Source organism: Dreissena polymorpha, chromosome 9, assembly GCF_020536995.1.
Source record: "Dreissena polymorpha isolate Duluth1 chromosome 9, UMN_Dpol_1.0, whole genome shotgun sequence".
Classification (NCBI taxonomy): domain Eukaryota; kingdom Metazoa; phylum Mollusca; class Bivalvia; order Myida; family Dreissenidae; genus Dreissena; species Dreissena polymorpha.
In genome coordinates, this window is record NC_068363.1 from 98,867,922 (window position 1) to 98,989,817 (window position 121,896).

General features: G+C 36.8%; 2 protein-coding genes across 3 annotated transcripts; one reads left to right on the forward strand and one right to left on the reverse strand.

Moving 5' to 3' along the window:
* Positions 1-17,801: 17,801 nt before the first annotated feature.
* LOC127846305 (tigger transposable element-derived protein 4-like) lies at positions 17,802-18,857 on the forward strand. Its single transcript, XM_052377471.1, has one exon. The coding sequence runs from the start codon at positions 17,802-17,804 to the stop codon at positions 18,855-18,857; it is 1,056 nt and encodes a 351-aa protein (XP_052233431.1).
* Positions 18,858-25,971: 7,114 nt separating this feature from the next.
* LOC127846355 (ATP-dependent DNA helicase Q4-like) lies at positions 25,972-121,674 on the reverse strand. Of its 2 annotated transcripts, none has more exons than XM_052377538.1 (16): positions 121,383-121,539; positions 107,256-107,360; positions 104,604-104,637; positions 103,850-104,295; positions 102,212-102,359; positions 99,047-99,993; positions 98,555-98,619; positions 92,392-92,597; positions 87,329-87,448; positions 81,888-82,079; positions 78,310-78,402; positions 51,091-51,227; positions 46,439-46,702; positions 45,560-45,742; positions 27,749-28,174; positions 25,972-26,068 (listed from the first exon to the last, which is right to left on the reverse strand). In XM_052377538.1, exons 2-16 carry the CDS (start codon positions 107,337-107,339, stop codon positions 26,057-26,059), a joined length of 3,357 nt encoding a protein of 1,118 aa, XP_052233498.1. In that variant the 5' UTR covers positions 107,340-107,360; positions 121,383-121,539; the 3' UTR covers positions 25,972-26,056. The 2 variants fall into 2 exon arrangements, with proteins under 2 accessions (XP_052233498.1, XP_052233497.1); XM_052377537.1 differs by lacking the exon at positions 121,383-121,539 and adding an exon at positions 121,560-121,674 and having other exon boundaries at positions 25,973-26,068.
* Between the last annotated feature and the right edge of the window lie 222 nt (positions 121,675-121,896).

The window sequence follows — 121,896 nt, forward strand, 5'->3', positions numbered from 1 at the left end:
ATGAAATTTGGTCAGAAGATTGGTCTCAATGATATCTTGGATGAGTTTGAAAATAATTATGTCTGCTTGAAAAAATGGCTTCCAAGGGGCGGGGCATTTTTCCTTATATGGCTATTGTAAAATCTTGTTAACACTCTAGAGTCCACATTTACTGTCCGATCTTCATGAAACTTGGTCAGAAGATTCATCCCGATAATATCTTGGACGAGTTCAAAAATGATGGCGGTTGGTTGAAAAACATGGCTGCCAGGGGGCGGGGCATTTTTCCTTATATGGCTATAGTAAAACCTTGTTAACACTCTTGAGTCCACATTTATTTTCCAATCTTCTTGAAACTTGGTCAAAAGATTTGTCCCAATAATATCTTGTTATCTCAGGTGAGCGACTTTGGGCCTTTCAGGCCCTCTTGTTGTTAAATAAATCAAAGCGGCGCAGTGGGGGGCATTGTGTTTCTGACAAAAACACATTGTGGTAAAAGGTCAACGTCAAGGTCATCCTTCAAGGTCTACGGTAAAAAATACACATTAAAGGGAAGTAATAAGCTTTATAGGGAGATAATTATTCAATTGAACATAGCCACTTTATATATTTGACATGCATGTGTATCTCATGGAGCTGCACATTTTGAGTGGTGAATCTACAGTCACGGTAGTGGCTTTTAATTATTTGCTACTAAAAATAAAGATTTGTTAGAGACAATTATTTTCAAGGGAAGCAATTTATATAATTATAAATCTCATAATTTGAATTACTTTGGAGGCAAGAGACTGTTAAGTTGCAGTGTCCTAACTGAATCGTAGACTGTTACGAGTCTTCTGGATTCAATAAATGTAATAAATCGTAGCGAATCGTGAGCTTGTTGTTTAAGTGGAATAGGGCCATATCAAGGATTTTAAACTTTATGCATTATACATCTAATATTAATCATATAAGCAACAAATCGTGCTAAAATTTAGATCAAAACTACAAAGTGTATCTCTTAAGTATCTCTCAAATAGAATTTCTATGGCTCACCAAGATAGTGTGACATTTACTAGATCATCCTCATATAACAGATTTCCTATATAAGTTTATTAAATAACTAGAGCCAGACAACATTTTAAAATTTGAAAACATTTCACTTTTCTTGATTGCCATACACAAAATTATGTTCCTACCTTCCTGATTTGTTTCAGAAACCTTAAATTATATCAGAAAAAACACGATTTTCCCTGAAACTGAAACTTCAAGCTGTGTGCACAGCAACACTGTTTTACATTTGTGTAAAGTTTCATTTTTTTTTAATAAAATAATTACACAGTGATACCATTAGGTCTACAGTTGTCGCATATCAACTAACTTGTCTCTGTATTTACTAGTATGATGGGAAATCTTGAGAATTGTCTTTATTTTGCACCAACATGTGATTCAGACCTTTAACCTGAACATCTCCAAAATTCCCAATACAGCATATTGGTTGGATGTAACTATGTTCACGCAAACATTTTGTGTTTAAATTAAATACATTTTATTAAGTAGAATGTATTAACTTCGGTTCATCTTGATTAAGCAGTCATCTGCAAAAAGGACTGCACAGGCTAATCTGGGACAATACTTTACGCACATGCATTAAACCCCCTTTTCACAGAACGCGGCTCATATGGGATAATCAGCAAACTACGTAAGTAGCTCACAATAGCAGAACAAGTTAAGTGTGTCAAACCTTTTGAGTCTGGAAAAAAGTACATGTGTGATTACATAATTATGGGATATGTGATGGCGGTTTGCAAGCGCAGAATGTGATCAAACATAAGCTTGCAAATAGGGAGGATCAAGTCCAAGTCCAAATGTGAGGTTGAAGTGTCAGAAACGTGACACATAACCCTTTACCACTTAGATATGTGTTTTAAAGCATTTGTAGTCCCTTATAAAGTTAACTTAAATTTAAGACCTTTTTTTACTAAATTCAAGTTCTAACGGCTCTATTTCCAACCCTAACATACTAATGAGCAGCAAACAGCATAAAACCTGAACAGACTGCAAGTTACTCGCAGGCTGTTTTGGTTTTATGCTGTTTGCACATAGACATTTTCTTCTCAGTGGGAAAGGGCTGATACAGTGGATGAAATAATATTGTTTACCAGTTGTTCAGGATGGGCAATAATGTCTGAACCAATGATTCATGAAAATTTAGCAAAGGAGTTTGCCAGTTAGATAGGACTAACTGATTTTAACTGCAGCAATGGTTGAATCCTTCCTATAATGCAGAAACATTGTGTTTAACCCATTTATGCCTAGTGGATTCTCCCATCCTTCTAAATTGGATCAATTTATTTCCAAAATAAGGGATGTCTAGTATATTTATTTCTTTATTAAGAATATTTCTTACAGAAATTCCTTTAAGCAAACAGCGCAGACCCTGATGAGACGCCGCAGCATCTGGGTCATCTTGGTCTACGCTGTTTGCAATAAGGCCTTTTTTCTAGACACTAGGCATAAATGGGTTAAGATACAGAGTGGAGAACGCTGCAAGGTGAAACTGTAGAGAAGAGGAAGACTGCCAAGAAGCTAGGATTAAATATGCTGACATTTAATTGAGAATGAGCATATGTGGTTTCAAACATCTATGTTGGGAAAACATTACAAAGATAAGTTGTGCTAAGCCTGTGGTTGTTTAAATGAAAATGATTTATGGTGGGATGTTTGTGTATATAGGTTTTTTGAGCTTTTGGTGTTTCTTTGAATAAGAATAATACTATCAGCTGACCAAACATCTAGAAGTAGTTACCTGCCTACAGCGGCCACCTGCCTACAGCGGCCACCTGTCTACACTGGCCACCTGCCTACAATGACCACCTGCCTACAGCGGCCACCTAGCTGCCTACCAGCAGCCACCTGTCTACATCGGCCCCCATACCACAGCGGCCACTTGACTGGTTGCTGAGAACTGGTTGAACCACAGGCACTCGGCATTAGCTACTACCCCCCATTACCAAAAAAGTTTGTCAAACAAATTTTTTTTTTACTTATATTTATAACAAGGTATGTGACTTTGACTCTTGAATTGCTGATTTCGGCATACCAGCCAATTTCCGAAGCTCACTTCATCAATTTTCAACCGATTTGCACAATTCTGGTATCAAACAACGCAAAAGACTTCATACTAAATGAATAAATCGATGCATGTTCGCATAAGTCTACCGTAAAACGGTAATCAAAAAATAAAATTGCAACAACATTTCCTAGAATCGATCTGATTACCACGAAAATACATTACAAACGTGCACACTTAGGTTGGACAGTCATAGAATAAAATGCAGTGATACGTACAGCTATGGTTTGCTTTGTATTATTCAACACACAAAAATACACATATTGTTTACCGGTTCACTTCAGTGCAAAATTTGATTTACACCCAAACATTTTCTAAAATCGGAATCTACCACCTAACCCAAGCAATATTCCATGACACTTGAAATATTTTAACATATTTTTTAAAGCTACAACAATACCAGATGTAACTAATGACAAGAGGGCCATGGGCCCTAATGCGCTCACCTGAGACCCAAAGGAACTAAACTATTCTGGGAAGGTGGAGTTCAAAATAACAAGGGCTGTTTGTAAAACATGCATGCCCCCCTATATGGGCTATAAGTTGTAGTAGCAGCCATTGTGTAAATACGTTTTTTGTCACTGTGAATGGTGGTGGTGGTGGTGGTGGTGGTGGTGGTGGTGGTGGTGGTGGCAGAAGAAATAGTAGTAGTAGTAGTAGTAGTAGTAGTAGTAGTAGTAGTAGTAGTAGTAGTAGTAGTAGTAGTAATAGAGTAGTAGTAGTAGTAGGTGGTGGTGGTGGTAGCAGAAGAAATAGTAGTAGTAGTAGTAGTAGTAGTAGTAGTAGTAGTAGTAGTAGTAGTAGTAGTAGTAGTAGTAGTAGAAGTAGTAGTAGTAGTAGTAGTAGTAGTAGTAGTAGTAGTAGTAGAAGTAGTAGTGGTAGTAGTAGTAGAGCAGTAGTAGAAGTAGTAGTAGTAGTAGTAGTAGTAGTAGTAGTAGTAGTAGTAGTAGTAGTAGAGCAGTTGTAGTAGTAGTAGTAGTAGTAGTAGTAGTAGTAGTAGTAGTAGTAGTAGTAGTAGCAGTAGAAGTAGTAGTAGTAGTAGTAGTAGTAGAAGTAGTAGTAGTAGTAGTAGCAGCAGCAGCAGCAGCAGCAGCAGTAGTAGCAGTAGTAGTAGTAGTAGTAGTAGTAGTAGTAGTAGTAGTAGTAGTAGTATGCATTACAAAAATGCAGTTAGCCTTACATTTGGTAAAATTTAAATATATTACAAGGGAGGCAAATCTGTAACAATAAATTTAAACTTATTGCATTTGTTTCCCCTGTAGTGTATTACCTCCCCTGTCCTGCTTATATTTATATAAATTAACAAAATTAAACATTAACACAATATTTAACATACAAAATATACAAAAAATCTCATATTCTGATAATATTTTTACTGATTCACTGTATTTTACTAAAATAATGATGTTTCATTGGACTGATAATTATAGATTTAGGATAACAGACCAGTTGCTTCAGTAATATTGTTCAGAGTGTGCCCTGTTGGCCGTGTATGCATTCTTAAATTATCATTCAAATGAAAGTTTTCACAAAATAGGCAAAAACGAATAAACATGCAAAGTTCAACGAGCTCCTGCAGCCATGTTTTTTTACGAATCAAATTTCTTTGAACAACTTTTTCAGGGGAGCCTTCAAAGGTCATCCCTGTGAAATTTTTTGAAAATCTGATGAGCGGTTTCTGACAAGAAGATTTTTTAAGGTTTTTACCATATATGGTCATGGCGGCCATCTTGGTCATGTGATCAAATTTTTTTAACAATTCATGCTCCACATGAAATTAAGTTGAAATTGGCTCAATGGTTTAGTAGAAGAAGATGTTTACAAATTGTTTACGGACGGACGGACGACGGACGCTGAGTGATCACAATAGCTCACCCCGAGCTATTGCTCAGGTGAGCTAAAAATGTCTACCAAAATGAACCAGGACTTAAAAGCTACAACAATACCAGATGTAACTAATGGAAATGTCTACCAAAATGAACCAGGACAAGTTTCACAAAATCAAATTCAAGTACACTGGTGTCAAGAGTTAAATCAATTTCTTCATATCTTTTAGTAGACAATTATACAGCTCAGCTAAGTGATGTGTCTGTGCAAGAGAAAACAAGTCATTTGCATACATGCCAGAAATTTTCAGGTTCAAATCCGGACATTCCATTAGAAATGTCGGGACATTTGACCAAAAAGCAGGACACCTAAAACGATCAGTAATGCCACCTTTCAGTATATTACTTACAAAACCTCATTATTTCTGGCAAATATTGACCATAGATGTGTTCAAGAATTTCATGAACACAGATGTTCTCCATTTCTGGAAGTAAACACATACATGTGCACTATGCAGATGAATCCATAACATGAAATCTGGGACCTCTATTTGAGTTCAATTTGGGACAGAGGCATGCGTAATTTTTCAACGCAATGTGCGCACATGGAGCACTGTTTAATATTCAACCAATCATCAATTAACTCTAAATTTAGATTGATGCAATATTTACAAATTATTTTCTAAAAATCAGTCAAAAACGAAAGTAAATTTATGTGAAGCATAAATGTGTATCACTATGCGCTCAATTTGTTTGGTATACAAAACTGGTGTTTTGACAGGTTTATAAGCATCATGTGGTATAAAACACAATACCGTGTAATAGTATCTTTGGCCTTAATTTTGGCCATGAATTATAAAAGCAGTCTGCTTTTAATTCACTACGATGCATCTCTCCCTAGAAATTAGCGACTCCTATCCTAAAAACACCATGGTGTGAATACCCAATAAAAGCAATAATTTGCCGATTATAAATATAGAGATCGCTGAAAAGGTGTAAAAAACAACACTGGGTCACTCAACTAGAAGATGTGGTTTGCTAATAGGGGGCGATAAAGGGATTAGCGATGGTAATTTAAGTCAGACAGAGCTTGAAAAGCAAATTTTATTGTGACCTTATAGAAGCTATGTCGTTTTTTATAAATGTCGGGACATATTGTGTCACATCAGGGCACCGGGACAAATCTCCCAAAAGCAGGACTGTCCCACCAAGATCAGAACATCTGGCATGTATGGTCATTTGGTCTTGACAAAATGTATTATTCCGGCAGAAAAATTGCAATTTTCACTTAACCCTACATCGAGGTGTAAAGTAAATATTAAAGTGTTTTTTGTTAGGGGACATGTTACTGATGAAGAATACAAATGATGCCGGGCTGATATCTTTGGGGATTAGAGAAATTCAAGATGGCGTCCAAGATGACGGCCATGTTTTCTCTTATTTGTTAAAACATATAGATATGCATTATTTGATGTATTTTAATGTCATTTTGATATTGTTATGTGTTTAATATGAATAAAAAAGTGCAAACGTGTGTAATATAAAAAACAGCATGAATGTGGTGTCCAAAATGGCTGCCAGAATCAAGATAGCTGCTAGAAAAATAACTCATAAATCAAGATCATATCCAAATTTTCTCATAAGAGTAATGAACAGAAAAAAATAATACAATTTAGTCACAATTTTGAATGTTATAGAAGTGTTCAATAATTGAATTTCAATAATACACATGTCATTAAGCACATTATATATTGATTAAAACACCATTCTACATATAATTTAACCTCTGGGAACCAAGACTAGGTCACATTTTTCAAACATCATCGTATAAAGTAGTATCTATAATAGTTAAGCTCACGTTGTGAGTTGTCATCTAGCGTAGATGTTCCAATCTAAATATTAGTTCAGTCCCCATGTTTGCCTTTCAAACCAGCAGTTACATAAAGCAATACACTATTATTCTCCATCGTTCCTTTCTCATCGACAAAGTTAGTTATCTAACAGGCATGTTTTGTCTGCTCCTAATGTTACATTTTATTTTGTCAACCTGAACCTTCTGAAAGCGCGAAAGATGGTACATGGTAGTCGCCCTTGATTACTTGAGCACCGAAGTGTTGAACAAGGGCTATCATCTATACACCCACGTGTTATCATTTTAGGCACATGGGATGGAGCTAAAGCAACATTTGATGAGCAGGCACACTACTGTCATGGGTAAACAGTGTTTGACGCCTCTTCCTTTCGCCAACCATAATCACATGGGCTCAGATCTGGGGGATCTGCATATAATGCGTTTTTCTATATACACGCCTGAATATGAGCACGTTTCACATTTTCATATAATGCTTCCGTGGTTGGCGGCAAGCCAATGCTAGGATTGCATAGCCTTACTTGACTTTCCTACCCTAGCTATATACCTGAATAGACATGTCCTCTGTATCAGGTTTTCCATATCAAGTGAGACAAATCTGGTTGCTTCCTTCACAGCTTCTTTTATACAAGCTGTTTTATCATCTAACAATCTGATGAAGTTGCCCTCGTTCAGCATCTCAATAACTGTACCCTTACCGATACTACACTGTTCAGCCACAACTGCTTTATGGGCAGATTTGCGAATGTCTATAATTGCTCTTAATCTCTCACTGCTGATTCAATGATGACCAAAGATGAAAGTTTCAGAAAAACATAGTAATATAACGACACAACAAACATGTTTATAATCACCAGCTACCACAGAAATGCCAGTGTGTTCTGCTTCTACAGCATTAACCATTTGCCTCATCATAATAGCATAAGCTTCTTCGAGTGTTGTTTTTAAATAAGCCTGATTAATTATATAATGACACCTTTATACATTGCAGTGGATGTATCATGACTGCCTGTAATTACCAACTTGTGTATTTGAGTGCACAATATGTAAAATTCTTTATCCGTGCATAACGCTTTACAAATCGGAGAGACCCGCTGTAGTTTGTTCTCGTGACATCGAGTATAACATTCTTTAGTGGTAATGACATGTCAACCGTTTGTACACAATTGAGACATTCGATTGTCTACCTGACCTAGCCACACTCTTGGTGCTGAACACCATTTACCGGTCAAACACTTAGTAAACATCACATTTAATCAGATTGGGTTTTATTTACGACTTAAAGTTGTAAATATAGGCATTATTTTTCCGTCTAAGAGCAAGTGAATGACATATTCGGCATCAGATCTGATTTTTACTGAGCATGTGATCTGGCTTTTTAAGTGCCGATCAGACACTACTGCTTTTAATTGATTCTTAAGCACCGATTTTTTTTTTAATTTGAGTTCTCCTTTTACAGTAAACAGATCAGTATGTATATATACCATAGCCAAGTCATGGTTTAGTATATGGTAAATGTCAGTTTCCCTAGAATTAGCTTGTAAGCCAATCAGTCTTGAATAAATCAGATGTCACACACTAATGTGCTTTCTAGACACGGGACGCATAAGTATATATCAAATGTTTGCGTCCCCTGCAATTTCTATGCGTCCAGAACGCAGGACGCAGACCTAAAATTATCCCTGCAGTACATTTGTATGTAAATTATGGTTTTGTAGTTTTCTTGTCTGTAATCTCTTCATGTCAGCGATTTTTTTCCTTCTTTATAAAGTGCCGGTAAACGGCACTTTCCCAATTACGAAAATACTACAAATTTCCCCATTGCTGGCCAAAAAATTCCAATTTAAGGTAAAAAAAAAATTTTTTTTTTTTTTTTGGAAAATGCAAAATTTTGTTAGTTTCCCTGTGCAGCTCTATGGTTTTAACCTAGGTAAACATAATATTGACAGCTTGAAAACACTTAGTTATCAATTTTAAAGTCATGGGTCAAACAGAATTCTCAAACCTAAATTCAAGCACTTTTCAAGGACTTTTCAAGGCCAAATTTTCATTTTCAAGGCCGAGAACCGTACGTTAGTTTCCTTAAAAAAGCGCATTTTCAAGCAAGTAAATATCATTTATTTGCTCAAACAAATTAAACTTATTCCACAATAACTCATACATGTTATTTCTAGTTATTACATACCGGTTATCCATCCTTAACTCAATGAGTCTCACATACAGTTTGTCAACCAGTTCCGGATATTCAGCAGTTCCGATTAATTTGTATTTAATTTTCCATAATGCCCCAATAAAAACAAAATGATAAGTGTCTAAGGTATACATTAGGTAAAGGAATAAATTAACAAAGTTTTAGCAAGAAATCTTTTGTAAATAGCTTACAGGGTGGAAAAATGCAGCAAAAAGTTAACCGGAACTGATTGAATGAGTTATGTTTTGAAATGTGCATATGGATATAGAAGGCTTTACTATTTTCAAATAAACTTTTTGCTGATTGAAAACAAATGCTATGACAATGTTTTGAAATACTAATTCTGTAAGCTGAATGATTTTTAATAATTTTCCTAAGGTTGAACTTTAATTGGCTATTTATGACAAAAAACTGCATATGCCGTCTGACCTAAGCTGTTATCATACAAAATAGATTATTACCCTTTATTTTTACATCTTCTCACATTGACACTAAATCCCGATAAAATTATTGTGGTAAAAAGAATAAATGTTTTTGCCGGGCGATTCTAAACTGGTGTACTGACTGTATGTATTTACTTTTTAAAGTTATTACAAACAAACACATTGCTTCTCAATTTCATGTTTTCTTTGTGGGTTTCCCCTTTCTCATGGCTTTTCAAAGCGCTTTACACCATCCCCCGACATCAACGGTCCTCATACAGACAGCCGAAAATGTGCTTTTTGAATGTCATTTGTTTTCTGTACCCAGGAATATTCAGTTAACCACCCTGGTTTGAAATGACACTTTCCCATCGCTGCGTTTTCACTCGCGAAAATTGATCACAATGGAGAATCTCTGATGTAGTACACATAATCTGTGACGAGTACACATAACGTTTCGTACTCAATAGTGTACGAACTTATATTTCGTACTCAACTTTTTGCGCGAAGGAATTTATGATAAATTTTCGTAATATTTCCCTTAAGAACGATTTAAGTTTATAATTAAAGCGATGATACATGTAATTTTGAGCGGAAATAAACATGTTCAAGGCTTTTTTACATGAAATAAGCACTTTTCAAGCACTTTTTCAAGGCCAACCTTTATTCAAGGGCTTTTCAAGCCTAGGACTCGTTTTCAAGCACTTTTCAAGCCCTGTGCGAACCCTGAAAGTATTTGGGAGCATAAAATCAAATACACCAATTTCCCAATTTGAGGGTTTCACGACTCGATTTTTCCCAATTTGAGGGTTTTCACGACTCAATTTTTCCCAATTGGACCGGCACGGGTACTTTTCCCAATTGGACAAAAAAAATCGCTGCATGCATATGTAAAATAATACATTTATGAGATTATAGTAGAAAATATTGAATGGTCTTTACAAAATTCCATTCAGAAATACAATTAGTTCAGTTTTATAGCATGAAAGTCCGAATCAAAGTAGTGGAATGACATTTTAACTGCAGTTATTTGCATAAGCAATCATAGTGGCAGCCATCTTGCGTATAATCTGGAATTTGATTTCGATTAATTCACTTCCAAATTATTAACCATCATAATACCATTCTAATTTAGGCTGCACAGATCCAAAATAAAAGATAACAAAATATCACCACCCACTTTAAAATGCTGAAAACGAAAATGCTGAAAACGGTGGCCATTTTGGACGTCGTCTTGGATTTCTCAAAACCCCCAAATATACCAGCCCTTCATCATTTGGATTCTTCATCAGTAACATGTCCCCTAACACAAAACACTTTTTTTTATACACCTCAATTTCGTATATATGTCAATTTTCTGCTGGACTATATACTCTCTGGGCATAAAAAAATAAGTCCATACACTTTTGAGAAGAATAATTCAAACTGCAAAAATATGAAGTTTGAACAGGTATGCCTGCCAGAAGCAATGTTTTAGTCAAGAAATGTGGTGATTGATCAGTAACTGCTAAAATGGAAAACTGCAGATTAATCAAAGCCTTTTACTTTACAGTTCAATTGATGATTTGGTTGATAAATGTACATGGCATAGGTATAACTATGCATGACCTAAAAATCTTTCGTAAATTTTGGTGAAGGTAACAAAAACAGTAATGAAAGCTGACATGAAAGTTGTCTTCCAATCCCATAAAAGACCATTTGACATACGAGATTGTGCTTTATTGAGATTGTGAAAAAAAAGGGGTTTCATGCATGCGCGTAAAGTGTCATCCCAGATTAGCCTGTGCAGTCAGCACAGGCTAATCAGGGACAACTCTTTCTGCTATTTTATATTTTATGTTTAAAAAAAGTCTCTTCTTAGCTAAAATCCAATTTAGGCAGAAAGTGTCCCTGATTAGCACAGAAAAATCTGGGATGACACTTAAAGCACATGCATTTAACCCCCTTTTCACAGAGCACGGCTCATATATACAAGAGCACCGCATAACGGGTGCCACGCTTGGCTGCGGGTGCAGTTTTTAATAAATGATTTTTTTTATTTTTTTTTAGAGGTCACAGTGACCTTGACCTTTGACCTAGTGACCCAAAAATGGCTGTGGCATGTAGAACTCATCAAGGTGCAGCTACATGTGAAGTTTCAAAGTTGTAGGTTGAAGCGGACGGCGGAAGATGAGCTGGCTATGACAATACCTCGGGTTTTCTCCGAAAACAGCCCAGCTAATTATGAGATTTTCGTCAAGTGCTGATACATCTGTGAGCATCCCACATGATTAACAAATTGAAACTGAAAGCATCCCTTAACCCTTTGCATGCTGGGAAATTTGTCGTCTGCTAAAATGTTGTCTGCTGAATTTCTAAAATTAGCATCTTCTTCTATTTTTTTCAAAGAATACTATCAGAAAAGCAAACAGTTTGGATCCTGACAGAACGTGGCGTCTCATCTGGATCCAAACTGTTTGCAAAGGCCTTCAAAATTCGGTTCCAGCACTGAAAGAGTTAATCTATCAAATGCACTTAGGTGAAATACTTATACATTTTAAAGCAGCCCATGTGATTAACAATCATTCAAACCTGAAAACCATTGATTCTATTAACAGCTGAGTGCGAGTACATGGATCCCTTGCAACAGCTTTTTGTTCACTAACAATTACAGCTATGTAATTTACACATCACAGTAATTATGAAATTTCAACATTTTCAAGACACTACAACATCGTCGGCTGAAGACTTTTGTGATACACATGTTATAATTCATTTTAGCTCAAATGGCCTACTGTAAGTCAATGTACTGAACCCTTTTAATATATTACGGAATCCCGCAAAGGCATAGAGCAGAATAAACGTTTTTTTCACAAGCTAAATGAGTGGATAGCACAGGCTGGTCTGAAGCTATGCTGGCTGCATTTGGCATAAGACCCATTTTTGCATGATGTTAGTCAAATGTTTATGATTCTCAACACTGCAGAGCATGTTTTGCTCTAAGTAGCCGAGAACAAGATTCAAACTAATCCTGCTTCATTTCTATTGATCCTGCTTTAGCAATTAAGGCCAGCAGACGTCATATGATGCTTAGAGTACTTTAACTGCTCATTCCACGCATCCACTGTGATCAATTTTAATTTAAGCATCACAAGACAAAATCTCCAAACAAATGTTTGGTTCTCAAAAGGATAGCTAACAAGAAATGATTACATTGGGGGGGGGGGGTGAAATAATTATGTACAAAACCGAAAATGAAGGTTAGTAAGTGACTAATACTTCACTTATGAACAAGAGGGCCAAGATGGCCCTAGTCTAGTTAGCTCACCTGAGAGGAGTCGGTTCATTCAATTTTTACCAAACGTCAAACTTGACCTAGATATTGTCCAGACAAACATCCTGGTAAGTTTCATCGTTATTAAACCAAAACTCTGGAGTATCGAGTGTTTTTGTTTTTGTAAGATTTGACCTGGTGACCTATATTTTGAGTTGACCCCCCTTACCAAACATCAAACTTTGCTTACAAAAATAAATATTATGACCAAGATTCATAAAATCTGAACCAAATACCTCACAAAATTGTGACCTCTAGAGTGTTTACAAGGATTTTGTATAATATAATGAAAATTTGGACAATCTAAGGGCAATAATTATGGCATTAATTATGTGATTTTGCTCATTATAAACTTGACTGAGATCTTTCAGCAATTTTGATAAAGAATGCTTGAGAAATGTGAATGCTAGAGTGTTTAGAAACCAAATGTGGAGGGGCGGACGGCGGACAAAGACCAGTCCTAAAACCTCATCTGAGCAATCAGGTGAGCTAAAAAGTGTGTTTCACCCATCTGAGCCATTTTCCAACTTGTCCAAGAAATCAATAAAACCAATGTATTGACTAAGTTTCACAATGATTAGGCAAAAAATGTGACTTCTATAGTGTTCGATCACAAGGTTTCTCTCTAGTCACATAAGGAAAACTGCCCCACCCCCCTGGCAGCCATGTTTCTTGACCGATCGAGACTATTTGCAAACTCATCTGAGATACATATAAAATTAATCTTTTCACCAAGTTTCATTATGATTGGGCAAAAAATGTGACTTCTAGAGTGTTCACAAGCTTTTTTTACTATATAAATATAAGAAAACTGCCCCCCCCCCCCCCCCCCCCCCCCTCCCCCGGCAGCCATGTTATTAAACTGACCGGAACCATTTTCCAACTCAACTCTCATATCAAGGAAACAAATGTTCTGACCAAAGTTCATGAAAATTGGGCCAAAAATGTGACTTCTCGAGTGTTCACATGTTTTCACTATATACATTTAGAGAAAAATGCCCAGCCCACTGGCGGCCATGTTTTTTCACCGATCTGGACCATTTTCGAACTCGTCCGAGATGTCAAAAAAAAAACAATGTGTTTACCAACTTTCATGATGATTGGGCAAAAATTGTGACATCTAGAGTGTTTACAAGGTTTCTCTATAGCCAAATAAGGAAAACTGCCCCGCCCCCTGGCGGCCATGTTTTTCAACAGACCGGAACGACTTTTGAACTCAACCAACATATCATTAAGACAAACATTTTGACAGTTACATGAAGATTAGGCATGAAATGTGATTTCTACAGTGTTTACAAGTTTTTTCTTTTTTTTTGACCTAGTGACCTAGTTTTTGACCCGGCACGACCAAGTGTCTAACTTGACCGAGATTTTATTGGGACAAAGCTTCTGACCAAGTTTCATGAAGATCGGACAATAAATGTGGCCTCTAGAGTGCTTACAAACAAATGTGAACAGACGGACGGACGGACAGACGACGGACAAAACCGGTCATAAAAGCTCACCTGAGCAATCAGGTGAGCTAAAAATCAGAGTTTCAATTAACATCCAAATTATGGTCTTCAATATCAAGGACAGTTTCTAAACTGTCTTAAAAATCTAGCAATTTTTTTTTGGTCTCATAAGATGACAGTGTTTCTCCTGACCAGACTAGAAGGACTCTGGGGATCATCAAATAAGGTTTAAACAGAACCAAAATTTAATGACAAAATCTTTTAATAATGACTGAATCTCTAAACAAACATTCTTGCAGTAGTGCTACCAAAGACACAAACTCAATGATATTTCAGTAAGCCTCTTGACACTCAGCAAATAAGACAGACACAATATTCCGACTTTACAGCTGGGCAACAAGTAGTGTACTTATTCTTATCTTAATGGTAAACCCTTTACCCCTGAGATACATATTTTGACGCATTTCACTTAGAAAGTTAAATTTAATTAAAACTTTTATTACTATATTCAAGTTTTAGACGTTTCAACCCTTAGATACTGATGAGCAGCAAACAGCATAAAATCTGAACAGACTGCATGTTACTCCCAGGCTGTTATGGTTTTATGCTGGTTGCATAAACGCACCTGTACTTTAGTACTGTGATGTAGTTCCTTGGAGAAGGCAATAAAATAAACGTAGACAAAGTCCATTTCAGATTTCTTTACGTTCTATTTCTGCATAAATTATTAACACAACACACTGTTTTAAAATGTTTGTAAGATAAACGCAAAGACCTGCAACAGGCCCCGCCCGCGACAGCAAGAAATTATGACCTCTTCTATCCGGCTGTGGTCGGCAGACTAATTTTGTATTTAATAAGAACAAAATACATATATCAAATGGTAACAATCTCATGGGTCATGTGCAAAGTCATGTGCAACGTAAATATTATGTATGCAACGGACACATAACAAATACAATTAATATTTTTTTATCCATTAATTAGCCAAAGAAAAGTACATTTTATTTTATGAGTTTAAAAGCATTGTCATAACTAATGATAAGTATATAAATCTCCACTTTCACCACCATTTCCTAAAGTTATGCAATACTCATTTGAGACACACATCTTAAGATAAAAAGTACAAATAATTTCAATTTTCTCTGTAAGCTCACCTAGCCTATGTGACACTTCCATGATTATTGCCATACATTTCTTGATTCTATTTACAAGTTCCAAGCTTGAATTAGACATACACATATAAACAAGAATGGGGTTTGTCTGATGGTTGACGGATATTACTGGTGTTATATGTATAATTGTAATTAAGGCACCAGTTATTCGGAGAGCCTTTCAGTTTAATGACCTATATCCCAAGTTTTATAGAAAAGCTAGTCCATCACAACTCCAGGATATCATCAAAAGATTTTTACAGGAAATGAAATCTACTATATCTGAATGGAAAAATATCTGCACAGTCTCAACAATTATGGGTTTCAAATAAAAAAGGTGGTTTACATTGCCTCTGGTGGTAATTTTTACCAGGCAATTTGATCTGGAGGACTATTAATTTAACTGATCTGGTACATATGTCAATCATTCCTAAGTGTATAATATATTTCATATCTAACTAGAAATGGCGCCGCATGTTTGACCCAAGGGGCACCCCAGGGTTGGTAAAGGGGTTATGCATAAATTGAGTTGAAATTGACCGTATTGTCATAAGAGATGTTCAGTATCAATAAGAAGTGAATCGGTGTAGAAATGAAGACGTTAATGTAAAATAACATAAAACAAGAGATGTGTTTGTCAGAAACACAATGCCCCTTCCTGCGCCGCTTTGATTTATTAAAAAAAAAAATTCATTTGGCAGGTTCATTACTTACCTCCCTTTAAGCTTATTTTTTCACTTGGATTTGGGTTTTTTTACCTTTGACCTTGAAGGATGACCTTGACCTTTCACCACTCAAAATGTGCAACTCCATGAGATACACATGCGTGCCAAATATCAAGTTGCTATCTTAACAAGATGCGTTTGTGAAACACAATGTCCCCCTATATGACGTTTGACCTTGAAGGATGACCTTGACCTTGACCCTTCACCACTCAAAATGTGCAGCTCCATGAGATACACATGCATTTCAAATATAAAATTGCTAGCTTCAATATTGCATAAGTGACATTACATGAGCAATTTTGACCCATATATTTGACCTTGAAGGATGACCTTGACCTTGACCTTTCACCACTCAAAATGTGCACTTCCATGAGATACACATACATGCCAAATATCAAGTTGCTATCTTCAATATTGCAAAAGTATTCATAAAATAAGCGATTTGGGCCACATATATTTGACCTCTGACCTTGAAGGATGACCTTGACATTGACCTTTCACCACTCAAATTGTGCAGCTCCATGAGATACACATGCATGCCAAATATTAAGTTGCTATCTTCAATATTTCAAAAGTATTTATAAAATAAGCGATTTGAGCCACATATATTTGACCTCTGACCTTGAAGGATGACCTTGACCTTGACCTTTCACCACTCAAAATGTGCAGCTCCATGAGATACACATGCATGCCAAATATCAAGTTGCTACAGTCTAACCTGCACATCCGACCACTTGCATTTAGCGACCCACCTCGCTAAACGACCGTTATTAATTCCTCCCAAGCTAAAATCAATTAAAAATGGCTTTACTAAACGACCACCTTAAATCCGCGACCAACGACCATTGTTTTTCTTACAAATTAAGACTCGTTACGACAGTAAGCGACCATTTTGCAGTCTCGCAGTGAAGTTGCTAAGCGATGGTGACACTCAACTAACAATGCAGGTGATAATCCGCTAATTGGCATCCACGCTTGCACGCTGTTATCGGGAGCAAACTGTGAAAACTCGGCTGACATTAATTATTTGTGTACTTAAAGTTTGCAAATAATTGTTTTAATTACAATGACTATATTTACTCAAAGGTAAGTTTGTAACGGACAGCAGTATAAAAAGGGAGGTAAATAATTTTTCAAGCACTTGCAAAAGTACACAAACAGCGCAACATGTCTTCTACTAAACGAAAGTGTCTTACATTGGAAGAGCGGATGAAAGCACTAAAAATGCTTGAATCCGGGAGGAGCTGTAGGGCTGTAGCGACCGAGATGGGTGTTGGTAAGACACAAATACAGTCGGTGATGAAAAGAAAACGAGAAATTATTGAAGAGTATGAAGGGACCACTCCTGAAAGAACGGGCGCTCAAGTTCGCAGCAGAATTGGGGTTAGCGTCGTTCAAGGCATCAAATGGGTGGCTCGACTCATTCCTAAGACGCCATAACATTGTATTCAAAACACGGACGGGTGAGAGAGCGGAGGTGGATCCAGTCGTAGTGGATGACTGGAAAAAGCGTCTACCAACAATCTGCGAAGGTTATCAACCGTGTGACATCTATAACATGGATGAAACAGGATTATTCTACAAACAAAGCACAAGGTAAGAAAAAAATTAAAACACCCTAATAATAAAACACATAAATAAATGAAAATATAAATAAATAAACAAATAAATTATAATTTTATATTTCAAAATAACTTTTTTAATATTTTCAGTGCGACGTTCTTCAAGAAAGGCGAGACATGTGCCGGCGGGAAGATGGCGAAGGAGCGCATCACTGTGGGTTTATGTGCCTCGGTAACGGGAGATAAGCTGCCCCCAATCATCATCGGGAAATCAAAAAAACCGAGATGTTTTGGGTCAGTTACTCCCGACAAATTGCCGATACGGTATTACAACAACAAAAAGGCGTGGATGACGACCGGGATAATGGAAGACTGGCTGAAGTGGTTTGATCGGCGGATGCGACATGCCAGAAGACACGTCATATTATTCATAGACAACGCACCATCACACCCTCGCATCACACTAACCAACATCAAGCTACAGTTCCTTCCTCCAAACACAACATCAGTGATACAACCCATGGACCAAGGGATCATACAGACAATGAAGCTAAAGTACAGAAAACGTCAACTACAACACGTGATGATGGAGCTGGAGAGATCGTCGGCGACCACCGGACCTCAAATTCTGAAAGAGGTTAACATCCTACAAGCTATCTACTGGGTCATAAGCGCATGGAAGGAGACAACGACGGAGACGATCGGCAAGTGTTTCGCAAAATGCGGATTCATGAGTGACAGTGAAAAAAGTGCTAGTGCTAGTGACAGTGAAAAATGTGCAGATGACCGTGAAAAAAGTGTTAGTGAAAACATTACAAGTGACAAAAGTGACAAAAGTGAATGTGATGATGTTGAGGACGACTTGCCTCTCATCATGCACAAATTAGCACATGATTTATTTGGGTGTGAAGTGAAGGACCTCATCAACATTGACAGGGACTTCACAACATGCGCAACGGACATGGACGAATGGAAGAAGTCAGCACCGGAAATTCTACAAGAAGATGGATGTGACGAGGAAGATGACACCAACCCAACAGAAGAGGAAGCGACGACATCAGAAACAACACTCTCCATGAGTGAGGTAGTGGAAATGAGCAGAAAACTGAAGGACTGGGCAGTGAAGAAAGGGCACCATGATCTACTAGCGACATTGATGGAAGCCAGCAACCAGATAGGGGATATAGCCATGAATGGAGAGAAGGTGAAACAGACTAAGATTGAGGATTTCTTTTTCAGGCCATCTTAATATTGTTGTAATGTGTAAATATGTGTATGCTGTTCCATGTAAATATAATGTTCATTGTTGCTATGCTTGATATGTATGCTTTTTATTTGATATGTATGTATTATTGCAATTTTAATTGTTTAATTATATGACTGTTACATATTGTATTTGTAGTGGTTTAATTTGTATTTATTTGTATGTAAAGTTTGATGTATTAGGTAAATATGTTTATGTATTTTTTTATTAAATAAATGTATATTAATATATTAAATACAATTAAACAACAAACAACTTTTTTTTCTGTATATATTTCTATAAAAACGAACACTCAACATATATTTGAATGTATAATGTACATACTAAAGCGAGATACACATGCATGTACTGACATATGCTAATGTGTTGCATTAACAACGACCAACTGGTCTGACAGGTCAAACTGTACTCAGAGACCACCTCAGTTAAGAGACCACTTCCTAGATTCACCTTGGGTGGTCTCTGAAGACAGGTTAGACTGTATATTCAAAATAGCAAAAGTTATTGCAAAATGTTAAAGTTGGCGCAAACCAACCAACCAAACAACAGACCAACCAACTGACAGGGCAAAAACAATATGTCCCCTACTACTATAGTGGGGGACATAAAAATTGCAAAAGTTACGTCCAATGCACCATACTGGGGGCATAAAAATGAGTGAAAATCTCTGACCCGGCCCAACCTCAACCCCCATAACTTTTGAACCAGGGATCAGATAAAAATTCCAAATAGTGCAGGGTCGTACATATGCTCATAGCTACCATGTGTGTAAGTTTCAAAGTTCTAGTGCTCATAGTGTAGGAGGAGATAGTGGCCGGGACAGACAGACGGATGGACAGACGGCTGAGATCACCACAATTTCCCCGTGCTTTTCAAAAAGCGTGGGGATAACAATTAAAATCCTTCATATTGAACTGCTAGTATTCCAAATAAGTAACAAGAGAGCCTAAAAGACCCAAAGTCGCTCACCTGAGATACCAAGGAACTGACCTGTTCTGTGCAGCCCAGGATATCATTAGAACATATGTTCTGACCAAGTTTCAGAAAGATTGAACTATAAATGTGACTTTTAAAGTGTTAACAAGGTTTTACTTTTTAGACAATAACACACTGCAGAGCTGGGCCGGATGTCTATAATCGTCCTGCTGCCTACATAACGGTCCGAGGGTCTCGGGCCCTACTCTATAGTGTTAACAATGTAAATGTTGACACCGCAGGACGCACAATGGACAAAAGGCAACCTCAAAAGCTCACCATGAGCACATTGTGCTCAAGTTAGCTAACAAAAGGCGATCACAAAAGCTCATCGTAAGCACATTGTGTTCAGGTTAGCTAACAAAAGGCGATAACAAAGGTTCACCATCAGCACACTGTTCTCAAGTAAGCTAAAAAAAAGGCGAACTCAAAAGCTCATCATAAGCACATTGTGCTCAGGTGAGCTAAAAACATATGCATCCTATACAAAGTATTAATATTTTGTGTTATATACAATAATATGTTCAATCATATTTTATGACATATGGAGACTATTCTGTGTAATTTTATGTCCTTACAATATTATTCTTTAATTAATGAGCACTTTAAAAAGATAAAAAGATAAGCCCCAAGATATTCCCAGTTGTTTCTCTTGTTGCATCTCAAACAACACTTTATTAGCAAAAAACATTTCATCATATGAAATCATGAGTGTTAAGTTAACTTTCCAGGAAGATGTGTTTGTCATGCCCTTGGGAAATTAAGAAGTTGTAAGAAAAGCAAAACAAAAGGAACAGATAAATGGGAAGATATAAATAGAGTACCGCAACAACAGGCATTTCAAAACAGTAATAATATGTTGTAATAAATATAACATTTTCTCTGAATCAAATATCAACCATTTTATTCTCTCTGTTGACTGGAAAAGTTTAACTACCATATTTGATTTTAATATTATATGTGAAAACTTATATGAGTGTAAATGTAATAATGTAACAACGAAATTATAATATATAGGCAATATTTCTCATTAAAAAAATATTTAAATGCATGTAAAAATACCAAAAATGTTAAATATGTATAACAGCATTGCAAAAGTTTACTCAGTCTGGAATTGCCTCAGTTCACTGTAGGATAAACCAAGAAGGCAAAATCACTTGATTTGAAAAATGCTTTTATTAAAAAACATACATACATAAATATGAAGAATAGGCATGCATTTGCCATAAAGCCTGGGTTTTAAAGCCCTACAAATAAATTTTCTTAATTTAATTCATAGCGCTATCCCAAGCAGGTCAGTATGTAAGCTACCTGCATAATCAATTACTGCAACATATCTTTGTACAAATCAACCAAAAGAGTAAAAACCTTTCATTTTGTACAATCACCTTGACCTTAATGACCCAAAAAGAAATCCAGGGCCCGTATTCACCAAACAGTTCTTAGATTTAAGTCTAAGAATAAAGAAAATTCTTTAAATTAAAATATTCAAGAATTTCTTTAATTTTGAGTCAAACTCTGCAGTAAACATCTCTATGTATATTATTTTTCATATAGAACATTTTGTTTATGACATAATCACTAATGGAGGCCTTTATATATTCAAACACTGAACACATTTTTCAAAGTCTATTCTTTATTCTTAAGTCTAAGAATCGGTTGGTGAATACGGGCCCAGAGCTAGGTCTGCATGCATTAAACATTAGATTTCAGCGCTGTATTTCCATTCAAACCCAAGCCCACCAAATTCAAGTAATTGGACATAAACTGTGAGTCTATTTCTAGTAACAGTGACCTTGACCTGACTGGTACCATATGCCAGGTGCAGAGTCTCCATAGATCTGACATTCACACAAGTTCAATTAAAACTAGACTTCACTATTGAAAAAGCCCTGGTTGACACCTCTTCCAACTGAAAACTGCCCTTACAAATATCTAATAATAAGGGTTTCCAACTTGATTAATGCATTAAATGAAGCAAAAATCTTAAGAAATCTTAAGAAATTAATTGTGCTAAAATCTGGGTCAACACTTCAAAGTGTATCTCAACTAGATTTGTTGTTGTTTTATAACTTTATCTTGTTGCAGACAACATTTTTATGTCTCCCACCACTATAGTGGTTGATACCACAGGGCAGTGCAAGGCCAAGATTGGAGAACGCAGTAAGGTGGAGCTTGATACTGCAGGGCAGTGCAAGGCCAAGATTGGAGAACGCAGTGAGGTGGAGCTTGATACGGCAGGGCAGTGCAAGGCCAAGATTGGAGAACGCAGTGAGGTGGAGCTTGATACTGCAGGGCGGTGCAAGGCCAAGATTGGAGAACGCAGTGAGGTGGAGCTTGATACCGCAGGGCAGCGCAAGGCCAAGATTGGAGAACACAGTGAGGTGAAGCCTGATACAACAGGGCAGCGCAAGGCCAAGATTGGAGAACACAGTGAGGTAAAGCTTGATACTGCAGGGCGGTGCAAGGCCAAGATTCGAGAACACAGTGAGGTGAAGCTTGATACTGCAGGGCAGTGCAAGGCCAAGGTTGGAGAACACAGTGAGGTGAAGCTTGATACTGCAGGGCGGTGCAAGGCCAAGATTGGAGAACGCAGTGAGGTGAAGCTTGATACTGCAGGGCAGTGCAAGGCCAAGATTGGAGAACACAGTGAGGTGAAGCTTGATACTGCAGGGCGGTGCAAGGCCAAGATTGGAGTTTTTTACCTTTCACCTTGAAGGATGACCTTGACCTTTCACAACTCAAAATGTGCAGCTCCATGAGATACACATGCATGCCAAATATCAAGTTGCTATCATCAATATAGCAAAAGTTAAGAGCAAGGTTAAAGTTTTGTGACACATACAATGACAGACAGACAGACAGGCGACGATCAATATACCCCTGATCATTGGATCCGGGGGCATAAAAAAAAATATCTTGTTTATCAATTCAGTTTAGTACCAAATCTTACTTTAACCTATAAATTTTCTAAAAGCTACCAGAATCTACCACATAACCCAAGCAAATACTCTGTGTCATTTGAGGAAGATCTATTGTTTGCATGTCACGAGTCAATTAATTATGATGTTTAACAATGAGCTTGTTTTACTGTGAAATGCTGAGAAAAAGGTCAAAACTAATAAGTTAAGATCTGTCACAGAAACCACTTTGCCTTCTTTGAAACAATAAGCTATGAAAGAAGTTTACAGCAAGCAGTAAAACTGTAAAGTGGCAAGGCCATCTTCTTAAACAAATCTCAAACAAAATAAATTCCTTTTCTATTTATCTTGCTCCTTTTCTGTTAATCCTGCTCAAGCAATTTACGCCTTCAAAAGTCAAGTGATGCTGAGAGTACTTCAGATTGTAAATCATTCTCTTGGCCCGAACCGGTCTATTTTTATCAACTGCATCACAAGACAAAACTAGAAATGATTATATGTCAGGAGGAAATAATTATGAACAAGACAGAAAACGAAGGTTAGTAGGTGATTGTGCAACATTTATCAAGAAAAAATAATCGTTTTGTTTAACGCCTAAATTATGGCTTTCAATATCAAGGATGGTTTCTAAACTGTCTTAAATTTCAGTGCTTCCTTTTAGTTCAATAATACACAAAGCTAAAAATGCTGCTGAAATTATACGACTTGTTTCACGTGAAACTTTGTTGAATAATTATATCATCAGACAACCAACAAGTAATATGAGGTATTAGAATATACAAGCTAAACTTAGGAAGAAATTGACAAAGGGGAACAAGTCCATAGATTATGCAGTAAGTATGTCATTGACAAACAGCTTGATAGTTAAAAAATAGTGTGCAGCCAGACTTAACCAACAGACAGAGTGAATATTATAGCTATATTGGACACGCTTAACTTTTGTTGTCAAACTGATGTTTCTGAGAGACTAAAAATCGTTCATCTCAAATCAACCTGCAACTCAAAACTTACATAAGAGTCTCAACATGAGATATTTGGCCTTCTGCAATAGGCCACCAGGGTAGCTCCAGACCAGCCTGCAAAATGGGCATCAACAAATAAGGTCTAAACTGAATCCATCTGACTTTAACGATGACTTGATCTCAAAAACACATGCTCAGTACTGCTTCTACCAAAAACCTAGGCTCAACGGCATTTAAAACAAGAGGGCCATGATGTCCCTGAATCGCTCACCTGACTAACCAAATACAATCCAAACCCAGATTCCATTCAGATAAACATTCTGACCAAATTTCATAAAGATTGGATGAAAACTGCGACCTCTATTGTCTATACAAGGTTTTTCTATTATTTGACCTAGTGACCTAGTTTTTGACCTGGTGACCTAGTTTTTGACCCCAGATGACCCAAATACAATCCCAACCCAGTTTTTATCAAGATAAACATTCTGACCAAATTTCATGAAGATTGGATGAAAACTGTGACCTCTACTGTCTACACAAACAAATTGTTGACGGTTTTTGTGACCTTGTTTTTGACCTAGTGACCTAGTTTTTGAACTCAGATGACCCGAATACAATCCCAATCCAGATTTTATCAAGATAAACAATCTGACCAAATTTCAAAAAGATTGGATGAAAACTGCGACCTCTATTGCCTACACAAGGTTTTTCTATTATTTGACCTAGTTTTTGACCTTGTTACCTAGTTTTTAACCCCAGATGACCCAAATACAATCCCAACCCAGATTTCATCAAGATAAACATTCTGATTAAATTTCATAAAGATTGGATGAAAACTGTGACCTCTACTGTCTACACAAGCTTATTGATGACGGACAAACACACGCACGCACATACGGACGCCGGACATCACACGGTCACATAGACTCACCATGTCACTTTGTGACAGGTGAGCTAAAAAGATTCTTGACACTCAGAAAATAAAACTGGCAAAATGTTCCAACTTTATAACCCTACAATAAGTAGGGTATTAATTCAACTCCATGGGTTAAAGGTATCTTAATGAGAACAATATTAAAATATCATGTATGGCCTATATTCTTTGATTTATTTTAGAAAACCTGATTACCAGTTGTGAAGATATAATGATAATCTGCATCCACTTGCAGGATTATCTCTCACAGGTTTACAAAAATAGCAGCACATAATCTGCAGGCAGGTAATTAGCCAATAATGATCTTATAATGCTCAAACAAACATGCACACGCCTGGTGCTTGATAACAATTTGGCATTCCAATGAATACAACAACATTAACGTGTCATGCATTTCACAAATTTCAGGAATGTGGAGAATTGCAATCAAAATACCAGCTGTTAATTTATTTCATTCAGTGGGTGGCATTGGAACAAGTACATTTTATTTACTAAATTTAAAAGCATGGTCATAACTTATTATAAATAATGATGGTTTTCAATTTGTTCACGTTAACATTTCCTGAAGTTATGCATTCCTCTTTTGTGACACACATCTCAAAACATAATAATTGAAACACAATATTTACCCATGTTTTACTTCTACAAGGTCACTAGTGTCCATAAAATAAACTAAATAAACCCATACATTAAACAGCACTTACTGGTACAACCAACCAGATAGAAATTTAGTCTTCTACAAAAAAAATCAAGCAAATATTGCCAATCAAAAACATATATGCGCAATGAAGATTAGAACTATAATTACTTGACAAGGTCCGAAACACTATTAATTTTTCAGCTGCAAGTTCGTCAATTTCTACGTAAAGAATACATGTCTGATGATATGATTTGAAGACATATCTTTGACCAATAAATCTGACCCAGATCTGATTTAATTTTCTGTTAGGAACTATCAGATCTGAGGTTGTAAAATGCTGGTACAATTCAACCATTTCAGACAAATGCTCACTCATTCCAAACATTTTTAAAATCAAGATCTTGGTGAATATCAAGGCGTTTTGTCAAGATACTGTAAATAAGTGGTATACACTGCAACTTCAGTCCGTTATATTACGACATCCAATATATGGGGATTTATGGTGGATCACTTTTTTTGGCACTTTTTAATTTTCTGTGTAATTCAAAATTCATGAATCCAGTTTGGTCCAGATTGTTTGCTTTCATTGTGCATCACATTCATGCTTGTGTACTGCGACAAACAATAACCCCTATTGCCCAACATCAAAGGTCATTTTGTGTGTCAGCTGACAACTTTCTCCATTGAATTTGCTTTGAACAGACATGATGCCAGATCTCAACCACTTCCTTCCTTGTAAGTGTATCAGCCAATCAGCGCTCAGGCTGTCAAATATACACAGTCCCCCACATTTGAAAATACTTACACGGAGTTATGCTTTATGTTATACCAATTAATACCATACAGATATAACACATGAAGCAATAGAGTAGGTAAATAGCATGTTTTAAAATAGCCAAAATATGCTAATCCATACATATACATGCATGAATGACCCGACAAGATGTATAGCGAAACTTATTTATCTTGATCATGATCTGTGGATCCCGCAAACCAAGATTTAACGGAGTTGCATTGTACATGATAATTTATATCAATCAAGTCTGTAACAGGCTATTAATCATGAATAAATATGAAATATTCATGTATTAAAAGGATCTATTGATTCACCTGCTTTTCTGTGTTAAATACTAATTATTGTTATTTCAGACCATAAAGTGTCATGAAGCAAACATAAAGGTAATAAAGAATATATACTTTACCTCAGCAATCAAGCTGTCATTTGCCATTTGCGAAAAATATTGAAAATTTTGCTAAACAAAATTCTGATTTGCGATGATGATAAAATCTATTATGTTTTGTACTTTGTATGATTGTCATGATTTACTATATTCAAAACTGTATGTTTAATTATAATATGTGATATGTGCTTGTGGTAATACAATGAAATAAACAAGATGTGTTTGTGAAACACTATGTACCCGTATATGACGTTTGACCTTGAAGGATGACCTTGACCCTTCACCACTCAAAATGTGCAGCTCCATGAGATACACATGCATGTCAAATATAAAATTGCTAGCTTCAATATTGCAGAAGTGACATTACATGAGCAATTTTGACCCATATATTTGACCTTGAAGGATGACCTTGACCTTTCACCACTCAAAATGTGCAGCTCCATGTGATACACATGCATACCAAATATCAAGTTGCTATCTTCAATATTGCAAAAGTACTCATAAAATGAGTGATTTCGGCCACATATATGTGACTTCTGACCTTGAAGGATGACCTTGACCTTGACCTATCACCACTCAAAATGTGCAGCTCCATGAGATACACATGCATGCCAAATATCAAGTTGCTATCTTGAATATTGAAATATTGCAAAAGTGTACATTAAATGAGCAATTTTGACCCATATATTTGACCTTTGACCTTGACGGATGACCTTGACCTTTCACCACTCAAAATGTGCAGCTCCATGAGATACATATGCATGCCAAATATCAAGTTGCTATCTTCAATATTGCAAAAGTTATTGCAAATGTTAAAGTTGGCGCAAACCAACAGACCAACCAACAGACCAACAAACAGGGCAAAAATAGTAGTGGGGGACATAAAAAAAAATCAATAAACTCAATATCATTATTTAATTATCAGTTTCATGTGCCGTAAAAAAAGTAGTTGGCTCAACAATATTTTGTTCCAGTGCAAGCTGTGTAGACCAATTAGAAATTACATTATTCTACCATGAAACACAGGAACAGCTTCCTTTGATATCATGATTTTGATATTATAAATGCTAGGACAAAGAAAATATAACTATTGAAAGCAACATTTAATATTTAATGCACATGACTGTTTTTATTGTTCTTTCAAGATTATTTGTGAATAGAACAAGGTTACAATCTAGATAAAGAAATCTATATAAAAAAAAAAGAAGAAAAAAGACCAGACACAAAAGGAACTAGATATATAGTTTCCCTCCACCATCTTACCTCGGGGTCTAGAAATACATGGCAGTCTGCCCGTTCACCGTCTCTCCCTGCCCGCCCAATCTCCTGCACATAACTCTCGAAGCTCTTTGGCATGTTATAATGGATCACACCGCGCACGTCAGACTTGTCCAGCCCCATTCCAAATGCCACCGTTGCCACCACAACTCTCAGTTTCCCTCCCATAAAAGCGTTCTGGACCCTCTTTCGCTGAGCGGCGCTCAGACCTGCATGGTAACTTTCCGCACCCCACTCGAGTTTTGGTTTTTGTCGTCTGCCGTTGTCAGTGAGTTTCTCCGCAGGTGCTCCGGTGTTCATGCAGGTGCGGATAATTGTGGCCACCTTGTCAGTATGGTCCCGCCTCGTGCAGTAGATGATGATGGAGTTAAGCGAGCTGAATCGTTCTCCTTTAAGCAAACCAATCAAGGCCTGAAAGTGAAGAAAATGAAAGGTTACCGACCAGGGTGTGGTTCTGGAAACACATCATTTGTATATAATATCATTCCCCAATTGCATGGCTGAACACGCATGGCTGAACACAAAATTCTCAATGTTCAACAAGATCCAACACAGTTTTGAACAATATGCAAATATATCTTGGTATTGAAAAGGAGATCAGCATAAAGGAGGAGAAATCATACTACATTGTGCTTTAATAATCTCAGTCTTTGTGTAAACAAATACATTAATGTCAGTAAATTATTTTTTAACAAGACTATTGCCAAGGAATAAAAGTCCCCTACCAGCTCCACCATTGTCAGAAATTCCACCATTGTCAGAATATATTTATGTTGTTGCCATAGCAACCAGAAATTTTGACGTAGGAACAAAATGAAATGATGTGCATTATGTCCAAATTGCCATCTATCCATGTTGGAAGTTTCATTAAACAAGAGGGACAAGATGGCCCTAGTTCGCTTACCTGAGAGGGGTCGGTTTATTCAATCTTTACCTAATGTCAAACATGACCTAGATATTGACCTGACAAACATCCTGGTCAAGTTTCATCATTATTGAACCAAAACTCTGGCGTAGGGAGTGTTCTTGTTTTTGTAAGATTTGAAATGGTGACCTATATTTTGAGTTGACCCCCCAAACATCAAACTTTGCTTACAAGGATTTTGTATAATATAATGAAAATTTGGACAATCAAAGGGCAATAATTATGGCATTAATTATGTGATTTTGCTCATCATCAAACTTGACTGAGATCATTCAGCAACTTTGATAAAGAATGCTTGAAAAATGTGAATGCTAGAGTGTTTACAAACCAAATGTGGACGGATGGACAGCGGACAAAGACCAATCCTAAAACCTCACCTGAGCAATCAGGTGAGCTACAAAGTGTGTTTCACCGATCTGAGCCATTTTCCAACTTGTCCAAGAAATAAATAAAACCAATGTATTGACTAAGTCTCACGATGATTAGGCAAAAAAAGTGACTTCTAAAGTGTTCGATCACAAGGTTTCTCTCTATATAGTCGCATAAGGAAAACTGCCCCACCCCCCCTTGCAGCAATGTTTATTGCCCATCGGGATCATTTGCAAACTCATCTGAGATGTACATAAAACAAATCTATTCACCAAGTTTCATGATGATTGGGCAAAAAATGTGACTTCTAGAGTGTTCAAAAGCTTTTTTTTAACTATATAAATATAAGAAAACTGCCCCCCCCCCCCCCCCCCCCCCTACAGCCATGTTATTCAACTGACCATAACCATTTTCCAACTCAACTCTCGTATCAAGGACACAAATGTTCTGACTAAATTTCATGACAATTGGGCAAAAAAAGTGACTTCTAGAGTGTTAACATGTTTTCACTATATCCATATAGAGGAAAATGCCCCGCCCACTGGCGGCCATGTTTTTTAACCGATCTGGACCATTTTCGAACTCCTCTGACATATCAATAAAACCAATGTTTTGATTAACTTTCATGATGATTGGGCAAAAATTGTGACTTCTAGAGTGTTTACAAGGTTTCTCTATAGCCATATAAGGAAAAATGCCCCGCCCACTGGCTGCCATGTTTTTCAATGGACCGGAACCACTTTCAAACTCAACAAACATATCATTAACACAGACAAATAGACACAGTTACATGAAGATTGGGCATTAAATGTGACTTCTACAGTGTTTACAATCTTTTTCCCTTTTTTTGACCTAGTGACCTAGTTTTTGACCCAACATGACCCAGTTTCAATTTCGATCAAGATTTCATTGGGACAAATCTTCTGACCAAGTTTCATGAAGATCGGACAATATATGTGGCCTCTAGAGTGTTTACGAACAAATGTGGACGGACGGACGACGAACAAAGACCAGTCACAAAAGCTCACCTGAGCAATCAGGTGAGGTAAAAACAAGAGCTGTCACCATAGGATGACATATGCCCCCTATAAACGCTTTGATAGAAGTTATAGCATTTTTCAAAACCTAAACGCGGACCCTTAGTTCAAGGTCAAGGTCACAGGGGTCAAAATTTGTGTGCGTATGGAAAGGCCTTGTCCATATAAACATGCATACCAAATATGAAGGTTATATCTCAAGGGACATAGAAGTTATGAGCATTTTTAGAAACCTAAACAAAATTTTCGAAACCTAAACATGGACCCTAACTTCATGGTAAAGGTAAAGGGGGAAAAAATGTGTGCATATAGGAAGGACTTGTCCATATACACATGCATACCAAATATGAAGGTTATATCTCAAGGGACATAGAAGTTATGAGCATTTTTAGAAACCTAAACACAGATTTCGAAACCTAAACACCAACTCTAAGTTCAACGTCAAGGTCACAGGAGTAAAATTTTGTGTGTGTATGGAAAGGCCTTATCCATAAACACATGCATACCAAATATGAAGGTTATATCGCAAGGGACATAGAGGTTATGAGCATTTTTCAAAACCTAAACGCAGATTTTGAAATTTAAATGCGGGCCCTAAGTTCAAGGTCAAGGTCACAGGGGGAAAAAAAATTGTGCGTATGGAAAGGCCTTGTCCATATACATATGCATACCAAATATGAAGGTTATATCTCAAGGGACATAGAAGTTATGAGCATTTTTCCAAACATAAACGCAGATTTTGAAACCTTAACGCGGACCCTATTTCAAGGTCAAGGTCACAGGGGTAAAATGTTTGTGAATATGGAAAGGCCTTGTCCATATAGACATGCATACCAAATATGAAGGTTATATCTCAAGGGACATAGAAGTTATGAGCATTTATTGAAACCTAAACGCAGATTTAGATGGAAAGGCCTTGTCCATAATTATACACACGCATACCAAATATGAAGGTTATATCTCAAGGGACATAGAAGTTATGAGCATTTTTTGAAACCTAAACGCAGATTTCGAAACCTTAACGCGGACTCTAAGTTCAAGGTCAAGGTCACAGGGGTTAAAAATTGTGTGCGTATGGAAAAGCCTTGTCCATATACACATGCATACCAAATATGAAGGTTATATCTCAAGGGACATAGAAGTAATGAGCATTTTTCAAAACCTAAACGCAGATTTCGAAACCTTAACGCGGACCCAAGTTCAAGGTCAAGGTCACAGGGGTAAAAAATGTTGTGCATATGCAAAGACCTTGTCCATTTACACATGCATACCAAATATGAAGGTTATATCTCAAGGGACATAGAAGTTATTAGCATTTTTCAAAACCTAAACGCAAATTTTGAAACCTAAACGCGGACCCTAAGTTCAAGGTCAAGGTCATAGGGCTAAAACAAGATGTGTTTGTGAAACACAATGTCCCCCTATATGATGTATGACCTTGTAGGATGACCTTGACCTTGTGAAGGATGACCTTGACCTTTCACCACTCAAAATGTGCATGCCAAATATCAAGTTGCTATCTTCAATATTGCAAAAGTATTCATAAAATAAGCGATTTGGGCCACATATATATGACCTCTGACCTTGAAGGATGACCTTGACCTTTCACCACTCAAATTGTGCAGCTCCATGAGATGCACATGCATGCCAAATATCAAGTTGCTATCTTCAATATTGCAAAAGTATTTATAAAATAAGCGATTTGGGCCACATATATTTGACCTCTGACCTTGAAAGATGACCTTGACCTTTACCTTTCACCACTCAAAATGTGCAGCTCCATGAGATACACATGCATGCCAAATATGAAGTTGCTATCTTCAAAATAGCAAAAGTTATTGCAAAATGTTAAAGTTGGCGCAAACAGACAGACAGACCAACAGACCAACAGACAGACAGGGCAAAAACAATATGTCCCCCACTACTATGTGTGCATAAGGAAAGGCCGTGTCCATATTCACATGCATACCAAATATGAAGGTTATACCTCAAGGGACATAGAAGTTATGAGCATTTTTGGAAACCTAAATGCAAAGTGTGACAGAGAGACGGACGGAAGGACAGAGGGACGGACGGACAGTCCGATCATTATATGCCCCCTTTTCTTCGAAAGGGGGCATAAAAACATCCAACCTTGAATAACAATTAACACATAAATGAAACACAACTACACTGCATTATTATGAAAACATTAATAATCAAAGGGGAGTAACTACTGTATTCTTAAATGCAATATTTAGAAGAGCTGTCTCACATGTTACATGACCTTAATTCATTATTGTTTGCAAGCCTTTTTACTATATAAACATTAGGAAAACTGCCACGTCCCCCTGGCAACTATGTTTTTCAACAGATCGGAACCATTTTCAAACTTAACTCACGTACCTAGGAAACAAAAGTTCTGACAAAATTTCATGAAAATTGGGCCAAAAATGTGACTTCTAGAGTGTTGACATGTTTATACTATATCCATATAGAGAAAAATGCCCCGCCCACTGGCAGCCATGTATTTTCACCGATCTGGAGCATTTTTGAACTCGTCCGACATATCAATAAAACCAATGTTTTGACCGACTTTCATGATTGGGCAAAAATTGTGACTTCTAGAGTGTTTACAAGGTTTCTCTATAGCCAAATAAGGAAAACTGCCGCGCCCCCTGGCAGCCATGTTTTTCAACAGACCAGAACCACTTTTAATTCAACCAATATATCATTAAGACAAACATTTTGACAAAGTTACATAAAGATTGGGCATGAAATATGACTTCTAGAGTGTTTACAGGTTTTTTCTTTTTTTTGACCTGGTGACCTAGTTTTTGACCCAGCATGACCCAGTTTTGAACCCGACCGAGATTTTATTGGGACGAAGCTTCTGACCAAGTTTCAATAAATGTGGCCTTTAGAGTTTTTACAAACAAATGTTAACGGACAGACGGACGGACGGACGACGGACAAAGACCGGTCACAAAAGCTCACCTGAGCAATATGGTGAGCTAAAAAATATGAAGAACTTTAAAAGTCATCGCAGGATCCAGAAAACCACCATTTTCAGCAGTATTACTAGCCTATTTGTTGCCATAGCAACCAGAATTTTTGACGTAGGAACAAAATGAAATGATGTGCATTATGTCCATATTGCCATCTATCCATGTTTTAAGTTTCATGAAAAAATATTACGACCTTTAAAAGTTATCGCAGGATCCAGGAAAGTGTGACAGACTCACAGACTGACGGACTTACGGACACACAGACCGCAAACCATAAGTCCCCTCCGGTGAAACCCGTAGGGGACTTATAATATTCATTAACCCTTTCCCACTCAGAAGCAAAGTGAGAATGGCTATGTGCAAACAGCATAAAACCAGAACAGCCTGCGAATGTAAGGGTTGGAAATGAAGCCTTTTCAACTTCAATATAGTACGAAAAGGTCTTTCATAACATATAACTTTATAAGGGACTACAAACTCATCATTCTGAAGGGTTATAATAACAATTACAGTTAACAACTACTGGGAGCCATACAATTGTGCCTTCATTTGCCAGACTTAATCCAGTTGTTGTTATTTCATGCTTGATTTAACTAACAATGTTATTGTAAAACTTAATATCATGTATATTTTATGTGTAGTATTTATAACTTGTAAATGTCTTAATCAATTCAATGGAAAGTAAACAATTCAATAGAAAGCTTATGCTATTAATATGATACACTGTTATAAACAATACAGTTTGTAAATAAACAAGACCTGTGTTTGTGAAACAAAAAGCCACCTAATTGTGCTTTAAAGAAACACAGCAGCTATTTTAGCGAAAATTGTTAAGTCCAAGGTCAGTAACTTGGCCAAAAATCAATGCAGTGGTTTTCTTTGCTTCATTGGGACGATGCCCTAGCCTATGGATTTTGGGAAGAAATTACTCATTTTGGGAAGAATTCTCACTAAAATTACTGCTTTGGGAAATTAATTGATTTAAAGAAATTTTCAGTTGGGAAGGGGCCTTTAATAGGCCCCTGTTATATAAGGCTGAAAACCCCTGTAATGGACCAAAATAAAACCCACACTTCATCTGTATGTCATGTAGGTAGACTTACATACAAAAAATCAGCTCAATATATGAAACCGTTGCATAAAAAACCTGTAAATAATGACACCCTACAGAGGGCATAAAGAAACAGATTTCCATATTTAATATTCACATTACAGATTGTTTTCTATCAACAAAGACGTAAATCAAGTATAGGTTATTCTGCAATAATTATTGGAAAAGCTTAATGTTTCCACATGTTGTATCCATAATTTTATGGGGTCATAATTAAGGCTTCTAAATTGGCAACAATAAAGACTGTGTTTTCAATCGCAAATGTTATATTATTAAATCTTTGCTTTTTATCAATGAATCTGACGTCATCACTCAATTTTTTACATGAAACAGATGCCATAATGTATTGTTTTGTTAAGGCTTGATGAAGATATTGAAACAATGGGATGAATGAATGGTTGACAAACAAGGGTAAAGTATTTTATAGTTGTCATGTATTGACTTTGGAATCAAAATAATCTTCTATCATAGTTGTTGTTGAATAACCAATTGTCTAAAGTATAGAGATATGTGTCCAGTGATTCAGATTGGCATTTCCCTTCGCCTAGGGCCGATTAAGTTTGCAAATGACTGAAGAAATTAAATTCAGTGCGCATAATGAGCTGACAAATATACCATTCGTCAAGCAATGTGAGTAGCAGATTTCTGTAGCAAGAAGTCTTGTCTTTTGGACCATCAAACCTCCGAATATTTTAATTTTGTCTACACTGCTGAGGGTCCCAATCATACATACAGAAGCATAGGGAACATAGACATGCTTCTGAATCATACAGACAATTGGGATTTAATATTCGGAATAATTTGCCTTTAATCACGTGGTCACTCACTTATGAATACACATGTAGTTTTCATTCATTTGGCTTCTGAAAGTGAAGTTGTTCAGGGATTTACATGGGATTCATCTTTTCAAAGTTAAAACTTTCTAGCAAAAGTTGAATTCTTTACATTTAGGGAACTACAACAAAGTGTAGCATTTCAATATCGGTTAAATAAATTCTGGAAACTGATTAAGGAAGCCATCTTTTTACAAGTACATCTAACATTCAATCTACATTTAAATTCACTAGTAAGTCTTTTTTTTACTAAATATGAACAGTGCTTGATGTGCAGACTTCACGGGCTAATCTGGGACGACACTATAGCACATGCATTAAACTCCCTTTACACAGAGTGCAGCTCAACATCAAACTCTTGAATGCCTTGAAAAACATGCTTAACCCAGACACTCTGGACATGCTTAACCCAGACACTCTGGACATGCTTAACCCAGACACTCTGGACATGCTTAACCCAGACACTCTGGACATGCTTAACCCAGACACTCTGGGCATGCTTAACCCAGACACTCTTGACATGCTTAACCCAGACACTCTGGACATGCTTAACCCAGACACTCTGGACATTATGATGAGGATCAGGATTAATGGCAAACCTCCAAAGGACTTCACCTTTGAAGAGGCCTTAAGGGCAAGGAAAAGAACTCTTCCTAGGAAATTGTCTTGAATTGTATATTGAACATACCCCAGTCTACACTTTAAGTTATTTGAAGTAAAATGTTATTATCCTCCACCATAGGCGGAGGGATATTGTTTTGGCATTGTTTGTCTGTCCGTCTTTCCATCCGTCCTTCCGTCCATCCGGCACTTTTGTGTCCAAAGCCATATCTTGGAAGTGCTTTGGCGGATTTCATTGAAACTTGGTATGAGTATTTATATGGATAAGAGGATGATGCAAGCCATGTGGCATTGTACACCATCTGTTACCGTATTTCTTCGATTGTAAGACGGATTTTTTTTCCGATTTTTTAAGGCATAAAGTTGGGGTGTCGTCTTATAAGAGCATCCTAAGAAAAAACTTATTTTTTTTACTAATATTTGTGAAGTGATAACCGTATTTCTGTTGAGGAAAAGAAACTGCTTTCGTTTAGATACATGATTTGCCACTTATATCCTTATGTTATTATATATTATAAGTTATATAATGATATAAATGTCTGTTTGGAAAACTCGCGATTTTATTATCGAATGAAAATTAAAAGTTGGTATATTATTTTTCCATTATATTAATAAGAATACATTGATTAAAGTAATGACATTCAAAACAGTGTATTACCGGTAATTATGGACCAAATCGGCAGAGTTGCAATCACACATGTTAATCCCTTTTCTCTAAACAGCGCAGACAGCAGTCTACACAACAGGTCAGTAGACGAGCTATGCGTGTTTTCATAACGCCCAACACTTACTTCCAGTTCTGTCCAGATGTTCTCTTGAATCAGTATGCAGTACAATTACTGTGTCAATAATTACTCAACAAATAGACTCTAACGATAAGGATACAGTTATCCGATTTTATAATGATATGCACAACGGTTCTGCTGCAAACTACTTCTGACCAATAAAAAATAATTACTCGATTGCTTAATACGCCCTTAACCAATCATTATTGTTCAACTTCACAAGGTATATTTTTTGATTGGATAAAGGTGTGGTTTCGTCTACTTAATCACAACTGTCCCACAATTAACAGTACAATTACTGTTTCAATAATTAATAAAAGACCGTAACGATAAAGATACAGCGTGTTTGATTTGAAATTTATTCAAATTGTTCGCAATACAATTGTGTTAAAAATACCAAAGAAACGTTTAACTGAAATCATCAGAATTCAATGTTCTCTGCGCTACACAGTGTGTATAATAAATCAATACACGCACGCTTTACATACGTATATATACCTTGACCTTGTACATTGCTGCATAATTTTCGCGCGCTTTTGTCAGGAAATATACATGATGACTTTATTACAAGCATTTTTAAACGTCGTGTTAACATTAAACAATCGGAAGTGTGTTTCGGATTACAAATTATTATTCTCATATGGGAATTTAACGGAACATTTTTGTTGTGGTATATTTGTTATGAATTATATATTAATTTGCTACAAAGCTTTACGTGTCAAAAAAAATGTTTTGATAATATTATGCATTAAAAGCACAATTTCCAGTAGGATAACACCCGCTGACTATCATCAGTCTCTTACGTAACTTGCCATTACTTTATCGCGGTGAAGTACACTGTACAGTTCGATAAATGTTGTAGGTAAAAAGCCATAAACTGCAATAAACCCCTGAAATTATCGATTGATAGTGACATGTTGGGCCGTAAAACACGCATTGTGTAAACCAGTATGGGTATTTTGACTATTTAAATTTTACCAATTTTTGTACTAAAAAATTGCCCCGTCTTATTAGCGAGGCCACGCAAAATACAGCCAATCTGAGACCTAAAGTTGGGGTCTCTCTTATAGTCAATCCGTCTTACAATCAAAGAAATACGGTAATAAGGAAGTTATGGCCCTTTGTATCTTGAAAAAACTCTTTTTAATATAAGCATAGAGCTTTATCTCCATGAGCCAGATCCATGAAACTTTCCATAGTTGTTCTCAATCATCTGGGGATGCTTCACATTCAACAACCATAATCCAAGGGGCTAAGGTCAAGGTCACACATTGAGGTCAAAAGTCACAAATTTGATGCATTATTCATTATTTAGTCATTCCTTTACTATGCATCAAGGGATTCTGTTATAACTGTCCACAATTGTTCTCCATTATCTAGCTGAGTGTCAAATATAAGATCCAGGTTGCTAGGGTCATGGTCAAAGTCACACACAAAGGTCAAAATCACACTTTTTGATTATATATGCCTTATTTGGTAAGGATTCTACCATACTAAAATGGTTTCTAAAAATGTCCCGATGTAATTGTTCTCAATTATCAGGCAGTGCGAGACCTATGTGTTTTTGACCAAAGTCAAGGTCACACATTAAAGGTCACACATTTGTAGAAATATTTATTATTTCACACATTTGTAGAAATATTTATTATTTAGCCATTTTTAGCTCATCTATTTTTTTGGGGAAAAAAATGAGCTATTGTCATCACCTTGGCGTCTGCGTCGGCGTCCGGTTAAGTATCATAAAGGGACTGTGCAGGCAAAGTTATGTAACTCAGACTGGCATTTTGACAGAATTATGTGACTTTTTATTCTTAGAAAATAAAAAATTTGGTTCAGTTTTGTCTTTAGGTCCACTTTATTCCCAAAGTATCAAAGCTATTGCTTTCATACTTGCATACTTAACTATCGTAAGGGGACTGTGCAGGCAAAGTTATGTAACTCTGACTGGCATTTTGATGGAATTATGGGCCCTTTATACTTAGAAAATTGAAAATTTGGTTAAGTTTTGTGTTTTGGTCCGCTTTACCCCTAAACTATCATAGCTAAAGAAACTTCAGCGTACAGTTTATATAGTATTGACATACCTGTACGCTGAAGCCAACCCCGTATCGAAAGTCAACCAGAGTCGTAACATATTTATGTCACGCTATAAATCAACGAAAGCTCATTTTCTTGGATACATTTCTACATATATTGGTGAATGAATATAAATTACTGCATCTGGGATTTTTTAAGGTTCAAATGTTTCAAATGCATCTTACAATTGATGAAAATAACTCTCATCAGTCTGAAATTCACAATTTTGACGCCATTGTCACTTTGTCATGTGACATTTTTTGCTTAAATTGTAAACATTACTTTCGTTTTCTGAAATCTATTATTTGTGATTAACAACTTACGTCTGGTGGATTATAAGACTGATTTCAGTGTGAATCAGGAAGTTCTAAATATTATATACTTCGAGTTTGTATTTACACTACAATTTGTTTACAAAACAGCCAGAATAATCTAAAATACCGGGAAATGTCATTCTAAATTTGAAAACACTAAGTTACTAAAAAAAGAAATAACGTCATATGACCGTGAAATCTTGGGAGATTCGCATTTCAAGAAAGTCTGCCACATCGCTGTTTTTCTCGATATTTAAGAGCAGAATTGATAAATTTTAAATGTTAAAGATGAATTTTGTGAAAGAATATATTAATTAAATGTGAAAAATGTCAATCTTTCCTATCAAGTGGTTGATTTGGGCCAATAACTACATTTAAAAGCTGTTTTGAACTGGTCTTTGTTAACTGTCAACTTTTCGGGAATTTCTGGTTGACTTTCCTAATGGGGTTGGTCCATAACTATAAAGTCACGCCAGTCAAAAATCATAAAAAGCGAAATTTAAAGTTATGGTAGCCAGAACTAAATGTATCATAGATATTGCTTTCATACTTGGAACACTCGCAAACTATCATAAGGGGACAGTATAGGACAAGTTGCATAACTCTGGTTGTCATTTTTACGAATTATGGCTCTTTTTTGACCTAGTAACTTTAAATATATGGTTAAATTTTGTGTTTAGATCCACTTTATTTCTAAAGTATCAAGGCTATTGCTTTCAAACTTCAAATACTTTCATGCTATCATGAGGGATGAATTTGATGAATTTGAATTTCATCTTGACCTTTGAATGACCTTGACTCTCAAGGTCAAATTATTAAATTTAGCTAAAATTGCCATAACTTCTTTATTTATGATTAGATTTGATTGATACTTTGACAAAACAACTCTTACCTGACATACCTCAATAGACTCCACCCAAACCACCCCCCACCCCCATTTTTTTTTTTTTTTAAAGATCATCTAATCAATTACCCCCCCCCCCCCCCGAAATTTTATTTTTTTTAACCTTGGTTAAAAAACACAAATATTTATTTTTATTATTTTATTTTTGAAATACCCTCCAAGAATCCCCCCCCCCCAAAAAAAAAACCACACTTTTTTTTTTTAATTGCATTTTTTGGAAGATAATGTAATAAATGACCACACCGCCACACTATACACCTCGAGTATGAATCGAATGCAAATGTGAGTTTGAAGCGTTGTATTTTTGTATGAGGTTGTTGAATTAAAATGCTTTTTGTGTGATGTTTGCGTACGAATAAATTTTAACAAACTTTTTGCGTCTTTCTCTTATTAGAACGGTACAATATCACCGTACTATCGATTTATGAATGCGAATCCGCTTTTTAGACTTGTACGGACGTGACGTCAACGGCGCGTGACAAGTTTTATTTATTGAATGATCAAGATGCATGAGTAAACAATTATACTAGCGTTGATAAAGTCATTGGTTTACTTTAATAACAATATGAAATTAAATCAATCTATAAGATATTATTCTGTATTTTTCAATGTACGTAAATTCTGTTATTATGCTTAGTTAATGGCAATGAGCATTTGTTTAACACCGTATGCAAACGACTGGGTGGGGTAACGACGTAGCAATACTACCAACTGACAAACCATCTTAAAATTGTGATCCGAATTCAACGGTCACCTGTGGACAACGGTCACTTTGGTCATTTCCCTTGACTGACCGCTGAATTCAGGTTTGACTGTACTTCATGTAAGGTCGTACGATTCACATCTACGGTCAAGGTTACACAAATGCTTGATGTAAGGTTGTACGCTCAGCCCCTAAACTGACCAGCATTTTTTCCAGAATTATGTATACATCTTTGTACTTGGAAATTACAGGTTAGAGCTCCAACAAGGGAGAGCATATAGTCGCTGTCTTGTCTGTCCTTCCTTCTCTCATAATTTTATCTGGAGGGGGATATTGTTTTGGCCTTTTCCATCTGTCCTTTTATCTGGATTAAATTGTTTATGCGTTGTCCATCCGTCCAGAAATCTTTTGTGTCCAGAAGCATATTGTGGAACTGCTTTTGTGCATTATATACCTTTTCTTTAAGTTCTACACCCATCCATAAACAAAATTTATTTAGCGGGGGATATCAATTCAACGAATTTGTTTGTTGAATTTAGTTTTTACTTTTTTTTTCAATTAATTTAAGATAAGAAAACTATGTGAAAGATGTTAATGATTTCGGATGAATGTACTGAAAAAATGACCATTTTTGACAACTGTCCAGAGGAAAGTGGGACCAATCTGAATCACTGTGGGTTATCAAATTAATCATGCATCTTTTTTCCTGACCATGAATATTTTACCACAAACAATAAATGGGAAATATTTTTTCGTATGTAATAAATCTAAAAGAAATTAACATGTATAACTAGAATTGTGTCAAAGACACTAATGACCCAAAACATATTCGGAAAAATAGACTATTTATTATACAGGGGACAAAAGACAAAGGGCCATAATTCACCCAATTGCGGTCTGAGCCTAAATTCCCTTTATCTGGAATCATTCAGCTATGAAAGTTTGAGCAAAATCATCCAATTAGAGGAGTCAAAAAATCTTATCTCATTTATGCCTATAGTGTCTAGAATAAAGGCCTTGGCAAACAGCGTAGACCCAGCTAGATGAGACGCCGCATGATGTGGCATCTCATCTGGGTCTGCGTCGTTTGCTTAAAGGAATTTCTGTAAGAAATATTCTAAATATAGAAAAAAGTATACTAGACATCCCTAATTTTGGAAATAAATTGATCAAATTTAGAAGGACGGGAGAGTCCACTAGGCATAAATGGGTTAAATTTGGGACTATATATTCTGGAGGAAAAAGTAGACAAAGGGAAATAAATCTGCCAAAAATTGTTGGGGCAGAAATTTATTTCAAAACAGTAATCTATGTATTAAAGACATTCAACTGTGAAATGTTGAGCAAGATCAATAAAGCAGTTAATGACAAAGCACAAGCTTCAAGGCATGAAAAACAGACAAAGAGACAAAATTTTCCCAAAACGCCTCACAGCGAAAATTCCTTCCTTTATGATCATTAAAAAAATTAAAGGTCATTCAACTGTGCAGATAAGGAGGAGAAAAAAACCCACATGCTTTTGATGATTTGAACCATTTGACAGACAAGTGCGTTGCTTAATGTGCCCCAATCTGTGGGGCTGTAAATTGAGTTTAGACATAAAAAATATGATCTGATTTTTTTTAAAACCTATTTATTATTGTGAGCAAACACTTGAAAGTATGAAGCACGCATAGCATTTAATTTTCATTAATCTGATCTAAATGATATTAACATCAGGGAGACATAAAACATTTCAAGTTGAAACAAATGTTTGCAATTTCAGGTGCCAGGTAAATGGTGCAATTAGCCAGAAAGTAGCAATAGTATAATTGAACAAGGTTTGCACTTTTTGCACTGTTTTATCCTTCAAATACTGAACAAATCTGCTTCTAATTACATCAATAAACGCAAAACATATGTTATAAACTTAAAACAACAGTTCATAAATATATTTTACAAGAATGCTTATGATCCGTAATATATATTTCAAAACTAAAGTTCATTTTCAAATAAAAGGAGGCCATGATTGCCTTGAAGTGCAGACCATGTTCAAGGTACCAATATCGTCAGCAGCTCTACCTAATTAGTTATTTTTTGGCCCATTTGACTCAGGGCCTAAACATTGTCAAAATGAGTCGTGTTCTGAGAAAACTGGGCATAATGCATGTGCGTAAAGTGTCATCCCAGATAAGCCTGTGCAGTCCCCACAGGCTAATCAGGGACGACACTTTCCGCTTTTATGACATTTTTCGTTGAAATGAAGTCTCTTCTTAGCAAAAATCCAATTTAGACGGAAAGTGTCGTCCCTGATTAGCCTGTGCGGACTGCACAGGCTAATCTGGGATGACACTTAACGCACACGCATTAAGCCCAGTTTTATAAGAAGGCGACCGAAATTAAAATTCTCACCAAGTTCCATCAAACTTGAGGCCCCTAAAGTGTTAACAAGGGCTTTCAAAGCTTTATCCTGGTGACCCAGATTTGGAAGTACATGACCCAGATTTCAATTCAACCCTCAGTGTCCGACAAATCCATTGCCAGGAGCCCGGGGGCTACCAAAATTTTTCATCCGGCTACTGAAATTTTCCAGCTGACGCCCGCCGGGCTACTATAAATCTATAAGAGCGGTAGCCCTGTTTTTTGACAGACATACGTAGAATAAACACGCTGACCATGTGTTTGTACACTGTGTATTGCTTATAATCTGATAACAAAGTGCAATCAATTATCTAATCAGTCACCGATCACTTGCGGTAATGTCTTAAACAGTAACAGTGTATTTTAATCATCCAATCAGAATCAACATGTGTCGTCTGCTAATAATATAATGAGAGCCTGTTGGATAGTTGGCGCACATGATGCAACATCATTTCGCAGTTTGGAATTCTTTGTTAACCGCAACAATGAGTAATAGCGACAACGTTTTTTATGTCGGTAAATATCCAAGGATGGCAAACATTAAATAAATCAAAACAATAGCGGATTTTTCAAAAGTAACGCATTCGAAAATGAATATTAATGACAACTTTGTGAACGCGGTTAACACCTGCTAATTAGTTTGCATTGTCAATTAATAATTGGATTAATCGACTGTAAATCAATAATCTCATATATGCCCAATTCATATTTTTAAAACCAAATTATAGGTGGGAAATATAGACGATAAGAGTCATAAACACAAACATTTGAAATTTTCTAAAGTGTCAAATGAATTTCTATTTAAGATATGATGAAATAAGCTCCCAATCAGGACCGTTGTATTGCAACATGCGTAAATAACCTGCCACGGTTTGCACGCGTTGTGTACAGCTATTTTAGGCAACAAAATTCTACATTTAAGAAATGAATTTCTTTGTCCTGATAAAAAGCGCGAAAATTGGCGTGGGTGTATTTATTTGTAAATAAAATTTTCGTAGCGGGTACAACATTGAGATAATTTAATTTCCATTAAAAGTTTTGTTGTGAATTTCAACTAAAGTACCGGGGTATCTCGCGAATTATTTGGCATTGACATTTTCTCTTAATAAAATATCATATAAACACGCTGTATCGTTACCGTTACGCTGTATCAGTTCCTTCATTATTGTGTCAATTATTGTATTGTATACTGACTGCACACAAGTGTCGTAACATACGGATGCAATACGTAAATTCGGACAGTACTTAAAGTCGGACACAAGTAAATAAATGATTTAATACTCTTGATTTCTTGAAACTCGGTATTTGTTGTTAAAAGGGGCAATTGCATTGATTAACACCATACGAGTCAATCGTATTGATCATCTAAACGCTTTATTTACGTTTACGACTTAACGTGCTGTCCGAATTTAAGTACAAATACATGTGCACATACATGTAATATCTACATGTAGTATATGATTTTCTTTGGTACATTTACATTTAAATACACGGTGCCTGTACTGTAACATTAATTTACGATATTGACTGTGTACATCAGACTACTTGCTGTTTTATGTATATGTATGTATACATATTATGTATATGTAAATGAAGAAATAAATTAAAGATGAAAACCTGCCTCTTATCATTTTGTAGAAAATTTTTATGGGCTACCAAATATTTTTATTGGTAGCCCAGTGGGCTACCTGAAAAAAAAAGAAATTTGTCCGACACTGAACCCTGATATTGTCAATATGAATTCTGAAAAGTTTTATCGAGATTGAGTCATAAATTTGGCCTCAAAGTGGTAACAAGGTTTTTCTAAGATTCAACCTGATGACCTAGTTTTTGGACACATGTGATCCAGATTGAAACTTTGCCAAAATATTGTCAAGATAAGGACTCTGCACTGGAAACATTTCCTTTCTAAATATGCCCTAGTAACATATAGTTTTTGGACCCACATGAGCCACATAAAAACTCAGTGAAGATATTGTGAAGAAAAAAATTCTGATCAAATTTTGTCTACATTGAATACAAAGTATGGCCACCAAAGTGGAAACCAGCTAAAATTTGACAACACACACAGCAAACCACACAACAGAAAACACAAACAAGCAATAGACAGAGAGGTGCAAAGCAATACCCCCCACACATTTTTTTCAAAACATGGCAATATAATAAATACATACTTAATGCTCAGAAATGTGAGTTGGATTTTTTTCTATTGTTTTAAATTGAGAACTTGACCTCAGAATTGATTCTTCCACACACCAATTTAATTTTTATTTTCTGCAAAGTTTTTTAAAATTATATTTCAATAGGAAAGCGTTATGTCTGGAAGTGCTTATGGATGATTTCTTGTATTTGACCCTTTAACTTATTAACTTAACTAAACTTAACTAATTATTTGTTTGACATTGAATCTAAAATAACATCCACTGAACTCACAATAAATGTAACCAAGTTATTCACACATAATTAAGCATTCTATTTGCACAAATCGTTTTTTGAACATTCCACATCATTTATTGCATTTCTTTAACAAGAAATGTATCCATTTTGTACAGAAATAAACATCAATAAACTTCATTCAAACAAAAAATGTCCATTAATTGCCACTTCATTCCATTGACTTGATCATTTAATACCTAATTGGTCCCTGATAATGACAGATAGAAAATGAAGAAGAGTTTTCTAACTGACAAACGCATAAGGAGTTAAAAGGAGATTTTTCAAACTAAATGACCTGATCTTTTTCCTCATCACTAGACACGGAAAGCACCAGGTTGGGTGGGATAGGCGAGCCCCGCACAGTGGCCCTCTTGAAGTCCGAGATACGCAGGTGCTTAGCTACATCAGACGCCGTTGACAATGTGGCCGTTGCCGTGAGACCCAAGAAGCACTGCACTCCCAGCTTTTGCTGTAGAACCTGAGCAATCACATCACAATTAAGACCTTTCTTAATAGACTTAAGTTTTAAAGGCTTTATTTCCCACCCTAAGATACTGATAAGCAGCAAAAAGCATAAAACCTAATCAGACTGCAAGTTACTGGCATTTCAATTGTTTCTGAGTGGGAAAGGGTTTAGATGGGAGATATATACGAAGAAGTGCTTGGATATTGAGTTTGAGAGAACTTAACTCCCAAAATACAACAATACATTGGTATTTTATTAAGAATATGGAAAACTATGAGTATGATAATTTGCTTCAATGAATGCCGTGAGATCCAGGAAACACTGGACCCAGCTTCTGCTGTAGAACCTGAGCGGGAAAACCCATGAACAATGCTCAGGGAAAACAGAGCTGTATGCATGTGCGTTAAGTGTCATCATAGATTAGCCTGTGCAGTCCACACAGCAGGGACGACACTTTCCGCTTAAATGGTATTTTTTATTTAAAGGCAGTCAAAGCCATATTCCAGTGAATACACCATGTTTCTCACATGAATTAAAATCAAAAAGGGGATACCTTAGTATGAGGTATTGGAATAATGTTCTTTGCTGTAGAGATTCCATGCAAACAACATAAGACTATAAAAAATTAACAGGTTCTAGGCATACAAATTTTTTAAGTCTAAAATGACAGGCCTAATTCAACAAACTGTCATCTAAAACTCTACTTACCTGACAAAGCCTTAGATACGACGGCCTGAAGTTGTGGGACCATTCCGACAGGCAGTGGGCCTCGTCTATGCAAGCAAACGCCACAGGGGGCAGTGAGCCCATGGTGGATATAAGGGACATGCTGCCCCCGGCAACCGCCTCTGGGGAGACCAACAGGAACTGGGCCTTGCCGGACCTGACCTGGGTTAACACACTCTCCCGCTGACTGGGGGTCATGTTTGTGTGCAGACACACTCCACGGATGCCATGTGGAAGACCGGTCACCTTTAATGAGGTACCAAACATGTATAAAGTCAAACTAGCATGATTATTTTATTATTTTTCTTTTACAGGCAAATTGATGAATATGTTGGTCTCCTGCCATGTTTAACCCTTTGCATCCTGGGAAATTTGTTGTCTGCTAAAATGTCGTCTGCAGAATTTCTAAAATTAGCATTTTCTTCAATTTTTTTCAAAGAATACTATCAGAAAAGCAAACAGTTTGGATCCTGATGAGACGCCACGTTCTGTGGCGTCTCATCTGGATCCAAACTGTTTGCAAAGGCCTTTCAAATTCGGTTCCCGTACTGAAAGGGTTAATTTGACAATCAGGGAGTAACCTCGACTTTGTTCCAGTGTGATTCATTCATGCCTCCTGCATGAATTCTTAATGACATTTACTTCATAAGAAAAATCTGCAAACAATGCAATAAATACAAAGCAGACATGACAAGCGACTCAAACTTTGACCTTCATGTATGACCTTGACATTGAGAGGGCATGACTGATTCATGTCTTCTGCACATTGCTTCGACGTCTGTAAATAAATTATCTAAATTCAAGAAAACAATTCAAACAAAAATGGAACCGCAAACTCACGCTGGGTATGCGGATACTTTGATAACAGATGGCACTTGAATACCAGAAAACAACACAAGCCATGCACGAGTGGTAAGTTCATCAGTTTTTTTTAAAGTTATATCATAAAGATAAGTTTCTTAGACAGGGCGCATGATCAAGTTTATAAATGGTGTATCCGTTTCTATTGCAAAGAAAAACATCACGGAAGAATGGTAGATTTTTCCCCAAAAAATAGAAAATTTGGTCGGAAAACAGCATAAATTGGATGAACAGTAAAGATTCCAACAAAATAAAACTACTTAGAAATAGTGCAAGAAATTGTTTGATATTCCAGCATGTAGAGTAATCGCTGTGCTTCAAAAACTGAAATTTTATAGTATTCAATGAAACATAAACGAAGATATGGCATGTTTTAATAGGTGGTATTCATGAAGTTGCGGACACTTTCCTGATAAAGGGCACTTCGGATAACAGAGACTTTCAACAAATTGGGCACTCTGATAACCGAGTTTTATCTTCTACCTGAAATGCATTTATGTATATTATGGCTATTCTTACCAAACATTCTGAAGTACGAATCAATTTGCATTGTCAAGCCCGACACATTGGGAATCTTTGCATAACGTAATTACATACACATGTAAAATATAACCAATGGTGTTGTTCGTTTTCAAAAATCGTATAACTATTAATTTATATAATTAATATTATAAGTGCAAATTTTAAATAAGATTCAAATGCTTATTTCTGAAGTAAAATATTTCAAGTAACGACTGAAAATAATTGTCTAAATAATAAACTTGTTTTTAAGTGGTAAATTGAGATTAAGAGAATTAAAAATACAACGGATCATGTCGATCAACACAACTGTGTTCAATTGAACTTAAAGCAGGAGTCTAGATAAGGGGAGCAAGGGGTTTTAAAGAGGCCAATACACCTCATAAAATCCGTTGTCATTTGGTGCTCATTAGAATCGCATCATGAGGACGATACTAATGTGTAGCCACAAAATTTAAAAGAGATTGGAAAACTCCCTTTAAAGGGGACGTCCAACAGATAAAGCTTCGTATCGATGTGATTTGATATTTTGGGAAACTACGAGGATTGCTTATATAGCTAAACAATACATCCATTCCGAATATGAGCGTAGATGGTGACAGGTCGAGTGGTCTATGCGAAAGGCTTTTTACTCCAGGAATCCAGGGGTCAGTGGTTCGAGCCCTGTTGAGGGTTACTTTTTTTCCTTTTAAAAAATATTATATTCTTGTTTTTTACTGGAGATTTTTGGTTCAAATGTTTAAATTTATCAATATAAAGTATTTAAAGCATTTAATGACAAGCTTCAATACATGCAAAAATCTGTTGGACAGCCCCTTTAACTTTCCCTTTTATTGTACTATTCCAAAGGGATAAGAACATGTTTCAGTAATTGTTTTTAATTTACATCAGTTCATACATTTTTATTTATTGTCTGCTTACTATAGTAATATTCCACAACGAATTCTGCATTTTGAATTCACTAAATAGAGTGTATTATATGTGGTAAAAATTGTCAAGTAATCTGGAATTGAAGTGCCATTGTCTTTGAGATGATGGGTAAAAGAAGTGTTTGGCATCCGACTCTTAAAACATTTAAATTTCCTCAAATACGTTATTCAACTAAAATTTAACATGTTGTAACATTAATGGACATATTGGTCTTTTATTTCGATTAGTTGGCACGTTCTTAATTTATTTCCAAGTATTTTTATTTTGTAAAAATACGTACTGATCATCGAATTCATGACGATTATCGATGAAATTTTATCTCTTTTTTATAATCCACTGTTTTTTTTATGACTTTCTTGCTCCGCAATACCAAGTTCTATACCATTAAATCGACCAAGCAATGTAACGATTCTGAAAACCAAATGAACAGAACATAAATGCAAAAAAGCTGAAGAACACAACTCTAGAGCGTGGCTTTTGTTGTTATCTGGTATCGAAGTGCCATCTGTTATCAACGTAATCGCATACCCGGCGTGAAACTATTGACCTAGAAGTGTGAATTTAACCTTGAACTGATGTGACTGACTCATGACTTCTGCACCATGTGTAAAATATCTTAGTATATATTCCAAGTTACCAGAAAATCCTTAAAATAATCTAGATATATGGTGCGGACACAAACTCTGAGGTTCTTACTTTGGACATTCAAGTGTGACCTTGAGCCAGCTAATGTGACTCATTCCTTCTAAACAATCTATGACCCAAACATTGTGACCAAGTCTCATAAACATCCTTCGAAGGACCACGCACACAAAACACACACGCACACACACACACACAAATATTAAATCATTTGAACTTCAAGGATGATCTTGTTCTTGATCAAATGAGATCTAACGCAGACAAAAAAAGAATAATCTTAATGACCTTAACATTTTCACCAAATCTCATGAATATATCCTACAATTGGTATTGCAGAATTGTACAGAATAGTTATAAATAAACATTCACTTTTGACCTTAAAGAATGACTTTGACTTTAAGCCAGTGTCAACTGAACAATACTGGAATGAAAGTCCATTAATGGTATAGAAGATATGGATCTGAGAAAAAAGTGTTATAGACTGTCTGACTCACGTACATTTATACTGACCTACAATAATACTCCTCCTTTTTGCGCAAGGAATTAATGATACAAGACATGAACCTTCCACTTAAATGTTTACAATATGGGCCATGTTATGTGAAAAGAGGGTTTAATGCATGTGGGTAAAGTGTCGTCCCAGCGCTTTCTACTTGAATTGTATTTTTCGTGTTAAGGAAGACTGATCTTGACAAAGATCAAGTTTTTGCTGAAAGTGTTGCGAGGCTAATATATATTTCAGCTACAATCCCAACATTCCAACAAGGGCTGATTGTAAAACATGCATGCCCCCCATATGGGCTGTCCGTTGTAGTGGCAGCCATTGTGTGAATACGTTTTTTGTCACTGTGACCTTGACCTTTGACCTAGTGACCTGAAAATCAATAGGGGTCATCTGTTAGTCATGATCAATGTACCTATGAAGTGTCATGATCCTAGGCTAAAGCGTTTTTGAGTTATCATCCGAAAATCATTTTACTATTTCGGGTCACCGTTACCTTGACCTTTGACCTTGTGACCTCAAAATCAATAGGGGTCAACTGCGAGTCATGATCAATCTACCTGTGAAGTTTCATGATCCTAGGTATATGCGTTCTTGAGTTATCATCCGAAAACCATTTTAATATTTCGGGTCACCGTGACCTTGACCTTTGACCTAGTGACCTCAAAATCAATAGGGGTCATCTGCGAGTCATGATCAATCTACCTATGAAGTTTCATGATCCTAGGCGTATGCATTCTTGAGTTATCATCCGGAAACCATTTTACTTTTTCGGGTCACCGTGACCTTGACCTTTGACCTAGTGACCTCAAAATCAATAGGGGTCATCTGCAAGTCATGATCAATCTACCCATAAAGATTCATGATCCTAGGCATATGGGTTCTTGAGCTATCATTCAAAAACCATTTTACTATTTTGGGTCACCGTGACCTTGACCTTTGACCAAGTGACCTCAAAATCAATAGGGGTCATCTGCGAGTCATGATCAATGTACCAAGGCCCAAGCGTTCTTGAGTTATCGTCTGACAACCACCTGGTGGACGGACCGACCGACCGACAGACCGACATGAGCAAAGCAATATACCCCCTCTTCTTCGAAGGGGGGCATAATAAATAAAATCAGCCAAAGCAATTTATCCTTACCATTTCAATAGCGCAGTAGATATCACTTCTTCTTACCTGATCCTCCATTAGGGAGACCAGAGGGGACACCACCAGTGTGATACATGGGGACCTCTGGGCATACAGATAGGCTGGCAGCTGGTAACACAGGGATTTACCTCCCCCAGTTGATATAACCACGAGGGTTGACAGGCCTGAAGTCATAGAAGTAAAATTGTGGAATGATTCACATAGGTAAAGATGACCTGGAACATTTCTAACTATAGCTTTGTTACAATTATGGCTTATAAACCCCTCCCCCCCATCCAATTATGGGCTGCAAAACAGTCTAGCATTTCTACACTTTCCTGTGATGACATGCTTTAAGTTACAGTTAAATCTCTTGAAAAATGTGGAAATAGTTCACTCCATAGTATAGTATTTTGTGGACAAACTGACTGACCAACACACAGGTTGACTTCTATTTACCCCTTCTCTGCCGGGTAATAAAAATATGCAGACTGTAACTCTTGTGGAGATTTATCCATTCTTCCACTGACCAAACAAATAATAGCCACAATAAGTTTCATAAGGTTTGGTGAAGTTGAAATGAAAAGTTTTAACTACGAAGTTCTATTTTTGCTGACTTAATTTTAAAAAATGCAGTTCATTCCACATGTTGGATCAGGTGCACAGGTTTGCATATTAATTTATTTCAGAATCGAAACCAATACTGAAAATCTTGTTGTTCTTCTTCTTCAGATTTTAGGTAAAAGGTCTGGCCTTTTTATGGAGGAACACAAAAAGTTAGACAACGGGAATATAGTACATCATCCGCAGTTTTGGGAAATATTAACAATTTACTGCAGTACTTAATAGACTTACTTAATATTCAAAGCATGTTTGCTTCATTTTACAAAAATAATCCTGTAAAATGTTTCTTTCTGTGATTTCACACATTCACTGCGAAAATTTAAAATACATTTTTGTTGTTTCTATCTAACGAGTATACTTAATTGTTGATTGACAGATGCATTTATATGATATAAATGGTTATTTATATTGTTATTTGTTTTATTTTTCAGGGAACTGTACACTATGCACACGGGTATCAGTTTCCAGTAAACAATATTATTAAGATTATTGAACTTTTGTACGTGATATTTGCAAAAGTAATGTTTTTTTTATTTTATCATATAAATAACAAGAGATTACCTAGCAATATTGTCTCCTACCAGTGAAACTCCACCATTGTCAGTAAAAAAAAAAATTCATTTGTTGCCATAGCAACCAGAATTATTGACGTAGGAACAAAATTAAGTGATGTGCATAATCACCATATTGCCATCTATCCATGTTTCAAGTTTCATGTAAAAGATATGAATGAAGAACTTTTAAAGTTATCGCAGGATCCAGAAAAGTGTGACGGACAGACTAACAGACGGGGCGCAAACCATAAGTCCCCTCTGGTTTCACCGGTATGGGGACAAAAATGTGTAGGCAGTTCCAAAGCATGTCAAAGACAGTTACCAAAAAGAGATTCTTAAAATGCAAAAAAGACACACAATAGGCAAACTAAAGACACACTAAAGACGCTATAATACCAGAAGGAAGAGACAACAGCCAAGATTGATTTGAGAGTTGGCCGCTATAGCTAGATGACAGTTATACTCAGGTTTATTTTAAACTTTTCTTCTGAAGGAATCAAGACTGACCGCTGTAGGCAGGTAACCTCTGTTCTAAGGTGACCACTAAGTCAGGTTTAACAATAGATGCATTCTGAATAATTTTCAGTATTACTTGTGTAAGGAATAGACACTTAAAAACACAGGGTAATTCATTTGGTTCCCATTCTTATATGCAATTTATATAAGAAACTACAAATTGTAACTGACACAATACAAAAACAGCGCCACCAAACACAGTTATTTCCCCTAGAGGTATATAGTAACTGATTTGAAATACGGTTGATGCTTGGATAAAACAAAAATAACATGCAAATTTGTTGAATTGATATGTTCCACCAATTTCAACATTTTGTGAAGGATGGAATGACTGACAGAATGACGGACAGAGTGACGGACAGAATGACGAACAGAGTGACTGACAGACTGACAAAATGACAGACAGAATGACTGACGGACTGACAACGCCAATGCTATATTCATCTGCCTTTTTTTTGGGGGGGGGGATAATTAAAAAGCACTAGCAGTGACCCTGACTTTGATCCAACTGACCCTTAATGCAAGCCCAAAGTATGCTTGCATGTAAGCAGCCTATACACAAATATACTCATAATCATCATCCAAACTTAAGTTTTTCAGAGAAAACTTTTTTTTAGTGACAGTAACCTTGACCAAACAAACTCTATGCTATTCCAAGCTAGGACTGCATGTAAGACACCAACACTCAAATATAAGATTAATATTTGTCAACCTTACAAAGGAATTGAGTGCACCTAAATGCGTTTGAGGATATGGATGTCTAATTATTTATTTTTTCCAGACAGTTTTTTAGAATGTCATTACAGTCCAACCTTCCCGAGCGACCGCCTGTTAATAGCGACCAACAGTCAATAACGACCACACCGATTTCCTCCCGAACGATTTCACTATATATTGAACCTGCGAATAAAGCCCACCTGTGAACTAAGACCAACGACCACCCTTTTACATTCCCAAATCTCCATTTTGATAGCTTACAACGACCACTGCAATCATAAAAATCAACGATTTCGCAACTTTCCAAAAACAAAATGGACGCCAGGACGCTGCACATCTGATACACATCTTACCAGTGGACTCGTCGGTCGCTATGGAGATATTGGCAAGTGACAGTTTATTGCACTCGATAGCAGTTAAATTGTTTGTTTATTTAACATGCATTGCTAATTGGTAGTCGCCTGCTTCTTTTATGCATTTGACAGTTTGTCAAAAGTGTAAAAATTTGCCTTTGTATTTAAGTGGCTCGCGATTAATGTACAAATTGCCGAAAATATCAAAGACAAATTTGGGGCTTTCATAAACTCATTAAGGAAATTAACGGTTTCATGTCATTTACGATGCCTATCAAAGACAAACATTTTGATAGTCATTCTCTTCTTAAATTTCTCCGTAATAAGACGTTCATAGATTATAGAAAAGTAAATTGTCAGTTCAAGTTAACCATCATGGCTTCCAAGCGTAAGTTCTTGACGTTGGAAGAACGCGTTAAGGTCATTAGTTTGTAAGGTAAAGGACACAGTTGTAGACGAGTGGCTAGTGATCTTGGTGTAGGAAAAACTCAAATTCAGAGCATTTTAAAGCGTAAACATGAGATTATGGACGAATTCGAGGAGAACGTAAACTGTGAAAATAAACTCCCTAAGGGTGAGTCGGAATTCGCGTCAGTGAATGACTTAGTGCATAAATGGTTTGTTGACGCAAGTGCAAGGCTCTTATACAAATATCAGATGTCATTTATTGTCCATTATTGTCAACTTTACTGGTTGTGTAGTAGTGATTCATGTATTTCATGCATAAATGTTTGCTATGTTATGTGTATTTTGTACTTTGTTCTTTGTAGAATTACATGTACATGTACGTATACATGTATGTCAATAGTTATTTATACAGTATATGATAAATTAAATAAATAATAAAAGCATAAGGGAATAGAAATACAACATGTAATAAATATACAAATGTAAAACAAAACTGTGTTTTCAATCCTTTATTTCATTATACATGCATACGTATTCAAACATTTAAACAAAAGAGCACATACATAGATAAGGTACCTGTTAAAAAACTACTAGCATATTTTGCAAAGTTTCAATCAACCCTGCGAATAAAGACCACCTGTGAACAAAGACCACAACGACCAAATCCCTTGAGTGGTCTTTATTGACAGGTTGGACTGTATAAGCTTATAGACTGAAGCATTATGGGACACAGGAAATCCATTACTATCAATTAGATCCCATGCTAAGCCAGAAGTACTGTTTCCATAGAACTGTACATTTGTAATCTCTTTGCTTTTCTTCAAACAGGGATCTAAGGAACAAAACACTCTATTAAGAAGTTTTCTGGGAAAACCTTAACATTAAGACTATGGTCTTCAGAGCATCTTATGACCAGTAAGTTCTAAGTATAGCAGGCAAGTACTTAGCACTCTATATGGATAAAAGTCTAAAAGTGCTGTCTATGGCCAGTCTGAGAAATCTCTTGTCATGTAAAGTGCTCTACACAAACAGAATTACCTTCTTACAATGATTGCTTCCAACAGAATTCTATTTGCATACAAATATGTCAAATAATGCTAAAACAAGTACTGTAGCAATTGTACTGTTACTTTTTGTGTAAATGATTTATGTTAATGACCTTGATATTCAGAAATGTGGGTGTTGTATAGAACCCTATCCTTACAGGTCCAGTGCCGATTTTATAACGAAAAATGCTATTTTATAAATATGTATATTCTAAAACGAGAGGTATCATCAAGAGAAATAGCAAAAAATATTAAAATACTAAAAACGATGATCTTGTTTTCCGTAAACCGCCCGGGTATTTCCGCCACCTATTTTGGCTGTGACGTCACATGCACTCAACGCTCATGACACGGAAACTTGTCCATTGTTATTACGGATCGAAGCGTGAACACTTCGCGCTTTATGTCAACATTGACACTCAATATCGTGCTATGTTAATACAGTTCTTTTTATACAAGTTTTATAAAAAAAACGTGTGCTTTTTCTGTGTGTGTGTTTTGCACGACGATCGTTATTCTACTGTTAGTGTGTTTTTTTTTCGGGTGCAAAAATCGTGCGGAAAGGGAAACAAGGGTCTATTCGGTTTTGCCAAGGATGATGTTACTCGTAAGAAATAGATTAATAAGATATTATACGCATGTATGTATTAACGGCTTAGTTACAATAATTAATTACAACCCTTCTCTTATTATTAAGAACAAATAGATTAATAAGTGGAACAGCGAAATACAAAATGACAAATACATTTTATTTGATAAATAAACAAACAAAGCTACAGCTAAATAACAACAAAGTATCAAACATAACATTCTTGTTCTGATATTGAACTCAAATGAATTACTGTCTATTACACATATTATAAAAAGCCATTTAAAAATGGAATTGGAATGGTATTACTTAAAATAGTAATATTATTTACTAACATCATCCATTATGTTATATTGAAATATTCAGATAAAAATTTTAATTGAGGAGGGTTTGTGCAAATTGTAATTATTAGTACAATTTATTGATTTCATAAACAATAACAGCTTGGCATTCTCTGTAATGGGTATCTGAACAATCGCTCCCACAGACAATCAATCTAACGCTAAGTTTGACAGGGCGGACGTTTGCTCTTATATAATCTGACACCACGGCCATTGTTTCATACAATTAGATGCAAAACCTTAAAACATAGTATACGCCGATCAAAGGTTAACACCTATAATTAGCCTGTTCTGTTCATTGTTCTGTTCGTTTAACACCTATAATTAGCCGAAAATTAAATTTACTTTGAGCGTATTATCATAAATACAAGTTGAACAATATTTCAGCTTCTCCAACTTCTCAAACGGTTTATGTAAAAAATGTAAACAATGAAACGATCTAGAAGATCACTTCCATTTTTTACTCGAATGTCCAGTTTTTGATAGCCTCAGACAACAATATATACATAGACAAATATTAATTTCTAAGTGTCTTATATTTCAAGAATTTCCATGGCTACCAGTCAAATTGACCCCAGTTATTTGGCTGATGACATGTGACTTATCTGTGGATATATCACAGTTGATTATTGCGGACACAGCATGATTTTAGATAAGAGATTAGCATAACCCCAATTGACATGACGCCTTATCAGTGATCGCTCCGCCCACTTAATCATGTGGCTCAGTGGGAAGAAAACCTAGACAAGCTAACACCAAAATGGCTTCTTTGCCTATAGACTGCATATAGATTTACGCGATATTCCGGATGATTTTATGGACTTGTTTAACATCATATTACACTTGTAAAGGGGTTGTTAAGACCGCATTGCCGCATTGGAAATGGTATAAATTTAATTCATCTAACTTATCTTTCTGGATACCAAATGTCAGAGTTGCATTAACACTTTTTACACCGTTTTTGCCATATTTCATTTCCGTTTTTTAATCCGAACAAAATAAACGAAACTCGTTTAAAAAAAAATAGATCTAGGCATTCAAGCTCCTAGTGTGGATTAAAAGCGTTTATTGGTGACACCACATGACTGCAAATGTGTAGATACCGTTATTAATATAATATATCACGTGTCACCTTCTAATGTATATGTATGTAACATTGATAATGGCAATAAAGTGCATTACTATCAGAGTAATAAAACACAGCCCAAATTAGGCTTCATGCTGGGTTTTATATCTCTTAAAGTAATGCAGATGAACATCGCCTATGTGTATTAATGACCTAGTAACTGATAAAACTTTTTTAACAAGAGCACCGCCTTGCGGGTGCAGACCGCTCATCTATTTTCTTTTTAAAGGTGAAGGGACTCTCATTTTCAATCACAAAGGAGGGAGGAGTGGAGTGAAGAGGGGTGTATAGTGTGGGGTTGTGGACATTTATTACATTATCTTCCAAAAAAGCGAAAAAAAAAAAAAAAAAAAAAAAAATCGGGGGGGGGGGGTATAGTGTGAGGGTGTGGTGATAATTTGTGAGATGATCTTAAAAAAAAAAAAAAAAAAAAAAAAAAAATCAAAAAAAAAATTGGGGGGGGGGGGTGGGGGGGTGGGGTGGGGGTATAGTGTGAGGGTGTGGTGGTCATTTGTGAGATGATCTTATAAAAAAAAAAAAAAAAAAAAAAAATTAGGGGGGGGGGGGAGGGGGGGAGGGGGGGGGAGGGCACGGGGGATGGTTTGGGTGAAGTCTATTGTGGTATGTCAGGTAAGAGTAGTTTCATCAAAGTATCAATCAAATCTAATCATAAATAAAGAAGTTATGGCAATTTTAGCAAAATTTAATAATTTGACCTTGAGAGTCAAGGTCATTCAAAGGTCAAAGTAAAATTCAAGTTGCCAGGTACAGTAACCTCATGATAGCATGTAAGTATTTGAAGTTTGAAAGCAATAGCCTTGATACTTCGAGTGGATCGAAACACAAAATTTAACCATATATTAAAAGTTACTAAGTCAAAAAAGGGCCATAATTCCGTAACAATGACAACCAGAGTTATGCAACTTGTCCTTTTACTGTACCCTTATGATAGTTTGTGAGTGTTCCAAGTATGAAAGCAATATCTATGATACTTTAGGGGTAAAGTGACCAAAACATAAATCTTAACCAAATTTTCAATTTTCTAAGTATAAAGGGCCCATAATTCCGTCCAAATGCCAGTCAGAGTTACATAACTTTGCCTGCACCGTCCCCTTATGATAGTTCATAAATCTTGCAAGTATGAAAGCAATAGCTTTGATACTGTAGGAATAAAGTGGACCTAAACACAAAACTTAATCAAATTTTCAATTTTCTAAGTATAAAAAGGGCACATAATTCTGTCAAAATGCCAGTCAGAGTTACATTACTTTGCCTGCACAGTCCCCTTATGATAGTTAGTAAGTGTTGCAAGTATGAAAGCAATAGCTTTGATGCTTAAGGAATAAAATGGACCTAAACACAAAACTTAACCAAAATTGTCAATTTTCTAAGTATAAAAAGGGCACATAATTCTGTCAAAATGCATGCCAGAGTTATCTAACTTTGCCTGCCCAGTCCCCTCATGATAGTAAGTAAGTGTACCAAGTTTGAATGCAATAGCATTGATACTTACTGAGAAAAGTGGAACTAAACGCAAAACTTAACCAAAATTTGCAATTTTTTAAGTACAAAAAGGGCACATAATTCTGTCAAAATGCACGCCAGAGTTATCTAACTTTGCCTGCCTAGTCCCCTCATGATAGTAAGTAAGTGTACCAAGTTTGAATGCAATAGCATTGATACTTTCTGAGAAAAGTGGACCTAAACGCAAAACTTAACCGGACGCCGACGCCAACGCCAACGCCAACGCCAACGCCAACGCCGACGCCAAGGTGATGACAATAGCTCATAATTTTTTTTCAAAAAATAGATGAGCTAATAAAATGGACCTAAACACAAAACTTAACCAAAATTGTCAATTTTCTAAGTATAAAAAGGGCACATAATTCTGTCAAAATGCATGCCAGAGTTATCTAACTTTGCCTGCCCAGTCCCCTCATGATAGTAAGTAAGTGTACCAAGTTTGAATGCAATAGCATTGATACTTACTGAGAAAAGTGGAACTAAACGCAAAACTTAACCAAAATTTTCCATTTTTTAAGTATAAAAAGGGCACATAATTCTGTCAAAATGCACGCCAGAGTTATCTAACTTTGCCTGCCTAGTCCCCTCATGATAGTAAGTAAGTGTACCAAGTTTGAATGCAATAGCATTGATACTTTCTGAGAAAAGTGGACCTAAACGCAAAACTTAACCGGACGCCGACGCCAACGCCAACGCCAACGCCAACGCCAACGCCGACGCCGACGCCAAGGTGATGACAATAGCTCATAATTTTTTTTCAAAAAATAGATGAGCTAAAAAACGTGAAATATTATGTGATAATCAGATCGATAACATAAACTATTTAAATTTGCTAGTATATCCGATAAAAATATATTATAATTGTCTTTGACAGTGTTGACGTTCAGTTGTTCGTGGTGACGACCGCATTCCTTTATCCATCTCTTACACTTCTCAAGATCTTTTTTCGGCTTTGGAAACGAACTAAATTCAATGTCACCAACTAATCTGTCAGGATATCGATTGTCCGAGTTACATAATCCCCATTGACACCGTTTAACCATTTTTAATCGGTTTTTAAAGAGGAAAACAAAAGAAACTCGTTGGAATAAAAGTGAACCTAAACATGTAGCTTATCTAGAAAATGGCAGACAGGTCGTTGCTAACCAGTGCGCCCGATTAATCGATCGCTGATTGATGGATCAATTCTAGTGGGCGGAGCGATCATAGATAAGGCGTCATGTCAATTATATCAACAAACAATCATAAAATGGTTAGCTAACCAAGGGGTGCAGCTCCATGTCATAAAAAAGTCCCACTCTGCCCACTTGGGCTTACACCCTCGGTCAGCAGCTGGAGCGTGCGCGTCGCGACCGAGGCGAGAGTCACCCGCAGAAGATCTTCTCACCTGTACATATTTCCTTATAGAGGGAACTTCTAATCCAGCTGAGTCTGCCACCCTCGAGCCGGACGTGTTGTACACTGCTATGTTCGCTGTCTCCCCAAAGATACAGTGGTCTCGTCAACCGCTGATACAGGACCTTGAAGACCGGGGGTCCGAGCCACTCTGTATGCAAGGGTCAAGGAGGTAGTGTGGCTTTCACACTATACTTTCCAAGAGAGGGACTGGTACATCGACGGGGGTTCGCTATCTCCAGGATCTTGAAGACCGGGGGCCCGAGCCACTTTGTATGCAAGGGTCTAGGAGGTAGTGTGGCTTTCACACTATACTTTCCAAGAGAGGGACTGGAGAGAGTGTGGAGGACGTACGGGGTGGACCTGGTGTTGGCATCAGAACATCGAGGGTGTGGCCCTAGAGAGTGGAACCGGGGCGGCGGCACTCAGTGCGCTCAACGCACTGGGGAAACCGTCTCGGGGTTGAAGACGACAGCCGGTGACGAGAGTGACCATAAAGGCAGAGCTGCTTGCTGCACTCCCTCGGCGGTGCTGCGTCCAGACAAGAATTTATCTTCAGATTGTCTCCCCTAAAACATCACAGGGGCAGGTCGATACCAAATGTAGTTGTGAAGACGCGGGAACGACCTGTAAATAACCTACAACAACACACACTTGGGCCTACACCATGCTATTATTTTGATTATCATGTGATTCTAACGGAAGTTGTGTTTATCAATGACATAATATAATTGTTCACACTTAAACTCTTTTATTATAACTAGAAACAATGTTTTAAATAAAAATTCATGTCATTAGAAATACAAACATTCCTTCCAATTCAGAACCAGTGCAAGTATCCGCTCTATTTGTTGATTATTTGCCAGTGCTTTGTGTAACCAAGTCATATTCAACAAGCTTGTACTGTAGAATAACAATCAAAAAATTATTTTTCCCCCGACACGTGCATGAAACACAGTTATATGTATTTCTAATCCGTGTTCCCAACAAGATGGTTATCTTGAGCATTGACAAAATAAACCTCGCTGTCGGAGTCAGAATCATAAAAAATCTGACAAACTGTCGCTTAATTCCGACTCATACATGCACGGTTGAACGGAAAAAGATTATTTTCCATCAATTTTTCTAACCGAAGTTTCGAGAGATAATACATCCGCTCGAGAGATAATTCGTCCGAAGCTTTATAGTTCCGGTTCGTTAGTGAGTGCATGTGACGTCACTCCCGGTTTGAGTGAAAATGGCAAGAACATCGGAATGTGTGAAAAATCGTGACTTTGTTCTATATGTTCTCGCTTATAACACTGTATTTGAAATGAAGTGAGGTGCGAAATAGTTTAGATATGCACTAAATTCGATAAATAAAGGTGTTTTACGGGATTTTAAAATCGCGGCACGTGAACTTTAAGTTCTTTTGCAGCTTATCATTTCAAACTTCGAATAATTAAAGGCAACTTTAAGTCCAACAAGACTATTGTCAAGCAATATAAGTCCCCTACCGGCTCCACCATTGTCAGAAATTCCAGATTTTTTTTATATATATTTGTTGCCGTAGCAACCAAATTTTTTATTTAGGAACAAAATGAAATGACGTGCATGATGTCCATATTGCCATCTATCCATGTTTAAAGTTTCATGAAAAAATTTAAGAACTTTAAAAGTTATCGCAGGATCCAGAAAAACAACCATTTTCAGCAGTATTTCTAGTCTATTTGTTGCCATAGCATTCATAATTTTTTATGTAGGAACAAAATGAAATGACATACATAATGTCCATATTGCCATATATCCATGTTCCAAGTTTCATGAACAAATATTAAGAACTTTTAAAGTTATCGCAGGATCCAGAAAAGTGTGACGGACGGACGGAGACAAAACCATAAGCGTGGCGCAATAAAGACAAATGATCAAAAGGATGCCAAAACTACACTTTACACTTTAATCTTAGTCAAAAGGCAGAGAAGTGATAATTGGTGGCATAAAGACGCCTGCACCTGTTGACAGTTTGTATTTACACGGATTATCTTTAAATGGGTACAATTGTTAGCGGCTCAATTTTCTATTGTTCTTAGAAGACAACGGATGATGTATCAATACAACTAATTGCTATGTATAAATTTCGCCACTTTGCCATATGTCACAAATATTTAAGAAGTTATTTTGACATGTTTTTATTTGGACTTATGACAAAGAATAATAAATTAAAAACCAATGTAAACATGCGTATTTTGTTATCGGCGGACATTTAAGTAAAAGACGAGTCGGCCTTACAGTAAACAGTCGCATCATTCCTCTGCTCCGGAGATTTTTTTACTTAAAAAAAACGGCCCAAAAATATGGATCTTAAAATTTTTATTACGTACCTCATCCATAAGTCGAGTTGACTTTTAAGGTCAATTTTGGGAGCGTTTTTAGGTCGACTTATGGACACCAATGTACGGTAACAAATAACCCACACATTTTTAAACGCGGATTTTGATTGGAAGATTGAGAAACAACAGCCAATGAAATCTCACATTACAAAAAAGATTCTATTGCAATATGCGGACAGTGCTGCCACTATAATTATCAGAGATGTTTAAAAACAGGATTCTTGCACACTGCTTATGAAATCTTCCACAGAAACAATCAAACCACCATCCTATCAGAGAAAGTAAGATCAGCAAAAAATCACAACCCTGATTGAAGCAACCCTAGATCATGATCAGTGACATAGAGATTTCTTATACATCACAAATTGGCTATGATTTTTATATGATTTATTACAGATCTATTTCAACCTTGTTAATTTTCTTTTCATAAAACGACTTTCATATTTCATGACTAAATCCAGCTCGTTCAGATTTTTGCACTTTTGATATACATAACATTTGCAAAATCTTTTACTGCATCAAAAAATGTGTTGTTCAACAAACAATGCCCAAACCTGGATATGCCCAAATTAAAATGGGTAAACAGTTTTTCTTCAAAAGCTTACATCACATGAGCCATCCTTCAAAACATATAAATACAGAGTAGGTTTTTTTTATTTTAGAAAATATAATATTTTTATTCCAAACAAGGGCTGTTTGTAAAACATGCATGCCCCCCATATGGGCTCTCCGCTGTAGTGGCAGCCATTGTGTGAATACGTTTTTTTGTCACTGTGACCTTGACCTTTGACCTAGTGACCTGAAAATCAATAGGGGTCATCTGCAAGTCACGATCAATCTACCCATGAAGTGTCATGATCTTAAGCAAAAGCATTCTTGAGTTATCATCCGAAAATCATTTTACTATTTTGGGTCACCGTGACCTTTGACCTTGTGACCTTAAAATCAATAGGGGTCATCTGCGAGTCATGATCAATCTACCTATGAAGTTTCATGATCCTAGCCCCAAGCGTTCTTGAGTTATCATCCGGAAACCACCTGGTGGACGGACCGACCGACAGACCGACCGACAGACCGACCAACCGACCGACAGACCGACCAACATGTGCAAAGCAATATACCCCCTCTTCTTCGAAGGGGGGGCATAATAATTAGAGAGATGGTTCTTTTAAATGCACTTAAATTAATTATCCCAACGATTTTTGAAAAGCGTGGGGATATTGTGGTTATCTCCGCCGTTTGTCTGTCTGTCCGTCCTGGCCACTTTTATCTCCTACACTATTAGCACTAGAACCTTGAAACGTACACACATGGTAGCTATGAGCATATGTGTGACAGTGCACTATTCGGAATTTTGATCTGACCCCTGGGTCAAAAGTTATGGGGGTTGGGGTGGGGCCGGGTCAGAGATTTTCCTGCGACTGCGATTCAAAAAAGGCTCATAACTACTGTGTCCGTTCAGATATTGCTTTCATATTTGGTATTCATGTGTATCTGGACAAGACCTTTCCATGCGCATACATTTTTTTACCCCTGTGACCTTGACCTTGAACTTTAGGTCAGCTTTCAGGTTTCAAAATCTGCAACCGCGATTCGAAAAAGTCTCATACCTACTGTGTCCCTTCAGATATTGCTTTCATATTTGGTATGCATGTGTATCTAGACAACACCTTTCCATGCGCACACAATTTTTTACCCCTCTGACCTTGACCTTGAACAAAGGGTCAGTTTTCAGGTTTCGAAATCTGAGACTGCGATTCAAAAAAGGCTCATAACTACTGTGTCCCTTCAGATATTGCTTTCATATTTGGTATTCATGTGCATCTGGACAAGACCTTTCCATGCGCATAAAAAAAATTACCCCTGTGACCTTGACCTTGAACTCGGGCCAGTTTTCAGATTTTGAAATCTGCGACCGCGATTTGAAAAAGGCTCAAAACTACTGTGTCCCTTCAGATATTGCTTTCATATTTGGTATGCATGTGTATCTGGACACCTTTCCAGGCACATAAAATGTTTGACCCCTGTGACCTTGACCTTGAACTTTGGATCAGTTTTCAGGTTTCAAAATCTGCGACCGCGATTCGAAAAAGGCTCATAACTACTGTGTCCCTTCAGATATTGCTTTCATATTTGGTATGCATGTGTATCCAGGCAACACCTATCCGTGTGCATACAATTTTTTACCATACCCTTGTCAAATAAAAACGCACTTTTTACCAAAACACACATTTAGCGCACTTAAAAGTGCGTTGTGTGTTTTTTGTTAATATGTGCGTTTTCAGTGTTCAAAAGTGCATTTAAGTGCGCTTTTTGTGCATTTTTTCTTTTCAAGTGCGTTATTTTAGTGAAAAAGTGCGTTTTTTGTGTGTTTTCTTCATCTGTAAGTGCGCTTTTGAGTGTAGATGTGAGCAAAATGTGTGTTTTTTATCTAAGAAGTGCGTCTTTTATTTAGGAAGTGCGTTTTTTGTGTGTTTTCTTCATCTGTTAGTGCGCTTATGAGTGTAGATGTGAGCAAAATGTGTGTTTTTTATCTAAGAAGTGCGTCTTTTATTTAGGAAGTGCGTCTTTTATCTAAGAAGTGTGTTTTAAGGTTTACAGATGTGGGTTTTTTCTCACAAAAGTGCGTTTTTCTATTTTGATGTGCGTCTTTTTTAAGCATAAGTTAGTCTTTTATTTCATAAGTGCGTTTTTATCATATGATCTGTTGTAAACGGATTTATCTAAAAAGACACATGTTTAACACACTTCTTAAAAAGTGCGTCTTTAACAACCGTTTAGCAAATGTTGTACAGAAATTGAACAAGAAACAAAATTGTTGCAGGCTCTAACAATTTATTTACATCAAATGAATAAACGTAGACATATATCTCAGTAACCTGTAATAATATAAGGGGCAGTTTGAATAATTACTGGTTGTCCATATTAACCTGTTTAATGTTTACATACTTTATCATACAATTTCAATGCATACCCTATTGCTTACGTTTTAATCTCGAACATTTCTAAAAATTTCCACCTAAATCAGACTGTGTGTAACTTATTAAAAATATTGAAAGTGTCAAAAGTATTATGTGGGCTTGATAGTATCAATTATATTTCCTCAACATAAATAAGTATTTGAATTTTCTTATACTGATATTTATACCCTAATACAATTAATGTCTACCACATTGACCATAAACATACATTTTAAAAGGCAATTAAAATAATATTTATACTATAAATATTATTTGCTAAAACCATTCAGCATGTTATATTTAAATATTAACAATTAAATATAATGTGTTAAGGGTGCTGTGTATTATTCAATAAATATTTTGGTGTTGAAATGACTGCCTTATCAGTATTTTTCAAATTATGCAATTTTTGGCTTAGACACAGCATGGAATCAGATAAGAGAATAGCCAGTCCCTATCAGTCCTCCATCTAAGCCTAAGGGGTGTTGATATACTTTTGATTTGTTCAGGCACCATCTATTTAAGAACCACAGATAGGAAGTTATTTTTTGAAAACAAGCAGCATCAGCAACTGACTTTAAGCTAGAATTAAGACTTATTATTCTAGTGTAAAATGTCTTGAAATACTTTCAGCATGAAGTATTGTGTGATGAAAAAAATGTGTATTTACTACAATGTGTAAATCAACAATAAGTTTGTTGCAAAGGAGATTAAAAGTGGGTGGTTAAAGACATATAAAGTGATATGGTCTAGTTCAACAACTGCCTGTATTTTTGGAATATTGAAGAACAGTCTGTTGTAACAGGTTCGTATTTTCTATTCTGCATCCCTTTTTTATTTAGTTTATTGAAATAATTATGATCATTATCATATTTATGTATTGTCACTGGGAAATGTAAATGGATGAGTAAATGTAATGCAATTTGAAAGAAAAACACCACCATTTGAATTATTATGGCTGTATTTTATGGTTATTGTCATCTTAAAGTTATTTATACCTATTTTTGGTCATTAATGAACAGATTTTTCCCCCATATTAAATGAAAACTTTTAAATTTAAAGGTTAAACCCCATGGTGACCGTGAAATTTACATTGATCAGAAGATCCTTTGGAAAGAATGTGCATCATCGCATCGCCTGCCAAAAAAGGGAGCTAAAGAGAGAATACCTGATGTATGGACTTGAATACCAGGTTTTACACTTGACCAAGAAAAGCTGTATTTGTTTAGAGGTAAAACTATACAGGGTACTGGTTATTGCATTTTAAAGGTGTCACACTTCCGAACAGTCCACACAGCAAAATGAGACCACATATCTTGGTACATTTTCGAACAGTATTTTCTATCAAACGTATTTATTTATGAAAAGCGTTAAGTCGCATGTGATCAGGGGATTAAAATTGCAAAATAAACAACCCAAAACAACAAGCAAACAAACTAGTTTTGATTTAAATTTATAATTTTTATAGCAACAAGATTACCATAACAGCAATATTCAACACTTACATTATAAAATATCTTTCAGGACCTGATCAAATGAGATCATGCACAAGACGCATCACGCAAAGGCCATGACAGTATAATAGTTGCAAAGAAGTTTGACCGGCTGGTGGCAGACTTGGAGAGAAAGATGAGAGCTGCACTCCGCCGCCTCAAAGAAATGCTGACAGGCCTTGATTGATATGCATCTTTCTTATGTATATAGCTGTTCGTGTGTATATACTGTACATGTTATTATAGTATGCTATTATTTTTTGTTTATTTATAATCAAATTACGTTTATATTTATTTCATCAAATTGCCATTGATATTTAATTACTCATGTATGTTAAAAAATGTTGGTGTACATTAAAGTATAAAATCTTGTAATTATTAAAATACACAAATATATATGTTTATATAATTATTGGTTTAAAAAAAAAACTTAACAGCATATAATTGAATCAACTTTTAAGGCAAAAGATGCACCTTTAACGCACATGTGTGCTTTTTGTGAGTGCATTTTTTGCTGCCATTCATGTGCGTAAATTGTGCGTTTTGTGTGGGTTATAACTGCGCTAAACGTGCGTTAAATGTGCGCTTTTTGTGAGTTAAATGTGTGCTTTTTTATTTAAAAAGCGCACATTTAACGCACATAAAAGCGCACATTTAACACACATGTGTGCTTTTATGTGGGTTATAACTGCGCTTTTCGTGAGTTAAATGTGCGCTTTTAAAATAAAAAAGCGCACATTTAACTCACAAAAAGCGCACATTTAACGCACTTTAAAGCGCACATTTTACACACATAAATGGGAGTCAAAAACGCACTTATAAAAAGCGCACGTTTAACGCACATTTAACGCACATAAAAGCGCACTTTAACACACATGTGCGCTTTTATGTGGGTTATAACTGCGCTTTTTGTGAGTTAAATGTGCGCTTTTTAAATAAAAAAAGCGCACATTTAACTCACAAAAAGCGCACATTTAACCCACTTAAAAGTGCACATTTTACACACATAAATGGTTGTCAAAAACGCACTTATATAAAAAGCGCACGTTTAACGCACATTTAACACACAGAAAAGCGCACATTGAACACACTTATAAAAAGCGCACGTTTAACGCACATAAAGCGCACATTTATCCACAAAAAAGCGCACATTTTCCTGTTTGTTTGTTTTTGTTAAAAACTCACTCGGTAAGAAAAAGCGCACAAAAAACGCAGTGCCAATACCGCCACGTTTAACACACGCAAAACGTACTTAAAACGTACATTTCACACACTTTTTTGAGAAGAGTTATGACCTTGACCTTGAACTTGTGGTCAGTTTTCTGATTTCGAAATCTGTGACCCAGATTCGAAATAGGCTGATATCTTCTGTGTCCCTTCAGCTATTGTTTTCATATTTGGTATGCATGTTAATCTGGACAACACTCTATGGGCATAAAAATTTTACCTCTGTGACCTTGACCTTGAACTTGGGGCCAATTTTTAGGTTTTGAAATCTGCGACCGGGATTCGAAAAAAGCTCATTACTTCTGTGTCCTTTGAGATATTGCTTTCATATTTGGTATGCATGTGTATCTGGACAACACCTTTCCATGCGCATAAAATGTTTGACCCCTGTGACCTTGACCTTGAACTTGAGGTCAGCGTTCAGGTTTCGAAATCTGCGACTGCGCTTCGAAAAAGGCTCATACCTGCTGTGTCCCTTCAGATATTGCTTTCATATTTGGTACGCATGTGTATCTGGACAAGACCTTTCCATGCGCATGAAATGTTTTACCACTGTGACCTTGACCTTGAACTTAGGGTCCGCATTTAGATTTCGAAATCTATTATGTGGTTATCCACCCAATCAGAAGAAGTGCAAGCATTTTCATCAGACCAAGGAATTTTTCAACAATGAAGCTTGTGTATTGAAAACACATATAGAGTTACACAATAGTGGCGCAGAGATGTATTTAGTGGTCAATTGTTTGTGTTAACTCATCTGTGAAATGGTTTAGCTCATCCATCTATAATGTTTATACAAGGGATTATAAAATATTGGCGCAAAGGGACACCTGTATATGAGAGAGAGATTGAATGCAGTCAAGCATTAAAAGCATGAGAAACTCATGGAATAGAGCCTCAAGAATCTATAAAAGGGCTGAAACTTTCAATTTGTTCAATTACACTTTTAGCCTAATTACTGAAAATCTGTCAAAATGTTCAAGTGGGAAAAATGTGAGAAACAATTTAAAGAAAGATGGACTTTGAACAGGCACATCAAAGACAGACATGAAATTCAACATTTTCATTGTTGTGTACAAGATTGCGATATAAAATTTCTGAGACGCTACTATTTAGTCAAACATTTAACCTCAAAACATAACTTTTCCAAAACAGAAGCAAGAAGATTGGCTATAAGAGAGCATGTTCAGCAATCTCAAGTCATTCCAATGAGGATGACATATGTTAATAATGGACTTCCGTGAAGTTGATTCAGTATTAGATTTGTTAGGAGAGCAGGATGAGGAGGAGAAATTAGGGTATAGATTTTCACTCATTTTTAAGGTTATTTTACATTAACTTCTTCATTTCTACACCGAATTACTTCAAATTTATACTGAACATCTCTTATGACAATACGGTCAATCTCAACTATGCATGGCCCCATTACCAACCCTGGGGCGCCCCTGGGTCAAACATGCGGCATGGGGATACGCGTCGGCCTCTGCCGCGCCATTTCTAGTTAATAAATAGTAAAGACCTCTATGACCGAATGGAGCTGTCATCCACAATGTATTTGTTCTTCAGGTTAATAAGTTAAGGCTTATGCGAACATGCCAAAAATTCCAGGTCCAAATCGGGACATTCAATAACCATGGTCGTGATATTTGACAAAAAAGCGAGATTGTCCCGCAGGCACACCTAGATTGATCCATCATTCCAACTCAACTTTAGTCAGTAGTCAGTATAATTACAAAATCTCTACATTTCAAGCCAATATTGACAATTATTGTGCTTAAGAATTTCTTGAACATAAAAATTCTGATCTTTCAGAAGTAAACAAACACGCGCACTATGTGCATGCACGTGATTCCATAAAGTGAAATCTGGGGTGTACGTCAATCTAATAAAATCAATCATTTACAAAACAAGAGATGTGTTCGTCAGAAACACAATGCCCCCTATTGCGCCGCTTAGATTCAAAAAATAATAATTTACCTTTGACCTTGAAGAATGACCTTGACCTTGAACTTCCACCACTCAAAATGTGCAGCTTCATGACAACGCCGCTTTGAAAAAAAAAATATATATATTTTTGACCTTTGACCTTGAAGGATGACCTTGACCTTGAACTTCCACCACTCAAAATGTGCAGCTTCATGAGAATGCCGTTTTGAAATATTAATATAAAAAATTACCTTTGACCTTGAAGGATGACCTTGACCTTGAACTCCCACCACTCATAATGTGCCGCTGCATGAGAATGCCGCTTTGATTTTGTTTTTACCTTTGACCTTGAAGAATGACCTTGACCTTGAACTTCCACCACTCAAAATGTGCAGCTTCATGAGATACACATGTATGCCAAATATCAAGTTGCTATCTTAAATATTGAAAAAGTTATGGCCAATGTTAAAGTTTGACATTTGACCTTGAAGGATGACCTTCACCTTCACCTTTCACCACTCAAAATGTTCAGGTCCATGAGATACACATGCATGCCAAATATCAAGTTGCTATTTTCAATAATGAAAAAGTTATAGCCAATGTTTAAGTTTTTGGACGGACTGACAGACGGCCTATATTAGACATTTGACCATGAAGGATGACCTTCACCTTCACCTTTCACCACTGAAAATGTGCAGCTCCGTTGCTATCTTCAATATTCAATATCTGCTATGACACAATAGATGGGTCTGCAATGTCACAATAAGTGGGTCTGCCATGACACAATAGGTGGGTCTGCTATGACACAATAGGTGGGTCTGCTATGACACAATAGGTAGGTCTGCTAAGACACAATAGGTGGGTCTGCTATGACACAATAGGTGGGTCTGCTATGACACAATAGGTGGGTCTGCTATGACACAATATGTGGGTCTGCTATGACACAAAAGGTGGGTCTGCTATGACACAATAGGTGGGTCTGCTATGACACAATAGGTGGGTCTGCTATGTCACAATAGGTGTGTCTGCTATGTCACATAAGATGTGTCTGCTGTCACATAAGATGTGTCTGCTATGTCCCGTAAGATGTGTCTGCTATGTCACATAAGATGTGTCTGCTATGTCACATTTGATGTGTCTGCTATGTCACATAAGATGTGTCTGCTATGTCACAATAGGTGGGTCTGCTATGTCACATAAGATGTGTATGCTATGTCACAATAGGTGGGTCTGCTATGTCACATAAGATGTGTCTGCTATGTCACATAAGATGTGTCTGCTATGTCACATAAGATGTGTCTGCTATGTCACATTAGATGTGTCTGCTATGTCACATAAGATGTGTCTGTTATGTCACAATATGTGGGTCTGCTATGTCATATAAGATGTGTCTGTTATGTCACAATATGTGGGTCTGCTATGTCATATAAGATGTGTCTGATATGTCACATAAATGTGTCTGCTATGTCACATAAGATGTGTCTGCTATGTCACATAAGATGTGTCTGCTATGTCACATAAGATGTGTCTGCTATGTCACATAAGATATGTCTGCTATGTCATAAGAGATGTGTCTGCTATGTCACATAAGACGTATCTGCTATGTGACAATAGGTGGGTCTGCTATGTCACAATAGGTGGGTCTGCTATGTCACATAACCGAAAAACCAACTTGCCCTACCGGGCCAGTACTTCCAAAATCTACTTGCACTATATGTAAAGCAACTTGTCCAAACATAAATATCACATCAACTGTAAACCTCATATTGTTTAATAAACCAAAATGATACACCACAAAACCTTTCTTATTTTTGAACATTTAACAAAATGATTACAGCAATTAAAGTCTAAATTAAATGCTCTTTGTTCTTTTTTGCACTTTTCGGGCAGACAACTAGATTATAAATGACCTTGCCCAGACCCAACTTTTACTTGCCAGGGGCAATAGGACAGCCATTTATGTTGAGCCCTGTATATTTATCATAAGACAGTGATTTCAAATAAAAACAAAACAAAAAAAAATTGTTTTTTTTTGTAGTTTTTTTTACTTTTGGAGAGGATTTTTTCTACAAAATGGGGAAAAAATATATACTCTTTTTTGAGGGGATTAGGGCCGAATATTGGCCCCGAAATTGCCATAAAAAACACTGTTGGAAATAACTGTGGTCCAAGGGACACAACTGTGGTCAAAGGGACACAACTGTGGTCAAAGGAACACAACTGTGGTCAAAGGGACACAACTGTGGTCAAAAGGACAAAACTGATGTCAAAAGGACACAACTGTGGTCAAACTGAAAAAACTGTAGTCCAAATGATACAACTGTGGTAAAAGGGATGCAACTGAGGTCAAGGGGAAACAACTGTGGTCAAAGGGACACAATTGGGATCAAAGGGGCACAATTTGGATCAAAGGGTACACAATTGTGGTCAAAGAGACACATATGTGGTCAAAGGGACACACTTGTAGTCAAAGGGATACAACTGTGGTCGAAGAGACACATCTGTGGTTAAAGGGACACAACACTGGTCAAATGGACACAACTGTGATCAAAGGGACACAACTGTGATCAAAAGCACACAACTGTGGTCAATGGGACACAACTGGGGTCTAAAGGACACAACTGTGGTCAAACAAACACAACTGTGATCAAAGGGACACAACTGTTGTCAATGAGTACTAGCTGATGGTAAAAGGGACAAAACTGTGGTCAAACGGACACAACTGTGGTCAAATGAACAGTACTGTGGTCAAAGGGACACAACTGTGGTCAAAGAGAGGAAACTGTTCACACAGCCCAACATTCAGGTAACTAAATGATTACAGCCAATTAATCAAAGCAGACACTTTTTTTGTCTTTCTTACATGGTTGAACATCAATAGAATATGAGTGAATAACCAACCTTAACATACAGTGAAACAACTCCTGCATAAAACAAGAGCGCCACATAGCGGGTGCCAACGCTGGGGTGCTGGTGCAGTTTTGAATAAATGAAAGCTTGTCAGAAGATTATTTCTTATTAGAGGTCACAGTGACCTTGACCTTTGACCTAGTGACCCAAAAATGGATTTGGCGTGTATAACTCATCAAGGAGCAGCTACATGAAGTTTCTTAGTTGTAGATGGAAGCACTTTGACTTTAGAGCCTATGTTGAAGGTTTTAGCACGATGCGGAGGCGGACGGCGGACTAGCTGAAAATACAGTGTCCAGCCCTATGGGTGAAAATCGGCTAAATAATAGCATATCATAACAATTATTGTGGCTAGACTGTAAATTAATAAAATCCATTAGGCCAAATTGAAAATTCGGACAAAATTAGGTTTGTAACAGCAAAATAAGTTTTAACACAGTCTATTTCATTTGTTTATTTGTATGCTTGATTATAAGTAAGCATAGATATACATGAAAATTTCTTGGAAAGTCAGAAACTAAAAAGGCTGACTGACAATAAATCATTCCACAAATAATGTCCATTTATTCTGAAATTATGCGTAGAGAATGTGATAATATATGCAATAGTGATCAAATGAAATTAATACTTAACAATGCTGTAAGGAGAATTTAAACACAAGCAATTTCAGGAGTCTTATGGACAGTGTATTGAAAACAGTTGTCTCCCTTTTGAGATGACAAATGAATACAGTAACCTCCCCATTTTCCTGCCTTCACTATCTTCTTAAAATGTGAATTATGAATTAAATATTAAACAATTTGATCACCAACTGATCACATGAGTTTGAAAGATCATTCATGAAAAGTGGTTTTCTTTAAAAGGTGCAAATATGTTAGTGTGACCTATATGGCAAGCCCAAGTCGGTTAACGTTGATTCCCTCAATGAAACTGTTTGTGACTTAAAAGCTGGAAAAGCCAGCTCTTAGAAGCACATTGTCACATCTTGAATACAGCTTTTGTGCACTTATAATAACATCTCAATGACTTAGCCACATTTCGATCATTCTGCAAAACATTGGTTAAACAAGCTGAACTGGTCAGTGTCTGTACTGAACAAAGGGATTCTTGATAAAACTGTGGAAAGTTAGTAGTATATATGCAGATTGTGCTTGATAACTCCTAAGATAAACAAGAGGCCCATGAGGGCCTGCTATAAACACTGTGCAAGTTTGGAAAGCATAAGATGGAAACTGTGTACTAAATCGCGCAAACAAGGAGAATTTTCTCAAATTCAAGGGGAGATCATTGTGTACTTATTTCCCCGATACTGCTCATATTCAATAGGGTTCACGTCCTCATTGATATAAAGATACTGTGAAAATTTGGAAATAATTGGAGGAAAACTGTGGAATTCATTGCATAAACAAGCGGGATTTCAAAATTTTCTCATATTCAAGGGGAAGTCATTCTGGACTTATTGCTTTGATATTGCTCTTTTTAAAAAAGGGTTTGAGTCCTCATTGATACAAAGACACTGTGCAAGTTTGCCAAGAATTGGATGAAAATTATGGACTTTATCACACAAAAACTGAATTTTCAATATCTCATCATTCAGATAAAGACACTGTGCAAGTTGGGAAATAATTGGAAGAAAACTGTGGACTTTATTGCCTAAACAAGCCTTATTTCACAATTTTCTCAAATTCAAGGGGAGATTATTTTGGACTTTTTACTGTGATGTAACCCATTTTCGATAGATTTCGAGTCCTCATTAATATAAAGATACTGAACAAGTTTGAAAAGAATCGGATAAAAACTGTGGACTTTATTGCGTAAACAAGAGAAAAAGTCTAACACACGCACGGACGGACGAAGGAAACCATGCCATGACATAAGCTCTTCCGGCCTTTGGCCAGTAGAGCTTAAAACTATTGGTGGAACAACTTTAACATGGGTCTGAAATAAAACAAAAGAATCTATATAATTAGAAGATGGTTGGAGTCTGAGTCGTCGAAATTCGCACTAGTCCGACAGCAAAAAACTAGTATTTTTTCTTTCCGGCTTGTAGGAAATCCAATATTACAAGCCCGACGTGCTTGTACAATTCATTAAACAAAAAACGAGTTCCACTTTCATTTTCAATATTTGTAAACAAAGTTTTGAGCCGCTTAAATCAACGGCCGCTTATGTTTTAACACACTGCGCACACGTGCTGGGCAATCAGCCGATAATTGGATTACTGCGCATAAGGCGCATGGTTTTGTGGTTCCCGGATTACTATTATGTAAAATAAATGTTTTGTGTTGCGTTCAGGACACAGAGAGTAATGGCCGAACAGTTGTCATTGAAGTACGTCTTTGAGGAATGCGAATCTGAGATAACTGTGATTGACGCATTTGTCAACTGGCTTTTTGTAGAATAACCTGGCACTTGCTTATATATTTTCTGGTGGTTCAGGTTTGCTCTCTCTTTCACATGGATATATGGGATACATTTCTGCTAATTTTTTACCTTAACTTTATGTATATATTTATAATTGTGATTTGATTGAAATAGTGTGTGTGAAATTAATTTCTTCTTATTTCAGGATCCGAAAGAGGCTGGCTTTGATGACGAGGAAGCTAACTTGGATGAGGATGCAATTAATAAGAGATTTGTATTGTGTTCTAAAGATTGAATAAATGAATGCTTCTTTGGATGTTTTATGTTATGTTTATCTGCATTTTTAACAAAAATGTTTGGGCTATTAAATCTGACTCGGGCTTGTTCAAATTCCCATAGTACAAGCCCAACTTGCTTGTAGATTTAAATCTGAATTTCAATGACTGGAGTCTCATTAAATGTCACATTAGGTGGGTCTCCTATGTAGGAGTGCTTTCCAGTTGATGTAGTGCTTCTTTGTCATTTTCAACATGTGCAAGAAAAAGCAAGCAGGAAATGAGCAGGTGATGTGATACATTTCTTGACGGTTTTCTGACAAATTCAGTCTGGCACTTCCCTTATATGTCAGCAAATCTCTTGAATTGAAAAGCAAATTCAAATTGAAACAATATTGGATATTTTGATGAAGTTATTTCTTGAAAATAGAAAAAAATAATATAGGAATGAGTGCATTCTAAATTACAGAATTACCATGTTTCACAACATAGATTCTGCAAGGTATAGCTTCCACAGCATCTTTTATATTAAACATAATTTTCTGATGTTCTAAGCTTTTTTTATTCAGAAACTTAAATTCTCTTCCAGAAAGTACAACTACTGGCAATGAATGGCAGGCTATGAAGTACCAACAACTATCATCAGTTTAAGAATTATAATGCAGAACGATATGACTGGTATGGGTAAAACATAATGGAGAAGAAATAATTCCCCTGGCAACATTTAATATAGAACATTAAACAGTGGTAGCATGAAACATTGCGTTCACAATTTTCATCTTAAATTTTGCAAATGGCTTTTTCTCAGAACTCATGCACTGCACTTCATTGGTTTCCAAATTAGTTTGTACATATTTAAAAAGACTTGCTAGAGTGTGCATGAAGTCCTAAATTGAGTTCATTAAATGTGATTTAGAATTTTCATAAACTTAATGGCCTATTCAATAATTAATCTTACAGAGAAGAAATGGGAAGCACTTAAGCATTAAAAAAATCAAGTTCTTTGATAACTAATTTGCTTGCCTGTTGTGGTGTTAATATCAAGACTGTACATGTATTCAGTTTACAGCAGGGTTGTCAATATGATTGTAAACAAAGGATTACTTTGGAATAGTAACCGATTAAGCAGGGGGTCAAGGGGGCCGCCTAGGCCCCCTTGTAGGTCCAGGGCAAGGCCCAGGTAGGGGGGGGTCAGGGGGCGAATCACCCCGACCGAAAACGAATTCTAGACATTTTAGGGACAAAATACTGCTGTTCTCAGAGCAAAAAAAGTTAAAACGAGATCTAAAAAGAATAGAAAATTTTAAGATTTTCACATTTTAGTATACTGTACAATGTAAAAACATATTATATTGATAGATCTTTGCATGTTCCAATTCTATCCATTACCCGATAATCCAGTATTATTATGATTTCTTTTTTTCAAAACCAAATTACGGCCAATATTGAAGATGAATGTCGTCCGCCATTTAACGCAAGTGCATATACAAATTGAATTGTGGGATTGGGGATTTCCCATTGAACATGCGTGAATCATGTGACGCGATTTGAGAGCATTGAAACCGTTTTTATTTAGTAATTACGACCACAGGTGGTAAGTGTGTGGCTATGATATTAATTAGTGAAAGCATCATTTTGAATGATAAATTATCATATTTATAACGAAAAATAAACATCCTATAGTATATGTGTTAAGAGCACTTTGAAAACTTGGATTTGAGGCTAACTTTTGGGGGGGGGGGGCACACTGTTGTATGGGACTTTTGTCAAAATAAGGCTACCAAAACACAGTTTTTAGTATGTCTGTATTCAGCAGAGATTTACTTTCTCAGAAATTGTGAGAAGGTTGTTGTTTTTTAATAGAAACTATTAGTAGGGAAAGATCCATCTGATGCATAGGAAAAGCAAAAACAAGATGACAAAATTGTCACAAAACCAGGTTTTCATTGTGAAAAAAAAATCTGATAAAGGGAGAAAACTCAAACTGAACTTTTGAAATGAACAAACAAAATTAACCCCCTTTGTACCAGGAGCAATGCCATTGTTTACCACAAATGCATTAGTTAAACAAAGTTAATAAAGGGCCACTAGACAATATTACACACACAAAATGAAAGACCTCACTCTTGTGGTTTTGTTAAAGTATTCATTTTTTAAATCTATATTTTAGCTCTGGTTACCTACATATGCAATGCATAAAAACATTTTGAATAACTATAAAAAAGATTAACCCGAGGATCATTCCCGTGAAGTTTCAACAAAATCTGCCAAGTGATTCACTATTTTGTTAAAAAAAAAGTTAACATCTTTTGCACCTACTGACACAGTACCTACACAAAAGCATCCTAAAAGCTCCTCATGGGCACTGTGTGCTCAGTTGAGCTAAAAAAGACATAATCATGTAGGTAAGCCCTGTGTACGTCTTACCATACCAGATTACAGACTGTCAGACAGCGGATAACATCTTAAAAAAGATCCCCATGAGCACTATGTGCTCAGGTGAGCTTAATTACCCATTGACACCTAAGGACACCTCAGTGTATTTCTTACCACAGAGGATCCTCATCACCGCCTCTTCCTGGCCATGACGGAAACTGTCAAAGCCAAATTTCTTCAAACCCTTCCAAACGAGGTCTGGCGTTGCTATGCAACAAACACAGGCAATTCATTTAAGAGTTTCTCTGTGAAAAGGCGGTTTCATGCATTTGTGTAGTGTCATCCCAGGTTAGCCTGTGCAGTCTGCACAGGCTAATCTAGGAAAACACTTTCCGCTTTTAATGTATTTTTTGTTTATACAGAAAGAATGTTCTCGACAAAAATCAAGTTTAAACGAAAAGCTTCTTCCTAGATAAGCATATGCAGACTGCACACACTTATCTGGCATAACACTTTACACACGTGCATTAGACCCCCTTTTCCCAGAGCAAGGCTCATTTGCAATGCAATAAAATAAAGATGTATAATACTGGAAAGTAACTATAAAATGATTGAAATGTTTAAACTACTGCTCCATGTCATATAATTAATTCTTATTCCAAAAAAAAAGCTACACTGTAACTCCAATATAGCGCGGTCAATGGGGTCCAAGCCGCGAAACAGCGTTATAACGAATCCGCGTTATAGGTTTTGAGCTCATTTACTGCAGGGCGCTATAAAAAAAACAGGTATAGAATAGCCTATAATATAGGTCATGTATATTGCCATGCTGTGTTGACGCAAATACATGCATATAAACCGAATCGTATTGATAACAGTATACATACCGCTTTTCTTATGTGCACAGTTATCCGATAATCCAATGAAATTACAACATAACTTAAAAATTATAATCTTGAACATTAATGACGATATATGTTTAAGAAATTCGTAAACACAACCGTTCGCATATATGCCATTTTCAGAAGTGTTAAGAGTACAGTGCATTATGGGGCAGAGCTTTCATTGGACGAGCGACTTTAAATTAAGATTGAATGCAATACGACTCATGTACAAAAAATTGTTTTATTGCGTCATACGCATGCAAAAAAACGTGTTTCCCGGGGACTTTCTGATACCGCGCGAAAATGAAAGTGAAACTCTGTTAACAATTGCCGGTACACTGCGTTCGCATGTAAATAAATCGTCTGCATTATTTAATTTCTTATACACAAACTGAAAGATTAAATGACTTAATACTAGAATGATAATGAAATGACAGAAAAAGTTGTTTTATACAGTAGGCAGTATATTTCACAGCCGCTCATTTAATATAGTCAAATCTGCAACCATATCAAAGTAAGAATGTTTCAATCGTTTTGAATTACTTAAATTGTATTACTATCCCCCGTGCACTTAACTTATGGAAATTATCGCACTGAACCGCTCTGATGAGGAATACATGTAATAAACACTGACACGCGAGTTTTTCACACCTTTATTGACATTACACAACAGATTAACACCAATTAGCTGTCGGTGTTGTTTAACCTCGAGGCGATTATAATCGGTTCAACGGACGGTTGAATAAAGCAATCAACATGACTGTGATTGCCACCATCTTTGAATTGTCTGAAAATACATGAAGTTGCATAAAACGGATTTGAATCAGAAATCAAATGGAAGGTTGGAGAAAAAATGGGATTCAAGCACCCTCCGCGTTATATTGGATTCAGCGTTATAACGGAGCGCTTTATACTGGAGTTACAGTGTACAACTAACCTTGGAGGTCATTAAAAATGTAAGTCGCGTTTATTTCCACCTAGATATAGACATGTATTAATCCAATATATATCAAATCTTCTACATATAATTAAATATAGTAACAATGGTACATTTATTAAATCGATAAGAAATTATATATTCAATGCCTAAAAATGATTGTTTGATACATGCTTCCAGTGTGGCTCAAACTCAGGTCATTTGAATGACATTTACCTTTCCTAAAATCATTGATATTAAAAAAGCATGATGTGGTATTGTGGTACTTAATGTATATTTAATTCATTATGATTATACTACTACTACTGTTTGGACCCTATTATCCCACAATTCATTAGTGCTCAAACAATATCAAAAGGCAGCACCCATTAAGCATTTTTTAACCCTTTGCATACTGGGTAATTTGTCTTCTGCTAAAATGTCGTCTGCTGAATTTCTAAAATTAGCATTTTCTTCATTTTTTTTTCAAAGAATACTATCAGAATAGCAAACAGTTTGGATCCTGATGAGACGCCACGTTCTGCGGCGTCTCATCAGGATCCAAACTGTTTGCAAAGGCCTTCAAAATTCGATTCCCGCACTGAAAGGGTTAACCCTTTACCTCTTAGATACGTATGTTGACGCATTTGTAGTCCCTTAGAAAGTTAAATTTAATTAAAAACCTTTCTTACTAGATTAAAGTTTTAAAGTCTTCATCTCCAACCCTTAGACGCTGATGAGCAGCAAACAGCATAAAACCTGAACAGACTGCAAGTTACTCGCAGGCTGTTCTGGTTTTATGTTGTTTGCACATAGCCATTTTCACTTTGCTTCTGAGTGGGAAGGGGTTAAAACAAGCAATGTATTATGTTACATTATATGTCTACTTTTGAGTGGGAAGGGGTTAAAACAAGCAATGTATTATGTTACATTATATGTCTACTTCTGAGTGGGAAGGGGTTAAAACAAGCAATGTATTATGTTACATTATATGTCTACTTCTGAGTGGGAAGGGTTAAAATAAGCAATGTATTATGTTTCATTATATGTCTACAAAAGGATAACTCTTATATTGTAATAATTGTTTATTAAAAAAGACCACTTGTGAAGCAAACATTTTTACGCACTTTAACAGATTATCTTATTTTTAAAAATCAAAAACATTATTAACCTTTGATATGCCCATTAAATACCCACACATACCTTAGTTACAAAGTCATTACAAAAGATGTTGTGTTTTTTTCATCTTTGATGTCTAAGTATGATCTGAACAGTGGTAGCAATGTTATTCTTGCTTTTGCCTTGATATTTTCAAGATAAGCATTCTGACCAGGTTTCATCAAGATTAAGTGCTACATGTGGCCTCTAGAGTGGTAACAAGGTTTTTCTAAGATTTGACCTGATTACATATTTTGTGTACGCATGAGACCTAGATTCAAACTGCCTCTAGCTATTGTCAATATTCTTTGCAATTTTAATGAGCTCAAGATTGACAAGGCAAGACAAAAGAAACCCCATATAGGTGACCTTTATAGTGACCACTTATTACTCAGATGAGCTACAATTATTTTGCAAAAAAGCTGTAGTGCATGAAATTAATCAAATGAAATGAGTAATCACACATCAAATACTGTTGAATTAGTCATTATCTTTACGGTCACACATAAAAGCAAAGTAAAAAGTGCTTTATAAATAAGGTTATCCCAGCACAAATGGTATAAACAGTAATCAGGGCTCCCTCTGGCTCAATTTTTTTGGAAGCCAAATTTACCTTTTTATTTTTTAATTCATATCATGTTGGATATTTTATGGGTTATGGGTTATAATGTAGAAAACCTTGTACCTAAATGGATGTTTTTGTAGCCAAATTTCCTTATTTGTAGCCATTGGCTTATTTGGCGAATGGCAGAGTAAGCCCTGGTAATATTCATATTGTCATTTCCAGTACAAACCTGGTAACATTTCACCATCCCCACATTTCAGCAGGGGCTCCATTGGCGGTGGGGCCACATTGATCTCCCTGTGTGACCTCACTATTCCAGACTCAAACTCCAGTTCCTCGTCGCCCTCAACAACGGGTGTCGTTTCCATGCCGACATCATTTGCAGCTTCAGTAGGCAGAGTGGATGAGGATGGAGTAGAAACTAAAATTATTTTGCAGGTGAAGCTTTATCATCATACCACAAAACTTCTTTGAACTGAACTTGTTTTTAACGTTTATATGTCTTCCTGCTATAACAATACTCAGCATTGTACTAATATAAGCACTATGACAGTGCCTCTGTTATAAACCTATACATTTTCTGCCAACAATTCATTCTGTATTTATAATAAAATACAAAAAGCCCTATTCGCAATTCTGTTTCTGTATCATATAAGCAAGACTTCTTTTCCATGTAAACAAAAATGCTTGGTCATCTTTCACGATTATCATTGAGTCTTGAAAAGCACTGTTGACTGGACAAATGAAATGACATCATAGGTTGATGTAACGTTGTTCAATAGTTAAACTGTTTACTGAAAAAAGTTTGTTTCAGTGTTGCAGAAAAATTATAAAATAAATTGAATATAACATAAGTATGGTGTTCTAGGAACGTCTATCCATTCATTGGTCATGTCCAGTAGATACTATTTCACCTATCCAACTTGAATGACACATACATGCCATACGTCCCGGGTTGTCTGGGATTGTCCCGGAAATGAAGAGCGTGTCCCGCAGTCCCGGAAATCTATCAAATGTCCCGGATTTTAAAATATTCATATTTACATGTACCTATTCAAAGCTTAACTGCACATCAAATCTGTGTTTCCACTAATCCGCAGCTTCTCCATGGCAATTCTTACCCAAATAGGTGACTACGCTTCGTGTCAAAATTGATCAATTAACAGGGGTACTGTTATATCGGTTGTCTAACGTTCGCAGTCAAACCTAAAAGGCGGCATTGTTGAATGTTGTTGTTAATTGGCTTCAATATACTACGTTATAATTTCCTTCTGCGTACAGGCAAAGGAGTTGTTCACACATCTGAAGATTCGTGCGGTTGTGAATTAGTCATGCATGAATAACCCCGTGTCAATATCAATCTATAGTTTCAGTGGCTGTGTTATTCCAAGCACACTTATCGGTCCGTATTGTCTACTCCCCCCTGATAGAATTGTGGACAGTTACTTCAGAGACTTTTGATGAAAACATCGATGTTGTCCTCGTGGAAAGTGTTCATTTCATGCATAATTCGGTTATAAAAATAAATAAATTACAAGATAAAAACAAGATGCGTTTGTGAAACACAATGTCCCCCTATATGACGTTTGACCTTGGAGGATGACCTTGACCTTGTGAAGGATGACCTTGACCTTGACCTTTTACCACTCAAAATGTGCAGCTCCATGAGATACACATGCATGCCAAATATCAAGTTGCTATCTTCAAAATTGCAAAAGTATTCATAAAACAAGAGCACCGCCTTGCGGGTGCAGACCGCTCATCTATTTTCTTTTTAAAGGTGAAGGGACTCTCATTTTCAATCACAAAGGAGGGAGGAGTGGAGTGAAGAGGGGTGTATAGTGTGGGGTTGTGGACATTTATTACATTATCTTCCAAAAAAGCGAAAAAAAAAAAAAAAAAAATCGGATGGGGGGGGGGGGGGGGGGGAGAGATGTGAGATGATCTTAAAAAAAAAAAAAAAAAATCAAAAAAAAAAATTGGGGGGGGGAGGGGTGGGGTGGGGGTATAGTGTGAGGGTGTGGTGGTCATTTGTGAGATGATCTTAAAAAAAAAAAAAAAAAAAAAAAATAGGGGGGGGGGGAGGGGGGAGGGGGGGGAGGGCACGGGGGATGGTTTGGGTGAAGTCTATTGTGGTATGTCAGGTAAGAGTAGTTTCATCAAAAATTCAATCAAATCTAATCATAAATAAAGAAGTTATGGCAATTTTAGCAAAATTTAATAATTTGACCTTGAGAGTCAAGGTCATTCAAAGGTCAAAGTAAAATTCAAGTTGCCAGGTACAGTAACCTCATGATAGCATGAAAGTATTTGAAGTTTGAAAGCAATAGCCTTGATACTTCGAGTGGATCGAAACACAAAATTTAACCATATATTAAAAGTTACTAAGTCAAAAAAGGGCCATAATTCCGTAACAATGACAACCAGAGTTATGCAACTTGTCCTTTTACTGTACCCTTATGATAGTTTGTGAGTGTTCCAAGTATGAAAGCAATATCTATGATACTTTAGGGGTAAAGTGGACCAAAACATAAATCTTAACCAAATTTTCAATTTTCTAAGTATAAAGGGCCCATAATTCCGTCCAAATGCCAGTCAGAGTTACATAACTTTGCCTGCACCGTCCCCTTATGATAGTTCATAAATCTTGCAAGTATGAAAGCAATAGCTTTGATACTGTAGGAATAAAGTGGACCTTAACACAAAACTTAATCAAATTTTCAATTTTCTAAGTATAAAAAGGGCACATAATTCTGTCAAAATGCATGCCAGAGTTATCTAACTTTGCTTGCCCAGTCCCCTCATGATAGTAAGTAAGTGTACCAAGTTTGAATGCAATAGCATTGATACTTACTGAGAAAAGTGGAACTAAACGCAAAACTTAACCAAAATTTTCAATTTTTTAAGTATAAAAAGGGCACATAATTCTGTCAAAATGCACGCCAGAGTTATCTAACTTTGCCTGCCCAGTCACCTCATGATAGTAAGTAAGTGTACCAAGTTTGAATGCAATAGCATTGATACTTTCTGAGAAAAGTGGACCTAAACGCAAAACTTAACCGGACGCCGACGCCGACGCCAAGGTGATGACAATAGCTCATAATTTTTTTTCAAAAAATAGATGAGCTAATAAGCGATTTGGGCCACATATATTTGACCTCTGACCTTGAAGGATGACCTTGACCTTGACCTTTCACCACTCAAAATGTGCAGCTCCATGAGATACACATGCATGCCAAATATCAAGTTGCTATCTTCAATATTGCAAAAGTATTCATAAAATGAGCGATTTTGGTCACATATATTTGACCTCTGACCTTGAAGGATGACCTTGACCTTGACCTTTCACCACTCAAAATGTGCAGCTTCATGAGATACACATGCATGCCAAATATGAAGTTGCTATCTTCAATATTGCAAAAGTTATTGCAAAATGTTAAAGTTGGGCCAAACAGACCAACAGACCAACAGACCAACAGACAGACAGGGCAAAAACAATATGTCCCCCACTACTATAGTGGGGGACATAAAAACACAAAAAACACACAAACAATGTGTATCTTTATCGTCTTTAAGATTATTAATTATGGAAACAATTGCTGTAATGTATTCTAATTATACATAATTTGAATCGCCTATTAGGCGGATATATTATACAATTCTATGTTGCTAGGCACACCTGCCGCTAACATTATTTCAACACGATTGCCAACTTTAAAGAAAATAAATTGTGACTCGGCAAACATATAAAGATCGATTAAACGATGGAGATCATACACTTAGAAAATATTAATGAAATGCCTGTGATAATCTACGATGCATAAAATCGTTTTAAATGCTAACAACATATTTATAAGCAATGTACTCCATTTACGATGAAAAAAAAAATGTGAACCAAGAATGCATATAATGTCTATATATATTGCTATATGTATACAAATTGGCAAATGTCCCGGAAAATTTAGCTCAATGTCCCGGAAATGGTAAATTTATGGCATGTACAGTACAGCCAAAGCGGAACAAACGAATTTCGCGATTCGCGGCAAGGCGAAACGAGTCGATGCCGCGTCAATCGTTGAAGCCGCGTCAGTATGCGGCTGCAAGTCGCATTTCGCCGCGAAACTTCGCATCTGTCCGCCGAGGCATGCCGCGATCTGCGACATGATGCAGAGTCGATGCGCATCATGAAATAAAAAATCTTTTTAAAATTATAAGTTACATGTAGTTAACAAATTTTGAAAGAACAATTATAATAATAATTAAATCATAATAAATTTATTGTGCGTGGATTGTACATGTATTAGCATATACATGTAAGCATAGTTAATGTGTCTGGCCAATTAAGTTTGTTTCCCGCCCGTAGTGTATGTATTTCACACATAAACAAGGTCACATAATTATGTTTTTGCACATACAAGTGGTCAAGGCTCCAGCATATGGTTAATTTATCAATTAATTGCATGTTGATTTTGCTATTTTATTTAAGCTGAGAAAATGAGCAGTTTGAAGCCACATCAATAATCAAGACGGTGACGACGTATTTGTTGTTTTGTTAATTATCAGCTTATTATAACTATTGTTTGAATATGCGTATATGAACACGTTTTATTTTGTTCATATTATACAGTTAATATCGCTACTAATTACCTGATAATCCCGTATATTCAAGTTTTAAAGCAAATGCTGGTAAATATTTACAATACACAAACATTCTCGATATTTCCTTAAGTATCAAATACATTTTGGCATTTGTTACTATTTATAAAGATGATGAAATAACGTCTAATCGGTTGTTTTTTTCCCACTGAACACGCGATTTACGCCTGACATGATGTTCATGTATTCATACAACACCAAATACACCCAAACTTTCCAAACGACGTTCTACATGTCTGCATAATTTTCACGCGCTTTTTATGAAACAAAGGATATTTTAGCACTGTTTATTTGAAGCTAGAATTTGCCAAAGGTCACGTTAGCATTAAAATTCGGAAGTGTGTTTCGGATTACAAATTTAATAATGATAATCGAAGGAAACATTAACAGTTGCGCGTAATTAATTCTACGCTACACATAAATGTATGTACATGTAGGTGGATATCTTACTTGATCCGCCGTGTACGTATTCGGCGGATTTACTCCGCAAAAGTAAGCGAGGTTAATACAGACTCGGCGTCGTTGCATGGAATGATGCCGAGTGCCACGGCAATACGCCGCGTGAACACACGATTCGGCCGCCGCGTACTAATAATCTGGCCGTGGCGTAACCGCGGATTATGTTTGTGCCGCTTTGGCTGTACTGTATGAATGACACAAATTTTCAGAACAACATACTAGCATGATTTCTTATATATACCGCATTATATGAATGCCTTTTTTACAGCGAACACGATATTCCGCTAACACTTCTCAATTCCAATCAACCAGTGCAATACATTCTGAAATCAAACAAAACTCAAAGATTCATAGTGGATATGAGGTCTGCCTGGTAATGAGGGATGGCATAGGTTTGTTCCCCACTGTGGGAGCGTTCTTTAGACCGCCCAAACGACACCAAGAACTGGTTCTACCCAGGAAACAGACTCAAGAGTGTTTCAATAACCCTTAGGCTTCCAATTCACTAGAGCTAAAATAAATAGGTTTCAACTTAAACACCACTCATTACTGTACCTGTTTTTGCAATTCTGGAGACGGTGCATCCCCGTGCCATGCTGGCCGCCTCAAGCAAGCTTGGGAAATCCTCATCAAGCACCTGCTCCTTCTCATACTTGTTAGCAGCAGCTGCTGCCCCTGAGGAAAAATCATATCAGTGGATCAAAATCATCCGCATTCTGGGACAACTGGGCTTAATGCATGTCCATAAAGTGTCCACCCAGATAAGCATGTACATACTGGGTCCAGGACTTAACTACCGTAAGTTTCCACGTATAGCGTGCAGAGTTTTACCTCCAAAATTCAAATTAAAAAGCTGGTGCGTGCTATACATTTATACAGCGCTATCCTGGCTGCTAAATTGGTAAAAAATATGTTGTGTAATCGTAAATAATCAAAATGGCCTGAATGTTTTTTTCCAGAAAACTACCACCCTATAAGCTTACAGACTGAGGGGCCATTGTCGAAACAACAAGAAGTCGCTTCTGGTAGATATGGATGCGGAAGAAGAAGTTTTGGTAAAAATAAATTTGTTTGAATAAACTTGCAGACATTTCTTTGTTTGTGTTTTTACACTTCTTTATTGATGAATTCTGATGGGATTGTTGTCGACATTCCAGAGAGCAGGCAAGGGAAGGTGCGAACGGGGTCTTTTTGCGGGTAATGGTAGGTGTGAAAGGGGGTCATTTTGCACTTCGTAATTGGCAGATGTTATTGAGCAATATGTGCCACGACTTGTTAAGACGCTAATTGACGTTTGAGACACTAATTGACACTTGAGAACGTGAAGATATGCAATTGCATTTTGTGTGTATTAATATTGAACGTTCAACAGTGGTGTACCTCAAAAACTGTATCCATGTCTCCCATGCGACATTCAAATTTACCGGTAATGCCCATGCTTTCCCCGAGGAAAAATCACTCAATGTACACTAATTCTTTTTTTCTCATGTTTTTCACGAAATGCACATGGACTGTTAATCTTTTGCTAGAAAATTACAAAATTGTCAGAAAAGTATTGTGCTATGCAACCCATGCTCCTAATCATAATGACGCTTCCTATTTTGAATGCTTAATTAAGCTTTCCAATGCCCTGGATTATTGGATTGTGCAATAGTAAAATGGCAGCCATTTTCGGTTCGATTTGGTGGTTTTATTGTCTTTAAATATTTTTCTCAATTTTTGCATTTAAAAAACAGCCTGCGCGCTATACACGGGAGTGCGCTATACGTGGAAACCTACCGTATGTCACAATAGTCCCCATACTAGGATCAGGACTTAAATTGTCACATTCATCCCTTTACTAGGACTAGGACTTTGAAAATGTAACACTTGTCCACATACTCTAGGTTGGCGCTAAGGAAAAAAACATAGTCGCCAAATCTAGGGGTGTCTGCCCCCCCCCCCCCCCCCCCCCCCCCCCCCCCCCCCTTCCCGAAAATGTTTTGATCCTAGATTGTCTGTGGTGCGTTTTGGGGTTATTTCCTGAGCAAAATTAAGACTTTTTGTTTCTGAAATTTGCCCTTTTTTGCTTGAAAATTTTTCTTTGGTGGTGAGCCACTTACTGACACTTTGCAGCCAATTTATTTGTTTAAAAAGACACCGGTGGCGTAGTGATAATGATACATTAACACCGTTAAACAGTTTTCGGTGCATGTGGTATTTAGGTTTGAAGCCACTAAAACAGCCCGCCCGTCTCGGTAGTAATAATACGACATTTTATGAAATCCAAACATTACTTTTGTTCATTTTTTTTTTGTTTTTGAAGAAATGCGCAGGAAATTACTAAGTCAGCATGAGACAGTCATAGCATGTCATAAAACCGTGAGACTCACGACGAAATCGTGAGACTTGACAGATATAGACGTTTCCGATTCTGCATTCATGTCTGCACTTTTTTAGATGTCCTCCAATCGCGAACCTAACATTTGGTCATTTCCTGAGTTTACATTATTCTGTCCTCTTTCTTTTCTAAACAATTGTGTTAATTTCTGTTGCTTCGACTTTCCATTTTCGCTCACAGCATCCATTTTTCCCAGAATCTGCAACCCACTTTGTAATCGGTCTTTCAAGTCGCATAGCGACCGTAAAGGGAAGTAACTCTTATCTTCTTTTTTTAGCCAATCAAAATCGTTGTGTCTTGGGAAATTAGTTTATAGTTGCTATGTCAATGCCATAACTCCGCCCATCTGATTAAATGACAATTCCGTACTGGTCGATTCGATAACGTTGAATCATAACATCTATAGCATAGGTCATTACACAGCACGCTTTAGAGATTCAGTCATCATGTAAATCCCCAAGTAACCCAAATGTTCAAAAAGTCTGGTCGCAGTGTAAAGCGTGACCAATTATGACATTAGCCATGTGGATTATCGACCTAGGCGGTCGTCATTATCCCCTGGGTCCGGTTTAATGAAAAACTACAACACCCGACTGTAGTCGCACGACTGTGTGGTCGACCGACGCTCGTCGGCCGCCAACTGACCACTCGTCGCGTTCAAGGAGCAAGTTGCAGTGACTGTGGTCGCACGACGGTGTGGTCAGTCATTTTGCACGGGTTTCGGTTGCCGACAAAGCGTCAAGCGACGAGAAGTCAAGCGACGAGCAGTCGTGGTGTGAGGGATAGACTGCGGTCGCTCGACAATATGTCGAATAACGTGCGGTCGACTGACGATCCTCGTTCTCAATAAAACTCGTTTATCGTCGCACGACAATTATAAACTGGTACGACCATAGTCGCCCGACCATGGTCACTCTCATTAAACCGGACCCAGGGGCCTTTCCGGTAAGGGTGTTATCTGTGTAATCTTAGCGATGTTTCTGGCGATTTTTACGGCCTGAAAACAGGCATTTAGACTGTGCATTTGTAAAGCATAGGGTCTATTTTTTTCCAATCGCCAATTTCATAAAAATCTGATTTTAAATCGCCAGCTAAGAATTGTAATCGCCAATGGCGATTTCGGCGATCGGTAACGCTAACGTAGATACTAATTTTTAGTTTTAAATTTGTCACAGTAGTCCACATACTGGTCTGAGTCTTAAATTTGTCACAAAAGTCCCCATACTGGGTCAGAGTCTAAAGTTTGTCACAATAGTCACCATACTGAGTCCAAGACTTAAATTTATCGCAATAGTCCCCTTACTGGGTCTGAGTATTGAATTTGTCACAATAGTCCACATACTGAGTCTGAGTATAAAATTTGTCACAACAGCCCCCACACTGAGTCTAAGTCTAAAATTTGTTACAATAGTCCCAATACTAGGTCTAAGTCTTAAATTTGTCACAATAGTACCCATACTGAATCTGAGACTTAAATTTGTCACAATAGTACCCATACTGAATCTGAGTCTTAAATTTGTCACAATAGTACCCATACAGAATCTGAGTCTTAAATTTGTCACAGTATTCCCCATACTGAGTCTGAGTCTTAAATTTGTCACAACAGTCCCAATACTGAGTCTGAGTCTTAAATTTGTCACAACAGTCCCCATACTTAGTCTGAGTCTTAAATTTGTCACAGTGGTCCCCATACTGAGTCTGAGTCTTAAATTTGTCACACTGGTCCCAATACTGAGTCTGAGTCTTAAATTTGTCACAGTAGTACCCATACTGGGTCTGAGACCTAAATTTGCCACAATAGTCCCCATACAGAGTCTGAGTCTTAAATTTGTCACAATAATCCCCATACTTAGTCTGAGTCTCAAATTTGTCACAATTGTCCCCATACTGAGTCTGAGTCTTACATTTGCCACAATAATCCCCATACTGAGTCTGAGTCTTAAATTTGTCACAATTGTCCCCATACTGAGTCTGAGTCTTAGATTTGTCACAATTGTCCCCATACTTAGTCTGAGTCTCAAATTTGTCACAATAATCCCCATACTGAGTCTGAGTCTTAAATTTGTCACAATTGTCCCCATACTGAGTCTGAGTCTTAGATTTGTCACAATTGTCCCCATACTGAGTCTGAGTCTTAGAATTGTCACAATTGTCCCCATACTGGGTCTGGGACTTAAACTTGTCTAGTTAAAATAGTCTATATACTGTGGGTTGTAACTTTGTCCCACTAGTCTCCATACTGGTTTACGTCTAACAATAAACAAGATGTGTTTGTTAAACACTATGTCCCCCCCATATATTTGACCTTTGACCTTGAAGGATGACTTTGACCTTGATCTTTCACCACTCAAAATGTGCAGCTCCATGCATATGAGAAGTTGTTACGAAGTTATAGTGTATATTTAATGACCAATTTTGACCCATATATTTGACCTTTGACCTTGAAGGATGATCTTGACCGTTCGCCACTCAAAATAGGCAGCTCCATGATAATACACATGCATGACAAATATGTAGTTGCTATCTTCAATATTGCGAAAAAAAATTATAGTGTATATAAAATGAGGAATTTCAACCCATATATTTGACCTTTGACCTTGAAGGATGACCTTGACCTTGCACCACTTAAACTGTGCAGCTCCATGAGATACACATGCATGCCAAATATGAGGTTGCTATCTTCAATACTGCAACAGTTATGGCAAATGTTGACGCAAACCAACAAACCAACAAACAAACCAACAGACAGGACAAAAATAATACATACAACTATTCTTTAAATTGAAATATTCATGAATTGCTTTAACTTTTAATCCAAATAAGCATTAAGCACCTCTATCAACATCATTCTTAATGTAGAACATTTTCTTAATGAAATATTTTCAATTGGTAGTCTGTTTATATTCAAACGCTTTATGCATTTTTTCTTGATCCCAAGTGAATTCTTTCTTCTTAGCCCATTTATGCCTAGCATCTAGAAAAAAGGCCTTGGCAAACAGCGTAGACCCAGATGAGACGCTGCATGATGTGGCATCTCATCAGGATCTGCGCTGTTTTCTTAAAAGAATTTCTGTACGAAATATTCTAAATATAGAAATAAATATACTAGTCATCCCTAATTTTTGAAATAAATTGATCCAATTTAGAAGGATGGGAGAGTCCAATAGGCATAAATGGGTTAAGTCTAAGACAGGGTAGGTGAATATGGTCCTAAAATTTGTCATACAAGTACACCTACCTGCTCCAGGACACTTGTTGGCCCAGTGTCCGGTCTGACCGCATTTGAAGCACGCGTCCCCATAACTCTTGCTACGAGCCTGCATCTTCTGTTTCCACATCATACGCTTGTACTGGGGCCCAGTCATGTGCTTACCCTTGCGTTTGTATGTCTTGACCTTCATGTTCAGCTTGATGAAGTTCTCATTTGAAGCAGGTTTCTTCGCCCTTACAAACAAACGTGTGAAAAAGGTTTATTCGCCCTCACAAACAAACATGCAGTCAGGGTACCAGCAAGCTTCAAACAACTTATGTGGTTGGGCCAGGATTAAACCAGATAGTTTTTTTGGTTTTGTTATACTGGTCAGCGAGTATTTGTCGGACGAAATTCACGGTTTTTCGTGGATTACTTCCTTAATAATGCAAAATACGGCATGAAAAGTTTACCGATATATCTTGGGTTCGTCATGTACAAGTGCATGTAAACAAAGTCGGATTTTCATGTGCGCATGCGCATGTACGAGGCCCGCATATGGGGTCATCAAAGGAAGGTAATTTTACACTATACAGCAGTATTTTCCGGACATTTATATGATTTGAGTAAATCGCAACAAATTATGTTTAAAATGGTATTTTTCTGAACTGAAATGATAGAAACACGTGAATGTATTAATTTAATGGTGCAAAATGTATTCTTCAGTGTGTATTAATAGAGTTACAATTAGAATCCAATATCAGTGCATACAAGAATATCCGTTTTTGATGTCTCTTTAAAAATGTTATACGGTCATCGCATTAATAAATAAACGTGAGATAATTTCATATTGGTAGAGAAACAAGGCTATAAATTATCATTGCATTGATATTATTTATAATATGATGATCATTTAATACCAAAAACGTGTTTCATTCAATACATAAGGTTTTATAATAATCAATACATCACAAACGTCAAAAGCAGCTTACATGAATCTCGTGCACGAGAAACACAATGGACACAGCCATTCACTCTTCACAATACAGCCATGACTTACATGCCTTACAATACCAGCTTTCTCCCTCTTCCATACTCTCTTGCAAGTATTCTTGCTCGCTATGATGCAAAAATTCAAAATGGTACCATTTGCCACACACTTTCTCATCACACCCGAACCACACAATGCCCTTGCTCTCATCCAACACCCTCCCTCTCATACAACAGACTCCACACGTAAACTTCTTGTTAGCAAGTTTCCCTCTATCCATTTTCTCGTCCGCTTTTTTCTTCTGTTCCTGTTCCCTGGCCAATCGCTTTTCAACACGTTCCTCTTTTCTCTTAATCTTTTCAATTTCTTCCTACTCTTTCATCCTTTTCCTTTCGTCGGCTTCCAAAGCTCGCTGCTCATCTCGACGGTCTTTCTCTGCGGAAGCTTTCTCTCGTTCCTATCGGAGGAAAACCATTGTAAAATGCATGTAATACGCTTTGATTTGACAAGAGACAGTTATAACGAAATAAGTGTTAATGTACAGTGATACATACAAAATGTGCACTGCTTCTGAATGTTGGATAGTGTTGTATTATGGTGATTAAATACCTACGCCTTACCATTAACTCCTTCAGTATTTCGTCACCACTTATTACTCGTCCCTCGGTAACTATTCTTCTTTTATTTCATTCAGCTGCAGGTTTTGACGCTGGTGGTACTAAAATGTCAGCAAGTGACTCAGGCACTAGACCGGCCTTGACCAGAGGGTTAACCGTGAAACGTCCACATTCTTTACATGTCTGGGCCGAGTTGTCATCTAAAAAGAACGCATATGTTCATAATATGAAAAACTATTAAATAAATATGAGGATGTGTGCAATGTGTGTATCATTTTTTTTAAACATACGTTATTTTAGATAATCATCTTGCAGGTAAACTGTACCATTAATATTTTGCACAGCGGGAAACATCGCTGGTATAAGCTGGGACTCGTCTATGGCTCCCTCTGTCTAGTGGGACGATACCAGCTTTGACAAAAGCCCCTATGATGGTAGACGGTGTGATGCGGTCCATCGCATACTTCAGTAAAACAGGGTATTTGGATTTCCCTATAGTCAAGGACGGGCAAACAATTCCCAGATCACACGCAAGTTTGTCTTTAACGGGCCAATTATCTGAAAATGTGTTTTAAAAATCAATCAATAAAATGCTTATTCAAATAAAACACTTGTTATGTAAGTCCTCATTTACCTTACGTGCTTTTATGTGACTAAATGCATACGAGTACAATGTTAGTTTGATTGTTTAGCCTTGTTAATAAATTATTCAACGATTTAGGCTTTTGACTAGGATGCTATTGAGTTTGAGATACCTTCACATCCAACGGCTGCAAGATGTGCGTGGTATGGCCTGGAAACCAGATCAGCACAACATCGTTCGCCCTGGCCGCCTGAATAACTGGTAGGGAAATGTGTGCGTCATGATTGTCCATGATCAAGACAACCGGCCTTGCTCGCCCACAGTGGGGCAGAAATCCTTTCATGAACCATGTTTGAAACAACTCATGGTCTATATACCCCGTCGAGCTGCACCCATAGAGCCATGTGTCTGGCACGCCGTCGGTAAAACGCGTGTGTGGCAATGATACCTGTATGATTGTTCAAATTTAAACATGTATCACCAAGTACCTTGGGCATGACATAAAAGCATGTATATTACGTACAAAACTATAAACAAAAATACATGGTTGATATATTATCATATTTTTTCCATTCGAGTTTAAATGAGTCGTGTTCTGAGAAAATTGAGCTTAATACATGTGCGTAAAGTGTCGTCCCAGATTAGCCTGTGCAGTCCGCAGAGGCTAATCAAGGACGAAACTTTCCGCTTGTATGGTATTTTTAGTTTCAAGGAAGTCCCTCCTTACCGAAAATAAAATTTAGGCGGACTGCACATGCTTATCTGGGATGACACTTTACGCACATGCGTTAAGGCCAGTTTTCTCAGAACAAGGCTCAAATATTATATTACAATTTCATAATCTGTAAGCGTTTAAGCTTGAATAATATTTAAGTGCTTAAACAATTCACTGCATTTATACAGAATACAATTACCTTGAAAATATTCATTGTAGGGAGAAACCGCCCATCTGCACAAACGCAAAGGTGCGCGGTTATATGGTTTCCTCCACCGCCCATAACTTTCCGGCTGATGGTGTGCTCCCTTTTCCCAGTAATAACTTTCTCTTTGGCTTTTTCTTTTCCCGACCAACCGGTCTCGTCACAGTTGAATATCTTAATTATGTATAAGTAAGTGTGTAAGCAATGAAATTTACGATTTGAATGCACTAATTATTTTATCAGTAAGTAAATAGGTTTGTCTTTCTTTTTTATTAAATTCCGATGTTTCTTAAAGTAAAATAATTTTATAAATGACATTAACAAGACTTATAATGAAAATAAAACCTTAAAAAAACTAACTTATATTTTCACTAAATTCATATATGTATTCCATATTGATGTCAGTTGATATAGACCGGTTTACGATATAAAACAGCTTACTTGTGACGGTTTATCTTTTACACCATACTGTGTGAGGGTTTTGTCCAGAAAGTCAAAGAATGGATATATGACATCCTCCCTCGACATTGAGGAACGTGCCGGATCCAAACTCTCAGGCGTCCGTTCCTGAAGTTCCGGGTGGCGCGCAAACAATTTTCGGAACCATTCGTCTGACGGCCCATTCTCTGACACCTTATACGGATATGTCCTACCTGTACATTAGTTCGAAAGTAAATCTACATAATATCATATAATACAACAATAACTGTGATGTAGGGGCGGGACCGTGTTATGAAGACGTATAATTATAAAGGAATATACGTGTCCGGGGTAAATGAAACATTTCAATTACATGCACAATATTCGTAATAAGATTACAGACTTATAAATTGTAAACATAAATGATCGAACCAACCTCCTTGCTTAATGATTTCCCGAATATAAACACGGGTTCTGTTTCGTGTCATAGGGAAACCATGATCCGCCATGTATAATAGATAACTCACAAGAGCCCTCTCTTCCGCATCGTTTAATAGGCTCACTGGACCTGTGCGTGTCTCGCCAACACGCCCATGTACATGATCTGATAATGTACTACGTGGAACATTGAATTCCCGCGCAGCGACCCTAATTTTCATTTTGTGCTGCCTAACAGCAGAGACGGCACGCTGCATCTGTGTCTTTTCCCTTGATTGCATTTGTTTTCTGCAATCCAATCCATTTTTGCATTAAAGTCTAATTGTAAAACAGACACTTAAATATACCATTATCCTTTTTAAGTCGTTAAATTAATGCTAGCATTCCTAAACGAATATTTGTGCATCAAATGTGGGGTTTGTTCGTAAAATAACTATGCAAACATTAACATAGATTAGACTATTCAATATTACGAAACACAGCTACTACAAACTCATCAAGGGCGAAAATCCCAGCAGTGAATGTATATAGTCGTCAATAAGATTTGTTTCCCTTTAATCAAAGCGTTAACTATAAACATTTTGCAAGCAAATACGATATCTGTTTATAAAAAAGTGTGTCGAGTTTTTAATGTAAACAAATCAATAATTGAAATAGTTTGTTGCTGTTGACTACATCAGTTTCGTGTTAAATATGAGGTTTTAAGAAAAAACAATGGAGGTTTGGTGTATCGTAGCAGACGACCGAAAATGTCAAGAACACAGGTCGGGCCTTATTGAGTGAATTATTTTGCGCATGCGCGTACTATTTATATCCCCCGCGCGGAGGTCACATTTCATTGCGACAAAATTTGTAAACATTACAATTATTTAACAACAATACTTGCCTTTCAACGAATTTCTGGTGTCAACATTGAGAAAACAATCGCGCGTAAGGATGTGACGTAGAAAATTGTGCTAAAGGGTTAAAATACACGAAATAAATAGAACGTCCGATAAATACTGCTGTCCGACAAATACTCGCTGACCAGTACCTATAACATACATGGCATTGTTGTGTTATACATGTTTAATAAAAGGCAAATAATGTAAATATAGACCAACGGTCACTCAGTCATACAAAGGAACTGACCTGTTCTCGGTGCAGCCCAAGATATCATTAGAATAAATGTTCAGACCAACATTCTTGAAGATTGAACTATAAATGTAACTTTTAGAGTGTTAACAAGGTTTGACTATAGCCTTATAAGGAAAAATCCCTAACCCCTGGCGGCAATGTTTTTCAACCAACCAGAACCATTCTACAACTCATCCAAGATATCATTAGAACAAATGTTCTGACCAGTTTCATCAAGATTGGAAATAAATATGGTTTCTACACTGTTAACAAGGTTTTACAACAGCCATATAAGGAAAAATGCCCCATCCCCTGGGGGCAATGTTTTTCAGCCAACTCGAACCATTTAACAACTCATCCAGGATATCATTATGATAAATATTCTGACCAAGTTTCATGAAGATTAGACAATAAATGTGGCCTCTACAGTGTTAACAAGGTTTTACAATAGCCATATAAGGAAAAATGACCCGCACCCTGGTGGCCATGATTTTCAACCAACCAGAACCATTTTCAAATTTGTCCAAGATATGATTGGGACAAATGTCCAAAGCAAGTTTCATGAATATCAAACAATAAATGTGAGGTCTACAGTGTGAACAAGGTTTTGATTTAGCCATATAGGAAAAATGCCCTGCCCCCCTGGCAGCCATGTTTTTCAACCAACAAGATCCATTTTCCAGCTCTTCCAAGATATCATTGGGATAAATCTTCTGATCAAATTTCATGAAGATCAGACAAGAAATGTGGTATCTAGTGTGTTAACAAGGCAAATGTAGACACCGCATGCAGCAAACAGATGATGGACACATGGAGATCACAAAAGCTCACCATGAGCACATTGTGCTCAGGTGAGCTAAAAATATTCAATTTTAAACAGTGTTTATGCAAATGAGTTGATCAGAAGATGTGTTTAATGATTTTTATCAAAATCATTAAATAATTTCAATGTTGTTGAACTTATGCTCGTTCAACATAAAAAAATCAATATTACCTGTCGCTTAATATACAGGAAAAGATGTGCATGGTACATGTTCCATTCCTCTTTTTTTATTAAAATTCTTATGGATCACACCATCATACACAATACAAGTAGGTGTCATATTCAAAAACGTCCCTGACTAACCTGGCAGGTGCTTTCTTCACAGGTGCATGAATAGCCTCCCCTGGCTCCTCAACAACACCTGCACTCTAAAAACAAACATTAGTAGTAGTATTAACTACTTAAGTTGCACCAACATTGGTTTAATAATATTCTACTGAAATAATACTGTTTTCACACTATGTGGGCGTCTTTTACAGAATGTCAAAGAATTATACTTTATACATATAATTGCATTGAACAGATTTATGACATCAATAAATATGAAATCTAGGCAACATTTTCAAACGGAAAGTTAATTTTACTAGAGTCATCAAAATGTAGGGGCAACTCGATACTCAAAAAATGTTATTGAGAGCCATGACAAGCAATACAAAATGCCTTTACAAAGCGAGCACAATCAGTTCTGAATAACTCCACACAGGGCTTATATGAGTTTTCATTATATTCTACCACTTTTCAGAATTTAGCAAAAAGTGCTAGGAGAAACTATAAATATCAGTAATAAAAGCTTACATCCACAGATGTGCCAGCATTTGTCTTGCGCTTCTTGGTCGCTTTGGTCCCAGTCGCCTCTGACCCAGCCTTCTTTCTTTTCTTACCACCCTTGGTCCTGTTTAGTTCCTGATCAGTGTCCACTTCATTAACATCTTTGTCAGCTTCAGATTTATGTACAGCATCATCGGAGTCATCACTTATTACAGGCTTTCTCGGTTTTCTAGCTGCACGTTTTGACTGTTTTTTAATTTCATTTAGGCTTATTTCATCTTCCTCATGTAAATCATCTATAGGTTGTTGTTTATCTGTAGAAATCCCCTCTGGGTAAATAGGGGTAGATTTTTTATTTCTTGTGGTCCTTTTTGTACCTTCCTTTAATGAAACAGATATACTTAAATTGTTGTTTGTTGTTTCATTAGTATCACATAATTCTCTCTTCTCTTCATGTATCTTACCCATGTCAGCTATATTAGAAGTTTCTTTTCCAGATTCATCTTTCTTATTAATTTCTGCAACCCTTGACTTTTCCATTTTTTCATCTTTCGCTGTTTTCTTTTCAAGAGTTTTCCTTTTCTTTTCGTCCTTTTCATCTTGGCTTATCAACTTAGCTACAGACATGTTCCATGAATGCCCCGAACCAGATTTTGCATCTTCTTCTCCATCCTCAATTTCATGAACTTGTCTTACATCAAATATATCAGCTTCTTCTTCAATATCCTCTTCAAAGCTTAACGTCTCTCTATGCTTGCTGACTAATTTTGACAAATGCCCAGGTAGAAAAGTTTGTTTTGGTCTGAAAGAGGACTGAAATTTACTGACAACTGGTTCTTCCAACTCTTCAGTCGCAGTTTTTCCCGTGTATTTTGCAATCATGGCTGCCCTTTGAAATGTTTTGCTGAAAAAAGCAGGCTTTACATCTGTGAAATCATTGGGATCTGTGAAGAAACTTGTGGGACTCTCTGTATCTGGAAAAATCAAGAATTTAATAAACCTAAATAGTAACAAAAGATGTCTTAATAATAAACTACATAAAATGCCAACGTATGCTAACAAAATAAATTTTAAGTCTGCATTTTAAGGGCTTTATGGTCTACTTGTTACAGTATTTAATGTCTTAAAGTTAGTAATTTTATATTATGGATTTTTAATGAATCATTTATAAAAACATTCATGTTCCTTTTATTTGATTCAAAGAAACAATCAAATGTTATAAAGTTTGTTTCATATCCAATAAAACTCTGCTTAAATGACCATTAAAGTTGTTTTATTGAGATAAGGGAGATTACCAAGAACATTAATGTAAGTGTTCTGTGTTTTTAAAAGTTTAAAAGAAACAATGCATTACTGTATAAGTGGTAAAGTTAGCGAGGTGGAAATGTTTGTGAATTTCGCGAACGCAATAAATTCGCTAAATTTTCCCCCAGCCAAAATTGCGCCCCCATTGAGGTAGAAATGTACGGTGACACCGGGTAAAGATAATTACTGTATACCATCGTGTAAGAAATTTAATCTTGACACTGGTTTAAGATAAAAACTACTGTTTGGTTACATTTGAAAATAAATGACTGAACAAATAAACTGATTTTACAAACAGTTGTTTAGGTATCGCATATTGATCAATACAGTAGCCCCGTTAGGAAAACATGTTTTCACACCTTATCGCTTGATAACAATAGGATTATTGTTATCGGAGAAAAGGCATTGTTAACAGTTTTCCCCCCACACATCACTGAAGCACGGTAATGTATTGTCATTCAAATTAAAGTTACCTTAGATAGTTTGTCAATATGCGACTATTAATTTGACACAAAAGCTATAGCGGTATAATTTGTGTGTACTGGGCAGGGGACAAAAATTCCACTCGTCCGCTCGTATTGACGAGTGAAATCTTGAAAGGACGAGTGAATTTCCCTAAAGCTCTTGTCCTACAGGACGAGTGAAAAAGAGCTGATGTTAAAAATGAATTTTCTGACCAGTAAGACTATTTTTCATTTAATAAAATCATTTTCTAAAAGCATATCTATTCCGAAAGTAGAATGCGAATGAACCGGAAATTGTAATTGTAAATATTATACAGCAGGTGCGTGTTGTTATGCGAGACTTGTGTCCCGAGTAAATATTGGCTTTTTGGTGTAAGCTTTGCGCGTACATGTTGACAGGGAACCATGCGACTGCAGTCTGCAGTCACTGTTAGTATTGACTTTTAAAGAATTATTTAAGCGCGAAGTACGGTTTAAAACCAGATTTAAACCAGTCTGAATTTCGTTTGAAAAATGTCTGCCATACGAGCGTTCTTAAAAGGGGGCGGGGGCGATGTTCAAACGTCCGAAACGGAAAGCACGCGAGCATTAGAAAAAAATTTATTTTGTGTTCCTCATAAATAAAGTAACTTATTTCACTGCTTAGCAGTGATATACTTTAGGAAATTTTAAAAGTCAGATCAGCCCTTTGCAATCTTTATTTCACACAAATTTGATGGACGAGTGCGTGTGTTTGCAGGACGAGTGAACATTTTAATGCACTTGTCCTGCAGGACGAGTGCAGTTTATGAATATTTTTGTCCCCTGCTGGGAGATTTAGGTAAATTCGAGTATAAAACTACATGCATTACAAATACTAGCAAACAGGAATTTTTGGACAAAGAAAGACAGAACGAACTACGCTGAAATCATTTTATTTCACAAGTAAAGTGTGATCACAAATCAGTAAAACAATTTACATAGAACAAGATCTATTTATCCATAAAATAAACAAATATTTCACAACACTAACAATGTTAAAATGTTGTCAGCTAAAATCTGTCAATCTAACGATCGTTTAAACTAACGGTAAGTATCTGACAATTATAATCGGATTGTATGTAACCAGCAATAAATTGCAATTTTTACAACGTGAAATATTTTTATGTCCTTTTGATACGGGCGATTCGATAGCATTTCCACACGCGAAATGTCTGTTTTTGTGAATTCGCTAACTTTTCGACACGTGGAAATATTCACTTATACAGTATTAATAAACAGCATAATTGTCACATTTCCTAAAGAATATTTACTATTAAATAAATGTTCATATGATATAATTTCTAAAACTTACAATCCCAGCATAACTTGGTTCATAATTCACAAGTTCAGTGCTTTTGGGCTCATGTTAACTTTGACAAGTTATATTAGGAACTACCCATACCTTGACATAGATTTCCTGTCCCAGCTGGTCTGGTGCCCAGTTTACTGACAGGGGCCTGGGGTCGTGGTAAGGGCTGCATCCAGGCTGGGCTCAAACCTCTTCTTGGGGTATCTGGCTTCCTCCATGGTTGTAGACCAGGCTTCAAGCTCTATATAACAAGAGATGTGTGTGCAGCAAAAATGTACCTGCGACCTTGATGTCAGATATTTTGATTTGAAAATCCACTCTCAACACTGACCAGCATTAATTGTATGATCCTGCCCAAAACATTGTTTACTAATATGATCCTAAGAATCATCTAGATATTATGTGTGGAAACCTTGTGACCTTGGCCTTTGACAAGATTACTTAAATTTTACTAGGCACTAGATCTCACCCAATTAACCACTACACCAATTTCCATAATAATATGTTCTGAACATATTGTGTAGAAACAATTGCCTGCTACAAGCTCTTGTGACTTTGATCTTTGACTTGTTGACCTCAAAATCTCTAGGCATCATTCTTTGCTCTTAATAAACCAACATAACAATTTAGAGGATTGAAGGTCAAGGCATTCTCTTGATATCATGAAAAAACAAGATGTATTTGTGAAACACTATGTCCCCCCCGCCATCTATTTGACCTTTGACCTTGAATGTTGACCTTGACCTTTCAGCACTCAAAATGTGAAGCTCCATGAGATACACATGCATGCCAAATATTAAGTTGCTATCTTCAATATTGCAAAAGTTATGGCCAATATTAAAGTTTGACGCAAACCAACAAACAGAAAGGGAACAAGGGCTGTTTGTAAAACATGCATGCCCCCCATATGGGCTGTCAGTTGTAGTGGCAGCCATTGTGTGTATACGTTTTTTGGCACTGTGACCTTGACCTTTGACCTAGTGACCTCAAAATCAATAGAGGTCATCTGCGAGTCATGATCAATGTACCTATGAAGTTTCATGATCCTAGGCATAAGCGTTCTTGAGTTATCATCCGGAAACCATTTTACTATTTCGGGTCGCCGTGACCTTGACCTTTGACCTAGTGACCTCAAAATCAATAGGGGTCATCTGCGAGTCATGATTAATGTACCTATGAAGTTTTATGATCCTACGCCTAAGTGTTCTCGAGTTATCATCCGGGAACCATCTGGTGGACGGACATACGGACGTACAGACATACTGACATACGGACCGACATGAGCAAAACAAGATACGCCCTCTTCTTTGAAGGGGGGCATAAAAAACAATATGTTCCCCAGTATAGACTGGGCGATATAAAAATTCATGTGACCTTAAAAGTCATTATGTGTCTAAACCTCCTTCCATGTGAGCACTATACAAATTTGATGATCGTGTGCATTGTATTAAAACATTCTAAAAAAGTAAGCAGAACCAAATTTCATTTCTCTAGACCCAGTCACCTTGACCTTTGACTTAGTATCCTCAAATCAAAATGCGTCTTCCCTATCTCAGAAGTAACCACAATACCAATCTCCATTATCTGAGGTCAAAGCATTCATATCAATTAGATGCATGTTACACACAAGATGCCATTTATTTCACAATTGTAGCAATTGTTAATCGCTAAAAAGTAATACAAGAATATCAATAAACAACATCAAAAAACAAGTTGCCATTTGACTGTTACCTTATTCATGTTGTCTGTTTTTAATGACTGCTCAAACAAGCGCTTTCCCAGGTTGTGCAGAAAACTGGGTTTGCCTTCTACCGATTTAACATTTCCGGATTGGATGCTTTTGCCGGCGCCACTCCCTGTTGACTTTCTGTTAAATTTACTCCCCCAAACCTCAACCTGTTCTCCTCCTCTCCCACCCCCTTCCTCACATTCTTTGTCAGTTTCATTTTCAGTGTTTGAACAACCTTCAGATTGTAACTCTTCATTTCCGGATCTAAGTGCTTCATCAGCGTTTGGTTCCTTATTCTTATCTTGTGGAGGTTTGTCCATATTAGACATTTCTTCCATAGGTTTAGCCCCTGGAGACTTTTGTATCACTTTATTTTCTTTATCAGGGTATCCCGGTGTCTCATTTGTTGAAAGTATCTTTTTTATTTTGGTGTATTTTGAGTAGAATTCTGTAAAGTATATATTGTATTCCAATATTTTAAATTCACCAGGAATCATTACAAAAAATATGAAAACAACAATTTATTTTATTACCAAAATATTTAAATCATTCTTATGTTTTTTTCACTCAATTACATTATGGTATTCCAAATAAAGAGGACATATTGAATCTGGAATCGACTCCTTAGAAACGAATTTCTAAAAAGGAAAACATCTTTTGATGCCTCATAAAATAAATGATCATTTCCATTTTGATTGACTGATGATGCTCTCTGAAGTATTTTGAGACAATAACTTTGTAAATATGAATATTTACCTTTGATGTTATCTGGCGCAGTTTCTATATCAGCCTGAAGAAATAGTGAAATAACAAAAACAATTATCTACAATTTTCAGTCATTTCACAATGAAACAAGAGCACCGCATAGTGGGTGCCAACGCTTGGCTGTGGGTGCAGTTTTGAATAAATGAAAGCTTGTTAGAAGTGACCTTTGACCTAGTTACCCAAAAATGGATGTGGCATGTAGAACTCATCAAGGTGCAGCTACACATTAAGTTTCAAAGTTGTAGGTGGAAGCACTTTGATTTTAGAGCCAATGTTAAGGTTTTAACACGACGCCGGCGGATGGCGGAGAACAAGCTGGCTATGAAAATTACTAGGGTTTTCTCCGAAAACAGTCGAGCTGATAAAATTGAAAAATAAAAATTGAATAACGATTCAATGTTATTTTCATAACCAATTAAAAACAAGGGACAAAATTGTCACAAAACCAGGTTTTCATTGTGAAAAAAAAATCTGATAAAGGGAGAAAACTCAAACTGAACTTTTGAAATGAACAAAAAAAATTAACCCCCTTTGTAAGTTTTTTTTTTTTTAAATCTATTTTTAGTCGTGGCGACCTTGACATTGGAGATATTGACATGATTCTTTCGTGCGACACACCGTCCCATGATGGTGAACAAATGTGCCAAATGATTTTAAAATCTCACAATGAATGACATAGTTATGGCCAGGACAAGCTAATTTATGGCCATTTTTGACCTTTGAACTCAAAGTGTGACCTTGACCTTGGAGATATCGTCGTAATTATTTCCCGCGACACACCGTTCAATGATGGTGAACAAATATGCCAAATGATTTTAAAATCTGACAATGAACGACATAGTTATGGCCCGGACAAGCTTGTTCCGCCCGCCCGCCAGCCAGCCAGCCCGCCAGCCAGCCAGCCAGCCCGCCCGCATTCGCCAATCTAATAACCAGTTTTTTCCTTCGGAAAACCTGGTTAACAAAAGATGATTAATAAAATCTACCGCCCTTGAGTAGCACCTATATGTATAATTGTTAAGAGATGTTTATAATATTGCAACTCTCAAGACTGTTTATCTCTTGATCTCTTTTCCACTAGAAGAACAAGCATATTATTATATGATCCAAGTTTAAACATTCTCTGACTACATATGAGCCTTGTTCTGAGAAAACTGGGCTTATGCATGTGCGTAAAGTGTCATCCCAGTGATTAGCCTGTGCAGTCCGCACAGGCTTATCAGGGACGACGCTATTTTCGGTAAGGAGGGAATTCCTTTAAACTAAAATGCCATAACAGTGGAAAGTGTCGTCCCTGATTAGCCTGTGCAGACAGCACAGGCTAATCTGTAAAGACACTTTACGCACATGCACTAAGCCTAGTTTTTCTCAAAACGCGACTCATATTTTGTGCAACTGGCTGGTATCCCTTGACCTATGATTTGTTTACCTCCAAGTTATGAGATGCCTTCCTTTCCGTAACCAGCATAATATGCTCATACATAAAAGCATTCTGTAGATATTGCACTCAAATGGTTTGCAGACAGACCCCATGTGAAAGGTTTCAGCCATATACCCCTTACAAACCTTGGAGTATTTTCCAAGATTCCCCTATTCCTCACATACCATAATTACTCTAAGTTTTTGGACACTCTAAGTTTTCGGACATCCCCTTTTAAGCCAAAAAAATGCATTTTTATGACTCATTATTTTCTGACATGCCCGTTTTAGTCTATAATTAATGACTCTAAATTTTAAGACATTATATTTACAGCGCTATTTTACCAGACTTCTGCCCTGTATCCGCTTACCTTGTGGCACTTTGATCATTGATTTTTACAAACAGATTAAGGTCATAAAGCCTGGCAGATGCATGCCTGAAGGCAATGGACCATAACATTTGCTTGATTGGGTAAATAACCATGTATACTGGTAGAAACAGAATTTTAAATGATATATTCCTAGTAAGGAAGAAGCATGTTCAATGTTTTTACTTGTTTGTTCTGTATCATTTCAGGCAAGCTGTGAAGTTGTATTCATTTCAAAGTTAAAACCCTATTAAGCATTGATTTATTGCTTTTATTTCAATATAATTATAATTTTCAGACATTTTAATTTTCGGACACCTGTAATTTTTAAATATTTTCTGTATCTAAATTTTCGGAAGCAAAAACAAATATTTTTATTTTTAAGTTTCCGAAAACTTAAAGTAATTACCGTAAAGATTAAAAAACAACCTAGAATATTTTAGATGGAAAAAGAATACAATTAGTTTTATATTCAGTTTTGTTTTGTACCTAATTGTTTATCAGTCAGAACAGCTATATAAAGTTCTGATACGTACCAATGAAATGATGGGAGTATATGCTTGTTCCAATCATGATCTGATTTATATCTACCAATAATGTGAAAATTAACTTGATTCTTTTATGAGTGTGCATATATATGTGCAATTAAATAAGATATACACCTCACTATAGTATACTGTGCTCTGGTTTAGGAATTCTTTCAGCTTTGATAACTAGTAGTTTTACAGCGCCTAATGTGTTCTTCGTATATATCAAGATCAGCAAGGACATGTTAAAATACATCTTGAGGTCGTTACTGATATTAATAACTCTTAAAATTACTACCCTTCAATACATACCAACTATTGATTCTCACCTTGTTTGGTTTTCTTCCCTGTTCATTGAGAAACTGACTTTCCCAAACTTTGAGGACCTTCTTGATTTTGTTCAATTCATCCATGCTTGTATTGCACTATGTTCTCTGCAATGGAAAATACCAAGGAATACGTTAACATAATTCACAGATGGTTTATTACACAAACAAAAAGTATTATAGTAAATTGAAAAAGGTTTTTTTCTACTATGATTCCAATGTTCCACACATAAAGTGTTAAAAAGAAAATCTAGAATATTGTAGATGAAAAAAACAACATTTGTTTAATCATCAGTTTTGTTGTGTACATAATTGCAAAGTGAATACAGTAATTATGTTTCACCATTTTGGGAATTGGGCCAAATCCTTTAAAGGCTTATGATTGGGAGTAACCACTGCATTTTGCACTACCGGTAAAATTGGGAAATTACTGCTCTAACTATCTGTCTAACAAATGCTTCAAATTGAGAATTAAAGTGTTGGAAATATCATATTTGCTAAGGTTCAACTTACAGAGATAAATGGTAGATGAGTTAACAGGGGTGTTAGTTGTTAGATGTCCCAAATTTAAAACACGGAAAATTAAGCCATGGCTCTATGTACCCAGGTTCCCAACGGAGATAAAGGGTAATATCCCCCTACCTCGAGCCCTCTCTAATTGCACTATTTTATAGTATTTCTAGTTGCAATTTCTATGCAATCACTATGCAAAATATATATCAGACCGTCCGCATCACAGCATGTGCATTCGTCATTATAGTTTTTTTTATAATGGATGTAAAAAATAAATAAATTCTGCGAAAAATGCTTTTTCCAAATACGACAATCTGAAAAATGTGCGTGTTTTGCACATTATATAAAATGTGCATATTGTTGGAATGCCAAAACAATCAATACCAAATACGCAATAAATATATAATTTGCTTTACAATATGCTATTGAACTGCTTAACTATGCTAATCAATAACTTACATTATTTCATGCTGGCGGACATGTTCTACGTTTTGTTGACTAGTAAGAATTTGGGAAAGTAGCGACAATTTTCCGTCAGTCATTGTTCATGTCTATGCCATTGGCTAGCAAATCAGAAATAAAAACAAGAGTACCGCCTTGCGAGTGCAGACCGCTCATCTATTTTTCTTTTTAAAGGTGTAGGGACCCAGGGGTGGCGAAATCAAATGTCCCAGTTGCCCGAGTCGTACATTTGATTGTCTGGGCAACTGATTTTTTTCAATTAAGCTGTCCGTGGACAACAAGTTTTTTTAAAGTCAGGTCCAGGTATACAAAAAAATAAATTGTATTAAAGCCGTAATTAAGTTTTACAAAACCTGATGTTGACATGCGATTACATTGTCAGTGCTATTTGCGGAGCAATCAAGCTAAAATACGGGCACTCTCCTGCGCAGTGATCTCCCTTATTCTATAAGAGACCAGGAGCATGCCGCATTTTAAACATTCGGCCCGACTGTTAGACAGTGTACAGACTGGTTTCTTTATTTTTACAATCAGACGGAAATAAAAAGTATCAAAGTAAGATAGTCTAAACAGGGTCTACCTTGTTATTTAAGACAACTTAAATGGTAAAAATGGAACATTTAGTTTTTTAAATCTTCAACAACGGAGCAGAAACCCGAAGCTTTGAGCAGTCCACCTTCCAAAAAACTAAGAAAGATAATGATAAAAAATATGATCTATTAAACGCACCAGAACTTTTCAAGAAACTTGGCTCACAGATTTTCAATTGTTACCAGTTGATGATAATCAAATTGCTACCAGTAGCGGCAAAGAACCTCAGTCTGATGAGGTCGACATATTGAACTAGTTTAATTTGTTAAGATTACGATGTACTTATGTTCAACACATGTTTTAATAACACTAGCATTGCAAGATTAAAAGTTTTAGAAAGTCTTTATATTGTTAACAAGGGCTGTTTGTAAAACATGCATGCCCCCCATATGGGCTGTCCGTTGTAGTGGCAGCCATTGTGTGAATACGATTTTTGTCACTGTGACCTTGACCTTTGACTTAGTGACCTGAAAATCAATAGGGGTCATCTGCGGGTCACGATCAATGTACCTATGAAGTGTCATGATCCTAAACAAAAGCGTTCTTGAGTTATCATCCGAAAATCCTTTTACTATTTCGGGTCACTGTGACCTTGACCTTTGACCTTGTGACCTCAAAATCAATAGGGGTCATCTGCAAGTCATGATCAATCTACCTATGAAGTTTCATGATCCTAGGCGTATGCGTTCTTGAGTTATCATCCGAAAACCATTTTACTATTTCGGGTCACCGTGACCTTGACCTTTGACCTAGTGACCTCAAAATCAATCGGGGTAATCTGCGAGTCATGATCAATCTACCCATGAAGTTTCATGATCCTAAGCCTATGCGTTCTTGAGTTATCATCCGGAAACCATTTTACTATTTCTGGTCACTGTGACCTTGACCTTTGACCTAGTGACCTCAAAATCTATAGGGGTCATCTGCAAGTCATGATCAATCTACCCATGAAGTTTCATGATCCTAGGCGTATGTGTTCTTGAGTTATCATTAAAAAACCATTTTACTATTTCTGGTCACCGTGACCTGGACCTTTGACCTAGTGACCTCAAAATCAATAGGGGTCATCTGCGAGTCATGATCAATGTACCTATGAAGTTTCATGATCCTATGCCCAAGCATTCTTGAGTTATTGTATGACAACCACCTGGTGGACGGACCGACCGACAGACCGATCGACAGACCGACATGAGCAAAGCAATATTGAACTATTGAAAAACAACTATAAACAAAACTCGCAAATCATACTTATTTTGGTATATTCCACATTGTTTTACATTAATCAATAAATGTGTTTATAATTTATATAAACATTAACGGACAAGTGTTGTTCAGCAACGGACAAGTTAAATTTCCTAAATGGATGTCCGTGGCCAAGTATAATTTTTTGAGATTTCGCCACCCCTGGGACCTATCTCAATTTCAATCACAAAGGGGTAAAGTAGAGAGGGGTGTATAGTGTGGGGGTGTGGTCATTTATTACATTATCTTACAAAAATGAAAAAAAAATGCAAACAAAAATAAATAAAAATTGGAGAGGGGGGGGGGGGATTCTTGGGTGGGATGGTTGGAAGGTATTTCAAAAATAAAATAATAAAAATAAATGTTTGTGTTTTTTAACCATGTTTGAAAAAAAACAAGAGATGTGTTTGTCAGAAACACAATGCCTCCTATTGCGCCGCTTTGAATTATTTTTTTTACCTTTGACCTTGAAGGATGACCTGGACCTTGAACTTCCACCACTCAAAATGTGCAGCTTTATGAGAACGCCGCTTTGATTTTTTTTTAACCTTTGACCTTGAAGGATGACCTTGACCTTAAAGGATGACCTTGACCTTGAAGGATGACCTTGACCTTAGACTTCCACCACTCAAAATGTGCAGTTTCATGATAACGCCGCTTTGAATATGTTTTTTGACCTTTGATCTTAAAGGATGACCTTGACCTTGAAGAATGACCTTGACCTTGAACTTTCACCACTCAAAATGCACAGCTTCATGAGAACGCCGCTTTGAAATAAAATATAAATAATTGACCTTTGACCTTGAATGATGACCTTGACCTTGAAGGATGACCTTGACCTTGAACTTCCACCACTCAAAATTTGCAGCTTAATGAGAACGCCGCTTTGTTTTTATTTTTTTTTGACATTGAAGGATGACCTTACCTTGAACTTCCACCACTCAAAATGTGCAGCTTCATGATAACGCCGCTTTGAATTTGTATATATTTTTTTACCTTTAACCTTGAAGGATGACCTTGACCTTGAAGGATGACCTTGACCTTGAACTTCCACCACTCAAAATGTGCAGCTTCATGATAACGCCGCTTTGAATTTTTTTTTTTACCTTTGACCTTGAAGGATGACCTTTACCTTAAAGAATGACCTTGACCTTGAACTTCCACCACTCAAATGTGCAGCTTCATGAGAACGCCGCTTTGAAATTGTTATTTATTTGTTTACCTTTGACCTTGAAGGATAACCTTGACCTTGAAGGATGACCTTGACCTTGAACTTCCACCACTCAAAATGTGCAGCTTCATGAGAACGCCGCTTTGAATTATTTTATTTTTAATTTTGACCTTGAAGGATGACCTTGACCTTCACCTTTCACCACTCAAAATGTTCAGCTCTATGAGATACACATGCATGCCAAATATCAAGTTGCTTTCTTCAATATTGAAAAAGTTATGGCCAATGTTAAAGTTTTTGAACGGACTGACACCATAAATTCGACATTTTACCTTGAAGGATGACCTTGACCTTTCACCACTCAAAATGTGCAGCTCCATTAGATACACGTGCATGCCAAATATGAAGTTGCTATCTTCAAAAAGTGAAAAAGTTTTGGCCAATGTAAAAGTTTTTTCGGACGGACGGACAGACTGACAGACATACAGACGTAATGACGGACAGTTCAACTGCTATTTGCCACCCTACCGAGGGCATAACTGAGGAGCTGCGCCATGAGCGCATGATACGCCCGTCGTTCGCCAATGAAGTAGTAAGGTAATAAATAACCCTTTGAATCATTTTTTTACTTCAGTTTATTTGTATTTGAATACATGGTTTATTTTATAAGTACATGAGCATGGAGCGCCGTCTCCTTGACATTCATACCATATCTTTTTTTGAGTATATGTATGCATTTCTTTAGAGGATATGGAGTTGAAGTAAACCTGTTATAGATATTTTGACCAATAATAAAAGAGAAATGTAGATGGGTAAGTGGTAGTGTACAATCGGAATAGAAAAAAGCTCACCTTGTTCAATTTTTGAGGAACAAAGTCCCATAACTCTGGAACGACAATTCAGAATTCCGTCAAAAACGAAAGGGGATCAGGGTTTATCAATATTAAGATTGTGTTGAAATTTGAAAAAAATCCATCGAAGGATATTTGAGCTACAGTAGGACATTCAATGAAATCACGAAATTTTGACGAACAAAGTCCCATAACTCTGGAACGACAATTCAGAATTCCGTCAAAAACGAAAGGGGATCAGGGTTTATCAATATTAAGATTGTGTTAAAATTTGAAGAAAATCTGTCAAAGGATATTTGACGTAGCGTACGACATTAACAGACGGACGGACGGACAGACGGACGGACGGACGGACAGACGCGGGGTATACCATAATACGTCCCGTCATAGACGGGCGTATAAAAATGAGAGTCAATGTCATTCAAAGGTCAAGGTAAAATTCAACTTGCCAGGTACAGTAGCCTCATGATAGCATGAAAGTATTTGAAGTTTAAAAGCAATAGCCTTGATACTTTAGAAGTAAAGTGGATCTAATTTCTAAACACAAAATGTAACCATATATTCAAAAAAGGGCAATAATTCCATAAAAATGACAACCAGAGTTATGCAACTTGTCCTTTACTGTCCCCTTATGATAGTTTATGAGTGTTCCAAGTATGAAAGCAATATCTATGATACTTTAGGGGTAAAGTGGACCAAAACACAAAACTTAACCAAATTTTCAAGTATAAAGGGCCCATAATTCCGTCAAAATGCCAGTCAGAGTTACATAACTTTGCCTGCACAGTCCCCTTACGATAGTTAGTAAGTGCTGCAAGTATGAAAGCAATAGCTGTGATACTTTAAGACAAAAGTGGACCTAAACACAAAACTTGACCAAATGTTCAATTTTCTAAGTATAAAAAGGGCACATAATTCTGTCAAAATGCCAGTCAGAGTTACATAACTTTGCCTGCACAGTCCCCTCATGATAGTTAGTAAGTGTACCAAGTTTGAATGCAATAGCATTGATACTTTATGAGAAAAGTGGACCTAAACGCAAAACTTAACCAGACTCCGACACCGACGTGATGACAAAAGCTCATAATTTTTTTTGTGAACCACAAATTTACACAATGTCCCCCTATATGACGTTTGACCATGAAGGATGACCTTAACCTTGGCCCTTCACCACTCAAAATGTGCAGCTCCATGAGATACACATGCATGTCAAATATAAAATTGCTAGCTTCAATATTGCAGAAGTTACATTACATGAGCAATTTTGACCCAAATATTTGACCTAAAAGAATGACCTTGACCTTTCACCACTCAAAATGTGCAGCTCCATGAGATACACATGCATGCCAAATATCAAGTTGCTATCTTCAATTTTGCAAAAGTATTCATAAAATAAGCTATTTAGGCAACATATATTTGACCTCTGACCTTGAAAGATGACCTTGACCTTTCACCACTCAAAATGTGCAGCTCCATAAGTTACACATGCATGTCAAATATCAAGTTGCTATCTTCAATATTGCAAAAGTATTCATAAAATAAGCCATTTGGGCAACATATATTTGACCTCTGACCTGGAAGGATGACATTGACCTTTCACCACTCAAAATGTGCAGCTCCATGAGATACACAGGCATGCCAAATATCAAGTTGCTATCTTCAATATTGCAAAAGTATTCATAAAATGAGCGATTTTGGCCACATATATTTGACCTCTGACCTTGAATGATGACCTTGACCTTTCACCACTCAAAATGTGCAGCTCCATGAGATACACATGCATGCCAAATATCAAATTGCTATATTCAATATAGCAAAAGTTATTGCAAAATGTTAAAGTTGGCGCAAACTAACCAACCAACAGACCAACAGACCAACCAACAGACAGGGCAAAAACAATATGTCCCCCACTACTATAGTGGGGGACATAAAAATAGATGAGCTAAAAATAAAATACTGGGCAAAATCCGTACCTAGGGCAAAGACAATGAAGCTTTAACAAATTTATTAATTTCGTTCTCATTTGGTCGCGCTTTCAAACGAACTTTCCGATACCCCCCAAACCCTTCCTAAAAAATAATATCTAATTGGATTTTCATGGATCTCAAAATCAACCCTGGCCCACTGAAATCTGGATTTCCAGAATAATTTGGAAAATTGACACCACTTATTAAATGTTGAGATCTATTTATGGGGGGAGGACCTACAATTGGGAATGTTTGGGTCCCTTTTGGGAAAAATATATACTTTTTTCTGTTTGTTTATCGGCCAAAAATTTGAACGGAAAAAAAACACTGGTGGAAGCAATTTTTTTTCTTCTTTAAAAGTACTGGAAAACGACACTTTCCCAATTAGGAAAAACAAAAAATCCCAAATTGCTGAAAAAAATAACCCAATTGAAGATTTCTAAAATAAAAAAATATACATATTTTATTTTTCAAATAAATAAAATGGAAGATTCATTTAGTTTTCCTATGCAGCTCTTTGGCTTGAACCTAAGTAAATACAAAATTAACCTAAGTAAATACAAAATTGACAACTTGACAACACTTAGTTATCAGTTTTAAAGCATTTGTTAGCAAAATAGCAAAATACACAAATATCCCAATATGAAGACTTGAAAACATGAATATTCCTGATTTCAGGGTTTTTTGCGCTTATTTTTCCTGATTGGGCTGGTACCGGTACTTTTCCCGGTTAGGCTAAAAAATCGCTGGAATCAGATAACTAAGCTAGTGCCAACACATTTGTTTGATTCATTTTCAACAAGATGTGTTTGAGAAACACTATGTCCCCCATATATTTGACCTTGAAGGATGACATTGAACTTGACCTTTCATCACTCAAAATGTTCAGCTCCATGAGATACACATGCATGCCAAATATCAAGTTGCTATGTTAAATATTGAAAAAGTTATGGCCATGACAATAGCTCGGGTTTTGTCCGAAAACAGCCGAGCTAAAAATGTGTTTGTCAGAAACACTATGTCCCCTTCTGCGCCGCTTTGAATTTTTTTTTTTGACCTTTGACCTTGAAGGATGACCTTGACCTTTCATCACTCAAAATGTGCGGCTCCATGAGATACACATGCATGCCAAATATCAAGTTGGTATCTTCAATATTGCCAAAGTATTCATAAAATTAGCGATTTTTGCCACATATACTTGACCTTTTTTTTTTACCTTTGACCTTGAAGGATGACCTTGACCTTTCACCACTCAAAATGTGCGGCTCCATGAGATACACATGCATGCCAAATATCAAGTTGGTATCTTCAATATTGCCAAAGTATTCATAAAATTAGCGATTTTTGCCACATATACTTGACCTTTTTTTTTTTGACCTTTGACCTTGAAGGATGACCTTGACCTTTCACCACTCAAAATGTGCGGCTCCATGAGATACACATGCATGCCAAATATCAAGTTGGTATCTTCAATATTGCCAAAGTATTCATAAAATTAGCGATTTTTGCCACATATACTTGACCTCTGACCTTGAAGGATGACCTTGACCTTTCACCACTCAAAATGTGCGGCTCCATGAGATACACATGCATGCCAAATATCAAGTTGGTATCTTCAATATTGCCAAAGTATTCATAAAATGAGTTATTTTGGCCACATATTTGACCTCTGACCTTGAAGGATGACCTTGACCTTTCACCACTCAAAATGTGCGGCTCCATGAGATATACATGCATGACAAATATCAAGTTGCTATCTTCAGTATTGCAAAAGTATTCATATAATGAGCAATTCTGGCCACATATATTTGACCTCTGACCTTGAAGGATGACCTTGACCTTTCACCACTCAAAATGTGCAGCTCCATGAGATACACATGCATGACAAATATCAAGTTGCTATCTTGAATATTGAAAAAGTTATTGCAAATTGGAGTAAACAGACCAACAGACCAACGTACAGACCAACAGACAGGGCAAAAACAATATGTCCCCCACTATAGTGGGTGGGGGACATAAAAATTACTTTCACTTGCTCCTGATTTGCAGTAAATGTTTAATGAAATCATGGTAAATTCTAGCATAATAGCCATGCATTGACATCGTGGTAGGTGATATGCATTGTCAGTAATGCCCCTGTCCCAATTGGACGCTAATTTTATCAAATCTTTTAATAGTAACTGTATACTGAAATTTATTTGAACAAATTGCAAAATTTTGTGTTTATGCAATTCTTGAGCACTTTTATGTGCCCATTTTGCTCAAAAGAAGAATGGCAAATCAAACAGGGCCTTGTTAAATAGAAAATAACTTATAAAAAATATTTAATTACTGTTTAAGCTTGAATAACATATGTTCAGTGAATCAAATGTTTAAGTTTTGTTGGCCTAAAGCCTATTGTAATGGAGAATTGTCCCTTTTCAGTGTGACGTCTCTAAACCAGGTAACCACGTGCCTAGTAAATGTTATTGCGGGTGTGTATTGAACTATCACCTTTGCATGGTTAAACACGATGCAAGTACACAATTTAGACATGGATTTAACAGGAATAGAATGAATCTTTGATGGTAAATTGTTTATTGTTTGTATTGTTTGGATTAATTCGGGAAATTCTGTAACTTGCTTCCGTAAATGCGCTTAACCAGCAATAGAGAAATGATATCCACAGAATACAGATTAACAAATGTTATTTACCATGCTCAAACATCAGATTTTATAAATGAGGAAGATAATAAAAAAAATTGTTTTACTTCTGTAAGGATCCGGAAAAATGGGTGGTTTTGTTTCATTTGATACATTTATATTTATCTATCTATCTATCTATCTCTATCTATCTCTGTATACTGCCAACCGCTCTTTCGAGTATTATAGGCAGGTGCACGTCAGGAACATTAGTGAGTGTGAAAGGTAAAAAGGACCCAGCAAAGGATAGTTGGGTAGTGAGACTAAAAGCTTGAAATCTCCAGGAGAATGGAGAGAAGTCAAGTGGTTAAAAGAGTTTAGTGAAGGTGAAAGATAAAAGTGAGGGTTAAAAACATCATTTAACAGACTAGTACCGCACATTTGCCACTGCCCTCATGAACTTTTCAAGATTGGATAAGGTAGCAATATCAGCTGAGAGCTTGTCCCATAGTGTGATGCTGTGTGGGAAAAAGGAGTAATAGTGGTAGAGTGATCCTGTCTGTATCTTTTGTAGATACAGTGGGTGCATGTGTCTAGTGAAGCGGATTGGTGCTTTTATATATTGTGGGAGAGGTATGGCAACAAGGTTGTGATAGATTTTGTAGAACATGATGAGTTTGCTGTCATTTCTACGATCTGTGAGCGATCTCCATCCTAGGGCTTGTACCATCGCCGAGACACTGGAAAAGGGAGAGTAATCTCGCTGCACCCAGCGTGCAGCCCGGTTCAGCACTCTTTCCACTTTATTGATGGCAGTTTTGGTCCATGGGCTCCAGACAGTGGAAGCGTATTCAACTTGTGGTCGGACCAGAGACTTGTCTGCGAGTTCTCGTACCTTTTTATTATGTGTTGTGATGTTCCTTTTAATGAAGCCTAGTGATTTGTTTGCATTGTTGGTGATTCTGTCAATGTGTGTATTATAGCTGAGGTCAGAAGAGAGATCTAGTCCAAGATATTTAGCATCAGAGACGGACTCAAGAGCCTGGCCATGGAGAAAGTAACTGTGTTCAATGACGTTGTGGTTCCTTGTGATGTGTAGGACCTGGCATTTGGATGGGTTAAATTCCATGTCCCACTCTTGTTTCCATTCCTGAAGCTTGTCTAGGTCTTGTTGCAGAGATGCACAATCTGAGAGAGAGTTTACAGTGAGGTAAATAGCCGTATCGTCTGCAAAAAGGCGAACGTTGGATTTAGTGACGGAAGAAGGGAGTTGGTTTATATATATATAAGAGAAGTGGTCCAAGGACAGAGCCTTGGGGGACACCAGAGGTTACTGGGACTTATGTGGAGCACTCACCATCCAATACAACTGTCTGACTTCTGCCAAAGAGGAAGGAACGGGTCCAGCCTAGAACCTGAGAGGAGACGCCATATTCTTGGAGGAGATAGAGGAGTTTCAGATGGTTTACCTTGTCAAAAGCCTTACTGAAGTCAAGAAGGATTAGATCAGTTAGGCGGCCTGTTGCTAGGTTGTTGACAAGCTGGTCCATTAACTCAATCAGTTGTGTCTCACAGGAGCATCGGTCTCAAAAGCCATGCTGAAGTTCATACAGAATGTTGTGGGTGTTGAAGTGCTTGGAAAGATGAGAAGCAACTACAAGTTCCAGGATTTTACAAAGGATACAGGTCAGAGAAATAGGACGATAGTTTGCTGGGTCACTGGTGTCTCCTTTCTTATAGACAGGGCATACATTTGCCTTGGCCCATTCACGTGGGATCTCACCAGTTGACAGGGATTTATGAAAAAGAATGTTGATAAAGTCAGAAAGTTCATGTCACAGTTCCTTTAGTACCACTGGTCTAATCTGGTCTGGGCCTGCCGCTTTGTCTACCTTGAGGTTTCCTAGGAGTTTGAGGATGCCCACTTTACTGATGGAGATGTCCTCCATCTGGGGATAGCAGAGGAACTGACGAGGTATCCATCTGCGTAGCTTCTGCAAGCAGGACTGCTTCAGAGATAGGGGAGTGGTACCTGAGAATACAAACTGAAACTGTCTATTCAAAATGTTTGCCTATTCTTTGTTTTGCGGATTTAAGGGTTCCAGTCAGTTGATCTTTAAGGTTAGAGATAGTTTCTGAATCTTGTTTTGAGTTTTTTAGGAGGGTGTACAGCTGCTTTGAAGAAAATTTGCCTTCCTCAGTGTTGTTCGCTGCGATGTCCAAGATACCTTCCAAGTAGGAGTTGTAGGCTTTTTTGATTTTATTTTTAATGAGTGTTTTTAGATTTTTAACTTTTTTGCCAGGTTGGACTGTGATTTTTTTTTTTTTGTAATTTGTGTATTTGACAAAGAGCATGTCTCTCTTGTGGATAAGCTTTTTGATTTCTTTTGTGACCCATGGGAGAGACTTTTTAGACCCAATTTGTTTGGTCAGGACAAAGCTGGAGATACCATCCTCTATCATGGATTTGAAGCCACTCCAGAGTTCCTCGATGGTAATAAGTGTGTCCGCTTGCAGGAGGGTTTTTAGGGTGGCATCCTGTATGTATTTCCTAAATTCAGGCCAGTTTGCCTTTTTATAGAGACGGCAGGTTCTGGGGATCTGTTTGAGGATGGTAGGCCTTGCTTTGAAAGTTGCCGAGACAATATCATCATCTGAGATTCCTGGTACTATCTCAACTCTATCAACAAGGGTGTGGTTTGTGGTAAGGAACAGATCCAGAATGTTTCCTTGCCGAGTACTTTCGTTCACCATCTGGGTGAGCCTAAAGTCTTCTATGACCTCGAGAAATTCGTCATATACAGCGGAGGTGCTGCATCCTAGTGGATGGTGTGTGATCTGTATCCCAAAGGAGTTTGGAGAAATTGAAGTCACCTAGGATGAGTTTTGGTCCTTTGACCTTACTGTCCAGTGCAAGGGATTTCTCTAGCTCGATAAGGCTTTCCATGTCAGACTCATGTGGTCTGTAGTAGACTGCGACATTGAGTGGCTGACTTCCCTTAATTGGTATTTTGATCCATAGGATCTCGCAATCAGTGTTAAGAACAGATGGGAGAATGGCATACATGCCATACGTCCCGGATTGTCCGGGACAGTCCCGGAAATGAAGAACTTGTCCCGCTGTCCCGGAAATTTGTCAAATGTCCCGGAATTTACAAAATCCATATATACATGTACCTAATCTTAGGCTTAACTGCACCTCGAATCTGTGCATATCTGCAGTGTCTCCATGACAATGCCTACCCGAATAGGCAGACTACGATACGTGTCAAAATCGATCAATTAACAGGGGTCCTGTTATCATATCGATTGTCTCACGTTCGCGGTCAAACCGAAAAGGCGGCATTGTTTAATGTGGTTGTTAATTGACTTTAATCTACTACGTTGTTATCTCCCGCTGCGTAAGGGCAAAGGATAGTTGTTCACACATCTGAAGTCCAACATCGCTGAGTGAATAAAGGCTTATCAAGAACTACGCCTTACACACTGGTCTTAATAACAATAACGCAGTGACGTCATCATCTATGTTTAGAACGCTTACACTGAAAAAAGGTGGCTTGTCTCTAGTAACGGAAGTAGTAATGTTTAATTTTACGTTAATAGATCAAGTGTATTTCGGATAGGCTTTCGAATTATTGCAATTAACGATGCGAAACAAAAAAACGTACCAAAAATGCATATGTCTATAAATATCCCTACATTTTATACATGTCCCGGAAAATCGGAAAAGTCCCGGACAATTTAACTCAATGTCCCGGAATTGGTCTGAAAAATTACGGCATGTATGGAGAATGGTGTTTTTAGTCAGTATGAAGACTCCACCGCCCTTTCCTTTGGCTCTATCTCTTCGGAAGACTTTGTAGCCTAATGACTCGGGGAAGATTTCACTGTTGTAGTGGTCCTTAGTCAGCCAGGATTCTGTTGCGACGATGATGTCTGGTTGGCGTGTGTGGATCAAGTTTTGGAACTCCAGTTTTTTGTTCGCTATCGATTGGCAGTTGATACAGGGAATGTTCAATTTGGATTTGTAATTATGAATTTGTGGGTTTCTTGGTCGTATATCTGTGATATTGGGTTGATCAACTGTTATGAGAGAAGAGAAGCTATTTTGGGTCGAGGCCGAGAGTATACTGGAAGCATTTGACAGATTTACGTTGTCACAGATGGAGCATGTCCAGGCAAAGGAGTGCTCTTGGGCTATCATTTGATTTTACCATTCCAAATCCAAAAATTGACACTGAAGATGAAACCACATCCCGCAGCTGTCACAATCAACAGCAGGATCCTCATCAAGTACCTCAGAACCACAGGTTCCACATGGGGAGTCAGGACCTGGATTGCTCTCTACATCGCACGACATGGACAGCAAGAGTATCACGAAGTATGCAAGTGACTTGTTTTGTCTATGTATTGTGGGTTGTAGATAGCGTTTGTGTCGCATTTGGAGACAAGCAGCAATTACACTGCATGTCAGTGTATTTGAAGGTCTTATACTGTTTGCTAAGACACACGCTCTGGGTTGTGTGAATTTCTGTGGTTTGTGTGTGCATTTTCCTATTCCTGTGATGGAAACAATGCTAGTGAGTATCAGGAGTGGGGTGATTATACCTGTCAGCACGATTCATGCGATTTTCTAGCGTAGCAAATCGTATGTAAACAATGGTCAATGCCAAGGTCGTTTGGCGGGAAGTGGGTGGGGTAAGTATCTTACCTGAAATCGTCGATCTACCTACAGGGATCTCAGACCGTGAATGAGTCATAATAAATTGCTCTAATTTTAAGATGAATTTTGAGAATGAAAGTGCACGCTATCTTTCTAGTCATTACACGTACATGCATTGAATATTAATTTTAATTTGTTATTTATGTAAACAAATTGGTGTTTTACATTAATTGGTTTTAATTGTAGACAGTTGTTCGGTTAATTTCCATTAAATGGCTGCCACTTTTGATGTTAGGTCCACTATCAATTTTGACATTTATTCCCGCCAAATTGAAGTCTGGGTCTTAAAGAAGATTGGATATATGTCATAACGGGCCCCCGAACTGGCGATATGACTGGTTCCGATCATAATTCAATCACATCCATGCTGGTGTGGTGCATAACGTGATGCTGGTCTATTTCAATATTATTTTAATTTGAGATTGAACGCAATGATTGATGAGATTAAACACAACGATTTATTGATTTATTTTGCCATTTGGACTTATGCATGTAAATGTAT

Bases quoted from the DNA above. Each gene is read 5' to 3' on its own strand.
- LOC127846305 (XM_052377471.1), top strand. From the start codon at position 17,802: ATGGCGAAGGAGCGCATCACTGTGGGTTTATGTGCCTCGGTAACGGGA.
- LOC127846355 (XM_052377538.1), bottom strand. From the start codon at position 107,339: ATGGATGAATTGAACAAAATCAAGAAGGTCCTCAAAGTTTGGGAAAGT. The intron at 104,296-104,603 runs GTAAATATTCAT...TATACTTTACAG, and splicing joins TGCGCCAGATAACATCAAAG to AATTCTACTCAAAATACACC. The intron at 98,620-99,046 runs GTAAGCTTTTAT...GTTTGTTTTTAG, and splicing joins ATGCTGGCACATCTGTGGAT to AGTGCAGGTGTTGTTGAGGA.